The sequence below is a fragment of the Eumetopias jubatus genome, unplaced genomic scaffold (assembly GCF_037043125.1).
Source record: "Eumetopias jubatus isolate StellerSeaLion01/CBP00866 unplaced genomic scaffold, mEumJub1_p1.0 scaffold_3, whole genome shotgun sequence".
In the NCBI taxonomy this organism is placed as follows: Eukaryota; Metazoa; Chordata; class Mammalia; order Carnivora; family Otariidae; genus Eumetopias; species Eumetopias jubatus.
In genome coordinates this window covers 116,497,785-116,641,963 of record NW_028274809.1, presented here as the reverse complement: position 1 = coordinate 116,641,963, position 144,179 = coordinate 116,497,785, and the positions used below count along the sequence as shown (strand labels likewise).

At 40.2% G+C, this 144,179-nt stretch overlaps 1 protein-coding gene and 1 long non-coding RNA gene across 2 annotated transcripts; both read right to left on the bottom strand.

The window, feature by feature from the left end:
• Positions 1-61,901: 61,901 nt before the first annotated feature.
• On the bottom strand, positions 61,902-65,935 carry LOC114209208 (uncharacterized). The gene is made up of 3 exons (XR_003609286.2): positions 64,605-65,935; positions 62,936-63,050; positions 61,902-62,103 (listed from the first exon to the last, which is right to left on the bottom strand). It is a non-coding gene; the product is annotated as an uncharacterized LOC114209208 (long non-coding RNA).
• A 5,018-nt stretch (positions 65,936-70,953) lies between these two features.
• On the bottom strand, positions 70,954-129,331 carry LOC114212155 (uncharacterized). The gene is made up of 7 exons (XM_088021783.1): positions 129,248-129,331; positions 95,164-95,281; positions 78,764-78,944; positions 76,876-77,006; positions 72,219-72,390; positions 71,837-71,922; positions 70,954-71,309 (listed from the first exon to the last, which is right to left on the bottom strand). The coding sequence occupies exons 2-6, from the start codon at positions 95,167-95,169 to the stop codon at positions 71,903-71,905; spliced, it is 510 nt and encodes a 169-aa protein (XP_087877909.1). The 5' UTR covers positions 95,170-95,281; positions 129,248-129,331; the 3' UTR covers positions 70,954-71,309; positions 71,837-71,902.
• Between the last annotated feature and the right edge of the window lie 14,848 nt (positions 129,332-144,179).

Genomic DNA, 144,179 nt, shown 5'->3' with positions numbered 1-144,179 from the left:
CACAGTGCTTGGCACATAATAAGCCCTCAATAAAATGAAATAAAATAACTAAATGCAAAGGGAACACAAAAAATTTTATACTGAGAGGAACAATATATTTAAAATAAGCATGTATTAGTACTTGATTACTTACACTGCACTATCCAATACAGTAGCCACATGTGACTACTTAAATTTTAACTAATTAAATTTTAGCTAATTAAAATTTCATGAGATTTAAAACTTCATTCTGCAGTTGCACTAGTCACAAGTGGTAACAAGTAGCTACATGTGACTAGAGGCCACAGTACCAGGCAGCACAGATGTAGAATATTTTTATCATCAAGAAATTTCCATTTGATAGCCCTGTTCTAAACAACTGCCTGGAAAGCATCTGAAGAAATAAAAACAGAACTGAAATTTCTTTTATGGGGGGAATGGACACAAAAGGTACAGAGCAAAAGTTACCGTGTACAAAAGCAAGTTAACGTTGGGTGCCAAAATGAGGAGAAAAGTACATTTTTATGGAGACATTCAGGATGTCTGGAGATTCATTTTGAGGACAAAATCTTACGGAAAACCCACCGAATCATTTAAATCCATCTGCTTATATTTTGTATTGTAAGGTACAAAAAGGGAAAAAGCATCCTTTTAAATCCTAGATTAATAAAACATCGTTTGAATGTTGCCATCTTTTGGTGTTAAATACAGACTGATAGGCAACACATCTCAGAATGAACGAAAGGATCGTCTGTGGTACTTGATGACAGGCAAAAGTACATAGAAATAAAAATTTATGGTAGAAGGTATTATTTTAAATTTAGTTTTTCATATTTTTCTTTCAGTGAGAAGATAGCAAGTCTCATCACTTCCAGCTTTTTCACATGACTTATGATGACAACCCACCTTTGTGGTTCAATGCACCATTAAATTTTATCTTCAGTATATTCCCCACATGAAACCTAAATCTCTATTAAGCCCCAGCAATATAATGCAGTAAATTTCTCCAGAGTAGGGGTAACCATTGCATCTCTGTAGAAAACATCATTTTTTCCACATATGAAAATGATTAAACTAAAAATTTAATGACTGAATCTAGAAAAGCTCCTCTAGGCCATAGAAAATGAGTTTAATCTGTGAATGTGATTTATGTCTGTCAAGAAACCAAACTTCATCACACAGCCATAGCTCACAATAAAATGTGCCATGATACTTGCCCTTCTTAATGATGTCTATCTTTGTCCTATGGGTGGTATTTAGTACCTCAGTGATTCTCTCTGAGCTGTGAAAATATCTATATCCACCCTGCTAGATGAGGCAAATGTAACACCAGCTAACAAAATCATTGAACTATGACTGAAAAATTGCTCAGAAGTACTGTTTTTCTATCCTTAGAATTAGAACATTCTATTGCATCCTGGAGGTAATTTAAAACATAGAGAGGGAGGTGAAAGTATTAAGGTAATGAATTAAACAAGACAGCTACTTAAATTAAGTCACGTACAGACACAGTTAGCCAGTGTGCTGGGAACTGCAGCCATTTGCCATGTTGTGTATGTAAAATTGTGACATAAATTTTCATCAGAAGCACCAATGCTGTGCATTTCTCAAGGAATTTGGGGCATTTTTGTGCACAGGAAATGTTAATACAAGGTAAGGTCAAGGGACATTGCTTTGATTGTTTATAGCTGTGTACCATTAATTGAGGTTTAATTTAACCATATATTCTAATTACTTTATGATTAATCAAAATGTACATGATTTCTTGATGATTTAAATATACAGTTATAATTTTCATATAGTTAAATATGCCAGGAATAAATAAGCATGTTTAAGAAAAATCTTTCCGGCACATCAAACATGGCAATAAAAGTTGACATATATTTTAACACAGCTATGATAACATACCTATATTGTCACTAAGAATGTCCCTCATCAGTAGTCACAAATTTCAAAAACTCAAATTTAGAAATTCTAGCATAAAGTGTTTGTTGTTTTCTTATTCCCTGTATTAGTTATCTATTGCTGTGTAATAAATTAGTAGCCAAAACAACACACAGTTTTTATGGTCAGGAGTCTGGGCATGGCTTAGGTGGGTCCCCTGTTCAGGGCTCCTCACAATGTTGTGGTCAAAGTGTCAGTCAAGGCCACAATCATCTCAGGGTTCAGGTAAGGCAGAATCACTTTCCAAGTTTTCTCAATGACCTTAAGCAGAATTCCAGCCCTTGCAGGCTTGTGGCCTGGGCCACTCTTAGCTCTATACCAGGGTCTTTCTCCACTAGAGCAAGCACAGGGAAGAGCAAAGGAGTACCAGCAAAATAGAAGGCACAGTCTTTTATGACCTAATTTCAGAAGTGAAAGGATCTCTTTCTCCTAGTCTATTGTTGGAAGCAAGTCAGTAGGTCCAGTCCACACCCAAGGGCAGGGGAAAAGACAGGTGTGAATGTCAGGAGGTAGGAAATATTGGGAGCCATGTCAGAAGTTAGTTACCACATCCCCTCGATATCAATCACCATCTTCTTTCAATCATCGTTCACAGAGATTTCACAGTTGTTTCCCTTTTGCTGCTCCTGTCTCATTTCCAATCCCAAATTCTACATTAGACTCTGACAGCCTTCTAAGTATAATTCCCATCATCTTTTTTCCCATACAATGGCAGGGCAGTGCAGCAATTAAGAGCAAAGCTCTAGCATACGACTGCTGGAGTTCTAATCCTGGCTTAATCACTTACCAGATAGGTGATTGAGGCAAGCTAATTTAAAAATAGACTCTCTGTGACTCAGTTTCTTTCATAAATGCTGTTCTGTTGGTACAGTGTGATGTTCATCATTATATTCTCTTTACCTCCCAAAGTACCTGAATGGAGAGATTACATTGATTAAATTACAGTAAAATTGACTGAATTGGTTCAACTTTCACTTTACACATGCATTTCCTAATAGATTAATCTGGTTTAAGAACTGGGGGGAAAAAACAGATTCCCAAAAACGTATGAGAATTGTAATGGAAAAAGTGATCTCTGTATCAGAGTATTGGTCATTTCATCTTTCTTGAGTTGAGCATTTGTTATTTCAACAAATATGTATAACATACCAACTCTATGCCAGAACTGTGCTATGTACTTTGGACACAATTTCTTTGCTTAGGGTCTACTGAGAAAGGCAAAATGACAAGCAGTTTTTAAAAAATAATACAATGTGATAGAGGCAATAATAGAAACATCATATGCACAGATAACAGAAGTAATACAGAAGAAAGTTTTGTATCAAAGAAGACTTCACAATGTAACTGATGAGTGAGTAAGTTTTGTTGAGTAAGTCTGTGAAGAAGAAGAAGAAGAAGAAGAAGAAGAAGAAGAAGAAGAAGAAGAAGAAGAAGAAGAAGGTGGTGGTGGCAGAAATAATGGACTTCCATCCAAAGACAAAAAGCATATGCAATACTATGAAACATCATATGAACAGTGAAAACTTAGTAATTTTATGTTCCTGGATAGTGTGTGCTATATATTATGGGGATGAAGCTATAAACCTAGATAGGACCTTGCCTTGGCTAAAAATATTAGGCTTTATCTTGTGTGCTAATGGCAGAGAATAGAACTTTAATATGGGCAATGACATTATCATGTTCTGTTTTAGAAGGATCATTACAAGACTTATCAGAGAATGGGGTCATAGGACAATGTGGAGAATTGAAAGAAGGGGAAACCCAAAAGGAAGTTTATGCCCTAAGTGATGAGTACCTAAACTTGGGTCACATCATGTAGATGAAGAATATAGGAAACTCTACGAAAATTGAATGTGAATATTTAAGAAGACTGAATGACTCCAACAGTCCAGGGGAATGAGAGAACAATGTGACAAGCAACTTACACAGGGAAAAAAAAAAAGCATAGGTTTAGAGAAGGAAGAGATAATGAATTCAATTCTGTTTAGTTTGGAGTCCCAGGGGGTATCCAGGTGGAGAATATTCTGTAACAGCCTGATACAGGGTCTGTGACTGTTCTGGCTAATGGCAGAGATATGAAAGCCATTAGCATATAAGAGGTAAGTTTGGAAGTATGGATGGAGATAGAAAATAGGAAGGCAAAGAACAAGGAGAGAACACCAAACAACTCCAACATGCAAGGTCTAGGCAAAGAAAGAAGGTCCAGAAAAGGAACTTGGAATGAATGGACACAAGTATTGACTCAACATCATTATCACCATCACCATCGTCATCATCATCGTCATCATCATCATCATGAAATGACAAAACTGAAGCCAAGGGGGGAAAAAAAAGGAGTAACAAGGGAGAAAAAAGCATCTGTTCAATATTTTCAAAGTGCTGTAAACAGTTAAAGTAAGGAATTAAATATATCCACTTGATTTGATAACTAGGAATTCATTAGAGACTATCAAGAAGTGCATTTTCATTTGCTTAATGGGGTGGAAGTCAGATTGTAATAGGTTTGGTAGTGAATGGAAGCTGACACAGTGATGAAATCACACACAGGCTGTGCTTCAAAAGTTTAGTTGAGTTATGATTTTTTTTTTCTGTCAATTTGGCAAATTTTTGTAAAGTAGCTGGCAATGGTGTAAAAATATGGTACTATCATACAATTATGATAGATATAATAAATTGAAATATTCTTTTTGGAAAGCAACAGATATTGACAATCTCTCATAACCCCAAAATTTCACATTTAGGAATGTATCCTAAAGAAATGAGAAGGTTAAATATAAAACACCACAGATAAATATTATGTTAACATTAGAAACCTAAAAACATCTAAAGTGTCTGAACATTGAGGATATTTCAGATAAATTAAGAAACATCTCACACGGTGGTTAGGGTAAAATTTTCTATTGCCATTACAGATAAACTCTGAAACCTCAGTTGCTTAACAAAATAGATTTATTTCTCCATCCAATTATTAAGGGATCCAAGCTGACAGAGGCTCTACTCTAGTCAAAATGTTGAACCCAAAGTAATCCTGAATATATACATCTAGTGAGAAGATGGAGGAAGAAGAAAAAGAGAACGGAGAAAGCCCACCTACTCATTGACCAGGTAGAAGTAAAATACATCCTTTCCATTCCTGCACCTGGATTCCTTTCCAGCCACAGTTTTATATTATGAAAAGGGAACCTGATCTCTCATGAGCAGCTAGTCATTTCTGCCACCGCCCATTTCTGGCCAAATATCAGGGCACATCTCTATTCTTACATGTAGAATCTATCCTCCCCACCCTGGTAATCTTGGAAGCCATATGTTGAAGATGGTAGATATTCTTAACAATCCGGCTTTCCAAATGACCTAATGGAGCAAAACCCTACCTTTTCTGACCTGTAGGATTGCAAACATCTAGACTATTTTTATTCCCTTTTATTTTTGCCTACAAACAAGCATATTTTGCCCAATTTACTATAATTTTTCAATGTCCATTTTGTGGGCTCAATTGTGTCCCCCTACAAGATATACTGACACTCAAACCCCTAGTACCCGTGAATGTGACTTTACCTGAGGTTGGGGTGTTTGCAGAGATAATCGAGTTAACATAAATGGATACTGGATGCCAGTGGACCCTAAATCCAATGACTGGTATCCTTATAAAGAGAGAGATTTGGAGACAAAGACACATGCTCAGAGGGAAGACAGCCATGTGAAGATACAGGCAGAAATTGGAGTGACACAGCTAGAAACCAAGGGATGTGAAGGAGTTGACAAACACCAGAAGCTAGGAAAAAGCATAGAAGATTCTTCCCTAGAACCTCCAAGGGAGCATGGCCCTGCCAACAACTTGATTTTGGACTGCCAAGCTTCAGAACTGTAAAAGAATACATGTCTGTTATTTTAAGTGTTCAGTTTCTGGCAGCCATAGGAAACTAACACAATCTGAATCCAACCAACATATCTTACCAATATTCAACTTTTCAATGTCTTCTCTTAGAGCTATAGGCAAATTGATTATCCTTAAGCATTCTTGCAAACAATTTAACCAAATGGCTTGTCACCCATAACTTGGGCCTCCATCTTCCCAACCATCATTGTTAGGTTTTCTACCACCTTCTGCCTAGTCTTTAAAGCAATGTCACATATTTTAAGATTTTCATTATGGCAGCATCAACTTTAAGGTACTAGTTTCTATGTTAAAGTAACACTAATTAATATAACAGATAAATCCCATGTGTCAAAGGCTTAATCCTGTAAAATTTTATTTCTCACTATGTGAAATTTAGCTGTCACTACAAGTAGGTAGGATGGTGATCTACTCTGTGTAGTTCTTAATGGCCCTAGTTCAGTAGGGCCTCTGCCAATCTTCAATACATGGCTTCTAAAGTGACCTTGGTCATTGATATTCAGTCAATAAATGAGGGAAGTCATAGAGCTTGGAGAAGAAACACCATCCTTACTTTGGTCCAGAAGTAACATATACCATTGTTAATGAGAACTAGCCACATGGTTCTACCTTAATGAAGCTGGATCATGAAACATAATCTTGGCTGGGTAACCACATCGCAGACCAACTTTACAGAATGGAATAAGAGTGTTCGTCTTTGGTCATCAGCTAGCTATCCCGGGCAGATGGAACACTGTGTAACTATAACAAATTGTGCTTTCAAAGACTATTCCAGAGCATGAAAAAGAAATCTCATACTAGAAAGTTTTTATAAAAGACAGCAATATCTACAATGTACATTACATTCCATATCTATACCTAAAATACATCATTATCAATATGCAGTTATACATAAATGGTTGGCTATATATGAAGTATTATCAGTGTTTAGTGTAAGTAGGATTACTTGTGACTTTTATTTATTCTTTATTCAGGTCTATGTTTTCCTAACTTAAAACATACGTACCTTTTTTGATTTGAAAAAGCTTATTTTTATTATAGAATTAAAAAGTTTAGCATGGCACCTAGCATCTAATAGATGCTCAATAACTTCTGTTGAATAAATGGATGACACTGGATGAGAAGGAAAAGGGAAGAAGGCAGTAATTAGAGCATGATTCAAACCCAAGGAAGGGTTTCTCTAAGAATAGACTATTTGGCCATATGCATAGTTTGAGGAAATTAGTAAAGAAGGCATAAATTTTCAGGAACACAATAATGAAACAAAAGAGGATGGGGATGAGGGACCCTGAGGGAAGATTGGTTTGGGGAAGAAACATAGAGACTGAAGAACTTTGCCAAGCAACCAGAGCTATAATGAGGAAGAAAGGAAGTTGAACTCTTTCATATCTTTTGTTTCTAGTTTTATCGCAGTATACTAGGGAGGGTTATCTGCAGAGTCAAGGAGTGAGATCTAGGTAGAATGCTCTAGTGGAATTTTTGGGGGGTAGAGCATAGTTAGTAGTGACATTAGGTTTAAATTAGAAAGAAGGGGAAGATATAATGTGGGTACTCTATGTTGCATAACAGCATTTTCAATACTTTGTCCCAAGTTTTATGGTAATTTTTGTCATTGTAATGATCTATTGTTATTTTCTCTGATTTTCATCTGGATGTAGGGAGTATCTAAACATCTTGCTTGACTCTATGACAAATAAAATTTGTTCAGGTTTCATGATTAGTTATATTCCCCCTGAGAACCATTCTTTTATCATCATTTAGGTCAGCTCCCAAGGACAGATTGATCCTGACACTGTTTTTCTAGTCCCTGATGGATGGAGTGAAAAAAACTAATAGAGTATTGGCACATGGAGTGAAAAAAAAAATTGACACAGTTTGCAGAACAGGCATTTCGATTAAAAAAAAATTTGCTTTGAATAAGGGAGCAAGATGGCGGAGGAGTACGAGACCTGGGTTTCGTCTGCTCCCAGGAATTCAGCTGAATAGGGATCAAACCATTCTGAACACCTACGAACTCAACAGGAGATCAAAGAGAAGAATAGCAACAACTCTCTGAACAGAAAAGCAACCACTTACTGGAAGGTAGGACGTGCGGAGAAGTAAATCCGAGGCGATATTCGGGAGGAGAGACGGCGGGGGAGGGGGTCTCCGTCGGCCACTTCTGCCAAGTGATAGATGCGCGTAGCATAAAATTGGAACTTTTAGAAGTCAGCTCCACTGAGGGACGTCACTCCAGTGGCTAAGTGGGGGGGGGGGTGGAACCCTCGCGGGACAGTGCGGTCTCAGGACCCTTGGGGTCACAGAAAGACCGGGGGTGCCTGAGTGCAGCAGAGCTCCCAGGGATCAGAGCGGGGAAGCCGGCTGCAGAGACGGAGCCGAGGCGCGGGCTCTCAGCTCGGGGTGGCCATAAACTGTGATCCGCGGCCCAGTCTGGCCACTGCTCCTCCAACAGGGACCCAACAGTGGCAGATCCGGGGAGACTCCCCTTCCTCCCCCGGGAGGAGCGGCACGGGAATGCACCGCAGGGATCTGCTGGGTTTGGAGACTCCACACGGGGTCGGGTGCCAGAGATAAAAATGCTCGGTCACAGGCTGGGTGAGCACGGAGTGCGGCCGGAGACCGGGGAGACGGGAGTGACTGCTTTTCTCTGGGGGCGCACTGAGGAGCGGGGCCCCGAGTTCTCAGCTCCTCTGGGCGGAGATTGGGAGGCCACGCTTTTCACTCTGGTCCTCCAAAGCTGTACTGAGAGCTTGGAGGGAACAAAAGCACCAGAGAGCAAACCTGAGCAGATTGTGTAGCCCCAACCGACAAGGGCAGGGCAATTCTGCCTCCGGCAAAGATATTTGGGAACCACGGCAACAGGCCCCTCCCCCAGAAGATCAGCAAGAAAAGCCAGCAAGCCAAAACCAAGTTTACTGATCAACGAGAACGGGAGAACTCCAGCGCTAGGGGAATACTGCACATAGAACTCATGGCTTTTTTTTACCATGATTCATTAGTTTTTCAAAGTTGATTTTTTAACTGTTTTTTTTTCTTATTTTGAATTTTCCTTTTTCCCTTTTTCAACCAACATCTTATCAATCCCTTTTTTTAAAAACATTTTTTTTATTTTTCATTTTTTAGAGTCATATTTTATCCCTTCATAGTAGTTACCCTTATTTGTGGCATATATATATAAGTTGTTCTCTCTTTAAAATTTTGAGATACAGTTTCTTCCTACAGATCAAAATATATCCTAAATCACTACTGTATGGCTTTGCTCTAGTCTCCTGCCTGATCACATTCTCTCCCTTTTCTTTTTTCTTTTTCTTTTTGTTTTTTAATCTTCTTCTTTCTTTTTTTAAACAACTTCTTATCTTATCAAATCCTTTTATAAAATCTTTTAAAATTTTCATCTTTACAGTCATCTTCCGTCCCTTCATTGTATCAACCCTTATTTTGAACATACATAAGTCTTTCTTCCTTTAAAATATTAGGAAGTACTTTCTTCTAACAGACCAAAATACGTCCAAAATCTAGTGTGTGGCACTGATCTAAACACCAGTCTGATCATATTTGATCATTTTCTGGGTTTTTTTGTTTTGTTCTGTTTTTGTTTGTTTTTATCTTTCTCTTTTTTCTTTTTTTTTCCCTCTTTCTTTTTTCTTTCTTTCCTTTTCTTTTCCCCTGGTTTCAGGTCTTTTCTGATTTGTATAGAGTATATTTGCAGGGGATGTTGTTAACCTGTTAGCATTTTGTTCTCTCATTCATCTATTCTCCTCTGGACAAAATGACAAGACGAAAAAAATCACCTCAGCAAAAAGAACAAGAGGTAGTACCGTCTGCCAGGGACCTACTCAATACGGACATTAGTAGGATGTCGGACCTAGAGTTCAGAATCATGACTTTAAAGACACTAGCTGGGCTTGAAAAAAGCGTGGAAGTTATTAGAGACACCCTTTCTGGAGAAATAAAAGAACTAAAATCTAACCAAGTCGAAATCAAAAAGGCTATTAATGAGGTGTAATAAAAAATGGGGGCACTAACTGCTAGGTTAATGAGGCAGAAGAGAGAATCAGCAATATAGAAGACCAAATGATGGAAAATAAAGAGGCTGAGAAAAAGAGAGATAAACAACTACAGGATCACGAGGGCAGAATTTGAGAAATAAGCGATAAGATAAGACGAAACAACATTAGAATAATTGGGATCACAGAAGAAGAAAGAGAGAGAGGGGCAGAAGGTATATTGGAGCAAATTATAGCAGAGAACTTCCCTAATGTGGGGAAGGAAACAGGCATCAAAATCCAGGAGGCACAGAGAACCCCTCTCAAAATCAATAAAAATAGGTCAACACCCTGACATCTAATAGTAAAACTTACAAGTCTCAGAGACAAAGAGAAAATCCTGAAAGCAGCTCGGGAGAAGAGATATGTAACCTACAATGGTAGAAACATTAGATTGGCAACAGACCTATCCACAGAGACCTGGCAGGCCAGAAAGGATTGGCGTGATATCTTCAGAGCACTAAACGAGAAAAATATGCAGCCAAGAATACTATATCCAGCTAGGCTGTCATTGAAAATAGAAGGAGAGATCAAAAGCTTCCAGGACAAACAAAAACTAAAGGAATTTGCAAACACGAAACCAGCCCTCCAAGAAATATTGAAAGGGGTCCTCTAAGCAAACAGAGAGCCTAAAAGCAGCATAGATCAGAAAAGAACACAGACAATATACAGTAACAGTCACCTTACAGGCAATACAGTGGCACTAAATTCCTATCTTTCAATAGTTACCCTGAATGTAAATGGGCTAAATGCCCCAATCAAAACACACAGGCTATCAGATTGGATTAAAACACAAGACCCATCGATATACTGTCTGCAAGAGACTCATTTTAGACCCAAAGACACCCCCACATTGAAAGTGAGGGGGTGGAAAACCATTTACCATGCTAATGGACACCAAAAGAAAGCTGGGGTGGCAATCCTTATATCAGACAAATTAGATTTTAAAACACAGACTGTAATAAGAGATGAAAAGGACGCTATATCCTACTTAAAGGGACTATCCAACAAGAAGATCTAACAATTGTAACTATCTATGCCCCTAACATGGGAGCAACCAATTATATAAAGCATTTTATAACAAAAGCGAAGAAACACTTCAACAACAATACAATAATAGTGGGGGAATTTAACACCCCCCTGACTGAAATGGACAGATCATCTAAGCAAAAGATCAACAAGGAAATAAAGACCTTAAATGAAACACTGGACCAAATGGACTTCACAGACATATTCAGAACACTCCATCCCAAAACAACAGAATACACATTCTTCTCTAGTGCCCATGGAACATTCTCCAGAATTGATCACATCCTAGGTCACAAATCAGGTCTCAACCACTACCAAAAGATTGGGATTATTCCCTGCATATTTTCAGACCACAGTGCTTTGAAACTAGAACTCAATCACAAGAGGAAAGTCGGAAAGAACTCAAATACATGGAGGCTAAAGAGCATCCTACTAAAGAATGAATGGGTCAACCAGGAAATTAAAGAAGAATTAAAAAAATTCATGGAAACCAATGAAAATGAAAACACAACTGTTCAAAATCTTTGGGATACAGCAAAGGCAGTCCTGAGAGGAAAGTATATAGCAATGCAAGCCTTTCTCAAGAAACAAGAAAGGTCTCAAATACACAACCTAACCCTACACCTAAAGGAGCTGGAGAAAGAACAGCAAGTAAAGCCTAAACCCAGCAGAAGAGAAATAATAAAGATCAGAGCAGAAATCAATGAACTAGAAACCAAAAGAACAGTAGAACAGATCAACGAAACTAGGAGCTGGTTCTTTGAAAGAATTAACAAGATTGATAAACCCCTGGCCAGACTGATCAAAAAGAAAAGAGAAATGACCCAAATCAACAAAATTATGAATGAAAGAGGAGAGATCACAACCAACACCAAAGAAATACAAACAATTATAAGAACATATTATGAGCAACTCTATGCCATCAAATTAGATAACCTGGAAGAAATGGGTGCATTCCTAGAGATGTATCAACTACCAAAATTGAACCAGGAAGAAATAGAAAACCTGAACAGACCTATAACCACTAAGGAAATTGAAGCAGTCATCAGAAATCTCCCAACAAACAAAAGCCCAGGGCCCGATGGCTTCCCAGGGGAATTCTAACAAACATTTAAAGAAGAATTAATATCTATTCTCCTGAAACTGTTCCAAAATATAGAAATGGAAGGAAAACTTCCAAACTCGTTTTATGAGGCCACCATTACCTTGATCCCAAAACCAGACAAAGACCCCATCAAAAAGGAGAATTACAGACCAATATCCTTGATGAACATGGATGCAAAAATTCTCACCAAAATACTAGCCAATAGGATCCAACAGTACATTAAAAGGATTACTCACCATGACCAAGTGGGATTTATCCCTGGGCTGCAAGGTTGGTTCAACATCCGCAAATCAATCAACGTGATACAACACATTAACAAAAGAAAGAACAAGAATCATATGATCCTCTCAAGAGATGCAGAAAAAGCATTTGACAAAGTACAGCATCTCTTCTTGATCAAAACTCTTCAGAGTATAGGGATAGAGGGTACATACCTCAAGATCATAAAAGCCATCTATGAAAAACCTACAGCGAATATCATTCTCAATGGGGAAAAGCTGAGAGCTTTCCCCCTAAGGTGAGGAACGCAGCAGGGATGTCCACTATCACCACTGCTATTCAACATAGTATTAGAAGTCCTAGCCACAGCAATCAGACAACAAAAAGAAATCAAAGGCATCCAAATCAGCAAAGAGGAAGTCAAACTCTCACTCTTCGCAGATGATATGATACTGTATGTGGAAAACCCAAAAGACTCCACCCCAAAACTGCCAGAACTCATACAGGAATTCAGTAAAGTAGCAGGATATAAAAGCGATACACAGAAATCAGTGGCATTCCTATACACCAACAACAAGACAGAAGAGAGACAAATCAAGGAGTTGATCCCATTTACAATTGCACCCAAAACCATAAGATACCTAGGAATAAATTTAACCAAAGAGGCAAAGGATCTGTACTCAGAAAACTATAAAATACTCATGAAAGAAATTGAGGAAGACACAAAGAAATGGAAAAATGTTCCATGCTCATGGATTGGGAGAACCAACATTGTGAAGATGTCAATGCTACCTAGAGCAATCTACACATTCAATGCAATCCCCATCAAAATACCATCCACTTTTTTCAAAGAAATGGAACAAAGAATCCTAAAATTTGTATGGAACCATAAAAGACCCCGAATAGCCAGAGGAATCTTGAAAAAGAAAAGCAAAGCTGGCGGCATCACAATTCCGGACTTCCAGCTCTATTACAAAGCTGTCATCATCAAGACAGTATGGTACTGGCACAAAAACAGACACATAGATCAATGGAACAGAATAGAGCGCCCAGAAATGGACCCTCAACTCTATGGTCAACTCATCTTTGACAAAGCAGGAAAGAATGTCCAATGGAAAAAAGACAGTCTCTTCAACAAATGGTGTTGGGAAAATTTGACAGCCACATGCAGAAGAATGAAACTGGACCATTTCCTTACACCACACACAAAAATAGACTCCAAATGGTTGAAAGACCTAAAAGTGAGACAGGAGTCCATCAAAATCCTAAAGGAGAACACAGGCAGCAATAGTTCATTTTTGCCCTTGCTTCCCTTGCCTTTGACGATGTTTCTAGGAAGAAGTTGCTGAGGCTGAGGTCAAAGAAGTTGCTGCCTATGTTCTCCTTTAGGATTTTGATGGACTCCTGTCTCACATTGAGGTCTTTCAACCATTTTGAGTCTATTTTTGTGTGTGCTGGAGTCGTGGGGGGTGGGAGGGATGGGGTGGCTGGGTGATAGACAGTGGTGAGCATATGTGCTATGGTGAGTGCTGTGAATTGTGCAAGACTGTTGAATCACAGATCTGTACTTCTGAAACAAACAATGCAATATATGTTAAAAAAGAAGAAGAAGAAGAAGATAGCGGGGGGGGGGAGGAATGAAGGGGAGTAAGTCGGAGGGGGAGACGAACCATGAGAGACGATGGACCCTGAAAAACAAACTGAGGGTCCTAGAGGGGAGGAGGGTGGGGGGATGGGTTAGCCTGGTGATGGGTATTAAAGAAGGCACATTCTGCGTGGAGCACTGGGTGTTATGCACAAACAATGAATCATGGAACACTACATCAAAAACTAATGATGTAATGTATGGTGATTAACATAATAATAAAAAGTGAAAAAAAATTTGCTTTGGTAGAAAACAAAATTCATCTCATAAATTCAAATAAATTTCATAACACTTTGTATACCCTCGAATGAGTCTTGGTCTTAAGTATTCATGCATGATTGATGCTTGGTATGGTTTGACTGTTTATGAGTTCCCTCACCTCCAAATTCATCCAAAGATGATGATGTCAGGAGATGGAGCCTTTGGGAGGTGTTTAAATCATGAGAGTACATCCCCCATGAATGGAATTAGTGCTCCAGAGGGATTCCTTGCCCCTTCCACCATGTGAGGACGTGGAGAGAAGGTGCTAGGTAGGAACCAGGAAGGGAAGTCTCACAAGAATGTGACCATAATGGTGCCTTGATCTTGGACTTCTCAGCCTCCAGAGAGCAAGAAATACTTTTCTGTTATTTTTAAGCTACACAGTCTGTGGTATTTTATTATAGCACCTAGAAGAGACCAAGTCAATGACTTACCTACTTCTCTTCCAAAATTAGTCAGGAACCCCCATGTCAGATGTACTCAAATTCACTAATATCCATCCTAAGAGCTCCACCAATGCATTTTTTCTCTGAGGAGAAAGGACCACTACTCCTTGTACTTTCCTTTGAATACAGTACACCTGCCAATATACCTGGCACCCAAAGTAAGCATTCAATTACTGTTAAATATGAATAACAGGCACACAGTGCTCTTTGTGCACTGTTAAGAAACACCAGAAATCCAAAATCCTTTTCCTAATCCTTTCTGATGTCCAGAATGTCCTTTCAGGTGCCATTTAAGGTTAAGAAAGGCCTAAAACCAATGAATGGCTAAACTTCTTTTGTTAAAGACATCAGAGAGACAACTAATATTCACCAGTAAATGTTCTGCTGGCTATCAATCCAGGTCTTGAGCATGGTATGCAGAGTTACCAAATTAGATAAATCCCCCCAGTAGTCTGCTGCTATATCAGTTTGTGTTTGCAGAGTAAGTTATAAAGACCGTAGAAGGAAGAAATCCAAGCTGTGCCAAGACTACTTTAAAAAGAATTATGATGAAAGTGTTATTAAGATCCCTGATAAATAAAATACCATGCATGGCATGGCTTATTTGTGAATTTGGGCTGTTCCAGGACAATTTACTTTTTTTTTTTGTAATTTTATTTTATTATGTTATGTTAGGCCCCATACAATACATCATTAGTTTTTGATGTAGTGATCCACAATTCATTGTTTTCATATAACACCCAGTGCTCCATGCAGTACGTGCCCTCCTTAATACCCATCACCGGGCTAACTCATCCCCTCTCCCCTCTAAAACCCTCAGTTTGTTTCTCAGAGTCCATAGCCGCTCATGGTTCGTCTCTCCCCCCAATTTCCCCCCCCTTCATTTTTCCCTTCCTTCTCCTAATGTCCTCCATGCTATTCCTTATGTTCCACAAATAAGTGAAACCATATGATAATTGACTTTCTCTGCTTGACTTATTTCACTTAGCATAATCTCCAGTTCCATCCATGTTGATGTAGAAGTTGGGTAGTCATCCTGTCTGATGGCTGAGTAATATTCCTTTGTATATATGGACCACATCTTCTTTATCCATTCATCTGTTGAAGGGCATCTCGGCTCTTTCCACAGTTTGGCTATTGCGGACATTGCTGCTATGAACATTGGGGTGCATATGGCCCATCTTTTCACTACATCTGTGTCTTTGGAGTAAATACCCAGTAGTGCAATTGCTGGGTCATAGGGTAGCTCTATTTTTAATTTTGTGAGGCACCTCCACACTGTCTTCCAAAGTGGCTGTACCAACTTGCATTCCCACCAAGAGTGTAAGAGGGTTCCCCTTTCTCCACAACCTCTCCAACATTTGTTGTTTCTTGCCTTGTCAATTCTTGCCATTCTAACTGGCGTAAGGTGGTATCTCAATGTGGTTTTGATTTGAATTTCCCTGATGGCTAATGATGATGAACATTTTTTCATGTGTCTGTTAGCCATTTGTATGTCTTCTTTGGAGAAGTGTCTGTTCATGTCTTCTGCCCATTTCTTGACTTGATTATTTGTTTTTTGGGTGTTGAGTTTGAGAAGTTCTTTATAGATCTTGGATACCAGCCCTTTATCTGTAGTGTCATTTGCAAATATCTTCTCCCATTCTGTGGGTTGCCCCTTTGTTTTGTTGACTGTTTCCTTTGCTGTGCAGAAGCTTTTTATCTTGATGAAGTCCCAAAAGTTCATTTTTGCTTCTGTTTCAGTAGCTTTTGGAGATGTATCTTGAAAAAAGTTGCTGTGGCCGATGTCAAAGAGGATATTGCCTATGTTCTCCTCTAGGATTTTGATGGATTCCTGTCTCACATTGAAGTCTTTCATCCATTTTGAGCTTATCTTTGTGTATGGTGTTAGAGAATGGTCGAGTTTCATTCTTCTGCATGTGGCTGTCCAATTTTCCCAGCACCATTTATTGAAGAGACTGTCTTTTTTCCATTGCATGCTGTTTCCTGCTTTGTCAAAGATTATTGACCATAGAGTTGAGGGTCTACATCTGGGCTCTCTATTCTGTTCCATTGGTCTATATGTCTGTTTTTGTGCCAGTACCATGCTGTCTTGGTGATCACTGCTTTATGATATGGCTTGAAATCGGGCAACATGATGCCCCCAGCTTTGTTTTTCTTTTTCAACATTTCCTTGGCAATTCAGGGTTTTTTCTGATTCCATAAAAATTTTAGGATTGTTTGTTCCAGCACTTTGAAAAATGTCATTGGACTTTTGATCGGGATGGCATTGAAGGTATAGATTGCTCTGGGTAGGATAGACATTTTAACAATGTTTATTCTTCCAATCCATGAGCATGGAATGTTTTTCCATCTTTTTGTGTCCTCTTCAATTCTCTCACAAGTGTTCTGTAGTTCCTAGAGTATAGATCCTTTACCTCTTTGGTTAGGTTTTTTCTGAGGTATCTTATGGCTTTTGGTGCTATTGTAAATGGAATCGTTTCTCTAATTTCTCTTTCTAGAGTTGCATTGTTAGTGTATAAGAAAGCAAGTGATTTCTGTGCATTGATTTTGTATCCTGCCACATTCCTGAATTGCTGAATGAGTTCTTGTAATTTGGGGGTGGAGTCTTTTGGGTTTTCCTCATAAAGTATCATGTCATCTGGGAAGAGAGAGAGTTTGACTTCTTCTTTGCCAATTTGAATATATTTATTTCTTTTTGTTGTCTGATTGCTGTTGCTAGGACTTCTGGTACTCTGTTTAACAATAGTGATGAGAGTGGGCATCCTTGACGTGTTCCTGATCTTAAGGGAAAGGCTCTCAGCTTTTCCCTATTGAGGATGACATTCGCTGTGGGTTTTTCATAGATGGATTTTATGAACTTGAGGAATGTTCCCTCTATCCCTATACTCTGAAGAGTTTTAATCAGGAAAGGATGCTGTATTTTGTCTGCATCAATTGAGAGGACCATATGGTTCTTCTCTCTCCTCTTATTAATGTGTTCTATCACATTGATTGATTTGCGAATGTTGAACCACCCTTGCATCCCAGGGATAAATCCCACTTGGTCATCGTAGATGATCCTTTTAATGTATTATTAGATCCTATTAGCTAGGGATTTTGTTGAGGATTTTGGAATCCATATTCATCAGGGATATCGGTCTGAAATTCTCCTTTTTGATGGGGTCTTTGCTTGGTTTGGGGATTAAGGTAATGCTGGCCTCATAGAATGAGTTTGGAAGCTTTCCTTCTGTTTCTATTTTTTGAAACAGCTTCAGGAGAATAGGTATTGTTTCTTCTTTGAATGTTTGCTAGAATTCCCCAGGGAGTCCATCAGGCCCTGGACTCTTGTTTTCTGGGAGGTTTTTGATCACTGCTTCAATCTCATTACTGGCTATTGGCCTATTCAGGTTGTCAATTTCTTCCTGTTTAAGTCTTCATAGTTTATAGGTTTCTAGGCAGACATCCATTTCATCCAGATTGCTCATTTTATTGGCATATAGTTGTTGATAATAATTTCTAAGAATTGTTTCTATTTCGTTGGTGTTAGTCGTGATCTCTCCCCTTTCATTCATAATTTTATTAATTTGGGTCCTTTCTCTTTTCTTTTGGATAAGTCTCGCCAGTGGTTTATCAATCTTATTAATTCTTTCAAAGAACAAGCTTCTAGTTTCGTTGATCTGATCTACTGTGTTTCTGGTTTCTAATTCATTGATCTCTGCTCTAATCTTAATTATCACTCTTCTAATGCATGGCTTAGGCATTGTTTGTTGCTTTTTCTCTAGTTCTTTAAGGTGTAGAGTTAGTTGGTGAATTTGGAATTTTTCTCTTTTTTTGAGTGAGGCTTGGATGGCTATGTATTTCCCCCTTAGGACCGCCTTTGCAGTATCCCATAGGTTTTGGACCAATGTGTTTTCGCTCTCATTGGTTTCTATGAATTGTTTAAGTTCTTCTTTGATTTCCTGGTTGACCCAAACATTTTTGAGCAGAGTGGCCTTTAGCTTCCAAGTGTTTGAATTTCTGCCAAGTTTTTTCTTGTGATTGAGCTCCAGTTTTAAAGCATTATGGTCTGAGAATATGCAGGGAATAATCTCAATCTTTTGGTATCGGTTGAGATCAGATTTGTGACCCAGTATGTGGTCTCTTCTGGAGAAAGTTCCATGTGTGCTCGAGAAGAATGACTATTCTGTTGTTTTAGGGTGGAATGTTCTGTAAATATCTATGAGGTCCATCTGGTCCAGTGTGTCATTCAAAGCTCTTGTTTCTTTGTTGATTTTCTGCTTAGATGATCTGTCTATTGCTGAGAGTGGAGTATTGACACTACAATTAACATATTGTTATCAATATGACTCTTTATTTTGGTTAACAGTTGTCTCATGTAGATGGCTGCTCCAATGTTGGGGGCATAGATATTTACAATTGTTAGATCTTCTTGTTGGATAGACCCTTTAAGAATGATATAGTGTCCTTCTGTGTCTCTAACTACAGTCTTTAGCTTAAAATCTAATTTGTCTGATATAAGAATTGCTACCCAGCTTTCTTTTGAGGTCCGTTGGCATGGAAGATGGATCTCCATCCCTTCATTTTCAGTCTGGATGTATTTTTAGGTTCAGAATGTGTCTCTTGTAGACTCCATATGGATGGGTCCTGTCTTTTTATCCAATCTGCAACCCTGTGCCGTTTTATGGGAGCATTTAGACTGTTCATGTTGAGAGTGATTATTGAAAGATATGAATTTATTGTCATCATATTTTCTGTGAAGACCTTGTTTTATAGATTGTCCCTGTAAATTTCTGTTGTATATCACTCTTGGGGTCTTTCTCCTTTTATAGAACCCCCCTTAATATCTCTAACAGGGCCGGCTTAGTGGTCACATATTCTTTCAGTTTCTGCCAGTCTTGGAAGCTCTGCATCTCTCCATCCATTCTAAATGACAGCCTTGCCGGATAAATTATTCTTGCCTGCATGTTCTCATTTAGTACCCTGAATATGTCTTGCCTGCCCTTTCTGTCTTGCCAGGTCTCTGTGGATAGGTCTGATGTTATTCTGATGTTCCTCCCTCTGTACATAAGGAATCTCTTCCCCCAACTGCCCTTAAGATGGTTTCCTTGGTTCTAAGATTTGTGAGTTTTACTATTACATGCCGGGATGTTGGCCTATTTTCCTTGATCTTGGGAGGGGTCCTCTCTGCCTCTAGGACACGAATGTTTGTTTCATTCCCCAGATTAGGGAAGTTCTCAGCTATGATTTGCTCAAATATATCTTCTAGTTCTCTCTCTCTCTCCACCCCCTCCAGGATTCCAATAATTCTGACATTGGAACGTTTCAATGTGTCACGTATTTCTCTATTTTCATGGATTCTGAGTTGTTTTTCCCTGGCCTCCTCTTTTCCCTTTTTATCTATTAAATGGTCTTCCAGGTCACTAATTTGTTCTGTCTCACTTACCCAAGCTGTTAGATTATCTAGATTAGAATGGATCTCATTGATAGCATTTTTAAGTTCTGCCAATTCAGCTTTCATTCCTGCCCTTAGAGACTCTATGTTGCCATTAATTGATTTCTCCATTCTAGCTATCGTCTTCACAATTGCTACCCTGAATTCCATCTCTGACATCTTGGTTATATCTGAATCCATTTGTGAATCTGTGGCATAAGTCATAATCTCTGAGTCTTTCCTATTTTGGGGGTTCCTCCTCCTAGTCATTCTGTTGAGGGGTGGTTGAGGGAATGTATAGAGTCCAAATTATTGACCACAACCCAAGCAAGATGCACCTGTTTTCTAGGGACCTTAGGGTTGCTGGCCTCTTGTTTTCCCAGCCTCTCTTCTGGGGGAGGGGCCTGCCACACTGTTACTCAGGCAACCCTGTTTGGGCAGAGTTTCCCTGCCCCCCTGTGGTGGGGGATGGGCTTGGTGAAAACTGGTTTTTTGGGGTTTTTGTTCTCTGGTGGCTTTCCCTGTTGGCTTTCCATGTCTCTTCCAAGAGTCAGACCAGAAGAGACCGTTTCCAACCCTCTGCCTCAGAGCAGAGAGATCGCAGTCTGTTCTTCAGTGAGCTCTCCAGGCCACACTATCTCCATTTCTGTCTGTGCTGCTATAAACTGCAGGGTCCTGGGTTGTGTGCCCCTCCGCAGCACTCCCAGTCCCCGCCTCCAGGTCTGGGCTCCTCTCTGCCCTTTGTGCTTCTAAAACCGCCAGCCACCCCCAGTTCACGTGCACCACCTTGCCACTCCAGGTTTCCATCCAGGGGCTGCCCTAAAGTCCTTTCCCCGCTGCTACCAGTCTGCGAGTCTGTGCCCTGTCCCCAGGGTGGGAGGCTGTCACTCACCTGTGGTGCAGGATCCCCTCGGCTGGGCTCCCTCCCCCTTCCATTTATCCTCCAATATCTGCCCGCAGAATCACGGTTCCCTGCTTCATACCTCGAAACCAACCGCCTGTGATATTCTGTTTGTAGAGATCCAGATCTTCTTACATCTCAAGCTGATTTCATGGGTGCTCAGAGTGGTCTGGTAGATATCCAATTCAATTCTGGAGACCAGTTAGAATAGGGTCCCCTACTCCTCCACCATCTTTTCCCCTCTCCAGGCCCATTTTCTTCAATCCCACTTTGCTCACCCATGTCTTCATTTCATCTGCTGGACATTACTGAGTTAGAAAGAATGTTCTCCTGGGAAGGGAGTGGGGATACAAATTGGCTTTCTTAAAGTAACTCCAGTATGTGTGAAATTTACTGTAACCAGGGGATGGTCAGATATATAGTATTAGATAACCATTGGCAAATTTTACTTTTTTAGTAAGCATGGGACAAAAAGGATTATTGTGCCTGCCCCAGGAAAAAAAAGTAAAATGTAAAGTAAAGTAAAAATGATCTGTAAATATATTACTGACTAAAATCTAAAGAAAACAGAACAGTAACCTATAAAATTTTAGAGCTATAGAGACTACAGATATCAGAGTCTAGATTATAGGTAAAGCAACATCAACTAGGTCCAACTGCTGACAGTTGAGATTAAGATAGAGGATTATTAAACCCTATCAATATCTCTCAACCAATTTTGATGCATGTAGTTTTTACTATCAAGCATGCAATGTGTATTAAATAATAATGTATTCTTTCTTGATTTGCTGAGTCATGTCCTGTAGGTTATGTAAAAAAAAAAAAAAAAACCAATAAAATGAGAACTAGATCAATTCTGCAAATGACTTAGACCCTATTCATGTCCACCAAAATTTTTCTCTTGTAATATTCAAGTAAGATAAGTTAGGGACTTGAATTATACAGATAAAATTCCAATGCTTTACTTCATTTTGTTTGGATGAACTTAGACACTATATTAAAGAAAAAATAGACACAATTTCCTACTATTCATATGAAGATAAATTCAGACTTAATAATGGAAGCAACTTTTTCTTAAACAATCATTTAACAAGCTAAATGTTAAAAAATTATTGACTTCTTGTAATTGCCATGGGTTTTGTTCTCTTCCTTATTTGAGTTGTGTGCATCAGTCTTGGTGCATCGCCATCCCTGCTGCCTGTTTATGAGCAAAAATAGAGGGAAGCAATACCTAGTAACTCCTTCATGTGTCATGGCTCTAAATGTCCTGTCTGTTAAAGGCAGCTGAATTTGAAACCCAATAGGACCCAACTTGCAAAGATAAGGAAACTAATACAGGCAATGGACATGAGCACTGAGCCACCTTTTCTAGGTCAACAGCTGCTAGTCTACTGGTCTCAGATTAAAACAAGGGAACATGATGAAATATTCATGAACATATCATGCATTGATCAGAACACCATCACTACCCTCAATGCCACAGCTTGATTTTTAAAGGAATAAACTCCTACCTTATTATTTGTCAGAGGATCCAGAAAATTCTTTAATTTCACTGATAAAGCCCAAACTTAGATAACAATATGACCAGCATTGTATGATAAAGAATCCATTTGAATTGCTTGTGAAATATCTTTTCTCAGACTCCTTCAACTGGTGACAGCGAATGGTAGGAATCAACATATTTATAATAATCAAGGAAAGTACTATGATGAGTAATGTTTCATAAGAGAATCCTCTAATAGAATCACAATATGCCATCATCAATGAAGTAATATTTCATCGCATTCATTTGGCAATGTTAACCCAACTCAGTGAGGCACTAAGTTGGTCATTTTACAGTTTCTGCTGACTTCTTAATATGAGAAATGTATTAAACTCATACTTACTGAAGACACTGGGAAATTACTCTAGACACTGCTATTTTACTTGATAAATCAAGAAAATGTGTCAGTACATTGGGTATAGTTATTTTTAAAACATACTCTACTTTCCAATAAAAAATGACACTTAAGTGACACTTCTCTTTGAAACTGGACATCAACATCTTTAAAACGTATGCTCTTACACATGAATATATGACTCTGGGTTTTAATATCTATATAATACTCATCCCACTACAAAATTTAATCTTCTTAGATGCCTGAATCACTAGATTATGGTGGTTTGGGAGAAATTTCTTTGAAAGCAGTATGGCTCAACTTATTATTTTCTATAGCTATTTGTTACTGACAGACAAGGTATCTTGTGTATTTTTAAAATCTTATGGCCTATATCCCATTCACTTTACTAAATATCTGCTTTCTTCACAGCCCATAGACACAGCTGTAAGCAAGTCTAACCACAGAAGGAAATTTTAATTTTTAAGCAGCTGATGAGATGGCAATCTGTCTTGGTTGCTGCCATAATCTTCCATTTAGAGCTGACATGTTTATTCTTGGGCATTTAAACTGTGGCCCAGAAAGCCATGAAGGGAGGCCAGTTATAAATGTTAGATTTGATTGGAAATGACATTCCAAAATAAACATGCCAAAGCGCAGTGGAGCATTCTATGCATCTACAGTGCATTGCACTCAGCTGCCCAAACCCATAGGCACACAAACACACCAACGCACACAGAGAATCCTCAGCAACTACACTACACTCAGCATACAAACACAGAGAGACACATGCACAATTTCTACCTGATTGAGTAAGAGGAAAGAAAATGAAGTGAGCATTGGTCAAAACAAATGTCACTTTACTCAGCAGCCAAATGTGTAAGGAAAGCATTAAGCCCTACCTTCCAACATCATAAAAGAATATTTTTAAAGACACAGAAGGAAATATTCACCCTTAAGGATCAGCTGAATGGTCCTTTTTACACATCACTCAATTCACTGATGAGAAAATAAATGAATGAGAATAATAATTATAAAGGAAGGAATTGTTTTGAAAAGAGTATAGACACAAAAAGAAATATAAACCAGACTGGGCCCACTTCCCAGAAAATCAGGCAAACAAAGACAAAAACTGGAGAAAGAAAAGAAAAATAAATAAAGATGATATTTAAAAGGCATATTTTTAAGAAATAAAATAAAATAAAAGGCATATTTAGCAGAATATGGACCCAAAAAAACAAAACAGCATGGACAAGTGTGTTTAGAAAATTGGATAGCTAGGAGAAATAAAGAACAAAAAGGAGGTGTAAATAGAACAATAAAATACTGAAATGCATCTCCTTCTTCATAGTGTTCTGCTTTGAGGAAATGGCCTACTATATCAAATATCTGTCAAAGAAGGAGGAAACTGAGGAAGGAAACTTTAAACTAAAAATCACTTAACCCCACACCAGTTTTCACCACTTTGTCTGGAAGGACACACAGCTTGGATTTAAGTTCCTAGAAGACAGTTTCTCTTTTGAACCTGTGTGTGTGTGTGTGTGTGTGTGTGTGTGTGTGTGATTACTGGAAGGCACAACAATAAGAGAGGAATATTTGTTGCTACTTTATTAATATAAACCAACACTTCCAAGCCTTATTCCAGGCTGTCACTAGATTATTTCTGCTGCTCATGTTTCTTTCAGTTGCCTGTTTTCAGACAACAAACATTCTACCACTTCAAGTTTACTGCTACTTGTCATTCTCTACAAAACATTAGTTAAGAGTTTCGCATAAGCCCTGCATCATGGTTCAGATACAGGCTATGAACTCATATCTTACTATTGTTATGTGTCTGGTATTTAATGTTAAATGTAATGTATGGAGACCCTAACTTAGATGAGCCCAGTTAGGGTTGTGTCATATACAGGTGAGGAATCCATCAACTTTTTTGACTATTTAGAAAGTTCAGACTTGGGGGGCAAAGTATAAATTTACATAAAATAAAAGTAATCATTACCTTCATTGTGTATAAAGTAATAACTTTCAAAATGAGTATTTATATTTCACCTCATTTTTAAAGATAATTTCTTGGATCTTCTCTCAACTATAATATTATTTATTTTCATTATATTTCTCCATTTACTTTTATTTTTTGGCTTGTCCAAAATAGTACATGCCAGCCTGTATCTGCTAGAATTTTCTCTAAGGTAAGTAGATGGAAATAGCATTATAAGATAACAAGTGAACTACTGATCAATTTGGTCTATGTGGTTGTGAGCATGGAATGATGGGCTGATAAAATGTTAAACTACTATATTTAGAGGAATTTCCAATAATGTCACACAGGAAGAATCAGAAATTTCATGCTTCTAAATGATGAAGAAATTCTTTCCTGCCTGCTCAATTTTTAACTTACTCTGCCTGCAAAAAAAAAAAAAAAAAAAGCAGAGTTTAAATCCCCATCACCAAAGTGTGGGCTAGCTCTCAGAGCACTCGGGTTAGGAGGAAAGAGTGGACCTGCATCACTGTCAAAACTAAAGGTTCTGGGATTTTACTCTACCTACCTGCAAGCTAGCAAGCTGGTTAGCCAACCAGTTTCACTGATGGTCCAGAAGACACACAACTCTTGGGTCAAAGACAAACAGTGTTATTACTCACAGCAAAAGTAGCTGAAGCGCTGGCATAGCTGCATCAATTACCCAAGCCCAACTCCCACAAGAACGTGGATGAATGGATGATACCTATGAGTTGCATTACAGGAAAGAAACCCTAACTTTGGAAAGTCACTGTTTTTACAGTAATAGCAGGAGAGGGCCTGCCCCTCCCCATCCCCCTTTTTTTAGGAGAGATGGTATCTAATCCCTCCAGGTTGTTCTCAATGCAAACAAAACCCTGAGAAATGGCCCAGGTAAAGAGCAGTCAGGGCTTCTTGGGATACACAGCAAGACCTGTATGGGCATGAGAAACCCATGGAGGAATGTCTCCCAACAGCATCATCCAAATAGAGAAGCCATTTTAGGGTAATTAATCATTGGTGACAGACACTTTGAAGAAATCAAAGCCACTTTAGAAATGTAGTTAGTGGTCAAGATTGTGCTTCAAGTTTGAACTTGAAGTAATTGCCAATTGAAAGAATTAGTAAGAATTTTCTGCAATTTTCACTAAACTCTTTGAAACGGGAAAGTGACCACATCTGCCTTAGTTCAAACCCAGCTATACCACTTACTGAGGAAGTGATTTCACCTCCCTGTTCATTAATTTTTTATCTGTATTAAGGGAATAATAATAATAACTATTGCTTGTTGTGATTAAATTACTTAATTTATGTGGAAAGAACTATATAGGTGTTAACTACTAATTCTCTGCTATTACCATTATATCAGCACAATCATTATTATTTATTACTAGAATATAATAGACAGGAATAATATGGAACATACATTTAATAGAGCAAGGACAATAAAAGAAGATAAACACATACTGGAATTAGAACAGAGACAGTTTTCTTAAGGATTTCACCAACTCCTTGTGAGATTGAATTAGCAGTTAGTATTTGAACCTAGTTTTATTATATTTAGTATGATGTATGTAATTATATTTAAATTTTCAAATAACATGAAATATTTCTGATATCATAATATGCAATTATTTTATTCTGATCAAATAAATTTTGCTGTCACAATAAAGTAAGTAAAAGCCCCACTCATGGTTTCAGTGTAGAGTGATATTCTGATCACACATGCCCTATCCAGTTGCTGCATCAGGGTCTGAAGCCAGTCACTGAGATGCATAGGACCCATAGAATGCTGCCCTACCAATGTTGCCTTACCTGATGGGGTATCTTATGTGTCACAACAATGCAGACTTTACTATTCATCAAAGAATTGTCCTAAATGATTAAAAATCAACAAGCCAGACTTTTACTTCCAGACAGATGGAATAGTAATAATTATTGTTCTCCCTGCTAAGTGCAACTAAAAACCTGGATAGTATATATGTATAAAATAAATTTAAGAAGCCTATGAACGGCGAAGAAGTCCACTGACTAGGGAATGTAGGAATACCATGACAGTGAGTTTTTGGAGTTTAGTTTTGGCTTGGTTTGTTTTTTTTTTCTTTATATATCTTACACTGGAGCTGGAGTAGCTGGCCACCCCAAAATGCTAATAGATACAGACAAAATTAAGCCCCAAGAAAAGCCCTCTTTCTAGCCAAAGAACCATTAAAACAGAAGCTTAGTGAGACAGAAAACTTTTGACAATACCGTTTTCCTCCAGCTAAAATAGAAACCATAGCCCTACTCTTACCCATGCTAGAAAAGATGTAGTGCGGAAACTAGACTTCCATTTAACCCAGGCTAAAATGAGGCACCTCAATCTCCTCTATTGGTGTGGTATTAAAGAAGGCTGAGTAGAATGCTGGGACTTTCATACCTGCCAAATGGTAATGAGACCCCACATAGCAGGGTCAGTGGAGACCTTGTGGGGAACCTGGAATTCCACCCAGTAGGAATGAAGAACTCCTTAGCTCCCAGCTGTTATGATGTCACAGGAAGCCTCATGAGAGTCAGGTCTTTCACTATTACTCAATGATCATTGAGGCCAACTCCCTAATGTCATTGGAAGTGATGTGGGGAGCACTGATAAGGCATTCTCATCTCTCCCCTCCAGGGAGGTATAAACAGGGGTCTTTTGGGGAACCAGAACTCTGTCATTTTCCAGCAGTAACAAGGAGCTCTCACCACCTTGGGCATCAACAGAGGCCAAGGGAACGGACTTCTGCTCACACCTAGTAATAATGAGACAATCCATCTCCCATTTTTCTGCCAGAGATGTCAGAGGAAGCCAGCTAAAACAGGTTTAAATGAGATTCAGTGTCTCATAACATAATAACTAAAATGTCCTGGTTTCAATAAAAAATTACTCATCCTACCAAGAACAAGGAAAATGTCAGCTGGAGTAAAAAAGACAAAAATAGGTACTAACAAAAAAAATGACAAAGATGTTAAAATCTGACAAAGATTTTAGAGATAAAGAAGTCATCATAAAAATGTTTCAAATCTCATCAAATAGAAGATATAAAGAACCAAATGGAAATTGTATAACTGAAAAATACTATAACAGAAATACAGACTCATTGGTGAACTCACTAACAGAATGAAGAAGGTAGAGGGAAAAATTAATGGACTGGAAGATAGAACAACATAAATTACCCAATCCTAAGAATAGAGAGAAAACAGACAGAAGAAAATGAACAGAACCTCAGGGACCTATGGGACAATAACAAAATACTTAACATTCTTGTCATTGGAAACTCAGAAGAAAGGGGGAAAGAGGGTGAGATTTTAAAAAGTAGCTGCAGCTTCCCAAATTTGGCAAAAGCCTATAAACCTATAGATTGAAGAATCTAAATGAATCTGAACAGGATAAATCCAAAGATTCCACCCCCAAACGCAGTATAGTCAAAGTTCTGAAAACTGAAGACAAATAAATAATCTTTAAAAAACAAAAGATAAATAATGCATTATCTACAGAGAAAAATAATTTGAATGATAATAGACTTTTCATCAGAAATCATGGAGTCCAGAAGAAAATAATAAAACATTTTTTAAGTACAAAAAGAGAACTGTAAATTCTATATCCAGGGAAGAATATCTTTCATGGAATGAATGGGAAATCAAAACATTCTCAAATGAAGGAAAATTAATAGAATTATCACCAGCTGGTCTACTTTTAAGAAATGTCTAAAGGAAGTTCTCTAAACAGAAAAGATATAATAAAAGGAGAAATCTTGGAACATCAGGGGGAAGAAAAAAAGAAAACAAGAGAAATAGTAAAAACATAGGCAAATACATTTTATTTCTCTTGAGTTTCTAAATCATGTTTAATGCTGAAGAAAAATTATAGCACTTAGATATGGTTCTAAACATATGTAGAGAAAATATAATTGTAGAGTAACTACTAAAAAAGCTATACAAAGATATATACTCAAAAATATTAAAGACAAATAAAAAAGGAATTTTAAAAAGTGTTCAGGTAACCCACAGGAAGAAGGCATAAAAAAAAAGAGAAGCTAAAAACAGAAGGAACAAATAGAAAAAAAAAAATAGCAGATTTAATCCCTAATGTACCAATAATTATATTAAATATAAATGATTCAAATATGCCAATTCAATGACAGAGATTGGCAGAGTGGATTTGAAAACATGACTGACCATATTTTATCTATGAGGAACTCAACTTAATATAATGATATGGGTAGACTGAAAGTAAAATAATGGGAGAAATATGTTAGGTAACCATTAATCAAAAAAAGCAAGAGTAGCAATTACCAGAGACAGAGAGGGACATTACATAATGAAAAAAGTGTTAATCCACCAAGTCATAACAATCCTAAATTTGCATGTACTAAATAAACAACAGATTAAAATAAGTGAAGCAGACACTGGTAGAACTAAATGGAGAATTAGGTAAACTCACAATTAGAGTTGGAGACTTCGACAACCCTCTCTCAACAACTGATAAAACAACTGGAGAGAAAATCAGCAAGGATCTATAAAAAGTCAGCAACACAGGGCATGGGGTGGCTCAGTCAGTTAAGCATCCAACTTTGATTTTGGCTCAGGTCATGCTCTCAGTGAGATCAAGCCCTATGTCAAGCTCATGAACTGTGGATGGAGCCTGCTTAAGATTCTCCCTCTTGCTTTGCCCCTCTCCACCCAAAAAAATAAAAACCTCAGCAACATCAATAAGATTTGATCAACATTTATACAACACTCTATATAGACACATTCTTTACAACCACTCATAGAGCATACATCAAAATAGACCATATCCTGGGCCATTAAACAAACTTCAACAAATTTTTAAAAACTGAATTCATACAGTGTGTTTTATGACCACAGGGAATCAAATTAAAAATCAGTAACAGAAAGATAAAGGAAAAAACTCCAAACATTTAGAAATTAAATCACAGGGACACCTGGGTGGCTCAGTCGGTTAAGCATCTGCCTTCAGCTCAGGTCATGATCCATCATGATCCCGGGGTCCTGGATCAAGTCCCACATCAGGCTCCCTGCTCAGCGGGAGCCTGCTTCTCCTTCTGCCTGCCATTGCCCCTGCTTGTATGTGCTCTCTCTTGCTCGCTCGTGCCCTCTCTCTCTCTCTGAAAAATAAAAGCTTAAAAAAAAAGAAATTAAATGACAAGTTTCTAGTAATTTATGAATCACAGAGGAAGTCTCATGTGAAATTTAAAAATAAAAATTTGGGGGTCATAGCTAAAGTAGTGCTGAGAGGAAACTTTATGATATTAAATGTTTGTATTAGTAAGAAGAAAAAGTCTCAAATAATCTAAGCTCCTATTTCAAGAATCTAGAAAATGAAGAGCAAAGTAAACTCAAACAAAGACAAAAAGAGCAAAGAGCAGAAACCAGTGAAACTGGACACAGAAAACCAAGCAACATGAAATGTTAGGTAATATAGCTCCTAGAGTTGATGTGGATTTAGTAACCATAAATAGCATGTTCAATTATAATCTTCCTTCTGCTTCAGCAATATGAATGATAAAGAGAGGCAAAGAAAAGGCCATGGTGTGCATTTCTAAAAACTGCCTTTATGTGATGTAGAATCCTTCATCTTTCATATAGCTGGGAGAACTTTCTGTCTACTACCATATGAAAAAATGTAACACGGGTTAGTTATGTATTCATTCATTCATTCCTTTAATAGGTCTTTGAATTACATTCACCCTCCCTCAGAGTATTCATGGATTGAGCTATCACAAAATAATAAGAATAATAAATAAATAAAATAAATAAACAGAAAAAGAATGTCTGAAAATTAATCTATACCTTCTATCATGGAAGCAGGCTATGGTGGCATGTGGTGATATATAAGTCTGATTCCTTTCCCTAAAGCTTGTCAGAAATTCTTAGTGCTTTAATGCTTTGGTTTGGTAGTATGAGGTTGTACATTAGAAAGAAAGGATGGAATTCCAAGAAAAATGAGGCATATGTGGCAGCAATTCCATTTTGTAAATTTTGCAGCATGAAGCATACCCCCTGTGGCTGTCAACCTTGCCATTCTACCCTGGCTGCCAAGTCCTCTTTTATTAATATGCTTCTTTTAATGATGACATCAAAGAGAATAACAGAGAAGCTTTTTGTTTTGGTTTTGGTTTTGCTGTGTCAGCATTACTCAAATATTAGTTTCACTATTCAGCTGTAATATCACATTCTCCAAATTGTTCCAAAACTAATAAAACTAAAGATAGCATCACTTATGCAGCTGGTAGGAAAGGGAACTCTATGTCTGAAAGGATCAGTGTTTACACATCTCAATCATAACATAAAGTTTTCCAAATCTAATCTGATATCAGCTAATGGGATGATTTAGACATGCCAACTTGTAATATCACATAAAATTATGTCATTTAATTAAAGCTAAATTTATTAGACGCATAAGAAGCTCATACAAATAAAAGTTGTAATCTAAAATGAGGAAGTAAAATCAACTTTTATTTGTGGATGTCATGGTAGTTGAGGTTGGAAGTTTTTAAGATTTATATGATATGTAACTACGTCATAAATATATAGCAACCATTGTTAAAATATGTCCAATACAGTGTAGAAAGAACACAGGCTTGGAGTCTGCAGATCTCGGTTGAATCTCAGTTCTGCTGCTAACCTTGCCCGCAGTATATGAAAAGTTACATAAACTTTGGGGCGCCTGGGTGGCTCAGTTGGTTAAGCGTCTGCCTTTGGCTCAGGTCATGATCCTGAAGTTGCAGAATGAAGTCCCGCATCGGGCTTCCTGCTCAGTGGGGAGTCTGCTTCTCCCTCTGATCCTCCCCCATCTCGTGCTTTCTCTCTCTCACACTTTCTCTCTCAAATAAATGAATAAAATCTTTAAAAAAAATGAAAAGTTACATAAACTATCTAAATCAAGGTTTTTCCGATCTGTTAAAAAAATACAATTAGTAACTCAATTGTCTCATAACTAGCCTCTGAATAAGTCATCAATGTTGTCCTCATTAAAAGAAAGAAAGAGAGAGACTTGGAGTCAGGTAATTTGCATATGGTCACATGGGTAATTAGGATAGATGCAGGATTTGAGCCTGGAAAGTCTGATCTCACATCCCTTTTATAAGCTGCAATGCTCTATTGTTTTCCGGACATATGGTTTTATTTCTAGGATCAAATCCATAAAACATCTTATAACTATCTGGCACATAAGACATACTCACTATTAGTTTTATCCTTGTTACTATTAGTATTGATATTATTATATATAATGTCCCAATGACTTCTGAAATAAGCCAATGCTTACATTTATTATTGAATCAAAAGTTTCTGTAGCCTTTATCTAATGTAATTCAACAGTCATGACATACATGTAAATCAGAATTTACCTGACATAATTTGTACTCATTTTAATGCTAGTTGTAACTTTTGTTTTTACCTCTTTTTTTTTTTTTTACCTCATTTGAGTCCTTATCACACTCCAGTTAGAGAGATATCTTTCTCTCCATTAGACATTAAGATCCTTAAAGTCAGAAACATTTTATTCATACTTTACTCATCTTTATTTCCTCAAAGCTGTACACAACACTACCCCAGAGTTAACATAAAATGAATATGTGAAGAATGAATGATGATGAATGATGACTGTTTCCTCATAATTTCTACTTTTTTGAGGAGATAAAAAGTCTAATAAAAACATTAGTTTTGGGTGTCTCAAGCGTTAAGCATCTGCCTTCGGCTCAGGTCATGATCCCAGGGTCCTGGGATTGAGCTCCACATCGGGCTCCCTGATCAGCGGGGAGTCTGCTTCTGCCTCTGCCTCTCTCTCAAATAAATAAATAAAATCTTTAAAAAAAAAAAAAACTAGTGTTTGGGAAAATCAAGAATTTCCATCACATTTGATTTGCTCTAAAGGTGATGATAGGTTTTGGAAAAATATACAAAGTTAAGAAGGCAGTTATGTGCATAGGATTCAACTGACTTACTCCTACCCTCGAAGGGGCATAGAAGAATCAATGTCTGCCATGAGAAAGAAAAGGAAGTGGTCTAGAAATGCCTGGCTTCTCCTACACGCAGAGTGATAAAATGATTCTAAAATCTTCCCAGATATCATATCATGCTTAGATGAAAGTGATGGGAAGGAAAGCACCTACTCAACTTTGTGATGAGAGAAGTTCAAGTTTCTGAATCTTTAGCCTCAATGCTTGGTGTAAAAAGACCAAGGCCAATAATCTTGACTGAAAGTGATGATTGGAATGGCCCATGGAACCATCCCAAAGGTGCCTACATCTCTAAGTGTTTTCAAGAAATTGAAACCCATGCTAATTACATTACATATTTATGGATGTATATTATTTAGCAAGCCTATGGCTATAATTCAAAGGTTAGAAGTAAATGTGTTAGGATATAAAATTCAAGTGTCCTTTATAAGATTGTTTGCTTTATGTGAGTGGGACTTAGATTTCCAACTTCACAGTAAATTCTTAATTCAGAAGTTAGTGATTTAAAAGATGTTTTGTGATTATAGGTTCTAGTATGACATAATGAAAGAAATGAAATTCCTAGACCATAAAGGTCTTCGGTTACATTTTTTGGCATATGCTATAGAGAGCATTGTAAAGATCAGGGACAGAGATTAAGAATCTGCACATATGACCTAAGCCACAGAGAAGAAAGTGTGCCCTTCATTTCTATTTCTTAAGGTAAAAGAAACAGCTCAAATAATACAATTATGCAGATACAAATCAATGCATTCTAGCCACAAGTCTCAAATAGGTTCAACTCCATCTCAGGCTGTTAATGAGTCAAAAGTAATATACATGATGTCACAAAGTAAGTTGCAAACTACAAAATCAAAAATCTGCTGTGTTTCAGAGGGGAAGAATGAAGGTGGGGAATCGGAGGGGGAGACGAACCATGAGAGACTATGGACTCTGAAAAACAAACTGAGGGTTCTAGAGGGGAGAGGGGTGGGAGGATGGGTTAGCCTGGTGATGAGTATTAAAGAGGGCACGTTCTGCATGGAGCACTGGGTGTTATGCACAAACAATGAATCATGGAACATTACATCAAAAACTAATGATGTAATGTATGGTGATTACATAACAATAAAAATTTTTTAAAAAATATGCTGTGTTTCTATACACCAACTTCAACCATCAGAAAAAAGTTTTTTTAATCTCATTTATAATTGTATTAAAAAGAATAAAATACATAGGAATAAATTTAACCAAGGAGGCGAAAGACCCATATATTGAAAACTGTAAGACATTGATGATAGAAACTGAAGAAGATATAAATAAATGGAAAGATATTCTGTACTTAAGGATTAGATGAATCAATATTGTTAAAATGTCCATACTACTCATTCTTAATCTCAGGAAACAAACTGAGTGTTGCTGGAATGGTGGGGGGTGGGAGGGATGGGGTGGCTGGGTGATAGACATTGGGGAGGGTATGTGCTATGGTGAGCGCTGTGAATTGTGCAAGACTGTTGAATCACAGATCTGTACTTCTGAAACAAATAATGCAACATATGTTAAGAAAAAAGAAAAAGAAGAAGATAGCAGGAGGGGAAGAATGAAGGGGAGTAAGTCAGAGGGGGAGATGAACCATGAGAGACGATGGACTCTGAAAAACAAACTGAGGGTTCCAGAGGAGAGGAGGGTAGGGGGATGGGTTAGCCTGGTGATGGGTATTAAAGAGGGCACATTCTGCATGGAGCACTGGGTATTATGCACAAACAATGAATCATGGAACACTACATCAAAAACTAATGATGTATGGTGATTAACATAACAATAAAAAAATAAAAATAAAAAGTCCATACTACTCAAAGCAATCTCCAGATTCAATGCAATCCCTATTAAAATTTCAATGGCATTTCAAAGAAATACAATAATAATCCTAACATTTGTATGGAAACACACACACACACATGCACACACACACACATACACACACACACACACACACACCATAGAGTAGCCAAAACTATCTTGAGAAAGAACAAAGATAGAGGCATCATGATCCCTGATTTCAAACTATATTAAGAGCTATGGTAATTAAAACAATGTGGTATTAGCATAAAAACAGATACATAGATCAATGGAACAGATACATACATAGAGAATGGAGTCCAGAAATAAAGCCACATATATATGGTCAACTAATTTATGAAAAAAGTGCCAAGAATATACAATGGGAAAATGGTGTTAAGAAAACTGGATAGCCACATTCAAAAGGTGAAAACTCGACCACTGTTTTACACCATAAACAAAAATCAACTTAAAACGGATTAAAGACATGAACATAAGACCTGGAACCATAGAACTCCTAAAAGAAAACACAGGCAGTAAGCTCCTTGACATAGGTCTTGGCAATGATTTCTCTTAACCTGACATCAACAGCAAGAGAAACAAAAGCAAAATAAATGAGTGGAACTACACCAAACTAAAAATCTTCTGTGCAGCAAAGAGAAAAGGTAATCCTCCTGCACTGTTGATGGGAATGTAAATTGGTGCAGCCACTGTGGAAAACAGTACAGAGGTTTCTCAAAAGATGAAAAATAGGATTACCATATGATCCAGCAATTCCACTTCTGGGTATTTATCTGAAGGAAATGAAAACACTCTTGAAAAGATATATGCACCCCATGTTCTTTATAGCATGATTTACAATAGCCAAGATGTGAAAACAACCTAAATGTCCATCAGTGGGGTGAATGGATAAAGAAGAAGTGGTATATATACACAGTGGAACATTATTCAGCTATATAAAAGAATGAAGTCTTACCATTTGTAATAACATGGATGGACCTTGAGGGCAATACGCCAAGTGAAATAAGTCAGACAGAGAAAGGCAAATACTATGTGATCTCTCTTCTATGTTAAATCTTAAAAAAAAATTAAATTAAAAAACCAAACAATAACAAACAATATAGATATAAGGAACAGATTGGTTCTTGCCAGGGATGGAGGATGGGGGGCTGGAGAAATGGGTGAAGGAAGCCAAACATTAAAAATAATAAATAAGTAAATACAGCATGTTACTGAGCAGCACCAGAAAAAATTTGTGACAAAAAAGAAACTCTTTCAAAGAGAGAAACAATCTCAAATTAGAGGTAAACTGCATATATACAGACACTAATAGTGGCAACATAGTCATAGCTCAAATGTTCAAGTTTATCCAATAGATAATATACAATTTATACCTAAAGTACTCTACAATTAAATATTAAAAAAACCTTTTATTCGAATCAATTATCACATAGCTAATAAAACCAAAATGGAAAGACTCTGTAACTGACAAATATCTTTACTAGCAAATGGAGACATAAAGCTCAAAGATCTCATAATGACTAATGGCTTGAAAAACACAGTTTCTCAATTTCTTTTACTTGGTTTGCTCCATGGTCCCCCACCCCCACACAACCCTGGTTGTTTGGGGAGTATTCACAACAGTAGGACCTTATATTTCCATAGCACTGAATGGTTTTCAAGTTCCTTTCTTTGGGAGTATCTCATTTGATGCTGTTTCCCCCCAATACCCACTGAAGTGTTAAGTGGCAATTATTTTTATTTTTTTTTATAAAAAAGAAAATGGAGGTTCGAAGGACTTGATTTGAGCTGGTGGTGGGGCTGAGAGTAGCCCCAGAACTTCCCTTCCTCGATTCTGCCCTCTTCTTCCCCCATCAGGCTGTCCTGCTGACCCATGGGATGAAGCTTCCCTGAAAAGATCCCTGGAGACCAAGAGCTCCACAAGTAGGAGGGAAGGACTAACAGACAGAAGGACTCGGGCGAAAAACCCTGCATTACAGAGGGAGCCACTGGGAGTATGAGGTAAGTGATCAGTGGTACAGATTTTACAAATAGCCTTGCAATGTATTTATTGAATGGATTCCTTATTAAGATCTATTTTGTCTACTCAATTTTTTTGAAATAAACATCAAAACCAATGATAAAATAGCCTTAAATAAAGCAAAACTGGAGGAACTGAATAAGAGAGAAATTTCAGCTATTTAAAGAACATCTTTACCTTTGGCAAAGAATTGTTCAGATTTATTACTCAGGTGAGAAACTGACAATATTGCCTGAGTCAAGTATATTGTCAGGGAAAGCCAAAACCCATTTCTTAAATAATGCTCAGACAAGGTGAGGGTTTCCTCCAAAGGGGGCAATCTCTTCATCTTTCTTTTTTTTTTAATTTTAAATATTTTATTTATGTATTTGAGAGAGAGAGAGAGAGCACAAACAGGGGGAGTGGCAGAGGGAGAGGGAGAAGCTCCCTGCTGAGCAGGGAGCCTGATGCAGGGCTTGATCCCAGGACTCTGAGATCATGACCTGAGCACAAGGCAAACTCTTAATCGACTGAGCCACCGGGGCACCCTCTCTTCGTCTTTCTTGAGGGAAAAATAAAACCAAAGAGCACTAAGCCAGAAAACACAGAGGCCATATTTCAGAGCAAGCTCCAGTATTCTGGAAGAAAGATTTAAACTCAAAGACTTCCCAGCAGAACCAATATTGGTTCAGTTTAGTATAAAATCCAGTTGGTAATGTGTGCACAGAATGAATCCCTGATGCTGTATCCAGGATCAAAGATTCCACAGAAGCTTGTGGGAGGAAAATATAAAACCAATAAAATTTTATTTATTAACCTAATTTTTTACATTAATAAATAAAGTCCATCATTATTTAGTTGTTGGTAAACATCATCAAAAAGAACCATTCTGGGGTGTCTGGGTGGCTCAGTCCTTTAAGTGTCTGCCTTCTATCAGGGTCCTGGGATAGAGAATCTCATCAGGCTCTGTTCTCAGTGCAGAATCTGCTTCTCCCTCTCCCTCTGCTCCCCCCCCAAGTCATGCTCCCCCTCTCTAAAATAAATAAATAAAAATCTTAAAAAAAAACATTCTTCATGGATAATCACGTTATATATCAAAAAAAATAAATTTAGTGCATAATCTTGGGCAAGTTGTATATTGGGAAAAAATAGTATAAAAGACATTATTAAGACAAATGTTGAAATTAGTATACGAGCCATATTAGGTTAAAGATTAGATTTAAAATATTATTATTATTTTTTAAAGATTGTATTTATTTGAGAGATAGAGAGCATGCGTGCGGGCAAGCTGGGAGAGGGGCAGAGAGGGAGAGAGAAGGAGAGAGAATCCCAAGCAGGTTCCATGCTCTACGCTGAGCCTGGAGCCCAACTCAGGGCTCGATCCCAGGACGCTGAGCCGAAACCAAAAGTTGGATGCTTAACCAACTGAGCCACCCAGGCACCCCTAGATAAAAAATATTATTAAAGTATTATTACATTTCCTAAATTTGATAATATCCTTGTTCTTGTTCTTAGAAAAGAAACACTGACATATCAAGGTGTCAAGAGACATGATATATTGTGCAGGACCCGGGGACACTGATGGTGGGAAGCCACTGCCACCCAGGTCTGTAAGCACAGAGGGAGAAGCAAGTGTTACTGGAATGTCCTAAGAGCAGTAGCTCTGGGAAGGGGGCTGCCCCACAGGAGAAGGGGAAGCACAGGGAATGGGAGCTTCTGTGATGAGTAAGAATTGTCAGATGGAGGGGCGCCTGGGTGGCTCTGATGGTTAAGCGTCCGCCTTCGGCTCAGGTCATGATCCCAGCATCCTGGGATTGAGCCCCGCATCGGGCTCCCTGCTCAGCGGGGGGCCTGCTTCTCCCTTTCCTCTGCTTCTCCCCCTGCTCTCACTCTATCTCTGTCTCGAATGAATTAAAAAAAAAAAGAATTGTCAGATGGAGAAAGGAGAGCCTAAGTGTCCAAGAAAAAGGGTGCTCCATATGTAAAGACAGGGAAGTCTTTGAGAGCATGGCAGTTGGGGGAACAAGAGTATGAAGATACTGCAGGCAGGGGTCTCCTGTATCCTATAATGGATAGAGTACCAAAAAAAAAACCAGTGAGGAAGTGGCAATGCCCCAACTCATGTGTTATCCCCATGTCAGTCATTGGCCTTCCTCCTCAAATAGTGCTTATCAAAATGTTACTACCAGACAGCGAAATATAGAAAAGTACCAGCAGCGTCTGAACTTGCAGATCTGCACCTCATATTTAGAGGTGCCAACAGAGAGAATTTCCAGGCTCTGAGGCTGACTTTTCAACAATGTCACTATTATTTAACTCAATAGTTACTTGCAGAGAGGATAATATGTATAGATAGATAGATCCTTAGATAGATGCATATATGTATTCACTATTCCCTGCATTTATTTTTCAAATGGCAGAACTAAATAGAGTGTAATAAAATCTATAAATGAATCCTCATTTTAAGTGTTCAAACATGTATGAGGAGAACATTTTTTTTTTCCGTCCCCCATAGGGTGGCCTCTGAACTTAGAATCGGTTTATAAGAGATCCTAGGGTCTCCCCACACACCTATTGATTAGAATCTCTGGAATTTGGCCCCTAAAATCTACATTTTAATTTAGAGAATCTGTTCGTAAGCCTTGAAATCCTTTGAGAAGGCACTGAGAGGGTGGAGACACCGCCGCCCGCTGCACCCCTGAGGGGCTTCAATAAAGCAGGACCACTGTGCTGGCCACGTCCACTCCGGGACTTCTACTTCTGCTGGGAAGAGAGTGAATTGCAGACTCAGGTGTGGCTTTGACTCCAAGCTGGCAGGAAGGCCCACCAGGTAGACTTCCAGATCTCCTCTAACCTGAAGGCCATAAGTCTTTTTTTGTTTGTTTTAAACTATTTCAAAGCTTTGGCCCACAGGGCAGTGACAGAGAGTTGGGGGCCACAGAAGTATAAGGAAATTGAAATCACAGATGTATCAAACCAGAAGAGCGCGTGCTCCCGGCCCCCCTCCCCACACACATTTTTTCTTGAGCTCTTGTCTCAGAAACAGAAAAAACCCTAAATCACCCTTTTGCTTTCTGAAATGTATCAAATTTCTCCTATTCAAAGATAAAAGCAACCCAGTGTACCTCAGCTATCACAATCCAAGCTCCGTGTTTGTTAAAACCCTTGGAGATTAAGGCTAAGTAATTTGCCGACACCGATTTTTTTTAAATATATTCAAATGCCTAAGTTGAGGATCTTGCAACAAGGCCAACTCCAGCGCAATTAGAATGTGCCTTCTAGAAAAAAGCAGAGAAAGGTGTCCAGAGATATTTTAAGAGCCTAAGCCTGAGGAGCAACACCAAATGAAAAACAGAGCCACCTACTGCTCAAGACCATCTTAACCAGAAGAGGTGCTGCCCAGAGGAGCCCCGGCTGGGGAAGGACTGGGAGGTGGGGCTGGCTGGGGGCCTCACCTGGTGGCTTTTCTCAGCTAGGCCTCCCTGGGCCCCTTTGTCCCGGCTGAGGGCAATCACCTCTACATGACAGAGGGCTGACCAGGGAGGCAAAATGGGCACGGAAGGAAAAGAAAGGTGTAAATGAAGGAGTGCCGAGAGCAGGGACCAGCTATCGGGAGCCCTGTGAAAGTTGGAAACTCCTCTCTTTAAAACTGTTCATGACTTCACACAGAAATATAGCCTCGGGGGAAAACAATGTTAGAGCTGAAGGTGTAAGAGTAAGACGGGGCTGCCTAATTAAGTAGATGGCAATCTGTCCTTGCCAGCCGGCCTCCGCCTCCCTCGCCTGGGGTCACCAATAGGCCACTTACAACCGACCTTCCTTTTACAGGAGGCTGGGGAGCTGTGGAGGGGGAGAGAGGGCAGGAACTCAAAACTTTAAATAACCCACGTCTGCTCTACTTCTCAATTAACACGTTAATTAGGAAACCACTGGAATCATGGGCGTGGGCTCGTCAGTCTCCTCACACTTAAAAGTTGCTGCAGTTCTGCCGCCAGCACCCAAGATGGAAGGCCTCTTCGCCGGGCGGCAGCGCATGTGTTCAAATGGGGGAACCGTCAAGTGGCGAAGATTTATACAAATGAGGGCATTGTGTGTTCAAAAGGAGATTGGTATGTTTGATCTCAGCCATTATTGATTTACCTTTTCCACAAGATAACATTCATTAAGTCAGATAAGTAAATGTTGATGTGTTCATTCTCTTTCAATTGTCAACAGGTAGAATGCTGGGCAGGCATCACACTGGGTCTAACTTCCATCCGTTACCAATGGGCTGAGACGAAAACCATTTTCCTGCCACACCATTACCTAAGATGACTTATGACATGCAAAGCACAAAACTGCTCTGAGTTTCACTGACTCTGTGTGTGTGTGTGTGTGTGTGTGTGTGTGGATTCACATTGTAGTTCAAAGAGCTAAAAGCAGTCCAGCAAGTAAGCCACTCCATGACAATTTCTGAAGTCAAGTTGAATGCTTGACTCTACTGTCTAATTAACCTTTATGCTGACCCACAGCAAAGTTGCCAGTCCTCATTCCCTGAAAGCCCCAGACCTGCAGACCCCCAGTGATTTGTAAAATCAGTAACTTTACAACAACTCCACGAATCAGGTAATATCTTCGTGACTGAAGGGTTTTGCTGATTCAGTCCTCTGAATTTCCGTCCAGTAATTTTCTTAATTAAGCTGAGATGTTTTAATGAGTCACTGCCATTTTCCGTTCTGGACACAACCAAGGAGTCATCGCTGGAGTTAAATCAGAGCCACTATCTTTTGACACAGCTATGGGACGTGGCTACAACTCATCAAGGGGCACCTGACTGCAGTTATCTGGAAGAGGGATACCATGACAAGGCATTCCTACAGAGCCTCTGCCTTTCCTTTTGTAGAACCTTCTGTAGATGGGTGGAGACCTTCATTTTCACAACTACGAATCATTTTGGAAATGAGAGAACTACTAAGCAGATAGATTATGATTACCCAAATTCGTCTTTTTTAGAGGATCTTCTATCATGCTCTGTGTTGGAGTTCCCCTCCTCTGGGTTCCCATGCTTTGGAACTTTCCTCTGTCCTTACACCTGCCCACAGCATGTTGTTATTAACCCTTTGTCGGGCTCCTCAGAAGACTCTGCACTCCTAAAGATCAGGGGCCTTGTGTTATTCCTCTTCATATCTCCAGCACTCAAAATAGTACCTGATAACCAATGTTTGCTGACGTCAACAGGGGGCTGGAACCATAGGCGGTCTTCTGATGATGGTGGGCCCTAAAGAGAAGGGTCCCTGGCGTAGAAATGATCCAAATGCCCCCACGGTTCCACCTCCACTGAGATATACACAGACCATAAATTAATCTGATCCCATAAAGCAAGCCAGCATTGCCCACTTTTCCTGAGGAGAACAGGATTCGAAGAGGGAAAAGGGCGCGATGTGAAGGTATGAGGGTAGGCAGAGCAGCGAAAGCTGACCTCGGCTCTTTATTTCACTAATCTCTGTAGGTAGCAATTTGCAGTCCTGAAACATGTGTGACCTTTCTCGGCCTTAGACTTTGTGAGATAAGCCCAAGAATGATTGAGGGAAGAGCCCTGAATTGCAAGGTTCTATATTATGTTCTGCCACAGACTGCTGTGACTTCAGGAAAATCACTTCATTTCTTAAAGCCTCAGCTTCTGTAAATGTATAAGGAAGAGTTTGGATGATGTCATTCAGCACACATCTACCAGGCACCTGCCAAGAACCGGGCATTGTCACAGGTACTGGGGGACAGCAGCTCGCCATGCAAATGAAGCCCCCATCCTCAGGAGCTCAGCTGTGGAGGAAAACACACAAGAACAATAGCTAAGAGTTAAGAGGTGATGAATGCTCTGAAGACAAATAAAGAAGAGCAAACTCCCTGGGTTAAGCCAGGAATAGAGTGTTCCTGGTCGATAACATACGGTGAATACTATTACCAAAAAATTAGAATCGGAAAGTGCCTTATTGATTATCTGATTCCCCACTGAATTTTACAACCCACGGTAACAAGGTAAGTAGGTGAGTAGGGAAGCAGATAGATAGATGGGTGGAGTTCAAGTTATGATTACGTGTACAGGTTGATGACCCATCTTTCCCTCTCTGCAAGGACACGTGAGATGAGCGGTGTGCCCAAGAGGTGATCATTAGTTCTCCTTCCCAACTGGATAATCAGTGGACTAGTAATTTCATGTTAATAGCTTCACATCAGCCATGGAAACTGGTAAATACTACAAATCGGGTTTTTTTCAATTCTTTTCACATCGGGGGAAAGCCAGCTGTTTTAACCTTTACCAATGGATCTTAAGGCACATTCCAACCTTGTATCGCTGGGATGTGGCATCATTTGATCCTATTGAGAGGTTTATATTCTCTGAGAACTATCATAATTAGAGTAACCAGAGAGTCAACCAGGAAAAAAAAGAGCAAGCTCTCACCCCAAAAGGTATGCTGACAAAGGCATCTCCTGTTAGTTTTGGGCCAAAGTGAGGGTTTGTTCACTTCAACAAAAGCCTCCTTTGGTCTCTGGAACTTGTCTAGTAGTTTGAGTGTGAGAATCCTTTTTTAGTTTTATTTAATTGCCTCCAGCTGTAGGAATCCCTTTTGCCTCCAATCTATTGAAACCAGCCTTTTGGTTAACCTCCCTGTTTATTTAAATTCCAAACCCACAGACTGTTTTTCCTTCTTTTGTTTTATCTTCTATTTCAGAGACTGGGAAGGTGGGATGGAGGAGGCAGCCCAAAAGCTGTGGGGGCAGCCCTGGGAGCTCAGGAGGCCCACGCTCACGAGTGCCCGGACTCATTCTACTGAGGAGGAGGCAAAAGGTTCTCAGATCCAAGGCTCCTGAGAGATTGCTGAGTTAGTGGTTCCAGTGAGGCAGAAGAGCCCGGAAAGGGAAGGCCATGATCACATTGGCACTTTGATGCCGTGTGACCTTAAATATGTCTCCTGCCCCTCTTTGAATCTTGGGTCTCTCCTATGTGGATGAAGGGAATGGAATTAGATACCTCCCAGTTACATTCGGCTCTAAAACTCTAGGATCCTCAAGAGGGAGATGCAAGCTTTCCTCATTCAAGACTCTGCTTATTCAGTTAGGGACATTGACCAATCCCACTGGAGTCCTTTAAGTGCCATAAAGCAATGAATCTACATAATAATGTTCCAGTGACGTGAAAGCCATTATTGCAGATACATCAGAACCTAAAAGACAGCCCCAAAATAAGTGAACAGTGTTTGTTAGTAAGGGAATAGACGCAGAAGAATTAAGTTGATGTGCTACAGTCCCCTAGACCCTCGCTCAGATCCTACTGAATTTACCTTCCATTCAAATACAAATGCCTAGCTCTGAAATTCAGTTTCCTCATCTATATCATGGGACTGATGATCTTGATCTGACAAAGTTCCTGGAATGATTAAATTCAGTAAAATACGATTTGTAGCAGACTTGGGCCATAACAGGCCTTTGGTAATGTGGTTCTACCTTCTTCCCAGCTGCAGTAAATCCAGTCGCTAAGGATAAATCTTTCAAAAAACACTTGCTTTTATGGATAAGTTTTCAGATCCACAGATAAGTTTCTAAAGTTCAAAATGCAGTTGACGCCTGAACAGCACCGGGGTTAGGGGTGCCAACCCCCCCATGCAGTTGAAAATCCATGTGTAACTTCTGACTCCCCCAAAATGTGACCACTAATAGCTCACTGTCGACTGGGAGCCTTGCCAATAGCATAAACAGTTGATTAACACATATTTTGTACGTTCTATGTATTCTATACCAAATTCTCTCAATAAAGCAAGCTAGAGAAAAAAAAAATGTGCTTAAGAAAATCCTAAGAAAGAGAAAATACATTTATAGTATCGTACTGTGTTTACCGAAAACAACCCATGTATAAGAGGACATGCAGACTTCAAACCTGTGTCGTTCAAGGATCAACTGTATTTTTTAAAAAGTCACTTTTAAATGTAAAAGTCCATGAATCTTACCACAGGAGAATGCTGAAGTAAAGCGTTTGGACAACGGTAGTTCTTTCGGGAGAGTTGCCGGGTGTCCTTTCTGGGCTTTTCTGCCTCACTGGAGATGCCGCACATCTCCTCCAGGCCTGGGGCGTGCTGGTTCTGCTGGGGTTCCTTCTGGGAAACAAGGAACACACCGCTGGAGGGGGCCCTGGGCCCTTCAGCAACGCTGTGGAGAATCCCGTGAGCTCCACGACACTGGACCGTGAAGGCCCCGGGGAAGGCACCTCTTCCCACCTACATGGTAGTAGGCCTCTGCCCCCGGGGCCAGCCATCAGTCTGGGAATCCTTCCTGGGCTCCATTGTCCACATCCAGGATCGGCGCCTGACAACACTAGTGGACAAGCAACGTCCTTCCTCCGAATCCCCCTATTTCACTCTTACACCAGAGGGCTCTATCCTCGGCTCCCACCCACACCGCACCAGTACGTTTTAAAAACGATGCTCCCTTATTTTCTCCATTAACCTGACATTTTAGCTTGATGTTATAAAGAAATCTTTCCATTAGACTCATTGATTCTAAGATATCAGTGACTTGTCGACATTTAAGAGGGATGCCTGCCTGTTAAAAGAGAATCTTATTATCTGCAAAATTAAATCATTAATGATAGGAATTCTGTCAGTGAAAAGTGAAATTAAGATTTTGGGGGACAATCTGGAATGGATTGTTTAGCAAGGGAGACTTCTTGGAACCTCTTAACGCACTCCACATGGGGGACCACCTACTCCCCTGCTTCTCTTGGTGCTAGTCTCCTCTTTGCTCCCCACTTACAGCTCCCAGCGACAGACCTGCACACGCGCACACACCAGGACGCGCACGCGCAGGCCGTCAGCTCTGCAGAATGGTCAGGAGCTACCCCTGGTGAGTGCCTTTACTTAATAAGTGTAGTGTGATAGGTGACGATATGCAACAGCACTTTACTATTCCTTGGAATTTTACTTCTTAAACAAAATATGTCCTCTCCTTTCACTACTTGATCTGCGGAGAAAATGAGGCCAGTTGCCAGGCGTGCTGGAATGTTTGCCTCACATCCTCGCACATCTCTCTATTCGCTCAAGATCAAAAGCCAGAAGACCAGTCCTGAAAACACTCTGGTGTTTGGGCTATTTTTAGCCACCTCTTCCCTCCCTTGCACCTCTCTCAGCCAAGCCTGCAGTTTGAGGGGGGCGAGGGGGAGGGTCTCTGTTCATCCCCGCCCCTGCACAGACCCAAAACCCCATGGCATGGATGCCTAGGGGAGTCCGTGTCCTTTGCGTAACCTGGCCTGGTGTTAATCACGCTGCGGTGACACCCTCTCCACCAGCAAGGCAGTGGAAACTGCCCTCCCTTGCTGCCACCCTCGCCCCTCCACAGCCGGCCACTCAGTGCGGGCTCCCCATTGGGGTCTGCCCTACCTCACCCTACCCAGGGCTGGCGAAGTCGGGTCCTCCCTGAGCAAGCTTGGGTTTAGGAAGCTCCCAACCGGCTCAGTGAGTAAAAAAATAAAAGCATCTGTTGTTGTTGGTTTTCTGTCTCTTTTTTTTTTAACGTTAAGGGGAAGAGAAAAGAGCTCAGTAACGTGATCTTTTCCTAAACCCCACCCTGCTCTGAGTGTAATCAGGTAATATCCATTACACAAAGAATTTCAAAGGTTCCTTTTCTGAGACTCTCAGCCACAATGCTGCCTATTGTTTACACTTTAATTAACTTCTGTTTTACTGATTTATTAAAAAAAAAGATGAATTAGGCTTATGCTTGGAGTTGAATTATTGCAATTTGAAACTCCTCATACCTTTCTCAAGAACTTCAAAGCCCAGCGAAGGTTGTTTATGTGCAGGAAATCAAATTAGCAAAACTATTACAGTGGCTTAATGGCTTAGGGTGGTCAGGTTGATGAGAAACAGTAATTGGAAAGTGCCCCCCTCCACGCCCCCAGCCCAAAGCTGACTCTTTTAAAAACTGCAAGTGGGTTCGCTGGCTCAGTCCAGAGTGCTTCAAAGGATAGGGCTGCACTGGGGTCCGCCCATGTATGAGCGCACCTATTTCACGTGGAGAGCTTCAAATGAGAGAGAGGGAAGGAGAAAATCAAGATGGAATTTGGGAGAGAGAATGAAGAAAATGTGTTGTGAATGAAGACAATCAGCTGGCAAATAAGAAACACATTTGAATGTGTAATGAAAATGAATTGCATAATTCCACAAAACCAGACGCTGGTCCATTCAGAAATAAAATACCACAGCCTGCGGAATATGCGCTGGGAATCTAAAGAAGGCTGGCTGACCACACTTTAGGCAGCCCAGGAGACGAATAATTATATTTTGGTGTCAGCACATCCTTTTTCCACAATGACCATACACGCAGAAAAGAAAAGCAATAGTTATTTCAGACTCTTCCACGGCTGTGAGGAAACGCCAGTGGAAGACATGGCAGTGCTCTCATGGAAATCACAAACACTGATTAATAGCCTCATCCAAAAGTTTGTGTGAGTAAGCATCTCATAAAAGCATGTGTTTGTATGAATCATTAATGATGCCTGCTGAGGACTCTGAAGTTAGGCAATAAAAATAACCAAGTATTCAAAAGCCTTTAGCTTTTTATGACCAGAAAATAACTGCATTGAATCTGCCGTGAATGATGTGCTTGCTACAGTCGGCCCAGCGTCTGTAGAGTGAGGGCCAACCTGAAACTCCAAAATACCCACACAGCTCCCCCAAATGCTCCGGTGGCTAGCTGTGAAAGGGAGTAAACCAGGACAGAAAATAAACTCTCTAAGTACCAAAGCATAAATTACTACACTCTAATCCTTAGTTGTTAAAATGAACAGATCCTCCGGAACAAACCTTTTCCTGTACCACTAAAATACGTAATTCAGTGTCTTAAGCTTCTATAAAGAGTGGCCCAAACTAAGCCGCAGTAGAAGCGGTCGGACAGAATTAGTCCAGAATCTGATACAGACCTTAAAAAGATTAAGCCATAAGAGCATTTTACATCTACATGCTGTAAAATAACTTAACACATGCCTAGAAATCAGGCTGAATCTGAAGAATTCCAGGTAGTGGACTACAAGGAAATTTTATAAGATGTTTCTCCTTGGGGCTATCATAAAAGGAATATTAGATCTGAAGGTAGATCTTTGGGTTCTAGTCCTCAGTTCTCTCCACTTTGCTATATGACCTTGGATGAGTTTATACAAACCTCAGTATCCTTATCTATAAAATGGGAATAAAAAAACAAACCTAGCTTCCTCTCATGGCGGTCATCAAGATCAAGCAAAAGGACACCCACCGTAAGCTGAAGGCAGCATATCCATGCAAGGGGGTTGTGTTCATAAGGAATGGGCCTAGCTTACAGTTATTTTAAAGACTACATTTTTCAATATGGATATTTCAGTAACAGTTATGAGCAGGCACCAAAAGTGTGTGATGGGAAGTGACAGCTTGATCGTGGAGGTTTGTTTGTTCACTGTTGCTCTTTTTATATGTTTGAACCTGAAATAAGGTCATGCTTTGCAGATAATTTTAGGAAAAAAATTTAGAAACTAGGATAACATGTTATGACTGGCCATTTCATTCTGAATAAAATGGTTTTCAACTCATTTAAAAATGGTAAGTATATGTCTTTAAATGAACCATTAGCTTGAATAACATGCACTTTGTAAAATAGACAATTACTTTCAAAATTTAGCATGTAGGTTATGGCCAATCCCAGAGAAAAAATGTAAGTGCATGCTTTAACAAATGAAATTTAGAATGGGCTCACATTTTTAAATAGTACGAAAGTGTTTTTTAGCCCAACAGCCCCTCATTAAAAAGTAGAAGGTGGTGTCATCTTCACTTACCACATGGGCAACAGAGGTCTGGCAAGCTTGAAGACTTTGCCCTGAGTCACACAGTTAGTGGAGCTTTCGAGTTCAGAGTTGTTGTTTTTTCCTATGTTGACTATTGATTTTCAAATAGAAGGAAGTGGGTCCATTTGATACATTTGAACATGATCGTGTGTTTTGGATTTTCCCACATAGTTCAATGAGAGAGTATTTTGAGAAATATCTCAAATCAAGATGAAACCATCATATATAAAACACCAGGAAAAATTAGGGCCCAGTTCCCATCCATGTTTCTTTTGAGTCCCAGAGAATTTGGTCCACAGGGAACAATGTCTAGGCAAGAGAAAGACAACAGAAAAGGGATTTTAGCTGGAAGCCAAATGGGCCAACCAGTAACTATGCATGGATGGCAATGGGCACAGCCTGGCCTGAGTGCAGACAGCAACCAAAGCTAGAAGAAGCCCATATCCTGAAAGCAATGCCCACAATAGGTAGGACTCAGGAGAACTGAGAGAACTTTGCAAGATAGCTCTTAAATGGAGTAAATCACCTTTAAACTGAATAAAGTCTGTATCAAGAAATAATGGCTATCCAAGCTCCTGTTATCACTAAGGCTATTTGAGAGTATAAGGTGGGAGTTCCTTAGTGTCAGTGTTTACATCCAAAAGAGGATTAGACACCATTCAGTAAGTAACTCTTCAGATCAAACAATGTTTGAGAAAAGGGAGAGATATAGTCCTTCTCCTGCTTCTCAGAACGACAAAGACACAGAGAATAAAATGCAGGGGATCAAGGTTGCTTACACCACACAGAGCTGGAAGGGGAGACTGGCAACAAGGAGAAGCTAAGACCCTAGGGCCATGTACTAAATAATTAACATTCGGTACTTACTGGCATGTGTTAGAGGAAAGATCCACTTCCAAAGGTATAATATAGATAAAGATTTGGAATTCAAGTGAACCTAGAGAAACTAAAGGTCTCCCACAAAGAGTGACAGCAGCTTTGAAACAAGAAAGTAACATGCCAGTGGGAGGAAAACAATTTGAGCAGAAATTAGACCACCCAAGAAGCATAGCCTTGACCAAATTAGAAGGAAGTCTAATGCCTTAACCAAATCTGGGTGAAAGGTTTTCACCATTTGTTTGGTAAGGCTGAACAAACCAATGTTAATATCAAAACCTCTTTTGATACCCAAGTTAACAGTATAGTTATGTTATATGTTAATGTTTTCTTGGCTAATCCTTCAGCTAGCTAATAAGGGTATTATACAGTACCTAGCAAAAGAACCCACCCAGTTATTATTACAGATTGATATTAAGACTATTTCAATCATTATCTGGCAAAACAATATCAACATCTGAGGCTAGAAGGCATATTACTTATGACAAAATCCAACTCTTTCCCATTCTTTGGGCCTCTTTATACAGATAGGTGAAAATTATATAATAAAAGGATGGATGGATGGATGGATGGATGGATGGACAGATGGACGGAGGGAGAGAAAAGGGCAAATAGATGAGTGGTAGAAATAGATGAGGGTGAGGAAGAACAGAGGCAAAGGAGACAAGTACCATTTCTGCCTGCCTGTCAAGCCTGATTTATCCTCCATTGTTCATTTAGCCTACAAACATGTTTAATGGTAGGTAGTTCGATTCTGTTTCCTACCTATCACTTTCTAACTCTAAGTTCCCAAGTGACAGGCCCAGAACTCTGTGGATTCTCTCGTAAAGGAAGCAGTACAAAAATCACAAGTAGATAACAGATTTTCTTAATGTGGGGTTGATAGGATGATAGGTCTAATATGAATTAAGGCACTGAGAGAAAATCTGGCACTGGGTTTTATCACAAAGGGCAGAGATATAAATTCCAAAGTAAAATTTCAATGTAAAATTACTACTTAAAGCAAACAAAAATATCAGATGGTACAAACTATAGAAATAAAGAGTCCTAAAAAATTAAACCAGAATACGGTGATAGGAGTTTACCTCTGTATTCTCTCAAACAGCCCCTTTTGAAATGAAACCGTGTAAAATAAGAAATTCAGCACAACCAAAATAATAACAGATGTACTTTAAGTGTTCCCAGACCTAAACACCTTGGAAAGCTGAGGTCGCATTCATTAAAACTGATCCCTATCTTAAACAACTTTGACACATCGTCTTGGCTTTAGTGGTAAGCAAAAGAGGCCTTTGAAGAAATCTATACCAGGCCAGCTAAGCTCTGTCATACAGGGCTTTTCTGACCTTTTATTTTTATATCACTTGTTCCAGTTTTGTCAAAATCGTGGAGATTTCCAAGTGATGGTTCATCGTAATGACATTTTAAAGCAGAGTCTGTCTGTGTGTGAGCCTGCAAAGGCACTTTGCAAAGGCAATACTGAGGGTTTAAAGAGGCCCCCGGTGCTTACCTGAGATTCCTGTCCTGGTGGTGGGTGGTTTAGATCCCTAGCACATTCGTTTGTCACCAGGACCCTCTGTCAGTCCCCTAATGGCACTGCAGTTCCCTTTACTCCCAACACACCGGTCCACCCTGTTATCACACCGCCAGCCCTGCACATGGGGAGTGCTCAATACACAATACTTACTGACTTTTGTGCACTTGAGGGCTCAGGTGATGTCTTGCAATTGACTTTAGAATGTTGCTGAAATGATTTCAATGCCGGGGCAGGAAAAACCAGGACACCTGTGGGTGATCAGAGACCAGAGAAGCGGAGCTGCCCCTGGACGAGCCAGTGCCAAGCAGGCTAAGGGTTCCAGCCAGGGAGGAGCAGGCTCAGGCCGGCAGGTCACTTTTGTCTAGAAATTCTTTCTTGGGCTTCTCATTAACACTCCTGCTGTCCAGGTTCATGAAACAGAATTTAATTTAAGCTCATGGTAAAGCTGTCCTTCCGTGCATGCAAGGAACACATTCCTCAATGTGTTGATGGCTAATAATTTGCAGAGAATGGAACCACAGTGTCTTTGTTTGTTTCATTGCTTATTTGCTTGTGATTTTTTTCACCAAAGCCTCCCATTAGGAATAATAAAATAATTTAACCAGTCCAAAATTTAATTAGACAAATTAATAAACTGGATATTCATATATTATACTGGCAGGAGCTTAACAGCCTTGTAAGTTGCTAGGCTTTTTAAAAGTGGACATTGTTCTTCAACAAGCCAGGCCTGTCCTATGACCGTGGGGCCTGCACAGGTATGTACAGTGTGAGTTATCCCTGGAGTCGGTACACAACCATGGAGCGTCTTTACAGTTGCGCTGGTGTGTGTGTGTGTGTGTGTGTGTGTGTGTGTGTGTGTGTGTGTGTGTAATGGCAGGTCCAGTCAAGACAATTAGATGGTATATCATCTATTAATTTGCAAGTTTCACTGAGAAGCCAGCGCCTCAAAGGGCTATATCCCAGGCAAGTACAATGGGTGTTGATACTAAACTCCTCAGTTTTGTACCACCGGGTTGCTGGACAAATCCTTGCAATGTGATGGGGCTGTGATTCTGACATCAAAACTACAACAGAGGCTGGGTTTGGCTTCCACGTGCTTCCATTTGCTCCAGTTCCAGTGTGGCCCAAGGGCTGGCAGCATCAGCGTCACCTGGGGAATTGTTAGAAATACGGAACCAGGCCTCCACCTCAGACTCACTGGAATAGAACTCGCGTGTTCACAAGATCCCCAGGTGATGCGCGTGTACGTTAAATCTGAGACGGACTGCTCTAAAGTAGAGGGGAGGGCTCGGAATTTGGCAACCACCTGGTACAGGCTGAAGGCTGTTGCATCTGTCATCCCTGGAGCTGAGAACAAACTGGGAGGGGCCAGGATGGGGCAGCACCCTCTCCACCCTGCCCCTGCTTCCTGCCATAGTCTGTTCGGTCTGCTCTAACCGAATGCCACAGACAGAATGGTTGAAGCGACAGATAGTTCTCTCTCACAGTTCTGGAGGCTGGATTCTGATGGCAAGGCGCGGGCAGGTCTCAGGTCTGTTGAGGATCCCTGTCTGGATTGCTGACGGCTGCCTTCTTGCTGTGTGGTCATATGGCAGAGAGGGAGCTCATGTCTCTTACTCTTCATACCAGGGTGTTAATTCCATCATGAAGGCCCTGCTCTCATGACCTCATCTAGGCCCAATTGCCTCCGGAGCCCCATTCATGTGCATGGCATTCAAGTTAGGACTTCATATGAATTCTTGGGAAGGGGTACTAACATTCTTCTATTTAGTCTGTAGCGCCTCCATCTGGACTAGCCCTAAGTTTTGCAACACAAAGACTCCCCTGGGGTTCCAGAAATGTTCCAGGATATAATGACTTTAGCTGGAGTGAGAGTGAAAGGAGATAGCATTGCAAAGCCTCTTCTCAGGCCAAGAAATAAGGCTTTGGGGGCTTATCTCTTCCCCAGATCCTCTACAAACCCCACACACAGGTCAGAAGTTTCAGAAATAGGGAGAAATGAGGGAGGGTTGAAATAAATCCGCCTGAAGTATCATCCAGTGAGATGTATATTCAGGCTTCGGGGTAGAGGCCCAGGTCAGAAGGAGTCTGATGTACCTGAACATCATTTGTTAAGCTATTCACTCATTCCCCAATATTCGCTGAGCACTTGCTCCATGCCAGGCCACATTTCAGAGGTCTTGTGATGGCACCATCTCCCATATAAGAGTTGGCCCTACCTCAGGGAATCAGGGTCCTCAGAACCACCTGCTGCTGCATGGAGATTTCTTCTAGGTCAGAATCCCTTCATGGCAGAGAGGACCAAATAGGACTGGTTGCTTCCCCCAGGAAGGTTAAGGAGCCCTTCAGGGTGACTGGTTTTAAAGGGGAGCCCAATTCATCTGTGGGATAAAAGCCCTGGGTGTCTATGGCTATCTATTTAGAAGGTGGTTCTTATGAACCATGAGAGACTCTGAGAAACAAACTGAGGGTTCTAGAGGGGAGGTGGGTGGAGGGATGGGTTAGCCTGGTGATGGGTATTAGGGAGGGCACGTATTGCATGGAGCACTGGGTGTTACATGCAAACAATGAATCATGGAACACTACATCAAAAACTAATGATGTAATGTATGGTGATTAACATAACATAATAAAATAAAATAAAATAAAATAAAATAAAATAAAATAAAATAAAGAAGGTGGCTCTTAAAGGGTTAACCTCATCCTTAATGTTACTCCTAGCTCCTGAGCAGAATGACTATTTAAAGCACGTCTCCAATCGATTGCTATTTTATCTGCATGCATTCCCTACCCCAGCCAAGCCGTGTCCCTACCTCAGTCTGTTAATAAAAAGACTGGAGTAACGAATGAAGGTTTACTCGTTCCTTCGTGCACAGTTGCCTCTTTGCTCTTCAGACTCCTGTAAAATAGGTACCTGCCTATTTTATACCTGAAGCTAAGCAGGGTCTCCCTGCCAGCCTCTCTCCTCTTCATTATCTCTTAATTCAGGGAATTAATTTATTTCAGGCGGCAAGAAAAATCCCTGGCACTCTTCTTCATTATAAGAACGAATTCTTTCGGGCCTTAATCCCAGGGCCCAAAGGCCCAGTTGCCAACTGCACGAGATAATGTGAATGCATGCATATCTGAGATAAGGACCAGTCTTCTTGGTCTTTTTATTTGGACATCCTTTCAGATGCTCTTCTCCCTTCAGTGCTTCAATGTAATTGCATTTCATGTTAACAGGAGTGGTTCTCCAGTCAACACGGTGCTGGCGAGAGACACATTCAAAGTCTTTATGGGGGATGGGGAGGATGCCTGGGTGGCCCAGTTGTTAAGCGTCTGCCTTCAGCTCAGGTCATGATCCCAGGGTCCTGGGATCGAGCCCCGCATCGGGTTCCATGCTCAGCAGGGTGCTTGCTTCTCTCTCTCTCTCTCTACCTCTGCCCCTCCCCCCCTGCTCGTTTTCTCTCTCTCTCTCTCAAATAAATAAATATACTTTTCAAAGTCTTTATGGGGCAGGTGTGCCTGTGTGCTTACAGTGACAGGAATACCTGGGCAGCCTTTGAGAGCACGTAGCTCTCTCTCTACATTTCACAGGCCCATATAGATGCCGTAGACCCCAAGATCTCCGCAGTGGGCTTTTCCCCCAATTCTACTAGTCATATGTGTATATATTTGTAATTCTTTTCCAAACTACCCTGTGGAAATTATATAGTTATCACATAATCTGTGTTTAGTTTGGTTGCACTTACTTGAATATCCTGAAATCATTCCTGTAAGAATATCTAATGGAAATTTCCTATGTGGATACGAGGACTAGTCATTCATTTTTGTTCTATTAAGACTTTCCAAACTAAAGGTATTTTTTTCTTTCCTATATAAGTAATTTTTGTGATCATTTCCATGCAAACAATTTGTATAACAAGAGCCAACATTTAAACACTGTGTCTGTGTGGCTGTCTCCAGACATAGATTAAGAATGTGTGACAAGGGCCTTAAAAATGTTTGCCATTCTGTCATTCTGTGATGTGAGTAGATAGGGTTGGGTGGAGTCTAGAAGTGGCATTTTCCAGAAGGTGCTGCATATAGATGTGAAAGTGTATATATATCCTCATTATAACTTGTGGATTTTATAGCTATGTCTACATGTGCAAATTAGCTTATTTTAAAATGCTATACTATTATCAACATAAGGCAGTTGGAGTAGAGATGAGTCCTGAGATTAATTAAAAAGAATCAGCTATTTAAGAAAGTAAAATAGATGTGTCTAACTTGGCTAAACATTAGTTTGGAAGCAGACAGAAGAGTGAACCGAGAGAGAAGAGGCCATGGGCTCTCTGCCTACAAGTCTTTGGAGGATGTGGGCACCATCCAGGGAAGAGGGCTCACTTCACAGGGCACCAGGAGCAAAGAATGAGGTTAAAACTTTAAAAGCAAAGATAAAACTTTCAGCTCCTGAGGAATGTTTTTTAGAGATACCCTGGAGGCTAAAGAAGGCCATCCCAAACAAGTGCATTCACTGAGTTGTAAAAGGAAACCCATAGAGACCCTGAATTCATGCATCCCGAGAGAAGGACCAGATGTCCCAGTGCACACTTGTATGGCTCTGTGTTCCTGCTTTCTGTCTAATATAAGGCTCCTGGACACAGGAAAGAACATTGTGCTGCCTCACCTCATGCTCCAGTGTGCTATAAAATGCCCCCCATATCACCTTCAAGACCTCCCACCTGCTGCTGCCCAGCTCAGAGCAATCGTGCATCTGGGCATCTGCATTTCTGCACCGTCTAGCAGCGCCTCCCTCCCCCGACCCGAGGGACTTTTGTTTGGGTGTGCACCCACCAAAGAGGCCCTATGAAAGAATGATTGCCTAAGCCTCTGGGGTAACTCCTCCCATTCTGCCCCATCTATCTGTGAGGCAAGAATATTCCCCAACGCCAGTACCTTGCATGGGGAGGATGGATAGTCACCTATGATGAGCTCTGTGATAGACACTGAAAACACAGCAAGGAAAAGAATCCTCCCAAGATGGCACTTTCTGGAGGTAGGAGCAGAAACATGACTCTTTATAGATTCTGAGATACCACGAATGAAAGAAATTTCTTGACTCCAGGTGGTCTGCCTCTAAATAGCCCTCTCAATGTCAAATTGTAGGCCAGGGTCCCTGTAACCAAAGGGACCCTAATCGGCCTAAATTCCTGCTTTTTTCTCTGCTGTTTCTTCCACCTGGGATGGCAAAGTAAGCAAGAGTCCACAGGAAAGTGCCCAGCATGGTGTCTTTCTCTAGTTACCCATGATCAGAGGGAGCGCCAATGTACTTTGCAGAATGACAGGTAGTATATGGGGGATTGGGGTGACTCTCAAGGTCATAGAAAACCACATACCATCTTAGACCCTCACATGCTTATACACCAAAAGGTGTCCAAGAGTGGTAGGCTGAACTTGAACAGTTCCTGTGCCAAGGGATCACTCTAGTTTTTAGAAGAGAGATTACAAAAGAGGATGCCACACACCCCTGCCTCTCTAGATCTTCTCGCAGGGCAGTCATTTTGTAACTTAAATTGTGCTGGACCGGAGTTCCTAGGTACAGCTTTAGCCCCCAGTGTTTCTGAGCATGTTTCTCTATCTGAGAAATGGATGAATTCCTACCTAAAACATTTGCTCTAAGAGTTAAATAATATCTAGTATATAAAGTAACTAGTAATTAATAGGTTAATTGAATGTCGGATCAAATTGGCTGAAGAAAAAATGTCAGATGGTTTGAAGGTCTAGTCTTTGTAGCTTTATTCAGGTCTCAAGCTGGGCGAGTGCCGAATTTGGCCCCTGGTTCCATTGCTGGTGGCTATAGCGGATTCCAGCCTCCTCAGGGCAGTGACTTGGACCTGTTTTGTTCAAGTGTTCAGAACAATGCTTGGAACATGATAGACACTCAATAAATATTTTTTAACAAAAGAATATGCTGTGAGGGAAGTTACTTCATCCTCCTTCAGGAGCCTCGTCGGCGTCATGAGGAATAAGAGTACCATCACTGCATCATTGTGTGCAGGACACTGACCACAGGGTTGTGTTCCATGGAGAAGCACCAGCGCCAGCATATAGAAGATCCTAAAGAAATGGCCTCAACAGCACCTCCCTCCCAAGCAAGACTGGAAGTCCTCGGGGGTCCTGGAGTCATCTGCTCACATGACTTAGAGAGTGATTACCAAAAAAAGAACTCCTCCTTTTCTCCTAGTACCCTTTTCTAGGGTCAAACTTAGAATAAAATTAGTTTAAATATTTTTAACTGGCTCTCATCAGGTAGACTAAATGTCTTCAGATCTTGCTATAGTACTGCGGGGATGTTGTTTCCAGCTCTGTCATCACTTCTGGGGAAGCTTTAATGAGATGAATGATTTGCCAATGTGCCCCTGGAAGTGATGGCCCAGGACTCTAGGTTAGACCTGATGTGAGCAGAGCAATAGCAAAGTGATGTACACACGGTCCTTAAGATGTGCCAGGAATGGTTCTAAGAGCTTTCATGAAATAATTGAGTACAAGGAAACCAGACCAACAGTCTTACACCAAACACAAAAATAAACTCAAAATGGATTAAAGCCTTGAATGCAAAACTGACATCATAAAATCTAGAAAACAGGAGGTAAGTTCCTTGGCATCAGTCTTTGTGATTATTTTTCAGACTTGACACCAAAAGCAAGGGCAACGAAAGCAGAAGTCAGCAAGTAGGACCACATCAAACTAAAAAGGTTCTGCACAGCAAAGGAAACCATCAAAAAATGTTAAGGCAACTTACTGAATGGGAGAAGACACTTATAAATCACATATCAGACAAAGAGTTAATATCCAAAGTAAATAAAGAATGCCTACAACTCAATAGCAAACAAAACAAAACAGAATCCAGTTAAAAAAAATGGACAGAGAATCTGAATAGACATTTTTCATACAGAAGGCTGATAGAGGTACATGAACATCAATATCACTCATCATCAGGGAAATGCAAATCAAAACCACCATGAGAGATCACCCCACACCTGTTATCAAAAAGACACGAAATAATAAATGTTGACGAGGATGTAGAGAAAAGGGAGCCCTTGTGCCCTGTTGGTGAGAATGTAGATTGGTGCAGCTACTGTGGAAAACAGCATGGAAGTTTCTCAAGAAATTAAAAATAGAACTACCATTATGACCCAGCAATTCCACATCTGGATATCTGTCTAAAGAAAACAAAAACACTGACTCAAAAAGATATATGTACCCCCATGTTCACTGCAGCATTATTTATAACAGCCAAGGTATGGAAGCAACCAAAGTGTCTATTGATGGATGATGTATACATATATACACATATATATGTGTGTATATTATTCAGCCATAAAAAAGAATGAAATCTTGCCATAATAAGTCAGAGAAAGACAAATACTGTATGACCTCACTTATATGTGGAATCGAAAAGAAGAAACTGAACTCATAGAGACAGAGAACAGGTTGATGGTTGCCAGAGGCAGGGATGGGGATGGGCGAAATGGCAAAAGGAGTCAAACAGTAGGAACTTCCTACTAAAGTAAGTTGTAAAATAAGTAAGCCATGGTGATATAATGTACAGCATGGCGACGGCAGTTAATGACACTGTTGCACATCGAAAGTTGCTAAGAGAGTAAATCTGAAAAGTTTGCATTACAAGAAAAAAATTGGTAACTATATTTTGTGACAGATATTAACTAGACTTATCTTGGTAAAAATAAATTTTAAAAAATAATAACTTATTGAATTGTCTCAGTAACCCAGAAAGTGGTTAGGTACCTACCACAGTTGCTGGGACATGGTAGCTGCTTAATAAATGTCCATCCTTTTCTCCTTCACTCTTGACTTGTTTATCCTACAGTCTTTTCTAAGGCTGCAGTAAAATATTTTTCTCATTCAGTAAGTATTTGTATTTTAGAATGTAAGTTTGGGTCTTTATTTTTGTTCCCATTAAATTTTGCTCTATTAAAATCATTATTCCAACTTGTCATTGTGCCCTTAGATGCTTACTCATTCATCCAGCATAAAACTACATCTTAAATTTCATGGCATTTCTAATTTGATGAATATGAGGAACATAGCATTATTTATTTTATTTAAAAATTATTCTAAAATCTTGATGAAGACACTGTCCGTTACCATGTCAAACAGTATGCAACATGCTCTCTATTTCCAGTATGTATTATGCTGGCTATTCTAACTAATTGTTTACATCTTCATGTTTAAGTGTCTAACTCCCCAATTAAGTTATAAGTTCCTGGAAGCCACATGTAAGTAAGCCTGTTTCTGTACACTTTCTTTTCTTTAGTTCCACATAGTAGATGCTCTGAAAATTTTTACCAAGCCAAGTATACATTTTGCCAGCTGATTTGCCATTGAGGTATCAACGATTTGCGAATGATGCTTGTCCCAGTATTCTGCAGTGGCTTTCCATCTCATGCCTGTGTTTCTGTACGAATGCTGTTTTTATCTCAGACCTGAACATCCAGACCCTGCAAACCACAGAAAAGGTACCTGGTTCTAGCCAGTATAATCACAGTCTGATATGCCAGGAAATTCACCTTATATCTACATCAGCTGATAGGCAATCGATCCGTTTCCAGGAACAGTCCAACATAGAATATCTTTGCAAAAGCAAGTTGCCATTTTCACAAAATATTAATCAAATTTAAATTTTAGGGGCGCCTGGGTGGCTCAGTCGGTTAAGCATCTGCCTTCAGCTCAGGTCATGATCCCGAGGTCCTGGGATGGAGCCCTGCGCTGGACTCTCTGCTCAGCGGGGAGTCTGCTTCTCCTCGCCTTCTCCCCCTGCTCTTGTTCTTTCTCTCTCTCAAATAAATAAATAAAATCTTAGAAAAATTAAATTTTATAACACTTGCTTTACAGGATGTTCTCAAAATCTAATTCTTCCTGGTTAAAAGGGAATTGATAACTCACAAGCAAGTGAATGATTATTATCCAATAATTCCTACTTCTGCCGTGACTGTCAGTGGCAGAACTCTTTTGGGGATGTTTGCAAAACTACTTAAACGCTCGGTTCCTCACACATAAAACAAATTGGTTCCAGGGTTCTTGTGACATGGCTTTGGGAACAAACAGAATGACATGAGAGATACTTTGGTCCCTGAAATACTGAGGAAAATAAGGGTAAGGGCAGTCTCTGTCAGCCCCTATCTTGCTGATAGACACGGTGTGTTCTTTTTCTTCTCCCAAAAGCTAAAGATCCTTTGTGATTTCTGCTCTGATAAGGCCTGATTTCAACACAAGGTGGATGTTTTTCAATGAGTCATTGCCTGACGAAAATAGAGCTTTAACAAAAATGGAAACCTTGACACAATCTCAATCCTATCGACTCAGACAACATTGCTCTAATTTTTGTCATAAAACTCCTCCTTTTGGACACAGCGATGACAAGAGCATTTTTTCACACGCTGAGTTCCAGCAATGGCTACTGATCAGATGCATCCAGAGAGGGAACCCAAGAGAGTCATGTTGCACCCATTCTAACGTATCTTTTTATTCGAAGTGGCTGATCCCAGGCCCATTTAGTAGTTCTCTTACTGGTTCTCCTTTTAATTAATAGACTTGTGAATAACCACAACTGCCTTATGGGACATGCCAAACACTAAACAGATGACTAACTGGCAGTGAGCAATCTGCTCAACACAGGGCGCCTTAATTTAAGCCATACGTGGTGAAAAACAAAGGCATGGCAAGCATGCAGCTCAATGTATGGTTTTTGGTCTGTTTCAAGTTAAATAAGTCCCTGGTGTGCCGAAAGTAACATTCATAAAAGTGAAAGCAACGGTTCTGATTTATTGCCACCTGTTAGCATAAGGCTGACCTGCTTGAATGTGGCGGGCACTATCAACCAGAAGGAGAACGGCTCTCGGAGTGGGCAGGAACTGGCAGCCCGGACTCAGGGAGGCTCAGCTGGAGAGGAGCCCCCGTGAAGGCTTCCCGCCAGTGAGCAGGTAACCACACCGCCTGCCGCGGGCTGGGGAGCCCTGAGTGTACTACGACTGCTGTCATCTGGCCCAGTTTATGGACAAAACCCATCTCCTGGGGGCTGTGGGGAGGGGCTGGGGTGGCGGGCCGTTCATTAGAACCTGGCCGGAGGGCAGCTCGGATCTGTAAAGGACAGCTGTCTAATTGGATTTGCTTGTGCGTACTGTCTTAGCTTTTACAATGGGAATAGGCTACCCGGCCTTTCTAATTAGATTGTTAAACATAATAGCTGAATGGCACAGCAGTAAAGAATTTGCCCTTCTCTTTGTAGGCGCAAAATAGGGCTCAGAAAAGATTCAGGATTTTTCCAGCCCATTTCCCCCATCATTGTATCTGATGGTAATGAGACGAAGTTTATTTCTTTTTAAAAGCTCCCCAAGGAGCCCAGGCCAGGTTGAAGTTCAAACTAAATGTCAAAACACACACATGCAATACAGTAGCAAACTCCTCTTTTCCTTTGGCCTCTTGTTTCCCCTAATTGGTGCCTTGTGGGCAGTCTCTACTCAGAGACCAAGAATGAAATGGGATTGGAAATTGAATTACCCTGTCACCCCTCAAGGTGGTCTCCAGACCCGCATTGAGAAAAACTGGTACAACAGGGTGGGGAAGAAATCACTTGCTGGGGTTCTGTGTCCGTCTCCTGTCTCCTGGTCTCCAAGGCACCGACCAGTAGGGTAGGAAGTGGGAGGAATGGCGGGGGGAGAGGGGGGCAAAGGAAAGGAAAGAGGGGAGAGGGGAGGGAGTCAGGGGAAGGAGCTTGGAGCTCCATGATGCCATCTACCAAGCCCATGGGTCCTGCAGCTTTAAAAACCACTTCTGGTCACACGACAAGTGACACTTTCATCTGAGGATCTGTGGTTCTCTAAGAGGACATCTTGCATCCCATTTCCTGACCATTTGCCATCAGACTGCTAACTTTGTCACCTAGGAAACATTTGCTTAGCGTCATCCAGGTTTGGTATTATAGAGGACCCGCACTAAGTTTTTATTTTTTTAATGTAATGAGAAATGGATCTTCCCCCATGTCTTCCATGCTCTTTGGGGTGTAAAGCACCAGCAGGTTGCAAGCATGATGTTCTGTAGCCTTGTAGGGGTCATCCCAGGCCACCTGACATTGGAAAGCCGTCAGGGCTTCGGGTGCTCACTCACTGTGCCCTTCTTGTACGTGCAGAACGAGGCTCTCCTGTCTGGTGTGGCAGCCGTGTTGGCGCAGTGTCCCCAGGGCCCCACAGGGCCAGAGACGCAGTGTCTGCAGCAAGGAAAAGAATTTTCCTCTTAAATGTTCCCAAAAGCAAGGAATGACCCCAGCATGGCAGAGTACAGATTATAACCCTGAGATCATTTTTGCCATTTGATTCTATCTTGACATCATCCCAGAGAGACAACTCTCTGATTTTCAGAAATATCAATAGTAAAAGCAGGCAGCACATTACTCAAAACTGCCATCTATTTTTTTGTTAAAAGGAATGAACAAGTGAATGGGTAATGAGTCATCGCCCACCTTTCTTCATCATTTAAAGTGTTACTTTGTCCCTCCTCCCTTTGCTGGTTGGATGCCCCCACGCTCTGATTGTGATCTCGAGATAGCTTTGCCAAGATTCAGCAGTGACTCCAGAATCTAACTCTATTTATAGCCCTTTGTTCGCTACACAGAGTTCTCACATTCTGTCTGTGCATTTGCGTTCCATCGCTGAGACACGCACACACACACACACACACACACACACACACACACACACACACACACACCCTCCCCGCTCGGAACCTGCGCTTGGGTCTGGGGTTGCAAATTCAGAGTCCACACACCATTGTTGTCAGGCCAGTGCATTAACTGTTTAATCTCTTAAACTGGGGCAAAATGCTCTCTGGATTGCTGCAAGACTCCCTGCCACGTTTATCTTGCATCTGGCTGCTTTCCACAGCAGTTTACCTGTCTAGATTCTGAAAGCATCGAGAGTGAGGACCCTGCTTTTTCTCACACATTTCATCCCTCAGTCTGCCCATGTCTTCAACGATGTTATCATCAGAATTTGTATGACTGTACCCCCAACATTCAAGAACTCTTCCCTTGCAGGGATTACCAGAAATGTTCACTTTGTCAGGACGTGTAGTCGTTTTCTAATTCTTCTGAAAACTCACTCCTTTGACGCATTGCTTAGATTTTATGTCCGGCGCACCCTCCATTGAGAGGGGTGTCTAAAGGAGAAACACGAAAGAGGGAATGCATTAACATGGAGACAGACACAGTTCTAGCCCAGCAGGCTGAGCCATCCTTGGCCTCCCTGTATTTTTATGTCTTACTTGGATTACGGGTGCTTGGGTCGAGTGGGACAGGACCCAGTTCCCCAGTTCTATGTGATGCCCACCTAGAACAAACCGCCAGGAGGGACAGTTTTCTACAGTGATGGGAGTGAGTAACCCTGTATGGAAACTGTTTAAAGAAGTTAGAATGAACTCGTCCTTACAGCTTACAAATTTTTGAAAATTGAACCATAAAATCAGAACAGACCCTGGCCCCTACTCTTAACCTCTGAATAAAAGAACCATGTGCCTGAAACCAAGATATTTGTGCAAAAGTACAGTTGTGCAGGCAAGGCAAACCCAAATATTGGTTTTGTTTTGAAATGAGAGACCCTTCTGCATTCTGATGCTATGTGATGTTTCTCATTCCATTCTTCATTCTGCACACATGGGTGACTTTAAGTCAGCATTCGTGGAAACAGTTTAAAAAGGTCTTGAAACTGAGAAGTGGATTATGTCAAGGACTAAAATTACTTGAGAACTTTTTGATCATAGAGATTTTGGAGTGTGATCAATTTGACACATGTGTCCATAATGATATGAGTATGTTTGCATTCTGTAGTTCTGTGATACCACAAAAGATGTGGGCAGGATGAAGTTGCTTTTTCCAAATGCTTTATAGAATGTTCTATTTAGTTTAGAACAGGTGTTGCAAATAGTGTCTCAAATATTACTAGAAATGCTCTATCACACTCACATTCTTAGCAAATCCTTTGCTTTCCTCTTAAAAGCTTATTGACAGCTGATTTTGCTCCTTGAATTTCTAAGAAAATAACTTTCCATCTATATGTGAATGTATCATTCTTGATTTTCAAGAATAAGTATCAGATAGTGCAGCTCTGTGACAAATGGGAGTTGGAACACCGGACTTACCGAGAAAAAAAAATGTACATAAATCTTTCCTCAGCCTTACTCGATTTCTTTGTCCATCTCTGGAATGAGTTCCAGAGCAATATTCCTGGACTTAAAATATCCCAGGATGAAGTTGATTTCTGATGATTCAAAATCATATTTTCTCTATGTCTCATTTCATTTCATTTCAAATGTAAGTTTTTAAAAATAATTGGGGACATAATATTGAAGGAAAAGAACAGAGCGGGAGAACCGACGCTACGTGATGACGAGAGTTGCTATAAATTTACAGTAACGAAGACAGTGTGGTATTGGGAACAGTATAAATAGATTGATTTAGCAGAATAGAGAGCCCAGAAAGAGACCCACACAAATACAGTCAATTGGTTTTTGACAAAGGAGCAAAAGTCATGCATCGGAGCAGAGACTGTCTTTTCAACAAATGGTTCTGGGACCAGTGGACACCCACAGGCAAACACATTAATCTAGACACGGATATTACACTCTTCACAAAAATTAACTCAAAATGGGTTATAGACCTCAGTGTAAAATTCACAACTATAAACATCCTAGAAGATGACATAGGAGAACACTTACATGATCCATAAAAGATATAATTCAAAAGCTGGACTTCATTAAAATTAATTTAAGCCCTGCAAAAGATAACATCGAGAGAATGAGAAGACAAACCATAGACTGGGAGAAAATGATTGCAAAAGACACATCTGACAAAGCCCATTATCGAAAATATACAAAGAACTCTACAAATTCAACAAGAAAACAAACTATTTAAAAAAATGGGCCAAAGACCCTTAACAGACGCCTCACCAAAGAAGATATACAGGGGGCAAAGAAGCACATGAAAAGATGTTCCACATTATATGTCATCAGGGAAATGCAAATCAAAACAATAGGGACATACCACTCTATGCCTACTAAAATACCTAAAATCCAGACCACTGGTAACAACAAATGCTGGTGAGGATGTAGAGCAACAGGAAAGCGCATTCATTGCTGGTGGGAATGCAAATGGTACAGCCACTTTGGAAGACGGTTTGGCAGTTTCATACAAAACTCAACATACTCTTACCATATGACCCAGCAGTTGCATTCCTTGGTACTTACCCAAAGGAATTGAAACCCCAATCCACAAAGAAATCTCCACATGAATGTTTAGAGGAGCTTTACTCAAACTTGGAAGCAACCGAGGTTTCCTTTAGGAGCTGAATGCTTAAATAAACTAGTACATCCCTACAATGGAATATTATTCAACACTAATAAGAAATGAGTTATTAAGTCATGAAAAGACACAAAGAAAACTTAAATGCCTCTTAGTGAGTAAAAGAAGCCAATCTGAAAAGGCTACATACCGTATGATTCCAAATATATGACATTCTGGAAAAGGCAAAACTATGGAGGGAGTATAAAGATCAGTGGTTGCCAGCATTCAGCAGGGAGTGAAAAATGAATAGGGGGAGCAGAGAGGATTTTTATGGCAGTAGGAGTACTCTGTATGATACTATAATGACAGACACATGTCATTATACATTTGTCTAAACCCATAGAATGTTCAACACCAGGAGTGAACCCTAAGTAACCTTTGGATTTTGGGTGATGATCATGTGTCAATGCAGGTTCATGAGTTGTAACACACGTACTCCCCTGATGAGGGGTGGTGGTTGGGAAGGAAGCTGGGTATGTGTGTAAACAGAGGGTAAAGGGAAATCTCTGTACCTCTCTTCAATTTTTCTGTGAAACAAAAGTTGCTCTAAACATTAAAATCTTAAAAAAAGAAAGAAAACAGGGACTAAATTCCCAAGGACTGGTCTTTTAGAAATCTCAAGCAGTGGGGTGCCTGGGTGGCTCAGTCAGTTAAGCGTCTGCCTTCAGCTCCGGTCATGACCCCACCGTCCTAGGATGGAGTCCCGCATCGGGCTCCCTGCTCAGCGAGGAGTCTGCTTCTCTCTCTCCCTCTGCCTGCCACTCCCCCTGCTTGTGCTCTCTCTCTGTGTCAAATAAATACATAAAATCTTTAAAAAAAAAAAAAAGAAATCTCAAGCAGCTATAACATCTCGACTTTAGACTAAGGGTAAAAGCCTCAGAATGTGTGAATTGTTGAATTCACTTATTTATAGTTAGAAAAATGCTGTTAGGGGAAGAAAGAAGAGCCTCTTTATACCCTTCCCCTTCCTACTAAGAACAGGACACTTGAGACCCCACACAGAGACTGGAGAAACCCACGTGTGTGGAGAAGTCCAAGGAGGCCAAAGAGAACGCTGTCCCGACTGGCAGCTGGCCCTGCCCTGTGCCATTCCTCTCTGATAGCTCAAGTTCCCCTCTCAGTGGTATAGATGCCTTAGGGATCTTCTTTCCCAGTAGAAAGTCTTCTCCTCCCTGCAGCCAAACCAGTAGGTGTGATGGTCATGATGTTTTCTTTTTTTAAGATTTCATTTATTTATTAGAGAGAGAGCGAGAGAGAGCACGAGTCGGGGAGGGCGCCAAGGGAGAGGGAGAAGCAGACTCCCCGCTGAGCAGGGAGCCCAATGCGGGGCTCGATCCCAGGACCCTGGGATCGTGACCTGAGCCGAAGGCAGACACTTAACGACTAAGCTACCCAGGTGCCCCAGTCACGTTTTCTTACACAGAAGACGAGAAATATGTCTTGTGCAGAGAGAACACTAGGACCTCATAGTTGCGGCTCGAGCCTGTGGAAGCACCCAATGGACTCAGGGCAACCCAGACAAATGCAGAATGCTAAAGCCAGGAGAAGCCATAAGAACCATCAGAAATTTCTCTGAAGCCAACCGAAAGGAAGTTCACAATGAATAATGGTGGTATCCTTTCAGGAAAAATGGTTTCCTCCAGTCACGGTGCTTGCTGTCATCATGCTGACCCCAGCAGGCTGCACTTTGGTTCCACATTACACACTTTCAATGGATAACAGGGGGGAGCAAACTATAGCCCGCAAGCTGAGAATGGTTTTTACATTTTTATGTGGTTGGGGAAAAAAAATCAAAAGAATACTAATATCTGGTGCCATGGAGATTGCAAGAAATTCAAATATCAGATTTATTGGCATGCAGCCATCCCCACTTGTTTAGGTCCTGTCTGTGTTGGCTTTTGCACTGCAATGGCCGAGTTGAGCATTGTGATAGAGACCCACAAAGCCCACAAAGCCTAAACTATTTATTACCTGGCTCTTCACAGAAAACATTTAGCAACCCCAGATGTGCGAGATTGCTGATCCAATGGCAAGAATTCCAACAGAGCCTACATCATGGAGCAATGCTAACTGACCTGGTCGAGATTCAGTGGAGAGTCTCCCAACAGCAGACAGTCCTCTAAGGAAAGAAGGTGCACAGGCATTAAGCATGATACATGGGCAACTTGTCATCCTGGTAAGCATTTCTGCTAGTGAATAGTCATAGTCCAGGAACTGAGACAAATACCCTCCAGCATATGTAAATAAAGGTGGTAAATTATTAAGGAACGTGTAAATTCTGAACTTTGGTGTCTTACACTATCCTCCATAGCAAAAAGTTTGGAGTGGCTTCATCAGTTACAGAACACTGGGCTGTATTGCTCAGATCCAGGAGGGAAATCTTCATGTGACTATATTTTTGCTGTAATTAAGAAAAGATGCAGATTTTCTTCTGAATTTCTCACTCGGAGGCCTCAGTATTTACACTTATGACATTAGGTAAGTCCTCAAAGACAAACATAATTTAATATTCACTCACTCATTCATGACATTGTTAATTTGTTCATTCATTCAATGACTCAGCAAATATTTATTAAGCATAGGTGATAAATACATAAAGTATAAGGGCCTAGCAGCAAGCAGCTTAGAGTCAATTGAAGGAAACAGACATGTGACTTAAATGAAATAAAATGTTAATATTGCTAAGTAGAAATGATGGGCACAGTATAAAGTATGAAAGAGCAGAATCCATTCCTCCTTTCTTTGTCTGTCTAGAATGAGCTCTCTCCCTTCCCGAGGCCAGGAAACACTGTCAGTCAGTATCAACCTGATAAGGCTGCTTGAGAATGGGACAGCTTCAGGAGTAATTCAGAACTAGCAGGAAATGTATCAGCAGAAGTCTGGAGTGGAGAGGCCTCCCCCACCCCAACCCCAAGTTCCCCTGCCACGGAACGCAGGAAATAAACATTTTTTTGCCTTTGCCGCTGTTAGCGTTCAGAATATGCAGTCTAAACCAGGCCTCGGGAGAAAAGTTAGGCTGGATCTTTATTCATGGTATGTGGTTAAACATGTTTTCATGTTGTCAAAGATTAAATAATTAGGAGAACATGGTCAAGATCAAAAGGCAGCCCCATGTCACAAGCAATTAGGAGGCTACTCACAGCTGTGACAACTAGGGATCCCCGCTGGTACGGTACCTGCTTTAGAGAGCCATGTGGGCTCAATATGACGCCTAGACTGGGTACTTCAGGGTTTTTCATTTAAATCTCATTAAGACAGTTGCAATCCAATAAATGCAAAAATAACAGAGGTAAAATGGATACTAAATTGAGCACAACATAAGAGGCAGATTAGGAAAAAGAGCGAGTCACTACCGTATACATTAGAAATCCTTTCTGGAAGAAGTTACATAGAAGTGTTTTGCATCTTTTTTTATTTTATTTTATTATGTTATGTTAATCACCATACATTACATCATTAGTTTTTGATGTAGTGTTCCATGATTCATTGTTTGTATATAACACCCAGTGCTCCATTCAATACGTGCCCTCCTTAATACCCATCACCGGGCTAACCCATTCCCCCACCCCCCCTCCCCTCTAGAACCCTCAGTTTGTTTCTCAGAGTCCATTGTCTCTCAAGGTTCGTCTCTCCCTCCGATTTCCCCCATATCTTAAAACAGATCTCAACTTGATATATTTGTAAAATCACTTTTTTCAGCATGTCTGTGCATTCTCATTAAGAAAGAAAAAAATAGGTTGATGATTCAAATGGGTTTCCAAAGGGACATCAAAATTATCATAGTATTATTAAACAGATATCTTTTCAGTGATCCTATCAGCTGCCTGGTTTTATAGATTAGAATATCAGAGTGACCCAGAAAAATCTCACCGGAGAATCCTCCCTAATTAATATGCTTACGAAAGTTGAATTAAGCAATTTGGAAACAACAGGACTAAGTCTCAAATTAAACTCGTAAAAATGGCCTGATTCTCAAACCCTTAAGATTTAAGCCAGGAAAAGCCAATCTGGTTTCCTCCTGTGTAAATGTCCCTCTGGTCTGTCCTGGCCATCAAGCAGTTCTGTTCCCCAAGCCTTCAGGAGACTCTTTCTCTTCCAGGGTGTTGGGGGTCTGGGCTGTGCCACCAGCTGGTGTCCAGACTCTACTGAGCAGGTCAGTGAGCAAAACCACAACAGGTCTGCACACACAGGCCATCTTGGATGGGACTAGGCTCGAGAAGTCACAGCATTAAATGGCTATTCGACTCTAGTACAAGTTTTCCATTAACACCGATGTCTGAGTGGTAAGTTAAAAACATTTCTGGGGGCACCTGGGTGTCTCAGTCAGTTAAGCGGCTGCCTTCAGTTCAGGTCATGATCCTGGGGTCCTGAGATGGAGCCCCAAGTCGGGCCCCCTGCTCAGCGAGAGTCTGCTCCTCCCTGTCTGTCTGCCCTTCCCTCCGGCTGGTTCTCCTTTCTCTCTCTCAAATAAATAAATAAAATCTTAAAAAAAAAAATCAATAAAACATCTCCATATAAGAAAGAGCCTCTACCCCACCAGCCTTGATTGTCTTACGGAAGTCACACCTGCAGAGCCAATGGCTCTCATCTGCCCTTTGCAAGAGCTCGTGTTTGCCTGGTCTGAGGTCCCTTCATCCTTTAGGTGTCTTCCTGGGAGTCAAAGACACTTCTACCTGCTTCAACATCCCTGTGGGCCGTTACGCACACCACCACCATCACTTGGTCCCAGGCACTAACTCTGCTGCTCCCCTCAGACTGCCGTCCCTAACACCAACAGTTACACGGAAATGGTGGCCTCTGCCCAGGGGCCCGGACACTAGGACGCTACCACCGCTGTTCCCGCCCACACAGCTGTGCTCCGCCACCAGATCTTGCTTGGGGCCCTGCCCCGTTTGGTCCACACTTCCGACACTCTGGGGACAGCCGCCTTCTCCAGAGTTCTCTCCAAGTCCGCTCTGCCTCTCGAGACAGCTGCTCTGTCCCTGCCACTCTAGGCACACCTGCCTGATCTCTGCCCCACTGTGTCACTGCCTTGCCCTGCATGACAGGCCTGGGATGCTGTTCTCAGTGTTTGCAGGGCCCGCTGCCGGCATCTGGAGCCCCTAGATATAGAGCCCTTAGTTTTGATCCTGCTCTTTCCTTCCCCAGAGTACACACCTATCCAAAGGGGCTCTGGCTCTGAAAGGGGTCTCAGAACACTGCAGCCGTGGACCCCACTTCCCTCAGCCCTCAGGCCTTACTGTTGGGGGCCCTCCTCCCTGCTGGTCCTCCCCCGGGGCCCAGGCTTCAATGTTAGCAGCCCTGATTTTACCTGACACGCCTGCATGTCTGAATCTCCAGCAGACACACTGCATCTTTTTTTTCCCAGTCCTGACTCCCCCAGCCGATGCGTTGCAGCTATTCGAGCAGGGGTTTGAGAGGACCACAAATTCAATATAAGTTAATAGTGTGACGTAAGTGCTAAAAATGCTAATGCCATCTTGAGCTGAAGACCCACACGTCTGGCATCCAGATGGAGAGAAGGAATCGTGCTGTCATACTGTGCATTGCCTACACCCACCTCAGGGCACCACGCTCAATTCGGAGAAATGTACTCTTATTTATTTTGTATTGATTTTTATCTTTTTAGATGAAGATAAATGTAAATAATTTGATTTTTTGGGTGTTATATGCAATAGAGGAAATGCACTTTTTAAAAAAGATTTTATTTATTTATTTGACAGAGAGAATGCACAAGCAGGGGGAGTGGCAGAGGGAGAGGCAAAAGCAGGCTCCCCACTGAGCAGGGAGCCCCACGTGGGGCTGGATCCCGGGACCCTGAGATCATGACCTGAGCCAAAAGCAGCCACTTAACTGACTAAGCCACCCGGGCACCTCAGGAAATGCACTTTTAAAGAAAACTTTAACTACAGTTAGTCTAGAAAAGAATTCTAATAGTAAGAGACTAAAAGCAATGCTGTTCAATGAATAATTGAAGGACTCAGGATGTTCCGAGTAGTAGAACACACAGGGAAGGTTGTCGAGCCTATGAAGGTGTCAGCTGGTTCTGTGCTGCTCAAACGGGAAACCAGGTGGAGCACCTAAATATTACAGGAAGCTAAATTCAACTAAGTATCAACGTTTTCTATCCCTCCCTCCCCCCCACATCCTTCTCTTCTTTCCTTAACCCACTCCGATTTTTTTCTTTTTGTTTCTAACAATAGATCTGCCCAACAAGGGAACCTGTGGCCTGGTAAGGTAGTGATCTCCCCTTAACCCGGAGCATTCAAGCAGCTACTGAATGACACTGTCCAGTGATTTGCAGGAAAACATGTGCTCAAATTAGGTGGGATCCTAGCCTGGAAAAGCTCTAACATTTCCCCAAATGCTGAGGTTCTGCTCCCAGAGCTGTCCCAGCAGAATAGACTCCCTAGGCTACCATGGGCCAATGCATTTTAATGTGGCTTCTTTTCAAATGGTCTAAATATACTTTCCTCACAGAAGAATTAGAGAAACAGGAGAAAGCAAAGCACTAGGAAACGCATGAAGAATCAACACTGCTGCTATCCTTCCTTAGTCTCCCGCTCACCGTCCATTTGACTAAGGCTGTTTCCTGTTCTCTTTTTACCTTGTATGTGTTGCAAATCTATTCAGCTGAGCGTTTTCTTCCAGCGAAGGTGTTCCCTGGGAGTTTTCAAAGGAGAGACGGGGGACCTGCTGGTGGGAAGGCAGCATGAGGAACGTCTCAAGGAAAATGAGATGGAGAGGTTTCATCCAGCGGTGATTTTCTGCACGGTAAGACTCTACAGTCCAAGTAGGCGAGGGAGCCATGAGACGCCGGCAGTCTGGTCCCCCCACTTTACACTCCCTGCTCATCCTTAGGAAGTGACCATCATAACATGGCATAGCTGTTTTTCCATAAATCCTAAATCTTAAACTTAGATTAATGCGTGTTGGTGGGGGGCCAGGGGGTGGAGTCTATACCAACAGGATAGAAAGAAGGAAATTACCTCTGAAGAGGTCATGCAGAAGGCACAGGAAGTTCCCATGGCTTGACAAGTTCAGCCGTGGGCAGGCCCGACTTTGAAGTGGGTTTCCAGGTGTGTCAGGGAAGAGCCCTTTAATACTTCGTAACGGGAAAGCCGCTTTGTGGACAGCCTGGCCAGCGTCTCCTCTCATCTCCTGCTCAGGGGAGTGGGACGTGGAGAGGGAAAGAAGTAAACAAAGCTCTAAGCCACGGGGACAGCGAGAGGGGAGCCACCCTCTCCCTACAACCCTCTGTTCCCCCCTCCCAACTCCCCCCCCAATCCCGTGCCCCCTCAAGGCCTTTCCATTGACAGGAATATAGAAGGTCAGCATCCTAAGGTCACAAAAAGGTACCAGGGGCCTCTTCAATCTCTAGAGAGTTCTCTGAGGAAGAGAGATGCATAGAAATTCATTCTGAGGATCTTTCCTAAATCTTTAGACGCCACGGCTCCTTGGTGACACAAAGAAAGTTAAATGAGATTCAGAAGTTCAGTGGGAGAATCGGAGAGGCCCTGGCTCTCAGAGGGTTTTCTCTTTCAGGCAGTAGACAGGCCCGGCCCGCCCAGTCCCTGTGGAATTTTCTGGGGGCTTGCTCGGGCGCCTGCTTTCAACTCAGCTTCTGAAGTTAGTCTGAACAATGGAAACAATTCCTTTCCATGATTAAAATCTTCCACCCTCTAAAATTAGTCCCAGGAAATTAGAACACCAGTAATTGTAGGAGGCTACACAATCCCAGCAATTTAAAGTAGAGTCATTTACGGAAATCACCAAGGCGAAGTCCTTAGAAGGTATTTCCTCATGAGTTTTTGTCCTATAACTTGAGGCCACTGAAGGGTCATCAAATCTCAATGGCTCTCAGTCTCCCAGTTATTAAATCCATCCCAGTTAAGAGATAACACAGGAATTGTTAGCAAAGAGAAACTGTGACATTCTGGCCTTTCTTCATACCGAGGATGGTGGATTCATGTGTCCTGTGTCTGCATGTGCGTGCGTGTGTGTGTGTATTTGTGTGTGTGTTTAATTAAGGACTTGAGAATTCAAGACTCTGCCCTTTGTTTTCTTTGCCATTATTTTTTTTAAATCACAAATAGAAAAATCAGGATCATATTCTCTCCCTTTCACAGCGTCCATGCGTAAAACCTAATAACATAAGAACTCTATATAGCAATATGCATACATATGATGGATTCTATTAAAAGAGTCTGACAATTTAGCTTTGCAAATGAGCCATCATAAAAAAAATGGCTCTACATTTTGCTTGTATGTGTTTTTCTTGAATGTACTGCACTTTTCTTGGAAAGCACTAGCTTTTTCTTCTCTGGCTAAAAAAATAAAAAGGAAAATAAAAGAAAAAAGAAAGAAAGAAAAAAAGAAAGAAAGAGAAAGAAAGAAAGAAAGAAAGAAAGAAAGAAAGAAAGAGAAAAAGAAAGAAAGAAAGAAAGAAAGAAAAGAGAAAAAGAAAGAAAGAAAGAAAGAAAGAAAGAAAGAAGGAAAGAAAGAAAGAAAGAAAGAAAGAAAGAAAGAAAGAAAGAAAGAAAGAAAGAAAGAGAGAAAGAGAGAAAGAAAGAAAGAAAGAAAGAAAGAAAGAAAGAAAGAAAAGAGAAAAAGAAAGAAAGAAAGAAAGAAAGAAAGAAGGAAAGAAAGAAAAGAGAAAAAGAAAGAAAGAAAGAAAGAAAGAAAGAAAGAAAGAAAGAGAGAAAGAGAGAAAGAAAGAAAGAAAGAAAGAAAGAGAGAAAGAGAGAAAAGAGAAAAAGAAAGAAAGAAAGAAAGAAAGAAAGAAAGAAAGAAAGAAAGAAAAGAGAAAAAGAAAGAAAGAAAGAAAGAAAGAAAGAAGGAAAGAAAGAAAGAAAGAAAGAAAGAAAGAAAGAAAGAAAGAAAGAAAGAGAGAAAGAAAGAAAGAAAGAAAAAAGAAAAGGAGGGCTAGGGAGAAATGGCTGTGGGCTGGAAAGGGGCAGGTGCCGGGATTCGGAGAGGGCGTTGCCCATCCCTGGACCCCGGGAAGCTGGTGCACGGTCTGGCTCCTCCATGGCAGTGGAGTCGAGGCGGGAACAGGGGAACTGGGCAGATAATCTGAAGGAGTTTGACCTTAGCTTCCTGCCATGCAGTCTGAGCTATTGAAACCTACTCCCCCCGTAGGCGTCACCCTGTTTCTGAGGCACTCCCACCTCTTCACCTTGGTTCGTGTTCACCTTCCTCTGTCTTATCTTCTCTCTGTATAACGGTTGGTTCCAAAGCACGAAACATGGGCTGCAGGACTGGAACCCCGAGCAGCTACCCAGCCAGGTCCAGGCTCTCCTCTAGCACATGGTTCAGCCATTCCAAAATGCTCTCTCTTTCCCGGATTCAGCCATGCTTTCCTCTACCCAGCAAATATTTATTGCACCTTTACTGAAAGAAGTATCTTGGGAAGGACAGAGATGCCGTAATGAACAAAAAGAGAGCCCTTCCTCTCCCTGAGCTGACAATCTCATGAAGGCAGGCACAGTCATCAAATTACACAAGTAAATGTAAAATCACAAATTGTTCTTGGTCCTAAGAAGGGAGTGACAAAGTGCTATGAAAATCCACGTGGTTGGGCACTTTTACGTGGTTTGAATGGTCAGGGAGTCCTCCGGGGAGGGGACCAGAAGCCAAGGTGTCAAGGCATGGAGACCACGAAGGGAGGGGGCAGGGCAGGCAGCACCACCAGCCAGAGGCAGCTGCTCTTGACCCCACTCAAATGTCCTGCCCACTCCCCTGCACTCCGTGAAACCCTGCTTCTCTGTCAAGCCCCACTCAAATGACACCCCCTAAGGAATCCTGCCTGGATATCCTCCCAAACTGAACTATTCACTCCCCCTTCTTTATCCCATCTTAGCAAGCCAATACGATGCCCCTATTCCATGTCAAGCACTGAGTGGGCATTAGATCACCGTGGTGGATGAGACAGAGGCCATTCCCAGTTTCAAATGCAGGTTTTATAATTATCCAGGTATGGTGCGGCCAACAGATTTGCTGATGACTGTCACTGAGAAGATAATTTCCGACTCACGGTTCCCAAGAAGAGGGGGCATGCCATGACATGCAGAGCCCCATGGGGAAGCACCAGGGTCACTCACAAGGCAAGGGATGTGGGGGGAAAGGTGGGCGAGAGACTTGATTGCCATCTCTGTGAGAGGAAACAGGTAAGCAGTCTAGGACTGACTAACTTGAATAATTTCAGTGGATTCTGGGGCACAAGGGTTGCCTGGAGTTGTCTGAGCCGAGGTGATTAGGACAGAGGAAGAGTGACTCAGAGTGTGACAGCTTGATAAAGGAGGCAGTGGGGGTGGGGGGGTGTCGCTGGGCAGGTCTGAGTGTAAAGGGTATGCTCATGGGCCAGTCTTCACTATCTCTAGGAATTGGCTAGTCCTGGGAGGGGCAGCCCCTGCAGGGTCTGCAAGGTCCCAGATGTCAAAGCATCAGAACAAAAAGACATGTTTAAGGCCTCACCCTCAAGGTTTAGCTGTTTAGCTGGGGAGATGGATGAGACACAAAAAAATGCAACACGGAGCTGAGCATCCCGTCAGGGCACCTAGCAGGGCTTTGTTGGGCCAGGGGCTTCCCAGCGGGGGCGAGGTGTGGACTGAGCTCTGAAGGATGAAGAGGGGCCAGACAGCAGAAGAAGCAGCAAGGATAGAGATAGAGAGGGAGTGGAACCATCTGGTCAAGGGATGTCGCCCAAATTTGCCGGAAACCCGAAAGTGAGAAGATTGCCACTGAAACTAGAGGACAGTGAGCTCCAGTTGTGAAGGATTTGCCACAGAAGCTGAAGTGATCCTAAAGGCAAGAGGAACCTTAACAGATTTTTTTTATTTTTTTATTTTTTTATTGTTATGTTAATCACCATACATTATTACATCATTAGCTTTTGATGTAGTGTTCCATGATTCATTGTTTGTGCATAACACCCAGTGCTCCATGCGAACGTGCCCTCTTTAATACCCATCACCAGGCTAACCCATCCCCCCCAAACTGTGGAAAGAGCCAAGATGTCCATCAACAGATGAATGGATAAAGAAGATATGGTATATATACACAATGGAATTTTATGCAGCCATCAGAAGGAATGAGATCTTGCCATTTGCAATGACGTGGATGGAACTGGAGGGTGTTATGCTGAGTGAAATAAATCAGAGAAAGACATGTATCATATGACCTCACTGATATGAGGAATTCTTAATCTCAGGAAACAAACTGAGGGTTGCTGGAGTAGGGGTGGGGTGGGAGGGATGGGGTGGCTGGGTGATAGGCATTGGGGAGGGTATGTGCTATGGTGAGCACTGTGAATTGTGCAAGACTGTTGAATCACAGATCTGTACTTCTGAAACAAATAATGCAATATATGTTATGAAAGAAAAGAAGAAGATAGCAGGAGGGGAAGAATGAAGGGGGGTAAATCAGAGGGGGAGATGAACCATGAGAGATGATGGACTCTGAAAAACAAACTGAGGGTTCTAGAGGGGAGGGGAGTGCACCCCAATGTTTATAGCAGCAATGTCCACAATAGCCTTAGCAGGTTTTTAAGGAGGTGAGTGATGTGCCTGGGTTTGCGTTCTAGAAGATCATCTGGAAGAGAGTTGGGAATAGCAGAGAAGCGTGTAATACTTGAGGCTACCGTACCAGTGTGGGAGAGAGGGTGAACAGATCCCAGCATCCAGAGGGACTGGTCCAGCCTGGCGCCCGGGCTCCCTGTGACTCCACGCGGCGGGGTGCAGCGGGTGCAGGGGTACAATCAGGCACGTCAAGGCAGCCTGGTCCGGCAGATGACACATGGAGTTTTAAGTCAGATCCTGGCACAGGAGCCTCATCTTTTATGGGCTATATTGTTTTAGGTAATTTACAAAGTAATTATGAGTATTCAGGTCACTGGGATCATGTTTACCTCCGAAGTGCCTTACGAGGACTGAGATAACAGGTATGAAAATGCTGCACAGACCGGCAGAGCACTGCTCACCCGTTTTCTGGATTTATTAGTACCGTCATTGCTCTCAAGCCGTCCAGGCCTCTGTCTGCCAGAGCAAGGAGACTAGAGTTCCTGCAGTTCAACGCCCCCCTGAGCAGCTGTGGCCTGTGCATGATGGGCACAGCGGCTGGCAGTCTCTGTGGCCACTGGCCCCTGCTCGCCCCATCTTTCTTAGCAACAGAGCTCTGAATTTATTCTGGATAAGCTGCAAGTTCTGACCAGTGAAATTTCACTGGAAGTCAGTGGAAATTCCCGAGTGCTCTTTAGAGGAGAAGATTCAGCCCTCATTCATATTTCTGGTTGGAACTCAGCTAAGATGACTAGGGTTCTTGCAGCCACCTTAGACTATAAGAGAAGCTTTTTTTCTTTGGAAAAAGCCTGGGTTTCCTGTGGCTGCAGCAGCACCTCAGTCCTGGACATTCTTTCTCTGGGCTGATTAACATGAGGAAATGAAAATTTTCCTGTCCGGTGTCACCTACTTTTTTTTTCAGGTCTTTTGAACTCACAGCCAAACCTAGCCTGAAGTGATACATCAGATAATAAGCTATCAGTAGTTTTATCTCTGAATATAAAGGGTAAAGTAGGTTATATATGATATATATTCATAAAGTCATAATCATATCAGAAAGTTTAAAGAGGGACCAATTGAGGGATAAACCCAAATCTAACCTTTAAAAAACCCATTGCATTTACTTTGTCAGAATCTTCTATGAAGAAGTAAATATTTTGAAAATTTCCTGAGAGAAGTAGTTGTGAAACTATTTGACTTACGGTAAAAAATATCAATATTTCTTTTTCTTTTTTTTTAACCTATCTTTACTACAAGACTAGTTGTTGTAAAATTTTTTAATTCATCTCCTTTTAAAAGCATTTCAGAGCAACTTGCTCAAGAGAATTCTTAGGGAAGCAGGAACAATGTCATTTCCCTGGGTCTACTTGAAAAAGAATTGGATGAATTTCATTTGCCTTCTTTTCCCACAAACTTCATTTTTGACTGAGACAAGGTATGGAAAATTTCTATGAAGTATTTGACATTTCATTAGGTAGAAAAGAAAGAAAAAAAAAAAGAAAGAAAGTTGTAAAGAAAGTACAAACTGCCTATCAGACTTTAGGGATGAAAGCTATAATATATATAACTTTATATATATATATAATTTATTTTTGCATATATACATATATAATAAGATATATATAATTATATAATAATATAATTAGGTTCCCACCATTAGGTGGAAAAGAAAGTTGTAAAGAAAGTACAAACTGGTCTACGGCTGTACCAGCCTGAAGGCGCCGGATCCCCGTCTGATCTCGGAAGCTAAGCAGGGTCCGAAAAAAAGAAAAAAGTACAAACTATCAGACTTTAGGGATGAAAGCTATAATATATATAGCTTTATATATATATATATAATTATATATAATACATATTATATATGCATATATACATATATAATAAAATATAGATAATTATATAATAATATATAAACATAAATATATAACGGTGTATACATAAATATAATAAAACATAAAAAAAAAGCAAGCACTTACCCCAATGTTTATAGCAGCAATGTCCACAATAGCCAAACTGTGGAAAGAGCCAAGATGTCCATCGACAGATGAATGGATAAAGAAGATGTGGCATATATACACAATGGAATATTATGCAGCCATCAAAAGGAATGAGATCTTGCCATTTGCAACGACGTGGATGGAACTGGAGCGTGTTATGCTGAGTGAAATAAGTCAATCAGAGAAAGACATGTATCATATGACCTCACTGATATGAGGAATTCTTAATCTCAGGAACAAACAGCGTTGCTAGAGTGGTCGGGGGTGGGAGGGATGGGGTGGCTGGGTGATAGACATTGGGGAGGGTATGTGCTACGGTGAGCGCTGTGAATTGTGCAAGACTGTTGAATCATAGATCTGTACTTCTGAAACAAATAACGCAACATATTTTAAGAAAAAAGAAAAAGAAGATAGTAGGAGAGGAAGAATGAAGGGGAGTAAGTCAGAGGGGGAGACGAACCAGGAGAGATGATGGACTCTGAAAAACAAACTGAGGGTTCTAGAGGGGAGGAGGGTAGGGGGATGGGTTAGCCTGGTGATGGGTATTAAAGAGGGCACATTCTGCACGGAGCACTGGGTGTTATGAACAAACAATGAATCATGGAACACTACACCAAAACAAATGATGTAATATATGGTGATTAACATAACAATAAAAAATTAAAAAAAAAAGCAAGCACTTGCCTGGAGCCTATAAACAAAAGTTTAACAATAACAAGGAAAGCATTGCCACTTTCTAAAAAAATCCATCTTTATCTACCTGTTATGCTGAACTGTGTTCCCAAGATTCATATGTTGAAGCTCCAACCCCTAATGTGACCACACTTGGAGATCTGGCCCTTAATTAGGGCTAAAAGAGGTCATATGGGTGGACCCTAATCCAATATGACTGGGGTCCTTATAAGAAGAGGGAGAGACACCAGGGATGGGCACCAAAGGTAAAAGGCCATATGAGGATAAAGCAAGATGGCAGCTGCCCACAAGCCAAGGAGAGAGGCTTCACACAAACCAAACCTGCTCACATCTTGATCTTGGACCTCCAGCCTCCAGGACTGCGAGAAATCAATTTCTCTTGTATTATAAGCCACCCAGGCTGGGGAACTTTGTTATGGCAGCTCTAGCCAGCTAATACAGTACCTTCTCCTGTTCCTGCTATGGCTGCAGTTGCAAAGGAATGCTTTTGTTATCAACACAGACAAGATCCTAAAGCAGAGATAAGAGTTTGCCATCTGGAGCAGATTTTCTACTCTGACATTTGTCCAGTCAGTAGCCCACCGTCCACTCTGCACCAGGGTCTTTCCATCCCCACCACCCCCCCTTCTGACTCCTCCATCTTTGCTTATTAGCAACAGCCCGCTGACTCCTATGTTACATAGAAAACTTGGAGCCATCATATGGGAACTCCCACCTCTCCAGACACTGAGTCGAGAATTCTGTCTCCATCTACACCCTGTTCCAGTCTGTTTTTCCTCCTGTCACTCAAGAAAAGCCATTTCTCTTCCAAGCTCAGATAATCATGTGCCTGTGTCCTGGAGCCTGTGTATGCCCACACCCTCCTCTGTCTGAATTTCCTTCCACTGATCTACTCTTCCCCGTCTGGTTCATATTCTTCCTCTTGCTTCTCTCTCTCTCCCTCTCTGTCTCTCTCTCTCCCCCTCCTTCCTTCCCTCTCTCTCTCTCTCTCTTTCTTGCCCCTCTCCTTTCACAGCCAACCTTCTTTAAAGGTCTTTCTGTATTTGTGGTCTTCATTTCCTAGCTTCCTCTCACTTCTCAGCTGACTCCAGTTTGGGCCGTGCCCTTGCTGATGTAGTGAAACCACTTTGGCTAAGGTGGCCCATAAGCTTGGTGATGCTAAGCCCAGTTGACCCACCAGCCAGGTTCAGCCTCGGTCCACACTTTTGACTTAGAAAGCTGTCTGCCCTCTCTGTGAGCAGCCACCTCTGGTTTTCCTCCTCTTTCCTCCTGTCTCCCTGGCCACTCCTTTACCACGTGGTGTCCAAGTTCATTATCTTCCACCTGGATGTTTCATTCTGAAGTTCCTACAACGTGAAGTCCTAGGCCGTCTCCACATCTTTCTCTCCCCATGCCCCCAAAGTCTACCTACCACCAGATGGCCAGATGAGGGTGGATTTTTCCCTGCAGCTCAGCCCTCATACCTGACCCTGGTGGTGGTACCAGGTGACGGCGCCGTAGCTCCTGATTCAACGTGAACCACACTGAGCTGACGATTCCCCCCTCCCACCACAGTGACAGCCCACTCCTCTTCAGCGCTGGGTGTTGTCAGTGATCCCACAGGCTGGGATGTTTTAGTCAGGCAGGTAGAGGTCCAGGGGTCAACCCTGCACCTCCTTCTCCCTCACCCCTGCATCCAAACCATTGTCAAGTCTGCCAATTTTTCCTCCGAAAAAATTGGTCATTCCATTAACTGTCTTTCAGTGCCATAACCTCCAGGCTTTTTCTGGCTACCACTGTCTTTGTCCTGGACCCTCCTGGTGTCGCCACCACAGGCTGTTATCCCAGCCTCTTCAACCTGCTCTCCCGCCAGAATGAGACTTTGGAAATGCAACTATACTCATGTCACATTTCCTTTCACCCACCTGCTGAGCCTCTCCACTGCACCAGAGTGATGTCAAAACCCCAAACCCAGGGTGCCTAGGTGGCTCAGATGGTTAAGCGTCTGCCTTCGGCTCAGGTCATGATCCCAGAGTCCTGGTATCGAGTCCCACATTGGGCTCCCTGCTCCTTGGGAGCCTGCTTCTCCCTCTGCCTCTCTCTCTCTCTCTCTGTCTCTCATGAATAAATAAATAAAAATCTTTAAATATTAAAAAAAAAACCCAAACCCAGCCCCTAAGCGGCTATACAAACAGGCCCCAGTCCATCCTTCCCATCCCACCAGGCTTGGCAATTTGGGCCCAAGACATGAAACTTTATTTCACTCTCAGCTCTCTTTCTATCTTATTGATTTTATGGGCTCTTTAGGGAGTCACAGCATTAACTTTCTTCCGCGTATGCTGCAAAGATTTCCTAGATTTTGGCTCTTAGGACCGAAATAACCATGTTTGCTGCACCCTCACAGAAGGTCACAGATAACACCCACAAATGATTCCCGATGCCTCCCCAGCAAGGCAGAAGCACATCGTCTGCTCTACCCAGAGAGCCCCAGTGAGCCACCAGGCCTCAGAGTGGATACAGGTTGCAGGACAAATCTCAAGCCTGCAACCTATAAAATGAAGTTTTAGAAATAACCAACTTTTAGGGGCAGGAAATAGCAGACATCCTTTTTGACAAAGGCACCGAACTTTCAGGAAAATGGCACTACAGAGTTTCTTTCTGAACGTCTGTGAATCTTATTCGAAACAGACTACAGCAATATGGTTAGGATTGATTGCCTCCCATCCTAATTTTAGCTCAGAAGCATTCAATGCAGCTGAATAGGCACATTTCACATTATTGTATTTCCCCCACAAGCATTCTTGTTCCTACAGTGACAGCCATATTATTTCTCTCTTTCGTATAGAATGTGGGCCTGGCAGAACCAGCCATTGTTCTGCCATATCACGTGGCCCCCCTCATTATTTTACTTGCTTTGTGCAGCGAGTGAGCAGGTAAAGGGCCCAGGAGGAGAGAATCAGTGAAGAAGAGAGAGAGAGATGAGCACACAGCTGCCCACTTGCCCCTGACAGGAGAGCAGGACCGGGTGGAGGTGGGTGGGCTGATGGGGGCGGTGAGCTTAAATATTTTATCTCAGCCTTTTCACTGAAGATGTTCAAAGAGTGAGACCAGCTTCTGTCATCCCTCTACCAACCGACAGGGGCACACTAGGCGTCCTGAAGCCTTGAACCCCAAAGGTGACTCTGGGGGATGCCGAAGTCTTTTACCAAGTAAATACTCATGTTCAGAGATAGCCTTCTTCATGCTGAAGATCAAATATTGTAGCTGTTTTACAGCACTGTGTCTCTTCTGCTCGGCCAACGTATTCGTCCTCCGTGGTTTGAGACAGCGTTGGGGGAAAGAGGTGGCTGAATTTTAACGCCCTGAGTCCAAAGTGCATTGACTGTGTCAGGGCCTGGTAATAGCACCTGCTCTCATGTGTCTCAACAGGGAGTAAGGGCAGATGTGTAGAGCTGGAATTTCGGTGGCTCTGCTCTTTAAGTAATCTCACAACTGAGGAAGGCAGGGGAGCTCGTGGGATGCTCCTGCAGGAATGGGCCCGAGGCTTTCTCCCTTCTGTTGTAAGACAAGGGTCTCCTTTACTTCCCCGTGAGGCATTTGGGTCTTGTGGCCAAGCAGCAGCTTTGAAATCAACCAGACCTGGGTTTCAGTGTGAGCGCTGCCCCTTAATAGCCCCACAACCTTCACTTTGCTACTCTTCACCTCTGAATTTTCACATCCTCTCCGTAAAATGAGGAAAATTCCCACTTTGCAGAGGAGACTTTGTATGGAGACTAAAAGAAGCAAAGTGTGAAAAGCAGCTTAAATATAGCCTATAAAACAATAATTATACGGTTAAGAAAAGTCAAGATAAAATTCTAAACTTAGATACCTTGAGGATATTATTTATTTTACTAGAGCAACATTTTCTTCATTTAGTCCCTCAATGAGTATTTATTGGGCACCAGCTATTACCAAGCACTGTTCTGGGCACTTGGGGTATGTTAAGTGGTCTGCTAGTAAACGTTTAGCACATGGGATACTCGGGCAGGGTCAGGGGAAAGCTCTGACTTGTAGTGTTTGCCAGTTATTGTGATGTAAGTACTCCCACCATGGCCAATATCAAACGACCCATGAGACAGAGTGGGGAAGAGATGCCCACGATCAGCCGCGGCTCCAGCACAGCACAGGTGTATCAGCAAATAAACCATCATCATCCCATCCCTGCCCCCATGGACCTTCCCTGCTGACATTGTCCCTTGCAGATAAAATGTGACCCAATGCCGTTCCCTCATCAAGTCTCCCTAAAGGAAATTTTCAGAGACGTAGTAATTTGTTAAAAATGAGATGGACTCAATTATTTCGATTATCATGACATTGCTTTGTTTCGTTTTTCTCCGTGAAGAATCATATAAAACATCAGCTATGCTACTGCTCAAACTTTACCTACGCATAAAAGGCCAAAGCTCATGAAAAAAACAAACAAATAACAAAACAAACAAACACAACCCCCCCCCCTCAAAAATTCACACTTCTCCAAAATTGTAAGTGGCTTACTATCTTTACTCTGGTTTTACTTAAAGCAAAGAGGACACATGCTGAATGAGGGAGAACCTGCCCTGATTTCTCTTTCTGGGGCACAACTGGGGTGTGGACTTGCTGTCCTGGCTCAGGGCAGGAGGCGGCCAACCAGGGAACAGGAGCTCTACTGTCGCTTTCCTTGTCCTTGAACCTTTGCAGTGGACTTGCACATGCATGACACAACACATCAATGACCTCCGCAGGAATCACCATCCAGTTTCAGGGGGAGTAAGGATGACCGATCGCAGGAGGCCAAGGACCGGGAAGTTTTATAGCTCCTGGGACACAGCTCTACAGCTGTACTGAATATTTCCTGGACTTTCTTTTTTAATACGAAGCAATAAAACCAGGGGAGAAAATGAACAGGACAGACTTTTTGCCAGTCTGTGAGTTTGCGACACTCTGTGTTTGCCACACTCCTCTTTACAAAACTAGGCCCAGTCCCCTGAGGATAAAGAGTCAAGAGGGCACATGGGGGTGCTACCAAGCAGCCCCCTGGTGTGAGAGCAGGGCGGGCTGGTGGTTTTGGTAAGGGGCCTTCCTCACTGAAGCCGACCTGAGCAAACAGAAGGGTCTGTCCGGAAGCAAACCTGTTTGACCCATATTTGACCCCAATTCACTTGCTACTTGAATTTGTAATAGGCAGATATCTAGCTGTGATTACTGGATTCCACTCAATCTTCCATGAAGCTGTTTTGTAGTAACTACTGCCAAGGGCATCTGAGTCTATAGCCATGCAAATCATGCTGGGATCAAAGTACTGTGCAGTTGCAGATTCGGTGAGTAAACAAAGGGGCACCAAGAAACATGAAGCACTTCTTTCTACTCCAAAGGTCCACTGAGAATCCAGGAGAGCCTCAAATGCCCTGCGCCCACCACCCCCAGGCTCTCCCATGTGACCTCAAGACCAGCGGGAACAGTAGCCTCTCTTCCAGTCCAGTTTGTCTCCTTGACTGCAGCCATCCCCAGGCAGGTCCTCACGCTCAGCGAGAGCCTGGGGTCATGGAGTCGGACAGTCAGGTCCAGATCCTGACCCCCTATTTACTTGCTGTATGACTTTGGGCCGGTTCCTTAATTTCCCTCTGCTTCTTCAACTGTAGAATAGGGTTGTGAAAAGTACCTGCCACCCTGAGCTGTTGTGAAGATCTGATGAATTATTATGTAAAGCATCTAATACCAAACAGTGTCTGGCACATAAATACGATGTACATGTTAGCTACTCGAGGGAAGGAATTTGAAACGGGTCCGAGGGATTATTGGTAGCCTTCAACTGAATGTTGGGTTTACGAGAATTGTTTGATTCTATAGGATGTGCACCTTTGTTTCTCATTGGCTAGGATATTTCACAGCTCTGTAGAGATACAAGTTAATTTGTAGAAATCGAGAGCTAGGCAAATAATTCTGCCCCAGAAATGTATACTGTGACCCATGGAAGGACAATTGATCGTCACCCTGTGGCTATGGGCTTCCATCCATTGGCACACCGCTTTCAGCATTCCTGGTCTGCGTTAAATGTATGGCTCTTGAGTTCCCTTTTGAACCAATTGTAATATCTTACTGCTTTCTTCATTAATCAGTACATCACATAAAATTTTGACACATTTTGATTTTATATTTATTCTTTTATAAAGTTTCTTCTTTAATGCTATCTTCATCTTCCTCACCTCTCCTTTACCTACCCATTCATTCCACAAATATTGTTGCATGACCAGTGTGTACCAGGCTGTGTAGAAGTTGGAACTTGGTATTTCAAAAGCACTAATTGTCTTATCGTATTTGAGGCATCATTGTTTTCCTAAGGGCTTGGTACTGACCACATTGTTCAGATACAGGCATGCCTCTTGGTGTTCTTCTAACAATCAGAGAAGGCTCTTCTCTTTTTCATTTTCAAAAGGTACAAAGAGTTCAGAAATACACAATGTGTTTCATCGTCATCTCACTTTTCCTACCCTTAGCCTTTTTTTTTTTCTTTAAGCAGAGTGCCCATTTTACCAGCCTACCCTGAAGATAACGTGTCTACTATGGGCAGGTCTTCTAAAAGTACCAGCTCCTTAGAGAGCATATTGAGAGCATTAAATTGCTTTTAGATAAAAGAGTCATAGCAAGGGGTCACTAGTCCATTTGATCTCTTAAAATTTCAAATATAAAAGTTAAAAGAAAATGCACACTACAGGAAATCCAGTGCCAGTGAACTCTGTTTAAAGCTTTGATTCTGTTCTCAACTCAGATTTCACAGTTGAGCTGAAATTAGCCCAAACTTGCCTTTGCCACCCAAGTTCATCAGCCCAAATTTGCCTTTGCCACCCAAGTTCATCAAAATGGGAAAACCAGGGGGGCTGGGGAGAGGGCACGGGCTTGAGGTGAGTCTTTCCACCCCTCACACTCAGCTCTACTCTAAGGCTATCTTTATGGTTGGCCATCATCTGGAAGAAATCAGCTGGCCTATCAGTTCTCAGACTGAAAGACCGTGGAACGTAGAGGAGACCTGAGGACCCCGGACGCAGACACCTCAGCCTGAGGAAGTTCAGGAGGACCCTGCTTTCAGATACCACCCGAAAACACATCCTGACCTTCGGAGGACTACAAACGCTCATCTTGGTGGGGTTAGTTTCAATCAAAGGCTGGCATGGCGCGGCTGCACGAGTAAGGCCCGCCTAAGAAAACAAATACTGGTTACAGGGAGATTTCATGCCGTTAACTGCAGTGGCTGGAGGCTGGAGGGCAGTAGCTTTTAACAAGTTTTATTTGAAAGACTACCGCAGTGTGGTTGTCACGACAGTTGTGTTTGCGGCTGGGCTTGTACTGCTAACAGATGGGCACCTGGCAGCCCTTTCTAATCCAGGCAGACACCACAGGGAAGGGGTGACCAGGCTCAGTGATCCCGGTGTTAACCTTACACAAGCCATCTCCCCCACCCTGTGTTAATAAACAGAACATTTTAGGGCTGCTCTGGTCAAGACACTAGCAGAAATATTCGGCCATTCCTCCCTTTTCATCTCTGTTCTCCCTCTGAGAATTCATTAAAAAAAATTCTTCTGCAGAGAATCACTGCCTTAAAAAAAAGTTAGAAAATAAAAGGGACTATTTTACCAAAAAAAAAAAAAAAAACCCATCTGCAAATGCCCTCACCAGCCATCAACTCACCTTCCGTGTTAGGATCTCCATGAAAGGGAAGTAAGGCTAGAGAAGCACTGGGGTAGCAATCTGGCATTTAGGGACATCAGTGTCAGATGAGAACTTAACATCCTAGCATTGGTTTTGGGAGATCAGTTTTAGAGAACTGCTTTGTACTTTAAAAACAAAACAAAACAAAAACCTGTGGAGAGCAGCTCAGGATTTCACATCTAGGCACCAAGCTTGCTTTTAAGGAAGCAAAACTTCTCGAACTTTGCTGTATTTTAAAACAGAACATTATGACACATGCAGACATACACCCAAACAGACTCAGCCAGCCAGCCATGGAAATAGAGGCGGGAAACACCCAGGAGCAAAGTTCTGGGAACTTCTGGTACATCCGTATGCAAATCATTTCAGAGAGGCAAAGGCTGAGTCCCAGGGCAAGACATTTGCATTTCTGTGGGTGTCTCTACCTTCACACCAAGGGAACTGACCACACGCCTGTCTGCCCAGATCATTGCATGTCAGGGCAAATCTTCCTTGCTGCTCTGTTATCACAAAAAGAAAGTCATCAGGGAACACTGGGTGTAGGTTCTCAGTGACTCTCCATGGGCTGATAATAATCGTTCTTTTTTTCTTTCCCTTTTTAAAGAGTCTTGTGCAACATGTAGAATGACAATACTAACCATTGGAACAAATAACTTTTCAAATAGTTCCCAAGTACTCCACCTACATTTTCAAAGAACAAAGAGCTGCTCCCAAAGAATTTGGTGAATTTAACCGTTTCTCAAGACGAAACTTGTAAAGGATTTCTCCTTCAGCACAGACAGATGACGTCCTGAGCCAGCTAACCTGCAAATAATGAGATTTCCTGAGAAATCTATCAGTGAGTGTTGTTTTTCACATCAATCACAAAAGAAAAATTATTCTAGCAAAAAGACTGGGGGGGGATGGTATTGGAATCAATTACTCTAATGCCACGTATGTCTTAAAGTATTTTTAAATATTTGCCAACAAAAATAAAGACTGAGTTATGGTAAGTGAATATTTTACCAAAGTCATCTGTGCATGGTAATTTACCTGCTTCCATATGCTACCTTTCCATGATGCTTCTGATTAATAGAACACAAGACGCAGGACAAGGGCCGAGTGGCAGTGAAGGACCTGGGGTCTCTGACTTGAGGACAGATAGGACAACTGTTGAGGCCTAAATCAATTTTTTTAAGTCAGCTTAATGCACAGCATCTCTAGGGAGCCCCAGCTGGGGATCAAGAGGAATGAGGTCAGGTACCTGTGCTCCTGGCTACCTCCCTGTAAGTGGCACCCATGGTGGCCCATTCCCAAGACTGAGGCACTCCGGCACTCTTCTCAATATATGCCTCACTACACACAGCTCCTCCCTCCTCCCTTTGTCTCTGCTGTTAATATAGCCCTGCAGTTTCTGGAACCATGTACTTCACAACCCTGCATGCTTTCCCTACACCCTGCCCATGCTTTGTAAATGTCTCTTTATTAAATAGCCTTCAAATTAACTTGACTTGAATGTGCCACCTATCCCCTGCAGGGACCCTGACTTATGCACAACCCTATTTAACACTGATTTTTAACCTGGACCCCATGGACACCCCTAAGGATCCACTGGTAGAAGTCTATTTCAATATAATAGATGACCTTTATAATCCTCTGCAACTTATGTTATGTTATTTAAAAGCATTGTTCAGTAAAAGGGTCCTTAGGCTTCACAGAATTGACAAAGAATTCTATGGTATTGGGGCACCTGGGTGGCTCAGTCGTTGGGCATCTGCCTTTGGCTCAGGTCATGATCCCAGGGTCCTGCGATCGAGCCCCGCATCGGGCTCCCTGCTTGGTTGGAAGCCTGCTTCTCCCTCTCCCACTCCCCCTGCTTGTGTTCCCTCTCTCGCTGCCTCTCTCTGTCAAATAAATAAATAAAATCTTTAAAAAAGAAGAAGAAGAAGTCTATGGTATTTTAAAAAAAAGGAAAGGGAGGCAACGAAGTGAGGGGACTTTGTTCTCTCAATCGCTCAATATGGGAAGCAGTACGGACTGGAATTCACTGGTGCCTGCGGGGAGGGAACAGAAGATTCCTTTGCCCTTCACATGCCTTTCTTCCCAATGTGCCTCTCCGTCACCCCCATTCTACTCCAAGACGAGGTTTTCAAGCAGGTTGAAGAGAGGAAGATGTGAGAAGTTAGTTCTACTTCCCTTGAAAGAAGGCCTAACCATCTCTCTTTACTTAGCTCTGTCTCTCTGTCTCTCTCCCCCTCCCCTCCACTTCCTCACCTTCTCCCTTCTCCCTCTTCTCTCTCTCTCTCTCTTCTTCTCGAGCATGCAGTGTTTGGATGAAGAAGAACCAAGTCCCACAAGGAAGCAAGAAGCCTGGCCTGTCTTTATTTCCTGCCTTTAAAATCTTCATTTACTCATCTTTTACTTGACTCTGTTCCTCCAAGGAGCCAGGATACTTCAGGCAGTGTGGCTCTCCTCCTCAGAGAGGCCCAGACTCTCTTCCTGCTTTTTCAAAGTTCTCTTCCCTAACGTGGCTGAGAAGAATGAGGAAGACAGGCCCGGGAAGCAATACCCTGCTTTCCCAAATCCCTCCCCAGCTAAAAAGGATCTTATCAAGTCTTCTGAGCCATTTTCATTTTCCCATCCAGGCCAAACAGGTCGTGCTCGCTGCTCTCCTCTGGCTTTTCTCTGAGGGAGGTCTCCACCAGCCTTTCCGTGCATTGGCCTGGAAGAAGGGGAGATAAGGCTGGGCCCTGGGGTGGCCATGGACAGATGAGCACTTGTGCACTGTTCTCATTCATTCAGAGTAACTGCTTAAGATAATCCTCCATGGAATCGTACTGAGCCTGCTAGGATTTTTGGCAGCAGAAGCCATTGTTAACATGAAACATTAAACTTTGTCTTCTTCTGTGTTCAGCGACCTGGTTGGATGGATGTCTGATCAAAGGGAGTGTTCAATGTCTCAGGGCTTTCTTGCCAGATATCACTAAAATATTACACTCATGGTTTTCACCGGTATGAACCTCTGGTTCAGAATGGTTTCCTTCTTTATGGTTAATAAATGATCATTAAATTGATCAAGTAATTAATACCAAGTAAGAAGATGAGCTATAAAATCTATAGCAGATAAAGTAAATATAATTGGAAATCAGAGCAAGAGTTTTCACAGACAAGCCGATGTTGACGTGGAAACCAAGTAGTATCTCAGGTGTCAGAACAAGATAGTACAGAGCTGTGAGGAAGATCAGGTAGAGGCTTTTTCCCTAGAAACCAAAGAATAAGAGCAGGTCATATACAAGGTGATGAACTGTCAATTACAAACCAGCATATGACTAAAGACTGAATTTATGGCTACTGTGGGTTTTAAAGAAAAATATCCAAAAGGTAGAAAAGACTCAGGTGAATTGTATACAAGCCACAACTAACTGAAGAAAATAGAAAGACTGAACATTGGACTCCTGGGTGGCTCAGTAGTTGAGCGTCCGACTCTTGATTTCGACTCAGGTCATGATCTCAGGGTCATGAGATCAAGCCCCTGCATCAGGCTCCAAGCTCAGCATGGAGTCTGCTTGTCCCTCTGCCTCTGCCCACCCTGCCCCCGCCACATGCTCTCTCTCTCTCTCTCAAATAAATAAATGAAATCTTAAAAAAAAAAAAGAAAGACTAAACATATACAGGAAAGGATAAGGAAAAATTTGACAGTTGAAGACCAACCAGAAGGAGGAAGAGAAGATATCTAACTGTGTCAAAATATGAAACATTCCAGAGAGCACAGAATGAATCCCACAACCTGGTATTTTCAGGCTCAGTCTGCACGAAGCAAGCAAGCAAATGTATTTTAATTTTTGGGCCAAAAATTACTCTTCCTCCTTATCTCTTGCTTACATAGTGCTAAAGTATTTGTTAAAGGTTGAGGATTTTCTAAGGACTAACCTACTGCCAATTACAAAAACTTCTGTGAAAAATGCTCCTTTAATAGTTGGGGAGAAAAACTATAATTGAACAAATATTTTAATGCAGTTGTTATTAAAAGAAACAGGTTTCTGGGCTGATAAATGAGCACTCCCATCATTGTGCCTCCGAGAATTATTTTTGAAATAGGAGTTTGTGGTTGGTGAGGAGAGAACCCTATGAGAGGCTCTGTTGTCTCCTTTCTGTGATGGGAAGACAACACAGATCTGCAGAGTTGGCATTTGCTTTGCATTTCCGTCACCCGTTCACCCTAGGCCACATAAATGCCAACTAGGCCACATAAATCTATTTTAGCCTAGGTAACTAACTTAACCTCTCAATTTAGCTCAAATCTATAAAAGCAAAACAAAAACAAAAACTAAACAAACTGACTATTACAAAGTGTGTAATCCTAGATAAATTTTGACTTGCCTGGTTTAGCTTAGTGGACACTTATGCTTTGGTAATGTTCTCACCTAAACTTGTTTGGGTTAGAAGCTAAAAAAAAAAAAAACATCTGAAAGCTTCTTGCCTGAGGTGTTCTTAGGCAATCATTAGATTTAGGGGGGACCCTCAATACTTTAATCCTGGATATGGGTTCCTAAGCCATCATCTCTTCCTTCAAGATACCCACCATTGCAATGTACCTGCTTCCCATATTCCATGGCAATGCCCCTCTCTCCAAAAAGCTGACGGCTGAATTGAAGAAACATTAAAAAAAAAAAAAAAGCCAACAGATATAGTAGTAGAGTGATGGCTTTTAACCCCCATCTGCATATTTGAATCTCCTGGGGCACTTAAAAAACCATGTAGCCAGCAAGCCCAGCCTCAGATCTGCGCATTCAAAATCTAGAATCGTGAGAGGTCTCCCAGTGCTGCCAATGTGCAGCCGCATGGAGGATGGCCGCAGAGGCATATAATCTGTGCCGAAAACGGGTAATTAGGTCAACAAAAACTTTGAGTGCCTACTGGATGCCGCTTAAAATATTTTGGGGAAATTTGGGGAAAATGAATGATTAAGAGCCCATTGTAAATTCCATTATTTGATACCTCAAGTATTTTCTTTTGTTATAGTTTATCTGAACAATCATCGAAGTGATGATGCAATTCAGCCAATTTATGTGGTGGATTTTGGCCCTTCACAATGTGGCATTTATTGAAAATCTAATTCATTAAGAAGCCTTCCACACAGAACCGTGATTTGAGGTCTACCATGACAGCTTCCCACTGAACTGCAGAAATCAGTAAATCCAACATCACTTACTGAAGAGAAGCTAAAGGAAATGTTACGCAATTGTACTTACACAGAATTCTTCATAGACCTGGTATGCGTTGCAAATGTTTAAAAATCTTTCTCTATTTGTATGTGTATATGACATATTTTCCCCAAGCAAGGATTCATTTTATGCCAATTTTATAAAACCATTTAATATATCATTTCTATCATATTTAATAAAAACAATTACATCTGCACAGAAAGCATTCAAAAAACAATAGGGTGAAGCATCCTAGTAACAAAACGGCTGAATAGATATCTAAAATCAATCTGGAATTTAAAAAAGATACTAGCATCCTAGATTTTAAGACTTGTTATACCAGCAGAAAATTTTCAGATCTAACTTAACACAGATGCACAACCACAGTGTAAATATCCCAGAGAAAGAACTCTCAGTGAAATTCATGTTCCTGGAAGTAGTCCTGTTTCTCTGGCATATGGAAACCTGTCTAAACACAGAAAGTGACTAAACATACAATCCACAAAGTGATGCTCAGCTCATGGTTTGGGTAAGAAATGTATTTTTTATGCACCTTGGGTTATGTCTCCATGAGGTGGAATTGGGGACCTATTATTTGATTTCTATTGTGTAAAGAGCCAAAGTTACTGAAGATTTGAACCTACAAAAAGCTTTTCACCAGGGCAATGCAAGCCACTTATATATTTGCATATTAGACCTACTTATTCCTAGAAATGTGCTTAGGTTCTTTCAACTCTTATTTCAGCTTTCTACAAGGTTTTCACGTCCCCTCTTTCTGTAGACTGCTCGGGAACCCGACTAGTCTCTCCAAATGACTAAACTGGGTATTTTTCTTAAAAGACCACCTCTTTCAGACACATGGATATATGAATATATAAATGTTTTAGCATTATACATATGATTTCAGCTATGTATATGTAAAATTTTTAGATTTATATAATTTTTAAATATCTATAGAGTATGCAATTTTTAAATGAGCCATTATCAGCCTAATTCTTCCCCACTAATTTTGGGCAGAGAAATGCTTGTGCTCTCAGGAACATATCTAGAACATAATCCAGACCTGAAAATTATTGGGGTTTTTTTGAAAGATATGAATTTTTATGAGAGTTCTCAGCAAAGAAAAATTAGAAATACAGACTCAGCCAACCCTACCATATTGTGGCTCCTGTAATGTACAAGATCTAACTTAAACCAACAAAGATTTTACTCTGATCATGGAAGCGCCTGAAGAACCTTGATCCACGGGTTCATTAATGCTCCCTGGTGGACATCAGCTTCAATTAGGTATTTAGCTGAAATGGGTTAGGGAGAAATTGTGCAGGTACGGAAGACTTTAGCAAGTCAGAAAAAGCTTTTTAAAAAGAAAACTTATGTCAAAACACCTTTATGTATAATACCCATCACCGGGCTAACCCTTTCCCCCTCCCCCCTCCCCTCTAAAACCCTCAGTTCGTTTCTCAGAGTCCATAGCCTCTCATGGTTCGTCTCTCCCTCCGATTTCCCCCCTTCATTTTTCCCTTCCTTCTCCTGATGTCCTCCATGTTATTCCTTATGTTCCACGAAGAAGTGAAACCATATGATAATTGACTTTCTCTGCTTGACTTATTTCACTTAGCATAATCTCCTCCAGTCCCATCCATGTTGATGTAAAAGTTGGGTATTCATCCTTTCTGATGGCTACATAATAAATATTCCATTTTATATATGGACCACGTCTTCTTTACCCATTCATCTGCTGAAGGGCATCTTGGCTCTTTCCACAGTTTGGCTATTGTGGACACAGCTGCTATGAACATTGGGGTGTATATGGCCCTTCTTTTCACTACATCTGTGTCTTTGGAGTAAAGATCCAGTAGTGCATACGAAAACAATGAATCATGGATCACTACAACAAAAACTAATGCTGTACTGTATGGTGACTAGCATAACATAATATAATAAAAAAAAACCTTTATGGAAACTTCTCTTAATCTTAAGCAATGAACAAAATATTTATCTTTTGTAAAAATATGTGAATAACCAACCAACTTGATGGAGACTATTCTCCATCTCCAACGTGAGTTCCCTGTAAAATCTATTCCTTTTGGTACCACTTACAGATCAAAGGTGATCCAAAATGGGCTCTATTTTATATGTATTTTTATGTAAAGTAAGTGCTTAAACTGTATCTCTCAAACCAACAGGCAGTAACTCAATATCTACTGCTCTTGGAAGAACAAAGATATTTTGATGCTTACAGCAGCTTTTACCCATATTTTAAGAGACTACAGTGTGTCCAATAAATGTGCGCTGTATGTAATGCTTTCCTTGACACATACTACATACTATGAGGGTTAACAATGCAGTCTGTCAAGCAATATAAAATAATTTTACATGATTTTATCCAGAGAGAAATACAAATGTATCAAATTGCTTTTTGGAAAAATGAAGGAATAAAATCAAATAAACATGGCGGTATGTTCTCAATATTTCAAACGCCTAAAAAGAACCTTCTTGGAAAACACATCTGAAGCTCACAGGATGAGGATTCAAGAGTTGCTGGACCTCTTAATTCCCTTCAGATAAGTAACTAGTCCATTTGAAAAAGTAAAACTGCAGAAAGAAGGATCCCCTCAGCGTCGAGCTTGCTAAGTGAACTGTTGAAATTTCCCCATCTCAGCAGACTTCTTTCTATAAAGGTCAGTAATCAGACTGCTGGCTGTGAATGCAGACTGAGGAAGTGTCGAGCACTGAGGAACAAGCTAGAATTTGCAGACACATACTCACACCCAGATCACTTTACCAAATATAGCTTACAATCATCTCAGCTCTGCCTCCACTTTTTCTATTCCTTTTACTTTTTGTTTGGCTTTTCAAGACAAAAAACAACCAGCTATGTTCCTGGATTTTCTGGCACTCCTTTTTGATGGAATACCTGTAAAGAAATGAATAAGCATTTTATTTTTGTCTGAAAGGTTTTCATTAACGCTCCCCTTCCCTCCCCCAATACATGCACGCACACAAACACACACACACACACACACACACACACACAGATGTGCTTTTCTTTACTCCCATGTAAGTCACTCTAATCAATATGCAGCACTGTTCCATCTCTGTTTTCCTGTTCAGGCTCCATGTTCTTGTGCGCCACCACTCCTGGCCACTTTCCTTTTCTCTTCTCTTCTCTCCGACAGCTTGGCAGACATCCAAGATCTTTGCCATTTTAGTGGCTCAAGGAGTCTACCAGATAGTGTTCAGACTAGAAGGATGACCTCACAAGGAATTTATTTTTCCTTTTGGGTCTAAGTTTTGTGAGTTGGACACAGGACTGATGTATTTTCTAATTCAAGCCAATGGAAATGGAGCGACTGAACCAGAGTTGAAGTCTCTGACAGTTTTCTGTAGCTCCAGAGAACCCGTTTGGTGGCGGGGGGGGGGGAGACTTTAAGGTGGAATCAGTCTTCATCTGAAAACGTGACAGGAATTCTACTCGGCATACCTACCCTGAACATGCTAACACAACAAGTAAAACCTTAAACACGCCAAAGTCAATAAATTCGAAATTATGCTTTTCACAGCAACCATAACTCATGTGTCAGTAGCATTTTCCATTCCTGCAATAGGCGTTAGGTTTACCAGTCCAATGCAAATGCGCAGCGTAGCCAAGTTAGCTACTGAGTTCCCTGACATTTCTTGACATGCAACCAGTCAGACCCATCATTATACTCCATTTAAATGGCACTTGTCAAGTTACTGGCCAAAAAAACTCTGCTGTTCGTATTGCCTTGACTGAAAAGAAGTACAGACCTACAACGTTAACCTCCCCTGGGTAAACCAGGGACCCAAGGATTCAGAATTCCCCAACTCACATACCCTCATGGTTTCCAACCCCCCCATGTAGTTTGAGTTTTCTCAGTAAACATGTGGAAAAGTTGAAGTACCAGTGGCATGTTAGGATATTTGAGGTAGTTAAGATGACTTGTTTATAGATCTCTGAAGTTTTATGGACTTTCCAGGTATCATCTCAAACACTGAATTGAGTTTCACCAGAAACATCAAATATCAGTATTAGGAAAGTTCACAGTTTGTAGCCTGATACTTTAACTGCTTAGTAAATATTATAGTCTTTTTTTTTATCAGTGGTGAGTTGGTAACTGATAACATTTTCAATGAGCTCTGAAGTTTCTTTGTAAGAGTGCACCATCTCAAGCCTAGATACTGAGTTCTACCTGACTGCAGTAAAAGTAACCCTATCTCCAGTGAATATAGCTTTTGTCTCTGCCCTGCCCCCATGAAGTAACAACAGTTATAAATTAACTTTGGAATTCCTCTCTTCTAAGCCCTGGCTCTATCCCAGGCCCATTCTACAGGTAGGTTGGCTAAGACAGTGAGAGCAATGATCCCAAGGCACTAATGCATATGAGTAAGCCCGGCAGCCTTGCATCTTTGAACTGAGCAGAAAAGGCACCCCTCCAACAAACCACGTAGAAAAAAAAGTGTCCCCATTGAATATTCCAATTTAAGATATTCCTCCCCGATGATGCTGCCTCTTGCCACAGTGCAAGGCTGTGTAAGTGCAGCCAGTAAACCTTGGGCTGATCCCAAAAGTCAGGCAATCTTGCACCAGGCATTGCCTCAACAGCCAAACACAGTGACAGCACTTAGAGAAAACCTGCTCCGGCCAAGCTGCATAGGTGCTCTAACATAGCTCAAAGTTTGGAATCAATCAATCATGTCCAGGCGTAAACTTGGTCTATAGTTTATGACTCTATCACCTGGAGAACATCTCCTTATCTCTCTACGCCTTGATCCCCTCAGTACGTAAAACTGACATAATGATAACACCTCACAACTATAAATTAACAGATGAAAAGTCCTTAGCACATACTGTGTTCAATTCTCAGCAGTCTCCTGGAGCAATTCTGGTTTAGGGTCAGGGAGCTGAGGTTCTGCCTTTCACTGTAGCCCTAACAAATGTGTGACCTTGAAAATTGTCTCATTATAGGGGTGCCTGGGGTGGCTCAGTCAGTTAAGCGGCTCCTTCGGCTCAGTTCATGATCCTGGAGTCCCGGAATCGAGTCCCGCATCGGGGTCCCTGCTCAGCACGGAGTCTGCTTCTCACTCTGACTCTCTCATGCTCTCTCTCTCTTTCTTTCATGTTCTCTCTCTCGAATGAATAAATAAAATCTTTTAAAAAAACTGTCTCGTTATACTTTAATTCCTTAACCTTTACCTTGTGGGAATATTGAAATAATTATAAGTGAAAAGACCTGCAAAATAATTTTTATACCCCTGTGTTATCTTTGAAAGTAATTACATATATCTGAAGTTTTAAGGTGAGAAAAACCATAAATAGGATTAGAAAATGGGTTTACTCCAAGAGAACAGGAAATAATCAGGGGAAATGATAATGGTACTCTTTCAAGAAGGAATAGTCTAGCTCATTTAGGCCAGGGTAGCAGTTTCTTAAAACAAAAATAACACTGCTGAGGCAATTGACTGCAATTAGCTGACTGGATTTCATATCTGCTCCACTATGCTGGAGAGAAAGTTGTCACTAAAATAGCTGATAAGTATTACTAATATCCCAGGTGTGTTTTGTGCAGGATTTTCGCAGGATTCTTTCATGGCTGCTATAAAGCCTTACCAATGAAAACAGCAAGATATCAAAGGATTTCACATACAGAGAAGAATGCTCTAGAAACATGGCCATGATCCTTGGTTGCGATAAACATTTTACAATGGGCATTTTTATTTGAGAGTAGAAATAGTCGAGGGTCTCCAAAATTTCTGACTCACACTAAAAGAGAATAAAAGAGTCCTAAAATTACCCTTCCTTTCTGTTATGACTTCATAGAAACTTCAAAAAAGAGAGAGATGCCTTTTGTTCATTACCCCTACCCTGATTCATTCCACAGGCTTGAGACAGTGCTACTTATTTTAGGCCTCTCCAATCAATAACAATTATACAAAACGCCTTCTCCTGTTTTGTCCTCCACCCTGAGATAGAAGAAGACAGATTGAAAATGGGATAAGAGAGGCTGACCTCAGAGCCAAGTCAGGGTCACTGAAGCAACCTGAATGTCTGGTGCAATGTCAGCCCGCTTACAGAGCAATATACACACCTAGTGCACATCTCCGGTGGCCCAGACGAGTGATAAAGTTCCAGTGCCACCTTCTCTGCCCTTCCCAGCCTGGAGGGGTCCAAAGGTCAAACATCTGTAGCTGCCTTACTGATAAAGTCAGCCAGGTTATCCATTTAAAATGTCACAGAAAATAAATGGGATTCTTTTCGATATGTCACCATCAGCATTAAGTTTATATCATTAAAATATTTCAGCATATTACTGACTGGCTTTGGAACATGTTTTATGTCTGGAAATTAATTTTTTTTTTTTGCTTTTAACAAACTTTTGCGTATTCACATATGTCTGGCAGAGCATTAAGTATTAGAGAAGGGGAGAAAAATAAGGATAATTACTGTTAAATAGTAACACTCTGAGGGCTACAAGTACAAAGGGAAAGATTTTTTAAAAAAGCAGTTCTGTTCTCAGCTGCTCACAGTATTGTTACAGCACTTAAAATGTGTAAAAACAACATATTATGTTAAGTACTATAATAAAGGTAGAAGCCAAGTTTCGTGTGTGTTCCAAAGTAGAAAGCAATAAACTCCCTAGGGGTTCAGGCAGGACTTTACACTAGAAGTGACACGTGACTATATTCATTTGTAGAGACAGAAAAAGAATTATTGCAATATTATGATTTATAACAGAAATACATATTTGGTCTTTCAGATGATTAAAATATATTTCTCACATGTATTTGGTCATCATCCATGGTTCCTCATGAACAACTCCCAAAAAACTTGGAATTTTCTAAGTATTGATGTCACAAAGTGTCTTTTGTTATGAGGCGACTTTTGTTCCCCACCTGAGGATGGAGATGGGTTGCCAGGAGAACCAACCATGTGATTAGAGGGTTGGAACTTTCAGTCCCACCCCCAACCTCCAAGAAGGGGAGAGGGCTTGGGGGTTGAATAAATCACCAATGGTCAATGATTCAATCCATCAAAACTATGTAATGAAGCCTCCATAAAAACCCAAGAGGTCAGGCTTGGGAGAGCTTCCAGGTTGGTGACCATGTGGATGTTCTGGGAGGGTGGTATGCCTGGAGAGGGCATGGAAGCGCCACACATTTTCCCCACACCTTGCCCTATGCAGCTCTTCCATCTGGCTGTTCCTGAGTTATATCTTTTTATAAAAACAAGTGATCTAGTAAGTAAAATGTTTCCCCGAGTTCTGCAAGCTGCTCTAGCAAATTAACCAAACCTAAGGGGTGGGTGGGGGGGTCATGGGAGCTTCTGATTTACAGCCAATGGGTCACAAGTGCAGGTAACAACCAGGTTTTGTGACTGGTGTCTGAAGTCCAAGGAGGGGGGTCTTGGGAACTCCAAAGTAGAGCCAATTGGTCAGAAGCACACATTGTCAACCTAAATCTTTTTTTTTAGTAAACTGAGGCAAAATCAAATTACCAAAAGTGGACTTTATTCAAGAATAGCAGTGAAATTGCAATTTGAGAAATGCATGCTGCCGCAGGCAAATCCTTCTAGGGTTTGGGGTGGGCTGTATTTACAGGCAAGGAAAGCAAAGAGGGGGACATCCAGCCCAATTCCAAGCAGTAAGCTCATCAGCTGGAGGAGGGGGAGAAATTCCTGGCAGATGTTCATTGGTCAGGAGATAAGTCTTGGTCTATAATTCAGGCATTTATGGAAAATCAGTCCCTCACTTCTTAAGTTTCTGTTCTTCTGAGGGTACATGCATGACATTCTCCGTGTTATCTCCTTTGGTTCCCTTGTAGATTGAAATCTTTTCGCAAGGTAATAACCTGGACTTGCAACTGGCATCTGAAAGAGGCACTGGGCAGTCTTACGGGACCCTGCCCCCAACCTGGGGAATCTGATGCTGTCTCCAGGCAGACAGCGTCAGAATTGAGTTGAATTGTAGGACATCCAAGTGTCAGAGAGAATGGCTTGTTGTGGGGGGAAACCTCCACACACTGGATGACCAGAGCATCAGAAGTGAAAAGTTCTGTGTGAGCAGCACAGGAGACTCACAGGTTGAGAAATACAGTAGGGAAGAACAGGTTTCTCCTTACTCAGGACAGAAAAGGCCAAGGTTTTTTTTCTGTACAATTATACCCCATTACCAAGTGTTTTGTTTTTTTTTTTCAGGTATGGAAGACTGGTTCAACATTTAAAAATCAATTAACATAATCCATCATGTCAGTGGACTAAAGAAGAAAAATCGTGTGATTATATAGATAGATTCAGAAAAAGCATTTGATAAAATCCAACAGTGATTCATGGTAAAATTTGTCAGCAAACTAGGAAGAAAAAGTAACTTCCTCAACTTGTTAAAGAACAATTACAAAATACTCAACTAACTTAACCCCATACTTAATTGTGAAAAAGTAAGTGGATGTTTAACCCTTCAAAGCAGAAACAAGACAAAGATGCCCCCTCTCTCCACTCCTATTCAACATTGTACTGGAAGTCCTAGTTAGTGCAATAAGACAAACAAAAGGAAATAAAAGGTATACAGATTGAAAAGGAGGAAATAAATTTTTCTTTGTTCACAGAGGAGATGACTCTGTATGTAGAAAATCCCAAAGATTTGACAAAAATAAATAAATAACTCTTAGATTATATCAGGGTCATAAGATACAAGGTTAACACACAAAAGCAAATTGTTTTCCACATACCAGTAATAAACAATTGGAATTTGAAATTAAAAACACAATATAATTTACATTAGCACCAAAAAAACCCTGAAATGCTTAGATATAAATCTAACAAAACACATACAGGATCTATATGCAGAAAACTACAAAAGTCTGATGAAAGAAATTAAAGGAATTCTAAATAAACAGAGAGATATTCTATGTACATGGATAGGGAGCCTCAATGTTGTTGAAGTCTCAGTTCTTCCCATCTTGAGCTATCAATTCGATGCAACCCCCATCAAAATCTCAGCAAGCTATTTTTGCAGAAGTTAACAAACTGACTCTAAATTGTATATGGAAAGACAAAAGACCTAGGATAGCAAACAAAATACTGAAGACAAGCAAACTTGAGGTTTTGCACTACACAACACCAAGACTTACTATATAGCTATAATAAATAAGGCAGGATGGCATTGGCAACAGAATAGGCATAGATCTGTTTACAAAGGAGGAAAGGCAATTCAATGTTTTTCAGTAAACAGTGCTGGAACAATTGGACATTCATATGCGAAAAAGAACTGATAGAAGATAACATGGGAGAAAACCTAGATCTTGGGTCTAGCAGTGAGCTTTTAGAGACACCAAAAGCATGAGGCATAATAGGAAAACATACACAAGTTGGGCTTTATTAAAATTAAAGACTTCTCTGCAAAAGACACTGCTTAGAGAATAAAAAGAAAAGTCACAGACTGGGGGACGATATTTGAAAACCACGTACCTGTAAAAGACTTGTATCCAAAGTATATGCTTAAGACTTGATTATAAGAGAACAAACAAACCAAAGATTGGGCAGAAGATTTGAGCCACACCTCAGCAGAGAAGATATACAAAGGTCAAATAAGCATATGGATAGAGGCTCAACATCATTTGCCAGTAGAGAACTGCAAATTAAAACAATAATGAGATAGCATTACACACCCATTAGAATGGCTAAAAGGCCCCAAATTGACAATACCAAATTGACAATATTGGATGCTGACAAGGAAGCAGGCTGACAGGAGCTCCCATTCACTGCTGGATGGAATGTGAAAAGGTGCTACACTTTGTTGTTGTTGTTTTTTTTTAAAGATTTTATTTATTTATTTGAGAGAGAGAATGAGAGATAGAAAGCACGAGAAGGAAGAGGGTCAGAGGGAGAAGCAGACTCCCTGCTGAGCAGGGAGCCCGATGCGGGACTCGATCCCGGGACTCCAGGATCATGACCTGAGCCAAAGGCAGTCGCTTAACCAACTGAGCCACCCAGGCGCCCAAAGGTGCTACACTTCGGAAGACAACCTGACAGTCTCTTACAAAGCTTACCATAGTCTTAGTATACAATGAAGCAACTACATACCTAGGTATTTACCCAATTGAGTTGAAAAGTTATGTCCACAAGAAAAAGCAACTTTTGAAGAAAAGGTAAAACGCTGCGCATGAATATTTCTGATGATTTTATTCATAACTGACAAAAACTGAAAACCATCAAGATGCTCTTCAATAAGTGAGTGGGTAAACAAATTGTAGTAAATCTATACAAGGGACCATTCTTCACTGATAAAAAGGAAAGACCTCTCAAGCAATGAGAAGACAGGTAGAAACCTTACCTACATATTGAGGACCTTGACAGTTTTGAGAGGTAATGGTCAGGTGTATTATAGGATATCCCTCCACTGGAATTTGTTTGATATTTGTCTCATGTTTAGACTAAGGCTCTGTGTTTTTAGGAGGGAGATCACAGGGATAAAGAGCCATTGCCATCATATCATATCAAGAGTACATACTGTCAACATGATTTATGAAAGTAAATGTTGACCTTGATCATCTGGTTGAAGTAGTGTTTGTCAGGTTTCTCCACTGTTACATATAGTAAATAAAAGTTACTCTTTTATTTCCCTTGTCTGTACTCATTGCAAAGAAGTCACTATGTGCAGCATACCCTGTAAGGGCAGGAAGTCCTACTCCCCCTCTTTTAGGGTGGAGTGGATGCATAACTGATTCGGAATTCCTCTGCGAAGGACATCTGTCTCTTCTTCATTTATTAATTTATTCATTAATTTACTGATATCAGTATGGACTAAAGGATATTTATTTTAATCTTTAGGTTATACTCCAATAATTTATTTATTTTGTTCATTAAATTGGCAGGCTTAGAAGATTGTATACTGTATGATTCCAGTTCTAAAACATTCTGAGAAGAGGCGAGACTGTAGAAAGAGTAAAGAGGTCAGGGACTGCTGGGAGAGTGGGGAGGGAGGAATAAGTGAAGCGTGGGGTATTTTTAGGACAATGAAACTGTGAAACTCTTCTGTATGATACCATCATGGTAGACATATGACATTAGTCATTTGTCAAAACCTGTAGAGCTTTACAACACATAGAGTGAACCTTAATGTATGAAGATCTAAAAGTCATTTAGGAGCTTGGGAGAGTCAAGGAAAGACTGGAGACTGACAGGAGACTCTGACTATACTATAGATGTAGGAAATAATCTCAGGGAAGCAAAAAGGAAATGGTGCTGACCCGAGTGACTCTGGAAATGAATGGAACACGTGAGACTAAGTGCAAAAGGAGCTGCACACATCAGCATAAATACATATATGTCTTTGCTCTGTCAGCTGAGATGGCCTGAAAGAAATGCCACCCTAGTAGCAACAAGCATACCTAGTCCCCAAATCTTGGTTTCTACTGTCATTTTTTAAAAGAAAATAGGGCTCCTTAAAGAAATGGCTGATTTTAGGACTAGGGCACGACATATATAAAGTGAGCCCAAGACATCTTATTGTGCCAGAAAGTAAGTGCTTAAAAACATAAAAATAAAAATCCCCACAGTGATGGGGGCATGCCAAAGGGGCACAGGAGAGCCAACAGTAAGATTTCCTAATGACCAAACCTGGAACAATTTAACTAACAAAATAAATTAGTATCAGAGCATAAACCCAAAGAATAAAATAAATACCCTTTAGTCCATACTGAGATAAGTAAATTAGTGAATAAATTAATAAATGAAGAAGAGACAAATGTCTTTTCACAGAAGAATTCCAAATCAATTATATATGCACTCCACCCTAAAAGAGGGGGAGTAGGACTTCCTGCCCTTACAGGGTATGCTGCACATAGTGACTTCTTTGCAAGGAGTACAGTACCCACCAGACAAGGGAAATAAAAGAGTAACTTTTATTTACTACATATAACAGTGGAGAAACCTGACAAACACTTCTTCAACCAGATGATCAAGGTCAACATTTACTTTCATAAATCATGTTGACAGTATGTACTCTTGATATGATATGATGGCAATGGCTCTTTATCCCTGTGATCTCCCTCCTAAAAACACAGAGCCCTAGTCTAAACATGAGACAAATATCAAACAAATTCCAGTGGAGGGATATCCTATAATGTACCTGACCAGAACCTCTCAAAACTGTCAAGGTCCTCAAAAACAAAAAAAGTCTGAGGAATGTAACACCCAAGCAGAGCTTAAGAAAACATCATAACTAAATGCTTTGTAGCATTCTGGATGAAATCCTGAAACAGAAAGAGGATATTAGATAAAATCTAAAATCTAAATAAACTATGGACTTCAGTTTATAAGAATATACATCATTATTATATTTTTATACAAATATTGCTTCTTTAATCATAATAATTTTACCATACTAGTGTAAGATGTCAGTAATAGGATAAACTGCATATGAATGGTGAGTATGTGGGAACTCGGAAAGATTTGTTCAATTTTCTGTAAATCTAAAACTGTTCTAAAAATAAAGCCTAAAATAAAAAGGCAATATTATTAACTATAGTGTCAGAATGTTTTTTATAATTTTATATTCATATAAAAATATTTCTATAGAAAAATATGAAATACTCAGGAATAAATCTGGCAAAAGATGTGCAAGACTTGCTCACTGGAAACTATACATTGATAAGAGGAATTAAAGACCTAAATAAATAGAGAATACTATTTTCAGGGTTCTGAGGACCCAATTATTAAAACCCAATCTCCCACAAATTGACCCATAGGGTCAACCCATAGGGTCAATTTGTAGAAATTGGCAAGCTGATTCCAAAATTTATTTGAAAATGCAAATAATCTATAATAGTCAAAACGACTTTGTAAAAGAAGAACAAAGTTGGAGCACTCACACTACATGATATGAAGATTTGTTTTATATCACTTATTATATAGATACTTATTATCAAGGCAACATGGTCTTGCCATATGGCTAGGCAGATCAATAAATGACAATGTATACAGAGTCCAGAAGTAGACTCCCATATGTATGATCAATTGATTTTCAGAAAAGGTCTCCAAGCATTTCAATAAGGAGAGGAAAATATTTTCTATAAATTGTGCTAGAAAGTGGACAACCATGTGCAAAGAAAAAAAAAAAAACTTCCCACTTACCTCACAATATATACAAATGAATCTAGACCATGTGTAGGGACTAAAACAACAAAACTTCTAGAAGAACATATAGGAGAAAAATCATAGTATCCTTGGGTTTAAGATTTCTTAAATAGGACAAAAAAAATCACACACTATAAAATAAAAATCCATAACCTGGACTTCCTCCAAATTGTACACTTTTATTCTTCCAAAGGCATTATTAAGAATATGAAGAAAGAAACCACAAACTGGGTGAAATGTTTGCCAACATATATCTGACAAAGGACTTGTGTAACAATGGATTGTGGATCGTGGATCGTGGATCACCACATTACCACATCAAAAACTAATGATGCATTGTATGGTGACTAACATAATTAAATTAAATTTTTAAAAAAAGAATATTTCTAAAACTCATACTTAAGAAGAAGAAAACAAACAACCCAATAAAAAATGGCAAAAAACATTTGGCCACGTCTCAAAAAAGATATATGGATAGCAAAAAGGTGTATGAAAAGATGCTCAACATCATTAAGCCCCAGGGAAATGCTAATGTAAACCAAGAGATGCCATTGCACACCAACTGGAACTGATCAAATTAAAGATTATCCATACCCAGTGTTAGTGGGGATGGAGAGCAACTGGAACTCTCATACACTGCTGGTGAGAAGGTAAAATGGTCCAACCCACTCTGACTCTGAAAGTCAATTTGGTAGTTTCTTAATAAGTGAAACATGCACCTACCATATGACTCAGCAATTCAACTCCTTGGCATTTATCCAAGAGAAATGAAAGCAGATGTCCACACAAAGACTTGTGTGTAGATATTTATAGCAACTCTATTTGCAATAATCAAAAACTGGAACAATCCTCATGTCCTTCAAAAGATATAAACCTGTTATTCATCTGACAAAATATTGAGGTATGACCATACAATGGGATTCTACCCAGAAATAAAAAGGAATTAACTACTGACATTTGCAACAACATGAATAACTTTTACAATAATTATGCTGAGTCAAAAAAAAAAAAACAAATAACAACAACAAAAGAGTACACATTGTGGGGCACCTGAGTGCCTCAGTCGGTTGACTGTCTGAATCTTGATTTCAGCTCAGGTCATGATCTCAGGGTCATGGGACTGAGCCTGGCATCAGGCTCCACACTTAGCAGGGAGTCTGCTTGAGGATTCTTTCTGCCTCTCCCTCTTCCCCTCCCCCTCTCTAAAATAAATAACTAAATCTTTAAAAAAAAAAAAAGAATACACATTGTATGATTCCATTTATGTAAAATTCTAGAACATATAAATTAATCTGTAGTGACAGAAGCAGTTCAGCGGTTACTTGGGAATGGGGTGGACAGGGTGGAGTGGGAAGGAGTGACGGATGGCAAAGAGGCATGGAGAAACTTTTGAGGGTAATGAATGTGTTCATTATCTTGATTGTGGTGATGGTTCCATGGGTGTACACAAGGCCAAAAGTTATCCAGTTTCACACTGTAATATTTGCATTTTATCATATATCAATTATATCTCAATACAGCTAAAACTAAGTGACCAATCCATCCAACATCCCCATCTAACTGAGTTTCATCTGTCTGCTTCAACTTCACTTCAGCAGCCCCTCCAATGGTTATACCCTAGACTTGGCCATTACCTAGAACTCAACCTATTCTGAAATCTCTAACTTAATACCTTGCTTTACTCACACAACCCGTCATTCCAACTCATTGGCTTCCTTATTCTCAAGATTTCTAACCTTCAACCACTTCAAAGCCTATGTCCCATGATCCAGACATTTTGCAATTTTTCAATTTTTTTTCATCATGCTTAACAACTCCCTCCACAACCCCCTGTGAGGACACACATACTCTATGAAAACGCCCATCCTGGACCCCGTGCATCTGGTGGCACTACTCTCTTCTTTGAGGTTTAATTTACTTTTCTTTGAAAATTAAAATCCACAGTCCATTACTTCCATCACTTGTATTACTTCCATATTTCTTGAGTCTTATTTTACTCCAGCATCTCTTACCCCTAGTCCTTCCTTTGAGCTTACTTTGTAAATCCCCAATATCTGATATGTCAAACTCTTCCATTCCACTCTTCTATCGATAAGGCAAGCTGAATGCTAATGGAGAAAACGTACACAATTGGAAAGGCTGTCACACCTGATCCTCCCCTAAACCTACACCTGCTCTTCCCCATTTCAGTTATGCCAACTCCATTGATAATTATGTAAGCCAAAACCCCTCAAGAGTTCTTTGTATTCTCTCCTTTTCTACACTCCACCTGCAGTGCATCAGGAAATTCTGTTGTTTCCACCTCTAAAATTTATTCAGAATCCAACCACTTCCAACTATTTCTAATACCACTATTTTGGTCCCCGCTACTGTCTCCAATCACCTTCATGACAGCCATAGTCTCCCTTCTGGTATCCCTGCTTCCTCATTTACCCTCTGCCTCCTCACAACACATCAGCCCGAGTAATCTTTTTAATAGCTAAGAATGTTCATATGTCACTTCCCTGCTCAAAACCTGCAATGCTCTCCATTATACTCAGAGTAAAAACCAAAGCTCCTGCATGATCTGCACTTCCCCATAGCATCTTCTTTGACCTCACCACCTACTCCTCCCCATTCCCACCTTGCTTAGGAAACATCTGCCATACTATCCTCCTTGTTCCTTGAGTATGTCAACCAGTCATGCCTTGGGCACTGGAATGTTCTCTCTACTATCTACATGGCTAACCCCTTCCCTCCTCCAAGTCTTTGCTCAAATGTTATCATCTCAAATAAGTTCCACCCCTACCTATATTCACAACCTACCTCTCCAGCCCCTCAATCTGTTCTATGTTTTCCTTTTTTCTATACTACCTTTCATCTACTATAAACCACAGTTTTCCTGTTTTGTTCTTGCCAGTCTCCCATCATTAAATATGAACATAAGCATCTTGACTACTTTGTTTATCAGTGCATCTGATAAGACTCAAACAAGTCTTCTCACATAAAAAATATTTGGTTAATATTTGCTGAATGAATAAATGAAATATTAGTGCTCTCTGTAGACCCTAATACATTAAAAGATGGCCTGTGGAGTCAAAATGTTGAGTTCAAGCCCTTCTCTAACAAGATAATTGTCAAAGCATTTAAGATCTTAAAAAAAATCTCTGTGCCTCAGTTTCCCCATCTCTAAAATAGAGATGATTATTATATCTGCCTTAAAGAGTTATTGTAATATCAAAAAAGCAAATATACTTACAATTAAAGTTATAACTAGAATGCAGTAAACACCCAACAAATATTAAGTATTTCCCAATTCCATCCCTCCCAAAGCTATTTAAAGTGCTATGTTTAACCTCAAGCCTACCTCCTCTGTATTCTCAATGAATGAATTTGTCCCTGATTAACAGAAACAAATATAGTGTACCAAGCAAGGACTCTTTCTTTCCTCTGTTAAAATGAATTTACAAATACACTGGTCTTTCCTCATTTTCTTTTGTTCTCAGTGGAGAAAATAACCCTTTTTTCCAGAGCCTGTGACATCCATCACTCATACTCTGCAACCCATCCCTTCCCACTGCCTCAAGGGCAGTGTTCTATCACTCATTCCTTCTCTATCTTCTCTCTTTCTATTTCTATTGGCTTTCCTTCTCAATACACACACACACACACAGTGTTCTTCCACACTTTCTCCAAAAATAAATAAAAACCTACTTTCTTCAAATTCAAATCCCTTTCTAAATTCCATTCTCTCTTTTCCTTATTTCATGATAAATCTTCTTAACTCAGTAGAATATATTGGAGATCTACCCTTTCTCTCTTCCTTTCAACACACTGTTCTTTTCAACTCACTGTATTCTGACATTCCTTTCACACCTCCAATGAAATTGCTCTCCCCAAGTTCACTGATGACCTCCATATTTCCCAACCCAGTGTTCAGTTTCCTCTTCCCTAACTTGATATGTTTGTGTCTGTGTGACCATCCACCTTCTGCGATGCTAACCTTTCCCAATTCTCTTCTGAGCTCCATGACTTTTCTATCTAGACTATATCACTGATTCGTCATCTTTCTTCCTAAATGTCCATTATTCCTCCAAGTCTTTGACTTTGGCTTTTTTCACTTGACACCTGATTTTTCATCTGAATACACTGCACTACTTATCATCCCCTGGACTTCGGTTCTTTACATCTGGAAGAAAATCCCAGACTTCCATTAGCATCAGCCCTTAAATTAACCTAATAGAAAAATCATTAGGTCCCAAACTGGACCCAATATCAAAATGTTTTCCTCTTTCCAACTTCCATATCTCATTGAATGATTCTACCATCCATCCACTTGCCCACAGAAGAAATTTGGCAGGCATCCCAGATTCTTTTTTTCTCATTTAGACTTCACAGTGAGCTACCAAGTCCTACAGATTCTACCTCCTTAATATCGACTCATCCCCATGCCATTCTTTCTATCCCCAAAGCCATTACCTTAATCCAGGCCCTCATCACTTCTTGCCTGGATTACCACAACTGCCTCCTAACTAGTCTCCTTGCCTCAAGCCTGGCACGACTCCAATCCCTACTTCACACAGTTGCCAACGTGTTCTTTCTGAAATACAAATCTGATCATGTCATTTTCCTGTTAAAATTCCTTCAATTCCTCCATAGCTTCCAGGATAAAGTCGAGACTCTTTAGCTTAACACACAAGATACTTCATGATGATATGATGCTCGCATACATTCTACCTTCATCTCTCCTCATTAATCCCCACAAATTCCTTGTGCTTAGTACTACACTGCTTAAGATTCAACAAATGTCACATTTGCTATTTCACTCTCCATGCCTTCACAAATGGGGAAATGGAGCACCCCTCGCCACTCCCACCTGGCTGACTGCTTGTCACCTTTGAGGGATGATCTCAACGCCTCTACCACTATGAAGTCATCCCTGATCCACTAAGGAATTGTTAGCTGTCCCTATATTTCTTTTACGTGTCTTTCCTAACCACTAGTATTTACTTATCTCAGCTACATATCATGCATTGTTTATGTACCTTTCAAACATTCACATTTAATTCTTGCAATGGCACTTCAAGACAGTAATGTTATTATCCTCTTTTTATAATGAGTAAATTGAGATCCTGAGAAGTTCTGTAACTCGTCTAAATTCATACAGTTTAAAAGTGACAGGGCGCCTGGGTGGCTCAGTTGGTTAAGCAACTGCCTTCGGCTCAGGTCATGATCCTGGAGTCCCGGGATCGAGTCCCGCATCGGGCTCCCTGCTCGGCAGGGAGTCTGCTTCTCCCTCTGACCCTCTTCCCTCTCGTGTTCTCTATCTCTCATTCTCTCTCTCTCAAATAAATAAATAAAATCTTAAAAAAAAAAAGTGACAAAACCCAGCCTTTCCCTCTCCGAAGCCCATGCCCCCAAAAATGATGCTAAAGCTGTTTTATCATTGACTATGTCATTGGTTGGCTTGGCTATTGATTTCTAGCACAGGATCTGCCATATAGCAGCTTATTAATAAGCAAATTAGTGAATATGTTTGATTTGGGAAATATTGATTTGGGGATACCTACAAGACCTCCAGCTTGGCATGTTGTTTATCAGGCCTTGGAGCTCCAGCAGAAAATCTAAGCGACGGGTGCAGAACTGAGACCCTTTGGCAGTAGCTGAAACTGTGGGAGGGAGGACATCGCCATGGAGCCCAGAGCTGAGGGGGGCGGACAGCAAGAGCCAGGGGATGAGAGAACAGAGTCAGAGAAGAATGACACCAAGGGAATTCTACCGGGGTGAAAGCTGAAGCAGAGACACATACAGGGATTGGATGGGAAGCTCAACAGAGACAACCCTAAAAATGTCTCTATTGTCAAGAGTGTAAAATTATTATAGGAAGGCTGAAGGGAGAACAGGCTTATTTCCACTCTGCCCTTGGCCCTTGACCACCTGGCCCTGGTTACCTCAGTGAGACTGAATGGCCTCAATCTGAATCAGGCTAACCTTTAATCTCCTCCCCAAGAAGCCCTCACCACTCCCCTGTGAGAGTGTGCACTTGACAGCCTCTGTGGTAGACGGAGGACAGAGCTGTGGCCCCAGCTTCTTGTCATAGAGTCCCCTGAGGTGGAGACATAAGTCATAAAATTGTTTACATATAATTACGGAGAAAACGAAATATAAAATATTTAGGTAATAGACTCAGGATCACATGAAAAGTCAGGATTCCAGTTTCTTGCCCACATTTTTTTAACTTTATTTCTTGAAAGGGGAAGGGTCATTTGGCTTAACATAATAAAGGTCCTCTTTAATACTTTTCTTTCAGGTAGGGTGACCACAGAGGACTTTTGCCACAATCCGAAAAATATATGGGTTTCTTCAGCCCTCTCAGCAGTCTTCTCTGCGGTGTTCTCGCTCTTTCTGATGTGTGAGTTGTTTATGCCCAAATGTCCTGGCCTCACGTGTGCTCTCTGGCAGGAAGCTGTACTTCTGTGGAAAATTCTCCCCCTTCTTGCACGTCCTTTCTTTGACACACCAAATGTTGCTCCCTCTGAAGTGCTTGGGAGTGGTAATCCTGAGGGTGTGAGTCACCCTCCAGGGGAACATCTTACAAGGTTTGGAAGTCCAACTTGCCCAAGAGGAGAGTGATTTTCTTCTTATATGTTAACGGTTTTTTCACACACTGTTCTTATTTTAATTAGGTAATGGAAGGCCAATAGCAAAGGAATCTTTCCAGCCTTTAAAAAAATTAAAAAGTGCATGAGTTTTAGAAAACAAGAATAAGAGATTAGAAAGCCTTTTCCAGGACCACGAGGCTCTCTGCCCGTGCTCCATCACTTGTCCTTGAGGGCTGTATAAGTCTCTGTGTGGACAGATCCTACCCAGCAACAGACTCAGCCAGCCGCAGGATTACAAGATTTCTTGCTAAATTTAGTGCCAGGTTTCCCTGCACTGCTTCAATTTGTCCTGAATCACCTCCTCCTGTCTTTGCCAGACCGAGCAATGCAGCAGAGCCACGGACACCCAAGGCTTTCAGTGAGGCAGGCCTTGCGGAGGATGCAGTCTTGTTCCAAATTTGAATTCATGTGACTTTTGCTTTTTTTTGCAGAGAGAGAGAGAGAGAGAGAGGTCCAGCAGTGTGGCCTATTTTCTTTTTCAGCTCTGGCTACCGCATATTGGTTTGATGTGAGTGTTTTGTTTCTTTTTTCCTTTTCAAATCTAAGACTCATCAAATGTGACAGGCTGCCAGTCCCGGAGAAAAGGATTCTGTATTCACGTGCGGCTGCAGGCTTCTGCAGGAATGCACACATGGACACGCAGCAGTTTGGAAAGAGCCACCCTAGGGATTAGCGCGACCACGCGCAGCGCCCCCAGCTAGTTGAGGTCACACCAGGGAACGGCCTGCCAACAAAGACTGATTCAGGATTGTTTCTTATTCTTTCGAGGACAAGTATTTTAACTATCTTCTTACTGGTCAATTTTTATCTATTCCTCTTATCTGACCTTACTGCCCTGTTCTTGCAACCATAGGATCCAAAGGGTTGTTTAGCAAAGCCCCTACCTAGACTGCGATGGTCCATTTGAGCTTCTGAGCAACATCTACCTTGGTCACATTGTTGTCAATTCCCGGCCCACCAACCCCTTCCCACTAGGACCTCTTCTGGAAGCCCCCCTCCAGTATTCCAGTTGCTGTTTTGTGATAAAAGACAACCACAGGACTTTATTGTTCTATTATATGGCTCAGACCCACACACCTGTTGGTTCCACTGACCTAAGCATCTTGCTAATCAGAATAAGGTCGCACATCCAATCCATGTGTTCCCAAATAATGCAATGAGGTCCACAGGCCCAGAAGATCTTCAGTATAAGATTCTTACTCATTGTAGTATTCCTCTAAATTTCTCAGGAAATACTTGTTGACTTGAACATAACCAGCTTGAGAGCGAGGATGACTCATCACAGACACATCTTCAGTTCTGGAAAAAATAACTCAAACCCCACTCCCTATTGAAAATGGATCAAGTCACCATTTGGGCATCAGATACCACAGTGGCTCAGATGCTTTTCTCTTCTTTCTACTGTCACTACTAAAGCAACAATTTGGGGCTGATATTCCTAGGACCATGGCAATTGCTACAAAAGGGGTCATAACTATTATTACCATCTCTTTCCTGGATAAAACAATTTCTAAGGGCCTCTGTAAGCAGTTAACTCTAATAATATTATACACGAATCTGTTACATTGCCTACTGAAGGGCTTCTACTTCTATCAGCACAGTCGGTAGCACAAGATTGGGTTATTTTCTTGTAGAAAAGCAAACAGAATTGATGGGCAGGAAGAGAAAAATGACTTCATGTAATCACACAAGTTCAAAGGAATGAATATCCTCTATTTTCAATCTGGTCTCCAAACTACCAAACAAGTTCAGGGAAACCATTCATCATGAACCATAGACAGTAAACATGGATCCAGGCTCCACCATGAAAACTCACCAGTGATTTTTCCATGCCAATTGGTGTGAAAACCTGTCAAAAGACTGAAAATGTCTATGAGACAGAAAACTAACTTTTCTTAGACAAAAGCAGCAGGAATAGTGAAGAACAAGTTTTCAGAAAACAAAAATGGTCAATAGTACTGAATTATAATAAAGTACTTTAAATTTCCTCCTGGAGGTCACCGCTAAACATTGTCCTGTGTGTTCAGTTATCAGGTCATTAGAGCTCGCGGTGGGGTGGAAGAGGAGAAGGCATGTTAATCATAAATTTTCACTTCAGTTGAGAAGTAAACCAAGTATAATTGTGTGCAAAGCCACTTCTGGCCTTTGCTCTTTACCACCTTTCTCTCTATGAGCACTTCTTTCCCTTCTAGGCTCACTCTGCCCCCAAATCAGACAAATCTGACCATGGTTTTTTTGCTCCCATTAGGTGGACCATTGTGGTGATATGTGGGGAGAGCTGCTCCAAGAACTCTAGAAGTATTACCACATGAAAGAAGTTTTGCAACACTGTAAAGTTATAAAACTCTTAAAAATATTCAAAGGTCTCCAATTCCTAAATTGTCATAGCTCCCTCATAGATACACACAATGATGAGTTCTGGAAACTTTAAAAGTAAATCTGATACCAATATACCCGAGCATTTTTAAATCCAGGAGGATAACATTCATCTAGCGAATATTTTTGGAAAATGTGCTCAGAACTGTGCCAAGATACTGCCGATAAAGCCATGAACCAGGGACATGTCCCCGCCCTCAAGTCCTGTAGGAAACACAGATAGTGAACAAACAGTTCTCAAATGGTGGGATGAACACTGCAAAAGGGGAGGGCATGGTGCCATGCAGGCTTTTAACAAGGGAAATGAACCTGGTGAGTAAAGGCTTCCCTGGAGAGGAAGACATTTACTTGGAGATGTACAGAGTTAGCTGAGAAAGAATGGAAGGAGGAAATTCTAGGCTGAAGGACGAGTATGTGTGATGACTCTGAGCTAAAAAGTAAAGTCTAGGGGCACCTGGGTGGCTCAGTCATTAAGCATCTGCCTTCAGCTCAAGTCATGATCCCGGGGTCCTGGGATCGAGCCTCACAACAGGCTCCCTGCTCAGAGGGAAACCTGCTTCTCCCTCTCCCGTTCCCCCTGCTTGTGTTCCCTCTCTCGCTGTGTCTTTCTCTGTCACATACATAAATAAAATCTTTAAAAAATAAAAATAAATAAAAATTTAAAAAAAGAAAAAGAGAAGTCTAGGGGCGCCTGGGTGGCTCAGTTGGTTAAGCGTCTGCCTTTGGCTCACGTCATGATCCCAAGGTCCTGTGATCAAGCCCTGTGTCAGGCTCCCTGCTCATCTGGGAGTTTGCTTCTCCCTCTCCCTCTGCCCCTCCCCCCCAACTTGTGTGCACTCTTTCTTTCTCTCTCTCTGTCTCTCTGTCTCAAATAAAAAAAAAAAGAAAGAAAGAAAAGTCTAGAAGCAGCAGGAAGGCAGCCCATTGGAGAATGAGGAGGATAGTTTGGAGAAGGGTAGAGATGGTCAGAGGTCACGTCTCTGAAAGCCAAGTTTCAGTGTGGAAGTCAGGACATCTTTAAGTGTGCTATTGTGACTGATTATGGTAAACAGAGCTGACTCTATATCAAGTGGAATTTTCACATCCAAGAATCAGAATCTAAGAGTTGGAAGGTACCTTCAAAGATACCTAATCCATGTGTCCAGGAATTAATTGGGGCAGAAATTCCTTCCGTGAACACACCCTATGGTGTTTTAGAACTCATCCCTTGTTTGTATAAATCAAACTGTTCGAAATTTCTTTTCAACCCCAACCTGCTTCCTTGAAACTTCCACCATATTTATGCCCTCCGGAGTTTCACAGAACCAGTCTAATCCTTTCCCATCTGACAGCTTCTCAAATGTTTAAAGACAACTGTCTTGTCCCCATTATGTCTTCTCATCCCCGGGCTAAAAATGCCTAATTCTTCTAACTGCTCTTCATATTATGTGATTCTAGACCAGCTCACCATGCTACAGATACTTCTCGGGACAGGCCTCAGTCTGTCAAGAGAAAATAAATCTGAATACAGACACTGAGTTATTAACCTATTTTGCTTATATATAGTTTCTTTGCCCTAGAACACTAAATCTGGCATGTCTGGCTCTCAGAAACCACAAATTCTCTTTCTCATTACATAGCAAATCTTCAGGGGCATGGTGCAATGCCCTGCCAAATAAACATTTAATTAATATCATTAGTTAACTGAATGGCTTTTCTATATTTATTCCTGAGTAAATGACATGGTTTAGCAGAGTTTATAAAATCTGGGAAAGTGTGTGCAATGACACACAAATTTCAGGAAAACTAGTGTGAATATACTCGCTGACAGAGTCTGAGACCAGCAGAATTCAGCTGAGTCTTCCACAATAGGAAAAACCACAATATTGGGAAAAACGCATCCTTGCAGAAATAATCAGTGTGGTCCATTCACCTCTGTTACAAAATTTTATTCTTATATTAAATCCTGCCAACCACATATGCCAGGAGCCACCCAAGTGCTGAGATTTTCTGGTCATCTGTGTAACCCTGTGAACAAAGTGCTTCATTAAGAGGTGGGAATCAGGGGAAGCTTTTGAGATTGTTTTGTTTTGTCTTGTCATTATATTCCACATTTGACTTTAAAATTTGGCTTAAAAGTGCTGCCAGGCAACATATTTATCATGATAAAAAATAATGTGCTATTAATTTTTCACAGTCTTCAGGAAAAGACATGTAACCTAAGTATAATAACTGTGATACACCATATTGATGCTCACCCATGACAAGGTGATGCAGGCTGAAAAGTAAGTCCACAAATATTTTCATGTCCCTGTGATAAACAACACTGACAACAAGCAGAAATAACTAAGTTACTTGGTACAGGAAAATAAGAAAGGAACCAAGTAAAATGGGTTATTTACTTAGACTAATAGCTTGCTCGTGAAGATTTGCTTCAAGACTCTCACCTCACTGTAGCATCATTCCTGAGGCTAGTAGATCAACAACTCCCAGTTCCTCACCTTGTGTGACCTCCTGCAAAATTCCCCAGCCAGGCCCAGACACCCCTCTCCTGAAACACTTTCAGAGCAACAGGCCAGTGAGTGTTCTGACTCCAAGGCAGACATCAGTTCCCCAACACCTATCCCTCCTTAGCCCTAGATCCTGGCTCTGGGCTTGCTTTGTCTTCGTGAAACCTCTCCATAAATACTATTGTTCCACAGTTCATAAAAGTTACCAGATTCTCTGATGAAATAGAAAACATTGTTCTTCTTTAAGCACAATTTCAGCATCTTCCTCTCAGTCACATTCAACATATTATATCAGAATTTTTGGTTGATTTCTAAAAGTAATAAATACATACATGTAACACAAATGCTTTGGGGACAGGTCAGAGGACCCATAGACAGGAGAAAGAGACTGCACTCTAAAATGTGAGAGGAGGGTCCCTGGGTGGCTTAGTCAATTAAGCATCTGCTTTCGGCTCAGGTCATGATCCTGGAGTCAAAGGATCAAGTCCACATCAGGCTCCCCACTCAGCGGGGACTCTGCTTCTGTCTCTGACCCTCCCCTCTCTTGTGCTCTCTCTCACTCTCTCTCTCTCAAATAAATAAATAAAATCTTAAAAATAAAATAAATTAAAAAATAAAATAAAATGTGAGAGGAGAAAGGGGAGCAAAAGAAAAGAAAAGGTAAACAAGGAAAAAAGAAAGCTAAGGCAAAGGAGAGGGGAATCTATAGAGAGGCAGATTTTCCTCCACACCATTCCTCCACCACTTGTCCTGAGTCCCTATTGCTGTTTGACTCTTTATTGAAACTCACTTATCACTTCATAAAAGTTCTAAGAAGAGACCTCAAGAGCTCCTTTAGGATCTTCAGTTTTCCAACAAAATTGCTTCATAGGGAACCCAGGAAGCTCTGAGGAACATACATTCCACAAACTACCTTAGTAATCTCTGACATCTCATAGTGCACATAAATTGAAAATTCATCCTTATGTCAGTTAGAGCAAAGGGAAAAGTCACATCATGGTGTCTTTAGAAATAAACTATTTGAAGATAAAGAAGAAAGTTCCCTGGTTTTAGTTGGATTAAATAATGTGGTCTCACCTGTTTTCTCTCCCCCTATGAGTTTTCATTAAAGCGATCTTTGTTTCTGACTGGAATATTTCATGTGTTCATTGTATCGCAAACTGAGCAACTGCAAAATCCTCTCTGTGTGGCCGCCCAGGTTCCCACAGCTGTGCACCTTGCTCGGGAACTGAGGCTGGGGGAGAGGCGGGGAGGGGGAAGGGGGGAGGGGGAAGGGGGGAGGGGGAAGGGGGGAGGGGGTAGCCACCAGCCGCCATCTTGAACATCAACAAGCAGAAAAGGGGGAAAATTCACAAAGACTTCTTAAGAAGTTGCAATTTGAAGAGAGAGAAAAAGGTTTCCAAGATAATGCAAACCTAAACAAAAAAGTTGATACCTCCTAGAGTAGTGCTAGGACTCATATTCATTTCTCAAAAGACAAAGATGGAAGCTCTCAGAGAATGAACCGCAGTGAGCCCTACAAATCTGTTACTGCTGAGTCTATTGCCCAGAATGTTTAAAGTGACAATTAAGTACATTTGCAATAGCTAGAAAGTTAGTATTGAAGCTGAGAATTATAGTCTCCAGTGAAATGATTCCTCCTTCTCAGTTAACACCATCAGAACCATTCAGCATATAGCAGATGTTCATGCCACACTGCCCGGCAAAATCTTCAAAGAGATGTCAATAGCCACGATTTTCTTTAAGTAAAGTTTGTATTTCTCGCATACTGTGAAAAGGAAATGTAAAATATAAACGTATGTGTTTGTATACACATATACACACGTCCTACACATTTATGCATATATGTTTGCAACTGTACAATTATCTCTTCATAAAATTTTGTAAACATTCCAAATGGCACAGAACTGAGTAGACAGCTATCCATACATACTTGAAATGAGTTTTTCTCTTATAATATTTTAATTCTCTGTAGTCAATATAATTTTTGTCAAGTTGCATAAAATGTTTCATACCATGGGATTCATTGAGACATACATGTGAGATGAATAAGTGCCTCAGAAACATTCCTCCTTATGTGAATCATTTGCTTCTCAAAAGAGTTAATGAATGCAGAAACTAAAGGTTATACAATATGGCTTTTATCAAAATGTCTTCCCTCTAAAATGCTAAGTTATGAATTTTTAACAAAATTATCAGGTTGTTTGTACACACTGAGACTCTATATTATGTCAAATATCTCAAAAACTGACCTCTCATGTGCCAGAAATACCTAAGTCTGTCATTATTCTTTTACTTTTTCTATGCTTATTACTGTTACTATTTTCAGATTATAATCTGCCACATTTGTTGTGGATTTGCCAAGGGAGTTTTTAAGATCTAAATATATACAAATTGGTTGGGGGAAAAAAACTAAATTTAGGAGTAAATTCTGATTTATAGGAATTTTATAGAAAACACTTATGATTTTGATATATTAAAATGCACAATAAACTTAATAATTAAAATCAGAATGACCTAGAAAGCAAGTTGTTCTTACTTAACAAAACACAAAATTGGATTATATCAATTAGCATTTTTAGGTCTCATTATAAAACCAGAGAGTTTGACTCAGTGATTTATAAATTCTCCTCTCTGATAAGACTTTTAAAATTCATTTACTGTTAGGCCAAGGTCAGGAACATCTGATCTCTTTAAGCCCTGCTAATAAAATAAAAAAATAAAGCAGTTTACCTTGTGGAGAGTTATTAGCATTACATAGTAGAAATGTATGTTTTCTTAATATTTCCTCTACTAAAAACTTAGGAAAAACTGAATATCCATTTTTTGTAGTTATTTCCAGAGAGTTGAAGTTCCAAGAAGTAAGTGTGTTTTACTAAAGACAATTAAAATTTCGTTTGTGTGATATTACCTCTTCCTCTCAAGAAGCTTGCTGACTTGGACATGTGACCCAGAAAAGAATAGCATTGCTTTGGAAAAGAAAAGCCTCATACTAACTCATTACTTATACTTTCCCAAGCTTCTAAGATACCTTGGTTGAGCTGTTCTAAGAAATGTTTCATAATGGCATACAGCTCATACTGTAAATTTATCCCAAACCAATTACTCATGGATATGAGGTTGTTTCCCACAATAATAATTATTTTAAATTTTCCTCTCTTTTCACAATATAATGCTCTTCAATAATGATCTTTTCTTCTGGAATTTAATATAACTAATTATAAAAACAAACACACTGCTTACAATAACCTTCAAAAACACCATATTTCTCTACTGTCCCCAGGAGGTTCCAGAATGCAAAGGAATGGTTTATCCACAGTGGCTGTTTTAAAATCCTGATATATTTTCCAGATGCCCACTTATTATTCTATGGTTCATAGCAACAAAGTAGGAAAATTAGTGAATGAGTCATTTCTACCAAGACTTTACACAGTGATTTTGCCTAAGTTGCCTAAACATTGCTTTGAATTCTTCTTTATCAAGAGAAGAACAAAAGTTACAGAAAAGGAGTTACATCACAAAAAAAAAATGGTTGAATAAGAATCTTCAGGAATTGGTTTTTCCATCAAAAAACTTTCAAGCTGGCAAGAACTATCCAGAACAAGTATTGTGGAACTCAGGAGTCTAGACAAACACTTGTAGGTAGACTGCTTGAGGTAGAAAGAGGTTGACTTTTTGTGGTGTGTGTGTGTGTGTGTGTGTGTGTGTGTGTGTGTGTGTGTGTTTCACTTAGTGAGAACATCCCCCATTCCCAAGCCCTGTGGCAACTGTAGGGATGGCACGCATGACCCTCATGTGGTTAGCCCATGTCAGTTTGGGGAATAAGGACTTTGTATTCCAAAAGTAGGATTATCCATTGTGACAATTGCTTTTAATAGCAGAAGGGCCAGGACATAGGCTGACCATTATATCAAGCCATGCTGACTGAAGTGGCTTTTCCAACCACATTGGTCAGAGGAAATTTAAAAACATAGATGCATTTTTAAATTTTTCTTTTCTTATTGGACCTAAACACTCAGAGAAATCTCTGTGAGGTCATTGACTAAATGCCGTGATAATACAACAGACACTCAAGTGACCACATATAAAAATGAACATAGTTTTTGTACAGATTGGAAAAGTCACTAAGAAAGGAATAGATCCAGCTTTCATCAAATAAGAACAGCAACACCTGCAGAGAGGATAGAATCTGATTTCTAGAATTACCACATCATAATATTCAGACTTCCACATCTCAACAAAATAATTATAAAGCACACAGAGAAGCAGGAAAGTACGGTCCATTCACAGGAAAAGAAAGAAATTAACAAAACCATTTCAAACATTGGACTTACTAGACAAAGACTTGAAATTGACTGTCTTAAATATGCTCAAAGAGCTAAAAGAAACCATGAAGAAAGAACTAAAGGAAGTCAGGAGAACAGTATATGAATGATTCAGTAAAAGGCAAGAAATTTGTACAATCTGAAGACATACATCAATGAATCAATCAGTAATAGCAATACAAAGATAGAAATTATAAAAAAAAACTAAAAATTCTGGAGCTGAAAATAAAACAGCTGAAATGTTTTTTTAATTTACTAGAAGTATTCAAAAACAGATTCAAACAGGCAGAAGAAAGAATCGGTGAACTTAAAGATAGTTTGATTGAGATTATCCAATCTGAGGAGTAGAAAAAGAAAAAAAAAATTCTAAGCTTCCATGGCATGCTATTAAGCATACTAACATATGCATGATGGGGTTCCCAGAAGGAGAAGAGAAACAGAAAGTTCAGACAAAATATTTGAAGAAATAGTGGCTAAAAACTTTCCAAATTTATTCCAGGAATGCAAAGGTGGATCATCTCAATAGATAAAGAAAAAATGTTTGACAATATTCAACACCCTCTCATGACAAAAACAATCAGCACACTAGGAATAGAAAAGAATTCCTTAACATAATAAAGGACATTTAGGAGAAAACATCAGTTTACATCATACTGAATGGCAAAAGACCTAAAACTTCTACCCTAAATCAAGAACAAGACAAGAATGTCTGCATTCACCATTGGTATTCATGATTGTACTGGAAGTCCTGGCCAGAGAAATGAGGCAATAAAAAAATGAAAGGCATCTAAACTGGAAAAAATGAAGTAAAACTAACCCTATTCACAGATGACACAATCTTGTATACAGAAAATTCCAGAGTCCACACACAAAAAGGCTACAGAAAATAAATGAAGTTAGCAAAATTGTAGGATATAAGATAAACACACAAATAAATTTATGTTTCTAAACATGAGGAATAAACAATTCAAAAAGGAAATTAACAAGACAATTCTATTAACAATAGCATTCTAAGACTAAATTTAACCAAGCAGATGAAAGACTTGTTTACTGAAAATCAGAACATAGTGCTGACAGAAATTAAAGAAAACTTAAACATATGAAAAGACTTATGTTCATGGCCTGGAAGATCCAATATTGTTAATATGGCACTGGTTATTGTTAAAATGGTTATAGTGTCCAAGACAATCTACAGATTCAAAGTAATCCCTATCAAAATTCCAATGGCCTTCTTTTCATAAATGGAAAACTTAATTCTCAAACTTATATAGAATCACAAAAGGCCCCAAATAGCCAAAACAATTTTGAAAAGGAAAATAAAGTAATAGAACTCATACTGGGAATTCCCAATTTCAAAACTTAGTAAAAAAGTTACAGTAACCAGAATAATGTGGTAGTGTTATAAGAACACACATATAGAGAATAAATAGAATTGAGAGTTCAGAAAAAATGCAAATACCCATGGCCAACTGATTTTCAACAATGGTGCCAAGACCATTTAATGGGTAAATCACCCTTCAACAGATGGTTCTAGGACAGTTGAATAACTACATGCAGAGAATCAAGTGAGACGTCTACCATATACAAAAATTAACTCCAAATGGATCAATGACCTAAATATAAAAGCTAAAACTACAAAACTCTTAGAAGAAAACATAGGAGAAAATCTATATTTTCAGATTTGGCAATGGATTCTTAGTATAATTCCAAAAGCATGAACAACAGAAAATAGAGAAACTGGATTTCATCAGATTAAGAATTCTGTGCTACAAATGACATTATTAAGAAAATGAAAAGGAAATCTACAGAAGGGGGAGGAAATATTGAGAAATAATATATTCTGATAAGGGGCTAGTATACAGAATACATAAAGAACACATACATACAAATAACACAATTTAAAAATGGAGCAAAGGAATTGAATAAACATATCTTCAATGAATACATAAAAATAACCAACAATCACATGAAGGGATATTCAGCATCACTGATTGTTAAGGAAACACAAATCAAAACCACAATGAGATACCACTTTACATCCACAAGGTTGGCTTTATTTTCTTTTAAGATTTTATTTCCTTATTTGAGAGAGAAAGAGAGTGTAAGGGAGAGAACATGAGCAAGGGGTAGGGGCAGAGGGAGAGGGAGAAGCAGGCTCCCTGCTAAGCAGGGAGTCTGATGCAGGGCTCAATCCCAGGACCCTGGGATCATGACCTGAGTCAAAGGCAGATGGTTAACCGACTGAGCCATGCAGGTGCTCTCCACTAGGTTGGCTTTAATGAAGAAAATAGAAAATCACAAGTTTGGCAAGGATGTGGAGAAATAAGAACCCTCATGCATTTGCAGACGACAGTGTAATATTGTGCAATCACTGTGGAAAACACTCTAGTGATTATTCAAACATTTAAATATAGAACTAACATATGACCTAGCAATTCCACTCGTATGTATATACCCAAGGGAAATTAAAACATATATCCACACATAAAACTGTACACAAAAATAACAGCATTATTCATAGTAGCCAAAAGTTAGAAATAATCCCAATGTTCATCAATGTTTGAATGGATAAATAAATTGTGGTAAATACATACAATGGAATAATATCCAGCTATGAAAAGGAACAAAGTACTGACACATATTACCCTTAGATGAACCTCAAATACATTATGCTAAGTAAAAGAAGCCAGACACAAAAGGCCACGTATTATATAATTCCTATTATATGATTATATTAGTCAGGATTCTCGAGAGAAACAGCATCAATAGGAGATATATACAGAAAATGAAATTTATTACAAAAAAATTGGCTCATGAAATTTTGGAGGTTGGCAAGATCTGCAGGTGAATCAGCAAGCTGGACACCCAGGAGAGTAAAGTTTAATTTCAGTCCAAAGTCTGTTAGGCTCCAGACCAGGTAGAGCTACTGTTTCAGTTCCAGTCCAAAAGGAGGAAAAATGTCAAGGTCCTAGTTTGAAGCCCATCAGACAGGAAGAAGTCCCTTTTTGGTCTCTTCAGGCCTTCACTAATCAGATGAGGCCAACCCACATTAGGAAGAGCAATCTGCTTTATACATTCTACTAATTTAAATGTTAACCTCATCCAAAAGTACTCTCACAGAAACCCTCAGAATAATGTTTGAGTAAATATCTGGGTACCCTGTGGCCCAGTCAAGTTGACATATAAAATTCGTTATCACTTATGATACATCTAGACTAGGCAAATCCATAAAGACATAAACCAAAGGGTTGGGGAAAGGAAGAATTAAGTTATTACTTAGTGGGTCCAGGGTGTACTAGAGAGAGCTGATGGTTGCACACTGTAAATACACTAAGTGCCACTGAATTGTGCATTAAAATAATAATGAATTGTACACTTTAAAATGATGAATTTTTTTTTAATTTTATTTATGTTATGTTAGTCACCATACATCATTAGTTTTTGATGTAGTGATCCATGATTCATTGTTTGAATATAACACCCATTGCTCCATGATGAACTGAATTTTATCTCAAAAGTAAGAAATAGGGGCACCTGGGTGGCTCAGTTGGTTAAGCATCTGCCTTTGGCTCAGGTCATGATCCCAGGGTCCTGGGATCGAGTGCTGCATTGGCTCCCAGCTCAGCGAGGACTCTGCTTCTCTCTCTGCCTGCCGCTCCCCCTGCTTGTGCTTTCTCTCTCTTTCTCTCTCTGGCAAATAAGTAATCAAAAATCTTTAAAAATAAGTAAGAAATAATTTTTAAGTAACAGAATTGTGAATTTGACAGCAAGAACTTAGTGACTATCCTTAGGAGCTTCCCTTAAATTAAATATATATATTTAATACCTATATGGAGCTTCCATTACATTAAATATATATTAATATGTTAAATATATATAAATTATATAAATATATATGTATATATATATGTGTATATATATATATACATATATATATATATTCTAGCCCCAACAATTGATGCTGGAAATCCAACTAAAGGAATTAGAAATATCTAACATAAAAATTTCTCAAAAAAAAAATTTCTCTCTCCTGAAGTAACACTGCCCCTCCTCGAAATACTTGGGAGAAAAGCTGTATTCCTACCCTCAAATACATATGCAGAAAGCATAGGTTAGAGAATGCTTTAAAGATCAGAAAACTTAGCAACACATAATTTATTTAATTGAACTACCTCATCAATGAAGGCCAGACAAAAATAATGCATAGTGATTCCTGACCCACAAGGAAAAATGATGTAACAATTGTGTGTGTGTGTGTGTGTGTGTGTGTGTGTGTGTGTTTTAAAAATAAAGATTGTATATTCACTGTAATGTCAAAATAAGAATCAGAGAAATAGGTTTGTTAGTCGAGCCTCTTGCCAATGCAAGCTTATTCCCTAGGCTGGGACTGTGAGTGTTTTGTCTAGGGGAGTTTCAAATGATTCAGATGAGACGGCCCCCACGTCATTCTGTGGAAATTGAGGCTACAGCCCAGAAAACTAAGGAAATATGTCCTTAGACCTTCAACTTTCATTTTATTTGGCTTGGATTTCTCCCAGCTATGCTATGCTATATAAAAAGGCTCTTAAACACACATGCACACACACACACACACACACACACACACACTCCTCATAATCATCACTCTGGAGACTATTTCACCTGCCCCTAAGATGACCAGGATCTATTTATACATAAAATGCTAAAAACTAATAGATTAGAGATTAATAGAATGAGATTAAATAAAATCAGCCTTTATCTCCCTTTGCTTAGGCACAGCTGTAGCAGAATGGGACTACTAGTCTTCTAGAATCTTCAGGTGCCATTCATTTGCCCAGGTATCCTCATCAACTCATTTTACAGAGTCCCCGACATGACGGTTTGACTTACATTTTTTTTTACTGTTCAGTAATGTGAAAGCAACATGCATTCAGTAGAAGCCATACTTGGAATTTCTGGATCTTTCCCCAGGCTAGCAATAGCCTGTACGATGTTCTCTCATGATCCTGGGCGGTGGTGGCAGCTCCCAGTCAGATACACAACCATGAGGGTCAACAACCAACACACTGATGACCGTTCTATCCCCAGATAGCCATTCTGTTTGTCACTTTCAGTACAGTACACAATTTAGTACATGACACGAATTATTCAACATTTTATTATACAACAGGCTTTGTGTTCAATGATTTTTCCCAACCATAGGCTAATATAAGTGTCTGAGCAAGCTTAAGGTAGGCAGGGCTAAACTATGATGTTCAGTAGATGAGGTGTACTACATGCATTTTTGACTTATGATATTTTCATCTTACAATGAGTTTATTGGCACATAACCAACCCCATTATAAATGGAGGAAGATCTGTGTTTGGATTTTAGATCCCTGGCATATACAATACTTTTCAGGGTGTTTTGGTAGGTGTTTTATTAGTTTTATCTTGTTTCATATTTTTTACCATTTTTTTATTATTTATTTTTTATTATTTTTTTATTATTCTATTCTCACCCTTATTTTCAAGCTTTCTGTATTCGTTTCAAGTGTGATTATTATAATTAGTGATAAGTGGGTATATATTACAGCACAACAAAACAGTCCTCTTTAATAAGAGTATCCAGTTTATTTGCCTATACAATAATGGCTAATATACTTGATTTTACACACACACGCACACACACACACAAATGTTTCAAATTGTAGTTTCTTTTTTTAAAAGAAAATTTCCTTGGTTTTGTGAGTTTGATCATTTCTAATTATTCTTTTTCCTCTAATTAATTTGTGAATCCTACCATAACGTTTTTATTCCACTAATAGTTATCTCTCATAATTTTCTGTTTTTTGAAAACAAGCTACCCAATATTTGCCCCACAAAGATGTAGCATTTCATTCTTAAATTGGATAGTTTTCCCCACTAAAATGCTTTTTTCCCCCATTATTTCTATCTCTTTACGATTATGCTCTGTCTTGAGATATTTTGTGCACTTGACCTTCCAGCTCTTTAAAGTGGGGTGTCAACTGTAACCACCTTATCTGTAATTCCTTAGTTGTTTAGTTAGGAAATCATGTCTTCGGGTTTAGCTAGTTCAGTAGTCTTTTTAATTTAATATTTCATCTTAAATATCTCTTACACCACTTTTTTTTTTCCCTCCAGACTTGGGATGCACTACTGCTGTCCAATCTCCCCCTCCCTGAATATTCAGAGGAACTTCTGTGTGGACTGAAATGTGCTTCAGTGGCAAGGACAGAGTATGGGGCAAAAGCAGCATCCTCACAGGTGATGAAAAGTAAAGGCACCCTTTAAGTCACAGGTGTAAAGCAGAAAATCTGCTGGTCTTTGCTGAGGTCCCTAGTCTGCCTCAGGACAGTGAGGACCCAGCCCACCTGTTCAGCTCTCACTTGGTCTCATGGAGACCAAAGGGACTCCACACAATCCCATGGAGCTGTGATTGACACAAAGATCCTTGTAGTTTTCTGAGCCACGCTCTTTCCACAATCTGCAGCTTTCTGGCCCTCACTGCAGGCCCCTTGTTAGTTTTCCAGACACTTTCCCAGCCCAGGGAAAGGAAGATCCGCAATCATTTTATCTACTAAGGCCAAGGCCCCAACTGTGTTCAGGTACTCATGGGCCTCGAAATCCAGTGGGAGAGGCACTCAAATGGGTTGTGAGTGCAGGTGATGGCTCTGCGTTCAAAACTACCATCATTTTCTTGCTCTACTCATTACCTATGCACTAAGTCAGGTTTTTGAATATGAGTTTTAAATAATCTAGTGCCTTTAAACTAATTTCCTGGATTATAACCTCCACCCTCTAATCCAGCGGTAGCCAACCTGGCTGCCCGTTGGAATCGTCTGGAGATTCCTTACACACGTAGATCTCTGGGACCCACTCTGAACTAGTAAATCAGAACCTCCAGGAACTATGCAGTACTACTTGTTCATGGCTGCTTCATACGGAGCAGGTTTAGCTCCTGAATTAAAATGTGCATCTTCTTGGACTATAGAACAATACTATATAACATTTCAAAGACTCTGTATAACACCTCAGAGGGCCCAACACAACGAGGAGAACAAAACATGAACTTTGGTAGGTAGCAGGGGTAGGAATGTAAATAAATACTTAACTTCTGGGTAACTCGAGTGGTAGAAGTAGAAATAAGGAACTGTAATAAGATAGTACAAAATCAAACTCCTTAGAGGCAGGCTGAAGGTGGGAGGGAGTGGCTCGACCTGGTACAGTCGTATCAGGAAAGGCTTCCAAAGAAGGTGACAGGGTAGGGCTAGGAGAAGGAAGGCAGCATTTTTTAGACAGGCAGGACTTTTTTTCTGCACCAGTACAAAGTGTCACCACGAATGTTTTGATGTTAGAGGGGGACTTTTTGTTGAGGGAGACCATGACTTGTAGTCACTAGATTTTTTTAAGCTAATATGCAAATTATCAAAATTGTAAGTGCAAAAACCCAGTAGTCCATAAGTTGTAAGTTCAACTTATAAATCTTTTTTTAAGTTTATTTGTTATTTTTTATTTTTTTATGCTTTTTATTTATTTATTTTTTTAGTAATCTCTATACCCAATGTGGGGCTCAAACTCGAGATCAAGAGACATCCCTCAACTTAGAAATCTTATAAACTATTTATAACCAGTGCTTTAGAACTAAATCATATTCTTTCATGCATTTTAATATCTCAAGTCTAGAATCAATAGCTTGATCACACACTTCAAATTTTCAACCTAAGATACATCGGTCAAATGCTTTGAATATCAAATTCTCTTAAGTATCCCGTATACTTTGGATACCAGAAACATGTAGATTCTCTCAATGACAACAAATCATCCTCACACTCAAGATAAAAATATGAATTTCTAAAGGTAGATTTACTTTTCAATTCTTAACACATAAAACCTTTCAGGAATTGGAAATCTACTCACCTATCAAGTGAAGAGTTTTGCTCTCCAAGCAAAGATGGGCATCTCCTACAGACGAGATGTAAAAGACAGAACCAGGAGTCACAAATGCACCCAAAATGACTTTACAGGACTATAGACCTGCACGCTGAACCTCTTTATAATGAAAACAGGAAATGATTTCTAGACTCTTACAAACAAATCCTTTGATTTCAGTCTCCAGCTCTATCTTGGTCACAGCCAACTTCCTTTAACTAATCTCTTTTACTGCCTGAAGGAAGTTACATTCTTTTTACATGTTTACTGTCTGGCAAGGCCACACCTTGACTGAGGTTGCAGTACTAAATCATGCTGATGACAAAAATGACAAACATGGCTTCTGTTTCAGAGACTTGGGCCTGAGGACCATGTAGGGGAATCATATGCTAGACTTTAGGACTCTGAACCCTAGCCACCCTGGGGGAAAAGATGCTTAAAGCAGCTAACTTAGAATGACAAGTCATATAGCATGGTAACCAGTCTCATTCTTCTGTACCTGCTAAAGTGGTGAAGTTAATGCCACACCCAATAAACCAAATTACATGAAAAAAATATGATTGTAATAAAGTATTTTGAACAATACTAGATATGGAACTCATATAAGAGAATATTTAGTCCCAGGGGATGCCTAAAATAAGAAAGTTAAGGGGGAAAAAAAACTGTAAGATTAGCTTTCCCACTTATATATGCTATCAAAAGAATACACTCCCTTCCTTGAAATCTGAAATTTAGGTTTTCACAACATCAATGAGATGTTAGCTTTGCCCATGAAAGATCTATTTTTCCAGGAGATCTAAATGAACTCAACATTCACTTCTCATTCACTTGATGCAGCTGTAGGGACTGTAGATAAAGGAAAATAGGCAATCAAATTTCTCTTTTTTAAAAAAAGGTTCATGGAAAATACTAGTTAGAAATGTCTTCAGATCCTGGATTAGTTATTACAAAAGACCGCACAAAGTTTCAAATTATTATTGTCATGCCACAAGTTAGTGAGTACCAGAGAAATGAGGATGATGATGATGATGATACGTGTATGCTTACAAAATAATTATGCAAGGGCTAAATGATGGAGTAGCTAATATCACTAGGGATCTTCCCACTGAGGGAAACTTCTCCAACCTCATAGATAGGTAGGGTATTAACCAGTCCTAGTAACGGAATTGGATTTTAACAACTATAAACTTAATTTATGCTACATTGAATTACCAACCCAAGACATTGGAGGTTTCTTCTATGGTTATGCGCTTGTTGAGTTTTTTGTTTGTTTGTTTGTTTTTTCTTCTTTTTCTTCTATTTTATTTCCCCTACAGTCACAAAAGACTCCAGCTGGAGTTCTTCTTCTTTGAGTCAATTGACCTAATATTTTATTAGGGATAGAAACCCAAAGTCATGAGTTTTCATAATAAGGGTCCCTGCTGTAACATTCAAAGTATCTGGACAGGAATATCTTTAAAGTGGTAATAACAATTACTATAATACTAATAATTTGAAAAATAATTCCACTTGCCAGAGTTAGGGAATTCTTTGTATACTGACCACCACCTCGGGAAGAAAAACTTGGAAACTAGAAAGAAGTATCAAGTGGAAAGAGGCAGAAAATAAATAGAACCTCCAATGATCTGAGGAGAGTAATGAGAATGACCTTTTCAATCCACCTGAAAAAGATTTTAATCCACCCTGTTTCCTGCTATCACACACTAGATGAAAGTGGTGCCAACCAGGACCTGGGGTCTCTAACTATTTTCATTGTGCACATTCTTCTCCTTTCAAATAGGATAGCCTCCCCCGATTTCCTCACCTCACATAAGCTGAAGCCAGTGAATTTCCTTTCTTATCTATTGGAAGAGAAACTGTGTTTATTTAAAAAGAAAGAAGAGTTTTGTGACCTAGTGAAATTACTTTTGGGGGCCATTTTATATTTAGCAAAGAGCAAAGTTACATTGACATGTATCTTGCTGCAAAGAACTGTGTCATAAAATATACATTCTAATTCTTTCCTTTTTCTGAGGGCTTAATTACAAATGTGGTAAAACTATTTCAGTTGATTCTATGTTGATCACCACAAAACAGAGATTGGAAAGTCATAATACACTAGGAGCATTTATTGAGGTACTATTAGCTCCATCACATTATATAATAAGTGCAAAGATGTTGTTTATAATTTCAGAAAGAGATTGTCTGTACATATAGAGTCCCAGTAATGCAGAGTGTGGCAAGATAGATGGATAAATATTAGCACTAACAGAGGCAGTCTATCTAGAGAAGTCCATTTCTATTTCTTGCCAACTTCTCATTTTTATACATATATACATATAAACACACATTAGTCGGAGAAACATCTGCCACATAGAGAGATAAGGACATTGAGACCAAAACTGCTTACTCAGGGAATATTTTCAAGATGTTAAAGTGAGTTCTGGAGGGTGCTCCACAGGACAAAAATGTTTGGCAGGAGGGAGGATGTTCGTGGCACCAAAGATGGTCTCTATCCAGCTAGCTGCTGTTATCTAGCAGATTATTTACTGTTGAAAGTTCAAATTCTTTTTACATCATTAGCCCCAAAGAGCTCACAGTACATAGCAAGTGCCCTGGACAAATGATGTGAGGGCTGACAGGTGGACAATTGGAAAGTAGTGTAATGAAATGATTTCAATCCTCTGAGTCTGTCAACATCTTTTAGGAATCAGTTACTTATCAAATATGCACAAACATTAAAAATACAAGTTAAGACTAATGGCCAGTGGTCCAAGCTACGTGAGAAGGTATCATGGCCGTTGTTCATGACATGGGCACAGAAAAATTGTACAGTGTCTATAAATGTCCCTGACCTCACAGAGTCACTTGTCACCAACCCAGCCTCCAGGTCTTTCACCCCTTTTCAGGCTTATTCACATTTTCATTTTGTATCACTTCTTGACATAATGTCCTTTAGAAGCTGACTAATCGTTCTATAAAATATTCTGTTTCCCTAAGTGTCCAGAAGCTTCTTCTTTCAAGCTTCTAGAGAGTCTCCTACTTAACGGACCCACTGTTTACAAGCACTGGCTCTGGATTTTAACAGGTTCAAATATCACTCCCTGCACTGACAGCTTGGGAACCTCTAAAAGTCTCGATATCCCATCCCATAGGGCTGTGAAAGAAATGAGGTGCCTAGTGCTTGTTAGGGTGCTTAGCACATGTAGGTTTCAAGAAATAGTACCATCTACTGTCACTGCTATTATTACAAACCTATTCTATCCTCTCTTTTAAAAAAAATTTTTTTTATTTATTTATTTGAGAGAGAGAACGCAGGGGGAGGAGTTGGGGGGGGCGAAGAGAGAGAATCCCAGGCAGACTCCATGCAGAGCCCAGAGACTGATGTGGGGGCTCAATCCCAGGACCCTGTGATCATGACCTGAGCTGAAACCAAGAGTCGAAGGCTTAACCGACTGAGCCACCCGGGTGCCCCTATCCTATCGTCTCTAAGTTGGGAGACCACACATACTGGTTTGCCCTCAACAGTCCTATTGTCCCAACATAATTGTTAATAGTGCCCCCAAACTTTTACTCTCATAAGTGTCCATGTTTGAACAATATATTCACTCTAAACTTTCTAGGCTTAGGAGACTTTCATCCATCACATTGTCCCTGTATAGAAGGTAAGTGTCCTAAGAGCAGAGCTTCTATCTTTTTGTTCTCTACTGGACATTCAATGCCTTGTACTTGCTGTTACATTGCCATTTCATAGCTTAAAAAAAGTTAAATTTCAAACCTTAAAAAAGGTTAAATTTCAGCAATTTACATTTCAGCCCTCACATGGGTTCATGCAATAAATGAATGAAACGTGCCCCTTGGTTGGGAACACACAGGGCAGTGAACTGTGGGAGTAGGCGATCATGTGTGCCAAGTAAGAGTAATGTTTTATTATACATAAAAATAATTATTTTCTACCTGAACAAGTTAAATAGTTCATTTCCAACATCTTTCTTGATCTTGCCCATTGGTTTTCTTGACCGTTGATTTTTTCAGGATCAAGAAAGAAAAAATTAGAGCTCCCAGATTTTCTTCCTTTCATGATCATAACTAATCATCCAAAGACATCATCTTAGGAGTCTAGTGTGATTAATTTTCACTGACTCTCACCCTTGCTCCTTGCTTCCACCTTACTACCTGCCACAGACATTTTAGATTGTGAAATTTTGAAGAATTGTGCAAAATCTAAGTAAAAGCAAGACTGGGGATGGACAACTGTTGCAATGTTCAAAAAAGAGATAAAGTTAGTAATACAAACTATAGAGGCTGGTAAGTTTGATGTTCAGCTGAGGAAATATTTTGAACAAATTAGTAAATAAGTAATGCATCAATAATTTTCAAGTAAAGAGACAGTCATTGGGAGTCAGGAAAGATTCACAATAACCATGTCCTAGAAATTCTCACCTTCCTGCCTCCCTTCCCCCTCTCCTCCTCTCCTCCTTTTTTTTTTGAAAATTGCCTGGAACATAAAAGAGAATGCTATGGACAGCATAAATCTGTATTTAAGTGTCATTTGACAGAAATACCCATGATGTCTTTACTGTGGCATAGAACATTATTGCCTGAGTTTTAATGTACTTATGTCACAATGAAATACCTGCTCCAGGATTATCAATTAAGAGACTGATTTAACATAGGGAGATCTTTGAAGTCTTAGGACCTTTGTTCTTAGGTTCAGTCCCATTCAACATTGTCACCCATGACTTGAATGAAAACATGATTACAAGCCGATTGAATGTTTTTATTATTCCTTATTTTCTGTGGAAAAATGTATTTAAAGCTATAAATCTCCTTTAAGAACTGCACTAGCTGTGTCACAGCTGTGTTACTTGTTCTATTTTGCAATTTCCCTTATAATTTCTTCTTCAAGTGTTCAGATTATTTTAAGTTTCCAACATATGAAACTTCTCAGCTATTTTGGCTATTGATTCCTTATTTTACTACATGTATAATCAGAGTATATATTATGTATGATCTTGGTTCTCTGGAAGTTGTTGAGTTTTGAGAAGGTGGGTTCTCTATTTGATGAAAGTAATTTATATCGATTAGTAATTCAACTCTGTTGTTTATTTTTTCTAATTGACATATCCAATCCTAATTGTTAATTCATCTATTTATCCCCATAGTTCTTTCAATTATTTCCCTAAGGTAATTTTTTAATGCACACATATTCATGTTTATTACACTTTCTTAAAAATGGTTACTCTTTATTAATATATAATATACTTCTTTTAATTTGTATTGATCTATTCATCTTTTTCTATCCATTAAAACTTATTGAATATTTTTTGTATAAGGATTAAATTTTGTTTTTACCCAACCATATATCCTTACCTTTTGATCCCTAGCCATCTTATTTCTTGTCTCATTGTTTGTCATACTTTATTCATTTTCCCCTATCAGTTTCTTAGGCTTCTCATTAACTAAAGCTCCACCCAACACCTCATTCCTTGACAAAGTGATAACTTAGTAGCTCCTGTTCCCCCCTCCCCGTGCTTCTTCAACAATATCCCCCACCCCAGCCATATTGATATTATTTCAAAAATTATTCAGGATATATCTTTAGGTGGTTTTTCATTTTAACAGTAATCCTAACTTTACTTCCCATCCAATAGTGCCCTCATGGACTTACTTTATATATATATCTTTGAGTGTTTCCTCAAGGAGGATTCTCCAAAAGCATAGCTGGTAAAATTTCTGATGCCTTGCTTATCTACAACGGTGCATTTAAATTGATAGTTTAGTTAATATAAAACTCTTAATTAGAAGTTAAGGTCTTACATTGCCTTTCTCACAGGAGTTTGATATCAATCTGATCCTTGTTCCTTTGTATTACAAGAGCTGCTTTTTCTTTCTGAAAGTTTTTAGAAGCTACTTATTGTCTTTGATATGAAGGAAGGAAGGAAGGAAAAAGGAAGGAAGGAAGGAAGGAAGGAAAGAAGGGAGAACAAAACAAATTTTACAAATATAGGAGCATGGAGACAAGATTACTCATAAAAAAAAACTTAAAGGATTGAAATTGCCATTAATTTCAACAAGAGTCAGTAGTCCCTGGTGGTCAAACAATCTTCAGGGTCTAAAGCAACATGTTCTAGAGTGACAGCCATGTGGTACTCAGATGTCTTACATTTCATTACAATGTATCTAAGTGTGGGTTTTTTCTTAGTTTATGACATTCTAACAGTATTTACAATCTGAGGTCCTCCAGCCTTCTGTTACAGTAGGAAATAATCTATTCCTGTAATTTCAATTTTTCTCATTTTCATGACCTCTATTATATTATGGCATTTTTATGTCTTTTCTCCATATTTTTTAGCAATCCTTTTATATTTTGCCTTTCTTTATCCCTTCCTGATACTTGCTGGAAGAATTCCTTGACAAAATATCCCAACCAATTAATTCATTTTTAAGTCTCATTCATTCTTCTCTTTGACTCATCTACCATGTTCTTTATTTCAACTATACATGTTTATACTCAGTGGCTCTAAATGATTCTTATTTCTGACTTTTTTTTATTCTTGCTTCATGTTTCTCATATAATCTCTTATCTCTTTTAAGGTACTCATTATCCTTAGTTTCTGTTCTTGTTCTCTCTGATTTCTTAATTCTGCTTAATAACTAAGTTTGTTCTATTTGTTGTCTTTCTTTTATAGAGATTTTAATCCTAAAATATTTCATTATTATCCCCTGTGAGCATGTATTTCCTAAGGGTGTTAGGCATCTCTTAAGGTAATGTGTACCTGGAGGAAGGAGATAAATTCCAGGCTGCTGTTGATGTACTTCTGATGACTTTGAAAAGGAAAGAATTCCCTAAAAAGGGGAGTCTCTTTTTTTTAAGATTTTATTTATTTATTTGACAGAGACAGACACCGTGAGAGAGGGAACACAAGCAGGGGGAGTGGGAGAGGGAGAAGCAGGCTTCCTGCTGAACAGAGAGCCCGATGCGGGGCTCCATCCTAGGACCCCGGGACCACGATGGGGGCTGAAGGCAGATGCTTAACAATTGAGCCACCCAGGCACCCCTAGAAAGGGGGGTCTCTTATGTTTCAGTCTAAACCTCCATGCTGACTCCACTCTATTTCAGCACTATCTCTTTAGCGGTTGGTAGTTGCCCAGCCCACAGAGCACAGATGGGTGAGGGGAGAGGAAAGCCCGTGGCTCAGCCTGAGCCAGATGTCACTCCCATACACCCTGACACCAGTCTCACCTCCAGCTGCTTTTTCCATTTTGCAGTGCTGATTGGTAGGCAGTGGTCTACCCAGAGAAACTTAAAATGTACGTGCTGAACCTATTTTCCCTCAGTGGGAACTAGTTTGGGCTCATTTTTATCCCTCTCATACCAAGCCTCAGTTTTTGTCAAGTTTCTAATGTTTCTTGGCAGAAACTTTGGTCTCCCTGTCACCTGTATTGGGCTGGGCTCAGGGGAGTGAGTCAGCAGCCTGTGATAGTTTGCTCTCCTGTAAGAAACACACAATCAAACTTGCAAATTACAGATGGGAATAGCAAATGGAAAGGATATTAAAGACAAAATCACAAATTATCTTAGCAGTCTGGAGAAATGGGACAAATTGAAACAGATGGAATATAAAAGAGATAAATACTGCACTTAGCTGCAGCAAAAAATGGAAGGAAGGAAGGAAGGAAGGAAGGAAAGAAGGAAGGAAGGACAAAACAAATTTTACAAATATAGGAGCACGGAGACAAGACTACTCATAAAAAAAACTTAAGGGATTGAAATTACCATTAACTTCAACAAGAGTCAGTAGTTCCTAGTGGTCAAACAATCTTCGGGGTCTAAAGCAACATGTTCTAGAGTGACAGCCATGTGGTACTCTGATCTTATCAGTGGAGGCTCATCTTGAAAACTGTATTCAATTCTGAAAGAATAGACTTTAAAAGGGATGTCAGCAAGATGGAATGTGAATAGTGGTCATTTACTTAAGGGTCTCAAAACCAGACGGCCTATGAAAGAAGTTTTGAAAGAATAAGAATGATCAACCTGAAGAAAATTTTAGGGAACATATCATGGTCAAATCTGAAAGAGATATTAGAAATTGAATGTGCCTTCACTGGATTGAAATAAGAGAGATGAATGAAGTTATTGAATACAGATTTTGCACAATCTAAGAAAGCGTTTTTCTAGCCATTAAGTCATCTGAAAACTGTAACTTTTCTGTGTGTAATAGTAAGTTTTCTATTGCTAGAGATCAAAGGTGATTGTTTTTTTATAGCAACCTCAAAATGAGATCAGAAAAAAAACTAGGTAGAAGCACAGGTAGATTTGAGATTCCTTCTAACTCCAAGAGCCTATTATTCTTGTGCCCCACAATTTATTCACAATTGTTGGGTATTTCAGCACCTGAAGTAGATTGATTTTCCAATCTAGTTTAGAATCTCATTATATAAAGCCTCTTCCAAGCCACTTTGTAAAAAAGGAAATTTAGAGAAAATATGTGACCAGTCTAAGGTACACCACTAGCTCTGCTTTCTGTTCAGATTTTGTGATGACTTTGAGCTGACCCAGTGTTTGCTGAGAACTCCTACTTTTCATATGCTCCTAAGCCACATTCTCTACTCTAAACCTGAGCAACTTTTTAATCTAATTTCATCTAGTCAAAAATTTCAGGTAATTGAGAACTTTGAGAATCTGACTTTGACCTCAGTGTATTACCCATCCTGTCTGTCTCCACGTCATCCTTTCCTTTTTTAAGATCTTATTTATTTATTTGTCAGAGAGAGAGAGAGCACACAAGCAGGGAGAAGGGGCAGAGGTAGAAGCAGACTCCCCGCTGAGCAAGGAGCCCAACGTGGACTCGATCCCAGGACCCTGGGATCATGACCTGAGCCAAAGGTAGATGCTTAACCAACTGACCCTCCCAGGTGCCCCAGTCTCCACATCATCTTGAAAGCAAAGCCTATAATGACAAAAATGTCTAGATTGGCATGCTCCAAAACAAGAGAGGAAATTATTGAAATTTAATTGGCTTCCATGATGTATTGCTCTCACTTTATAGATGTTAAGTTTGCAACTTTCATCTCATTTCCCAACACACACATTCAGAGAATGTCTGCTACTCATGCACCTGAATTCTGTTGAACTAAACACCTCATTTCTTTATCAACACAGGTGAATCTTTTAGGTTTCTGTTTCATCAATCTTTGGGTTAATCTTTGACTTGATAAGTTCTTGAGTTTTTTAAGAAAATTCACTTCGTAATCATGTAATCAAATGAAAACAATTTTTCATTTAAATATAAAAATTGTACTTTAAAATTGTCAAAGTGTTTTCCATGAAGTTTATGTAAACAAGCATGTGAGCTTTGGCATCTGACAAATCTTGATTCACATCTCCAAACCATCAGTTAAGTCTGAGTTTAGATAATACCTACATGACAACAACAATTGTCAATAATAGCTAATATTTGCTGAGTGCTCTCTCTGTGCCAGGAATGGCTTTCAAGGCCTTACACTTATTGACTCCATTGATCTTTCTGATAGCCCGATTAGGAACGTTCTATTATTATCCCCTTTTACAGATGAGGAAACTGCGATGAAGAAGCGTTAAGAAACGCACCCACGGTTGTGTGGCTACTAGATCTTGCAGCCTCCTGTCTACCCAGGCAGCCCGAGCCCTCCAGCTTCACCAGTGCCCTTACTTTGTCTTGGTATCATGCATTATGTATTGACCACTCACACTAGGCCCTCAGCTTACTATTAGTTCTCTTCTTAACCCTCAGCTCCATCCCTTCCTTGGGATAATTGTCAATTTTTTTTAAGATTTTATTTATTTATTTGCAAGAGAGAGAGCACAAGCAGGGGGGTATGGGCGAGGGTGAAGCAGGCTCCCCACTGAGCAGGGAACCTGATGCAGGGCCCCATCCCAGGACCCTGGGATCATGACCTGAACTGAAGGCAGACACTTAACCGACTGAGCCACCCAGGTGCCCTGTCAGTTAATTTTTAAAAGTGTATTTCAACGTAAACAAAATAGAGCTGTAATGCTTTCTTAATGTCATATTGCCACACATTCCCTGGGGTTCCCTCAAAGTATTTTGTGCTTTGCAGTATCCACTTGACTAACTTAGAACTTTGTCAGAATCCTTCTCAGTGGTTTGACTTTTCCAAGCCTCTGCTTGCCAAGCACCTTAGAGTGAAAACTTCAGGGTGCTTTGGTTATTCAATCGTCAAATTTCTTAATATTCACTTAATCCAATTATGGAGGGATGAAATTTTTCCTATTCCTTTTCCCTACCATCAATTCCCATGGCCTACTTGAAAATACAACATTCCCTTAACTTTCTCCTTTCCCACTTAATGAGATGCAGTATATAATGGGACTGTCATTATGTCCAGGCACAAAGACACACATCTCAACCCAACTGGTCATCCTGTTTACAATTCAGTGACTTGTTCTGCAGTAAGAAAGCCAAGCAAAAGTTGTGAGCCAATTTCAGATTGACAAGCCTGATTCTCTTATAATTTTTGAACAGCCTTTTCTGAGCATTAATAAAATTATATTTAAATAATATTTAATATTACTAGATTTTCCAAAGCATGCCAAAGAGATGCTGACAGGAAATTACTGATGAGATGAGGATGCGTTAAAGATTTTGATTAACAAAAGGGCTGATGATACTTTTAAAGGAAAAAAAATTACCCAAGTATAAACAGTGAAACCCACGCAGGCTAAAATGCCAAATTCAAACTAGAATTAGGTATGCCAAAGATTAATTCAAGGAGCACCTTACAAGGGACTCTGAAGCCACTAATAAAAGGTTCTTAAACTAATGAAGGCAGAAGTCCAACAAGAGAATCATTGCAACTACTTTTGATCCTAAGTGCAAAGGATTTGCTCAAGGATTAACAGGAAAGGGCAGAGGTAATTAATTCTCAATTTTGGTTTATTTTGAGGAAGGTATTAGCACATATCCATATCTAAAAGGAGGAAGTGTGATTTTGAGGGAAGAGCAAGGATTTGGGATTCAGACCACCTGAGTTCTGATCTTTGCTCACTCACTGTGAGTTTAAGCATGTTATTTAACCTTTATACACCTGTTTTCATTTGTACAGTGGATACAATAATGTCTTTCTCATTGCTGTAGTTTGTTATACAAGTTGTTATAATTTGTAGGGTACATATAGGAAATACCTGGTACATTGTATGTGCTAATATCTGTCACCCCACTCCCTATTATGAATAGAAAAAATCAATATTATTCAAAAAAGAGGATGTTTCAGAACTCCACAAAAATATTTTTTTATTTTATTATATTATTACGTTAATCACCATATATTACATCATTAGTTTTTGATGTAGTGTTCCATGATTCATTGTTTACATATAACACCCAGTGCTCCATTCAATACATGCCCTCTTTGATACCCATCACCAGACTCACCCATCCCCCCACCACCCCTCCCCTCTAGAACCCTCAGTTTGTTTCTCAGAGTCCATAGTCTCTCATTTTCCTTACCCTCTGGTTTCCCCTCCTTTATTTTTCCCTTCCTGCTATCTTCTTCTTCTTCTTCTTCTTCTTCTTCTCCTTCTTCTTCTTCTTCTTCTTCTTCTTCTTCTTCTTCTTCTTCTTCTTCTTCTTCTTCTTTTTAACATATAATGTATTATTTCTTTCATAGATACAGGTCTGTGATTCAACAGTCATACACAATTCACAGTGCTCACCATAGCACATACCCTCCCCAGTGTCTATCACCCAACCACTCCATCACTCCCACACCCCATCACTCCAGCAAACCTCAGTTTGTTTCCTGAGATTAAGAATGCCTCATATCAGTAAGATATGTTACATGTCTTTCTCTGATTGACATTTCACTCAGCATAATACCCTCCAGTTCCATCCACATCATTGCAAATGGCAAGAATTCATTCCTTTTGATGGCTGCATAATATTCCATTGTGTGTGTGTGTGTGTGTGTGTGTGTGTGTGTGTGTGTGTGTGTGTGTGTGTATACCACAACTTCTTTAACCATTCATCTGTTGTTGGACATCTTGGCTCTTTCCATAGTTTGGCTATTGTGGACATTGCTGCTATAAACATCGGGGTGCACATACCCATTTGGATACTTACATTTGTATCTTTGGGGTAAACACCCAGTAGTGCAATTGCTGGATCATACAGTAGCTCTATTTTTAACTTTTTGAGGAACCTCCATACTGTTTTCCAGAGTGGTTGCACCAGCTTGCATTCCCACCAACAGTGTAGGAGTGTTCCCCTTTCTCTGCATCCACACCAGCATCTGTAGTTTCCTGACTTATTAATTTTAGCCATTCTGACTGGTGTGAGGTGGTATCTCATTGAGGTTTTGATTTGGATTTCCCTGATGCCAGGCGATGCTGAGCACTTTTTTATGTGTCTGTTGGCCATTTGGATGTCTTCTTGAGAAAAATGTCTGTTCATGTCTTCTGCCCATTTCTTGATTGGATCATTTGTTCTTTGGATTTTGAGTTTCCTAAGTTCTTTATAGATTTTGGATACTAGCCCTTTATCTGATATGTCATTTGGAAATATCTTCTCCCATTCTGTCAGTTGTCTTTTGGTTTTGTGGACTGTTTCTTTTGCTGTGCAAAAGCTTTTTATCTTGATGAAGTCCCAATAGTTCATTTTTGCCCTTCCTTCCCTGGCCTTTGGTGATGTTTCTAGGAAGAAGTTGCCATGGCTGAGGTCGAAGAGGTTGCTGCCGGTGTTCTCCTCTAGGATTTTGATGGACTCCTGTCTCACATTTAGGTCTTTCAACCATTTTGAGTCTATTTTTGTGTGTGGTGTAAGGAAATGGTTCAGTTTTATTCTTCTGCATGTGGCTGTCAAATTTTCCCAACACCATTTGTTGAAGAGACTGTCTTTTTGCCACTGGACATTCCTTCCTGCTTTGTCGAAGGTGAGTTGACCATAGAGTTGAGGGTCCATATCTGGGCTCTCTATCCTGTTCCATTGATCTATGTGTCTGTTTTTGTGCCAGTACCGTACTGTCTTGATGATTACAGCTTTGTAAGAGAGATTGAAGTCCGGAACTGTGATGCCACCAGCTTTGCTTTTCTTTTTCAAGATTCCTCTGGCTATTCGGGGTCTTTTATGGTTCCATACAAATTTTAGGATTATTTGTTCCATTTCTTTGAAAAAAAGTTGATGGTGTTTTGATAGGGATTGCATTGAATGTGTAGATTGCTCTAGGTAGCATTGACATCTTCACAATATTTGTTCTTCCAATCCACGAGCATGGAACGTTTTTCCATTTCTTTGTGTCTTCCTCAATTTCTTTCATGAGGATTTTATAGTTTTCTGAGTACAGATTCTTTGCCTCTTTGGTTAAATTTATTCTTAGGTATCTTATGGTTTTGGGTGCAATTGTAAAAGGGATCGACTCCTTAATTTCTCTTTCTTCTGTCTTGTTGTTGATATATAGGAACGCCACTGATTTCTGTGCATTGATTTTATATCCTGCCACTTTACTGAATTCTTGTATGAGTTCTAGCAGTTTTGGGGTGGAGTCTTTTGGGTTTTCCACATACAGTATCATATCATCTGCAAAGAGTGAGAGTTTGACTTCCTCTTTGCCTATTTGGATGCCTTTGATTTCTTTTTGTTGTCTGATTGCTGTGGCTAGGACTTCTAATACTGTGTTGAATACCAATGGTGATAGTGGACATCCCTGCCATGTTCCTGACCTTAGGGGGAAAGCTCTCAGTTTTTCTCCATTGAGAATGATATTCGCTGTGGGTTTTTCATAGATGGCTTTTATGATATTGAGGTACGTACCCTCTATCCCTATACTCTGAAGAGTTTTGGTCAAGAAAGGATGCTGTACTTTGTCAGATGCTTTTTCTGCATCTCTTGAGAGAATCATATGGCTCTTGTTCTTTCTTTTATTAAAGTACTGTATCACATTGATTGATTTGCAGATGTTGAACCAACCTTGCAGCCCAGGGATAAATCCCACTTGGTCGTGGTGAATAATCCTTTTAATGTACTGTTGGATCCTATTGGCTAGTATTTTGGTGAGAATTTTTGCATCCATGTTCATCCAGGATATTGGTCTGTAATTCTCCTTTTTGATGGGGTCTTTGGTTTGGGGATCAAGGTAATGGTGGCCTCATAAAATGAGTTTGGAAGTTTTCCTTCCATTTCTATTTTTTGGAACAGTTTCAGAAGAATAGGTATTAATTCTTCTTTAAATGTTTGATAGAATTTCCCTGGGAAGTCATCTGGCCCTGGGCTTTTGTTTGTTGGGAGATTTTTGATGACTGCTTCCTTAGTGGTTATAGGTCTGTTCAGGTTTTCTATTTCTTCCTGGTTCCGTTTTGGTAGTTTATACATCTCTGGGAATGTATCCATTTCTTCCAGATTATCTAATTCGCTGGCATATAGTTGCTCATAGTATGTTCTTATCATTGTTTGTATTTCTTTGGTGTTGATTGTGATCTCTTTCATTCGTGATTTTATTTATTTGGGTCATTTCTCTTTTCTTTTTGATAACTCTGGCCAAGAGTTTATCAGTCTTGTTAATTTTTTCAAAGAACCAGCTCCTAGTTTCGTTGATCTGTTCTACTGTTCTTTCGGTTTCTAGTTCATTGATTTCTGCTCTGATCTTTATTATTTCTCTTCTCCTGCTGGGTTTAGCCTTTATTTGCTGTTCTTTCTCCAGCTCCTTTAGGTATAGGGTTAGATTGTGTATTTGAGACCTCTTTTGTTTCTTGAGAAAGGCTTATATTGCTATATACTTTCCTCTTAAGTCTGCCTTTGCTGCATCCCAAAGATTTTGAACAGTTGTGTTTTCATTTTCATTGGTTTCCATGAATTTTTTTAATTCTTCTTTAATTTCCTGGTTGACTCATTCATTCTTTAGTAGGATGCTCTGTAGCCTCCATGTATTTGAGTTCTTTCTGACT

Coding starts and splice junctions, on each gene's coding strand:
- LOC114212155 (XM_088021783.1), bottom strand. Junction 77,007..78,763: donor TTGCTGCTATAAACATTGGG/GTAAGTGCTTGC, acceptor CTGCCGGACCAG/GCTGCCTTGACGTGCCTGAT. Junction 72,391..76,875: donor TCACCCTCTCTCCCACACTG/GTACGGTAGCCT, acceptor TCCCCTGAGCAG/GAGATGAGAGGAGACGCTGG.